This window comes from Bos mutus, chromosome 25 (assembly GCF_027580195.1).
Source record: "Bos mutus isolate GX-2022 chromosome 25, NWIPB_WYAK_1.1, whole genome shotgun sequence".
NCBI classification, from domain to species: Eukaryota; Metazoa; Chordata; class Mammalia; order Artiodactyla; family Bovidae; genus Bos; species Bos mutus.
In genome coordinates, this window is record NC_091641.1 from 15,099,654 (window position 1) to 15,238,413 (window position 138,760).

Genomic DNA, 138,760 nt, shown 5'->3' on the forward strand with positions numbered 1-138,760 from the left:
GAGACAACAGAGGATGAGATGGTCAGATGGCCTCAGGGACTCCATACACATGAGTCTGAGCGAGCTCCGGGAGTTGGTGATGGACAGGGAGGTATGGTATGCTGCAGTCCATGGGGTTGCGGAGTCAGACAGAACTGAGCGACTGAACTGAACTGACAGAGTCCCAGGAGCCAAAAACCTGCATCTCCATTCTAGGAAAAACATCAATGCAAGCACAACAGCTGATCCTCTGGCTGAGACAGGGAGGGCTCAGAGTGGATGGGACTACACAGGGAGCAGAGCCCTACCTAAAAGGGGGTAGGCACCACTCGTTTCAAACCAGATGCTGGAGGCAAGAACCTGGGCCAGCTGTTTCCAGCTCTACTGATGGATCATAAGTTGGACATCTGTGTGTGTGTGCTTTAATGAAGTCTCCCAATGTTAAAGTAAATATCAATTCGAAATTTAAAAAGAAACTCTGCTACTTAGGGTTCTACTTAGGGAACCAAGAGAAATCAAGTTAGACATGGGCTGAAGCCAAGTTTCAACTGGCCTTGAATGCCATGCTTACAGAGATCTGATTTGAGTCCATAGACAGCTTTAGTTTAATAGATTAAAAAATAAAAGATTACAAGTTGGTAAGAAGATGAAGGAAGCAGAGTGGTGTGGCAAGAGAAAAGATAACTGGGCTTCCAACTTGACTTAGAATGACACAGCCATCTCTCAAATAGAAAGGACAACGGGGCTGGTTTCAGACCTGCTTGGTTCAGAGAAGGTAGCCGGATGCTAACCCATTGCCCCAGCTGACCGGGTCCTGAGCCCGCGGGCCTGGGAAGCGCGACGCGCGTTCCTGCCTCCGCTCCTGACCCCGAGAGTCTGGGACAAGCCCGTTTATAAACTGACTTTATAAAACAGTCGCCTACAAGATGGGGCCGATACCACAGGCTTCTCGGGGCAGCTGTAGAGTTAAGGAGGAGGGGGACGGGCCAGCACTAGGGAGCGGGGAGGAAGGAGCGAGCGCTTTCTTACCCGGGGCTCTGGAAGGTTCGAGGTCTCGGGGAGGGGCCGGCGGGGGACCGGGAGGCTGGCGCTTCCAGGAAAAACGGCCCCCCGCCCCGCGCCTCCCCGTGACAGCCTGCGACCGGGGAGATCAGAAGCCTCCAGGGGCGGCCAAGTTCACCGACGTCTCCCCCCACACGCCGGGGGGACCTCTGTTCTGGAAGGGCAGGCCTTCGCCACCCCAATTCAGAGTCCCCCCTTTCTAGATCCCGGGGGTCAGGGATGCCTTTCGGGGAGCCCTACCGCTCTGCCCGCCCAGGGCTCATCCGCCCCACCGTGGGGCTCCGGGCGAGGCGGGGCAGAGAGCCGCAACCGGTAGCCAGCGCGCCGGATTCCCGATTCCCAAACCCTCGCACCGCCGGAAGCAAAGTTTCCTCCCGCCCCCAACGCGGCCTCTCTAGGAGCCTGGGGTGCAGGCGTCTCAGTGGGAATAACCCCTTCGACCCCGGCAGAAAGCTGCAACTGGAGGAATTAGTTCCCTCGGCTCCCTGAGAAGGGCCAAGTTGCCTAGTGTTCACTCTGGAGGACGTTTTGATGATTCTGGTGCCCAGATCAGGGGGAGGAGCAGAGCCCAACTGCCTGGGTTTCTAAACCAGCTCGGCTGTTACTCCTCTTCTCTGAGCCGTGGCTTTCTTTGCAAACATAACCGGGCTAGCTCAAAGGCTTTCTGTATGGATTCAATGAATTAATATATGCAAGCCCTTAAGTGCGCTTGACACATAATAAGTGCTCAATAAATGCTAGTGTGTGTTTGTTTGTACTGCTACGTTTTGTTGTGGCGGTGGTGGTTTTGGTAGCATGGCTTGTGGAATCTTAGTTCTCCGACCCAGTATTGAACTGGCGCGGAGTTCTAACCTCTGGACCGCCAGCCAATTCCTTACTGCTTCCTTTTTTAAAATGGCTGTTGGTAGAAGGTCAGTTCTGCAACAGGAACATCAGGAACACCATAGAGAGGCTAGTTAAGGGGCTGCTGTTGATTGTGGACCTTCTTGCTAGGATCCTTGTAGACCTGATCTCAGTGGCTGTGGGACACTTTTGTGAAGGGAGTATTCTTCCCATTTTATGGGTAACTGAGTGTATGTAGGTCAGAGTCTGATTTGAACTGAAAGCCCTCAAAGCCCCAGGTCATGTGCCTCTTCTCCTCACACTGCATCTCTGAGTTTTCAAACTTTTTCTGGAAATTCCAAGCTAAAAGCATGGAAACCATCAAAACTAAAACCATGTGTGTGATGTCACAAACATGAATGTCTAGAGAGTCCAGGGCTGAGGAGGCTGTGCAAAAGCACCTAATTTCTCCCCAGGATGGACACCATCTTCACCTGAAGAAAAGGCTCTTGTGACCTTAAAAAGAAGCAAGTTAAAAAAAGCAGCAGCAGCAAGCTGCAGACATCCAAAGAGAGAAAGGCATTGAGTATACATTTTAAGGATAAATTAAAACCATGCTTTTACTTTCAAAAACTATTACCATCCAGCCCAACCTTTCACACACCCTGTGGAAACCTCAGGGGCCAGTCTGATTGGCCATTTCTTCCTGCTCAGGGTCCCTCTGGGAAGTTTTCACTGGGCTCTAGCGCTTAGTCCGACTAAAGGTCCTCGGAGAGTGTGGAAGCCTGGAGGAAGTGGGCAGCTGTCCTTTCATTCCCTAGGGAAGTAGCAACTAGACAGACGTGCAGGAGAGCAGCCCAGGAGAGGGTGGGTCAGGAAGCTGTGAGTGAAAGGGGTGAGGGGCGATGGGAGATGAAGATCCAGAGTTGGCAGGCACCATCTTTCTTACCCTCTCTTACCATGTCCTTAGGCACACTGCTCCCTCTGCCTGGCTGAAGGTTTGAGAGGGCTGGACATTAGCATCCATCTTGTCATTTCTGTGAGAACGTGCTGGGCTTTCCCAGGATCACTCTACGAGTCAGTGATTTAGTCAGGACTGTTCAGTCAGAACAGGATATGAATTCTCACTCCATGTACCCGGGCAGGAAGAGGAGTGTGAGGCCACACTGGTTCAAAGGGCACACACACTTTCTCCAGTGAGGAAACCAAACAGGATGCTTGCTAAGTCACTTCACAAGGTCCGATTCTTTGTGACTCTGTGGACTTCAGCCCACCAGGCTCCTCTGTCCATGGAATTCTCCAGGCAAGAATACTGGAGTGGGTTGCCGTTTCCTTGTCCAGGGGATCTTCCCCACCCAGGGATTGAACCCAGGTCTCTTGCATTGTGGGTGGATTCTTTACCACTGAGCCACCAGGGAAGTCCCGTTATATGTTTAGGCCATAATTTATTTAATCAGTTCCCCTATTGGTGGACATGTAGGTTTTTGTTTTTTTGTTTAGTTGTTTTTACTTGGCTTTATTGGGTCTTAGTTGTGGCACGTGGGATCTTTTGTTGTGGCGCTCAGGATCTCTAGTTGTGGCTCATTGGCTTTGTTGCTCTGCAGCATGTGGGATCTTAGTTCCCTGACCGGGGATCGAACCTGAGTGCCCTGCATTGCAAGGTGGATTCTTAACCACTGGATCAGCAGGGAAGTCCTGGACATGTAGATTATACACAGTCTCTTGCTATAGAAACAACATTTCAATGCATAGGATTATGCCTACATTTTTGCATGCCACATGTGTCACCAAGCCTGTACGATCTAGAAATGGAACTGGTGGGTCAAAGGCTGTGGGTGTTTTGAATTTTGATCAGTTTAGCCAATTTTCCCTTCCTTCTAGGAGGCACTGAGATGGATCTTCTTACTTGTTGAGATTTTCTTGTTTGAGATGGCTTCTCCACAAATCATATAATCAAACTATTTATATTTGAAGATTTCTTAGTGTTTCACGGTTGTTTTTATTTGCATTATGAAATTTGTTTTATAACCAACAGTGGCAAGAGAAAATGGAAACGTGACATTGGAGGTGTGAGATTTTAAGAAAGCATTGTGCTTCTTTGAACTAAGTCACATCTTCTGATCCCACTTGAACAAGGAAAATAATTTGCCAGTGAGCTCTAAGCCACCTGATTCCTTGGAGAAGGATGTACAAAAGATAGACAAATGAAATAACAATTTTCAAAATAGGGAAAAGATGTTAATAATACAAACCAAAGGCCAGCAGTCTTGATGTTTAACTCAGCTGGAATTCTCAATCAGACCATCCAGTGGATGACTTGTGAGTATAATGGCATGGTGTAGGGGAGAGGAAAGACATTGAATCCCATCAGGCTGCAATAATCACAGCTCTTACCTAACCAGGTGACCTTGGGCAGCTACTTCATATATTTCTGAACTTCTACCTCTTCAGCATAAAATAGGGGCAACCATAGCCACCTGCCAGAACAATGGCAAAAACTAAAATAACTCATGGAAATGTGTGCCAGCTCTTGGGAGTTCCCTGGCAGTCCAGTGGTTAGGACTTGGAGCTTGCACTGCTGCCGTGGGTTCAGTCCCTGGTCAGGGAGATAGGATCCTGCAAGTCATGCAGTGTGGCCAAAAAAAAAAAAAAAGCATGTTAATATGGAAGGAAAGAGGTTAAACCTGAGCCCTAGACATCTGAGAAAGAGGAAGAAGGCTGGACAGATAAGCTGGAGATTGAGTAGCTGGAAGCCAAAACAACTTGATTGCCCCTGTAAAAGGCAGTCTTTTTCCAAATCTAGTGATCAGATCTCAAGTGTGAAAAATCAGACAAACAAACCTGCAAGGGACTTCCCTGAGGGTGCAGTGATTAAGAATCTGCCTTGCAATGCAGGGGACGAAGTTGCGATCCCTGGCTGGGGAACTAGGTTCCACATGTCACGGGACAACTAAGTCTGTGCACCATAGCTACTACAACAAAATCCAGTTTGCAGCAACTAAGACCCAACGCACCCAAATAAATAACTACTTAAAAAAAAAAAAACCTCCAAAAACTGGTTTTGTTTCAAGCCATCTTCTTATCAGCTAGGTATTTCTTTTTTTTTTTCTTTTGGCCAAGCTGCATGGCATGCAGGATCCCAATTTCCCCTCCAGGGATTGAACCCGAGCCCCCCTGCAGTGGAAGTGCAGAGTCTTAACCACTGGACTGCCAGGGAAGCCCTGTATGCTAGGTATTTCTTAGGGCCACCATTTCATTTTTTGTGTATGGCCCCTGGAACTGACAAGGAAGAGATATTACTGTGCATTTATCTACCAACCCCAAAGAGCCAAAAGGCACATGTTGTAGCTAATCCCCATATTGAGATTGTTTATGACTGGGATGTGTAATCTGTAACAGTGTCTTTAAAACTGGTTGAATTTACAGTAGCCACGCTGCATATCCTGCCCCACTGGGACTTTGCTTGCCATCTGTCTCTGTGTTGGACTGGATCAGAATTAGGGGATGGGTTGAGGATATGACCCTTGGCATCATAAAATGTCATCTTGATGAGAGCTCACAGGAGAACTTTCTCCCAAACCTTATATGCATTTTTTAATTAACTTATTTCTTTTTGATGCACTGGGTCTTCATTGCTGAACGCAGGCTTTCTCTCTAGTTGCTGCAAGCAGGGGCTACTCATTGCTGTGCTGCGGCGGCCTCTCTTGCTGTGAAGCACAAGCTTTAGGTACGCTGGCTTTAGTCGTTGTGGCACGCAGGCTCAGTAGTCGCAGCTCGCAGGCTCTATAGCACAGGCTCCATAGTTGTGGCCCATGGACTTAGTTGCCCCGTGGCGTGTGGAATCTTCCTGGAGGAGAGATCAAACCTTTGTCCCCTGCCCTGACAGGTGGACTCCTATCCACTGTGCCACCAGGGAAGTCCTCATATGAATTTTGTAACCAATATTTGCTGGCGCCTCTAGAAAGCTCAGCAAATCTATAACCCACTTTTAAAACACATTTTTATTGGAGTAGAGTTGATGTACTAAAACCCACTTTGAGCAATTGTACAAACAAAGCTTTATACGTATGTATTGTACACCAAGCCTGGATTCATGTTATCATTTCTCCACTTATTTTCCCTCTGCCATTTTATTTTTTGTCTTGATCATGATACTCTGCTTCCACAGCTACAGTTGGTAATGATGGCCAGCATTTTAATGGCTGGGAGGCTTACTAGATGCCAGGCACCTGTTGTAATGCTTCAAGTCCTTTTTTGAAACCAAGCAAGGTACAAATAAAGAAACAGACACAACTGCCAGATCCCTTATCTCCCTTATGGTTTGCTGGGATCCACACAGTCAAAGGCTTTAGCGTAGTCAATGAAGCAGAAGTAGATGTTTTCCTAGAATTCCCTTGATTTCTCTATGATCCAGCATATGTTGGCAATTTGATGTCTGGTTTTTCTGTCTCTTAGAAACCTAACTTGTACATCTGGAAGTTCTCGGTTCATGTACTGCCAAAGTCTAGCTTGAAGGATTTTGTGTATAACCTTGCTACATGTGAAATGAGTGCAACTGTATGGTAGTCTGAACATTTTTTGGCATTGCCCTTCTTTGGAATTGGAATGAAAACTGACCTTTTCCCAGCCTGTGGCCACTGCAGTTTTCCAAATTTTCTGACATATTGAGTGCAGCACTTTAATGATATCATCTTTTAGGATTTTAAAGAGCTCAGCTGGAATTCTGTCACCTCCTTGGACTGCAAGGAGATCAAATCAGTCAATCCCAAAGGAAATCAGTCCTGAATATTCTTTGGAAGGACTGTTGCTGAAGCTGAAGCTCTAACACTTTGGCGACCTTATGTGAAGAGCTGATTCATTGGAAAAGACCCTGATGCTGGGAAAGACTGAAGGCAAAAGGAGAAGGGACGGAAGAGGATAAGATTGGTAGATAGCATCATTGACTCAATGGACATGTATCTGAGCAAACTCTGGGAGACAGTGGAGGACAGAGCAGCCTGGGATGCCGCTGTCCATGGGGTTGAAAAGAGTTGGACTCGACTTAGTGACTGAACAATAACAACAACTCTTATGGTACCAACTTCAAAAAGATGTTGTTTTAATATCTGAGGCCATAAATCTTAGAGAAAGGCTACATATCTGACTTCACAGTTCTCCACATGAAACAGTATTTGGAAATAAACAAACCTACAGAGCAAAACAAGGATCTCTCTCAGCAGTCCAAAGGCATCAGTTAGGGACTTTCACTTACCTGGTGGTCCAGCGGTTAGGACTCCATATTTCCACTGCAGAGTTCCTGCGTTCAATCTCTGGTCAGGGAAATAAGATGTAGTATGGCCAAAAAAAAAGAGGGCATCAGTCAAGTGATAATAACCTTACAAAGCTCAACCCCTAAGGTTCCCATAGGAAAGTGGTGATCACTGCTGCTGCTGCTGCTAAGTCACTTCAGTCGTGTCCGACTCTGTGCAACCCCATAGACCGCAGCCCACCAGGCTCCCCTGTCTCTGGGATTCTCCAGGCAATAACACTGGAGTGGGTTGCCATTTCCTTCTCCAAAGCATGAAAGTGAAAAGTGAAGTCACTCAGTCGTGTCCGACCCTCAGCGACCCCATGGACTGCAGCTTTCCAGGCTCCTCCATGCATGGGATTTTCCAGGCAAGAGTACTGGAGTGGGGTGCCATTGCCTTCTCCGGTGGTGATCACTAGGAGCCCACAAAGAACCATACAACCAGACAACATTCATGTCACTTACCCAGTGAATACAAGAATAGGGATTGACAGTGACACAGTGCTCATTCATTCTGAACCCTCGTCTAAGAGGTGTCATGCATGGTCTTAGCAATATCTTTCTAGATATGACTCCTCAGACAAGAAAAACAAAAGCAAAAATAAAGCAATAGGACTACATCAAACTAAAGAGTTTCTGCACAACAAAGGAGACCATCGATACAATGAAAAGACAACCTACATGGTTCAGTGATTAAGAATCTGCCTTCCAATGTGGGGGCTGTGGCTTTGATCCCTAGTGGGTGGCGCTAGTGGTAAAGAACCCGCCCGCCAGTGCACAAGACTTAAGAGATGCGGGTTCAATCCCTGGGTCAGGAAGATCCTCTGGAGAAGGAAATGGCAACCCACTCCAGTATTCTTGCCTGGAGAATCCCATGGACAGAGGAGTTTGGAGAGCTACGGTCCATAGCATCACAAAGAGTCAGACACAACTAATGTGACTTCACACGCACACGGGGAACTAAGATCCCACGTGTTGCAGAGAAACTAAGCCTGTATGCAGCACTCCAGAGCCTGTGTGCCACAACTAGAGAGCCCGCAGCAGTCAATTTAAACAGTGGGCAGAGGGGCTGAACAGATATTTTTCCAAAGAAGCTGTACAGATGGTCAACAGGCACGTGAAAAGATGTTCAACATCACCAATTATTAACAGAAAGCAAATCAATGCAACAGTGAGATATCACCTCATGCCTGTTTGTGGCTATTATCACAAAGGCAAGAAATAATATATTGGGGATTTTGCACTAGATAAGTAGTATAGCCATACTAAATATGTGAAAATCAAATCATACACCTGAAAATCACACAGTATTGTAAGTCAACTGTACTTCAGTTAACAAATGAACTCACTCATTTTTTACCTGCCCCTAGTTCAACCATTTTTGCCTATTATTATATTTCCTTCTTCTGTTTTTCTAAGCTTTAAAAACTTAATTGTCAGTTTTTGTTTCTTCATTGCCTTCACAGTCATATAGTTTAAAAATTATTTTATTTATTTCTTTTTCGTTGCTCTGGGTCTTTGTGGCTGTGCGTGGGCCTTCCCTACTTGAAGCAAGTGGGGGCTCTTTTCCCTTGAAATGCACAGGCTTCTCACCACGCTGGCTTCTCTTGCTGTGGAGTGCAGGCTCTAGGCACCCAGGCTTCAGTAGTTGCAGCATGCAGGCTCAGGAGTTGTGGCGCACGGGCTTAGTTGCTCTCTGCATGTGGAGTCTTCCCAGACCAGGAACTGAACCTGTGTCCCCTGCATTGGCAGGCGGATTCCTATCCACTCTACCACCAGGGAAGTCGTTCACAGCCATACTTTTAATAGCTGTATGTACAATTCCTCCCGTATCTACCACCTATACTATATTGTGCTGAGTTATTTTTCCTGTGGTTGAATATTTACATTGCCTCAATTTTGTGCTCTTACACGTAAAACTTTAATGAACATCTCTGAGAATATATGTCACCCAGTTTTTTTGTTGTTGTTTGGCCGCACGACTTTGGGGATTTTTGTTCCCCAACCAGGGCTTGATGGGGAAATAGGCCCTTGCTCTCAAGGCTGTTTATGAGTGCTTCTCCTCAGTCTTCCATCGACTCCCTTTCCTAAGTAACAACTACTTGAATCTGCCCATTGGAACTGAGGGAAGGTCATGGAGGCTGAATGAAGGCTGTTTGCTGTAATCAAAGTGGGAGACACAGAAAGGCTTGGTACCCAGGAGACCCACAGGGGCCTGCACGCCTCCAGCATGCATATCTTGGGGGTAGAAGGGCCATCCTTTTCTGGTGGCAGCGTCTGGCAGCCTTTCTGCCTGTGGCTAGAAAGGTGTCCTCACAGCAAGGTGCCTGGGGTGGTGAGGTGAGTGGCCTCCTCTGGCTTCACCTTCCCAGCCCTTGCCTCCTGCCTTGAGAGCATTCCTATCCACAAAGCAGGGGATGTCTAGTCATGGCCCCACATCCTCCCAGATGACCCAGGACACGGTTTCCAGATTCCTGGCTCTCCTGCCCACCAGGCTGAGGGCTGTGCACTCTGACAAGGAGGACTGAGGCAGACCTGGCTAGAGCTGGTCAGCTCTGAATTCTTGCATCACCTCAGGTAACCCTCCCGTCCCTTGGAAAACAAGGCTTATCCTCTTTCCAAAGAAGAGGTAGCTAAATCTCTAAGAGGCAAAGTGAGTTGCCCAAGACCACACTGGCAGTGAAGATGGAGCAGGGTTTTGACCAGGATCCACCTCCAGGGGATCACAGGGCGGCAACAGTGATAAAGAACCTGCCTGTCAATGCAGGAGACACAAGAGACTCGGGTTCAGCCCCTGAGTCAGGAAGATCCTCTGGAGCAGGAAATGGCAACCCACTCCAATACCTTTGTCTGGAAAATTCCATGGACAGAGGAGCCTGGCAGGGTGCAGTCCATGGGGTTGCAAAGAGGGCGACATGACTGAACACAGACACACACCTAACCACCTTCAGGACCTTACTGCTCTCAGTGTAACCTGGCCTCTGGGCACAAGGTCGTGTATTAAGGGGTCACACAGGAGGCTGGTGAGCTGTGGCCAAGAAGAACATGGCAGTGGGCTGTCCATGAAAGGCAAGGAGTCAATCCTCATCCTTCCAGAAATTTCCCTGGCAGGAGGGTCTCCTTCATGGCTACTGTGCCATCTGACTATAGGCAACAGCACACCCCCACCTTCAGAGCGCCCTCTGCCTCCCTAGAAGTAGGACAGGAATCTGTCTGGAGAATGGCTTGGCCCACCCAGGGTGCCCGCCCTTCCCAATTCCTCTCTCCAGCTTCTGGAGCTAGTGGAGGAGAGAATGGTGGGGTCGAGAGGTTTACCCTGTGGTCCCAGACACACACACACACACAGCCAACCTGAGTCATGGTTAAGAGCCATGATGTTTCTGAAGTCAGCATGCCTGGGTTTGAATTTATCTCATTCCTAGAAACTTGTGTCCCAGTGACTCACTCTATCCTCAAATAATAATAATAATGGTTTCATGAGTTGTTGTGAAGGTTTGTGGAATTACATGTAAACCCTTGGGACAGTGCCTGGCATCATCAATGGAACCACGTCAGCAGATATCATCATTCTATTTATCATTCTGAACCTGGTGAACCTAGAGCAAAGGGTACAGAATTAATAGCTACTGTTACGTGGGTGCTGGAGTATCAACAATGAAAGATGATTAATGTATTGAAACTACCTTTCAGTCTCACAGGTGGGGATGCAATGGAGTGACAAGGACTGTGACAAACTGGAAAGTCAGTGTCCTACTAAAGAAGGACCCGACCACCCAGCCAGCTGTCGCCATGTGAAAATTTGGGTGATGTTGCCACATCTTTGGATTTTCCAAAATTCGAATTTTTATATGAAACGTACCAATTTGGGGGTAATCATGTAAAAGTGTATTTATTTTTGGCTGCACTGGGTCTTTGTTGCTGTGTGGGCTCCTCTCTAGCTGCAGTGTGTGGGTTTCCCATTACAGTGGCTTCTGCTGTTGTGGTGCAGGCTCGGGTGCAGGCGCTTCAGCAGCTGCAGCACGTGGGTTTAGTAGTTGCGGCCCCCCGGGCTCTAGAGCACAGGCTCAATAGTTACAGCACACGAGCTTAGCTGCTCTACAGCGTGTGGGATCTTCCCAGGTCAGGGATTGAATCAGTGTCTCTTGCATTGTAAGGCAGATTCTTAACCACTGAGCCACCAGGGAAGTCCTGAAATGTACCAATTTTTTAAAGGTGGCAATTTATTCAGTTAAAAAAAGAGAGAGACAAAAATCTTGTAGGTCAAATTCACCTCTTTCTGTGAGCCTCTCGGGTACAGCTTTCCTGCCCACCACTGCCCCAGGGCCCGGTCAGACTTCTGTAGCCCGGGGAGGGCTGGAGAGAGCCTTGGAGGTCAGATCTGCCCACCAGCCTTTCTGATCCCATGTGGGCCTCCATCTCACACATCCCTCAGAGAGAGGGGGCGAGAATGGGGATGTCTGTGAATGAACGTGACTGTGCCCTGGAGGTTCTGCCCACCTCTGCCCCATGTGTCCAGCTTGGGGATTGATCCAGAAACAGATGGAAGAGGCAGGAGGATGACTTCATTCCGTGCACTGGGCACCTACTACCTGCCAGTCACTGTTCTGATGGCAGTGATGACAAGAGGCCAGGCCCCTGCCCGGATGGAGCTGCTCTTAACCTCCGTGCGTGCAGGAGGGGCCGATAGTGTTGGGGTGAAACATGCTGCAAGAAACACAGGGGAAGGGGGCTCAGGAGGAGCAAAGACCCTGAGGTGACAGCGAGGTATCAAAGGTGTTGGAAGCCAAGGATAAGATGGAGATATGGCTGCTAGAGCAGGTGGAAGGTGACAGTGCTGATAAGGAACAGAGGCAGGCCCAGCGGGGCCTCTTGTCCTGCTGGCCATACACTCTAACGGCAGACGTAGGCCCAGAGAAGCTGCGTCCACCATAGCAATTTCTGAAGGTTTGTTCCTCCTTTGGCTCCAGCGCACTCATGTCTCTGAACAGACAGAACTCACGTTCTCCTGTAATTCCTTTGTGTTTAACACACACACACACTCAAACCTTCTGAGTTCTTGAGGGTAGAGAGCCCAGCTTTTGTTCAACTCTGAGGTCTCCCCACCTTTCTGTTCCCCACAGTGCCCAGAGGTAATAGGCTTCCATATACAAATGTTTTCAATTGAAATAATGGCATGGCCTCACATCCCACACCTTAGTTTCCTGTCCTGTAAAATAGGGATGATCGTGGATTGGAGTGAGGAGGAAAAGAGATCAAGGCTATAAGCATTGGGAGCCCACATAAACTGGCCTTGGGAGGCCACCTGGGTTTTTCTCTTGCTCTGAGCTGGGTGCCCCAGGAACTACTGGGAAAGGCTCTGGCCCTCCTCTCTCCTGCCACAACCAGGCCTCAGTTTCCTCCTCTAAGGAGAGCTAATTGGGGCCCCGGGGGCGGGCACACACTTGCCAGGGAGGCTGGGGCCAGGGACACAGGTTGCCACAAATCTCTCCTGCCTGTGCTGGTCCCCTTAGCCCAAATGCTTGCTGCTGCGACTTATTTCAACTAAGCCGTTTTTTTCGTCTGTAGATGTTCCATCTCCAAGTGTGGCCGGCCAGCCCCTAATCCCAACCCACAACCCAGACATCCAAGACCCCTTCGTGGGTCTGAGTCCCAACAAAGGCAGACCCCAGGGGACCAGCAGCCACCAAATCAGAGCTCGGGCTTTCTGGGAGCGGCAGGCGGAGCCCCTGCCAGATGCAGGGTGGCCAGAAATCCGGAGCCCCTCACTGCCATCTCGGTTCCCCCCGAGAATCAGCTCCCACTGGAGACGGAGAGAGGGGCGCCGTCTCCGCCACCTCCCGGCTTCCTCGTCCTCCTTTTTTTCCCAGGCTGTGGGAGGCAAAGGGTTAAATCCCATAGAGCTGATGCTCTGACTCCAGGCTAGAGGGGCCCGGGAAGCTGGGGTCACTTCCTGCTCCGTCCCAGTCACCCTGAACTGGTCCCCGGGTCCTCAGCTTGGGATCACCCCTTGAGAAGGACCCTAGAGTCCTCGGCATCTAGCCCGCCCACCGAGGCAGGGCATTCAAGGGGTTAAGTCCCCTGGGGCTGGATCCTGCCTTCCGGCCTTTCCCAGACCCCAGAGCCGTGAGTGGGGGACGCCTGGGTTCCCGGGGGGTGGCCCGGAGGGCCCGGGACGGCCGCCGGGGAACAATGGGGCGCAGGAGGCCGGGGGCCCGGGCCCGGGCGTGAGCCCCCTCCCCCGCCCCCCGGCCGCCCGGGGTAGGGGTGGGGGCCGGGCAGGGGCCGCGAGGGCCGAGGATTCTGGGAAGAGCGCGAGGGTCTGGCTGTGGGGGAGGGGAGGGCGTGAGCATTCTGGGAAGAGGGAATTCGGCCGGGCCGGGGGCTGGGGCGCCGCGGGGGAGCCGGGAATCCTGGGTGCCCCCGGGGGGCGGGGGAGGGGAGGATGCCGGGCTCGGGGTTGGAGAAAGGAAGGAGGGTCGCGGGGACCGGCTGGAGCCGAAGTCCAGGGTCTGGGCCGGTGCGGGCGTGGGGGGACCGGGGCCAGGGTGGCTGCATTCCCGCAGCTGCCTCCATGTCAGGGTCACCCTGGGCCGCTCTCCACACCTCTCTGGGAGGCAGCCTCCTGCTCTTCTGCCCTCCCTCTCCCTTCGCAGTGGGGCTGGCTTGAGGTCGAGACCCGTACAGGCCCGAGCACCTCTCACCTCCCTCGGTCTCCCCACTTTCCTGCTCCATGTGGGCCTTGTCATTAACCCTTTCCCTTCTACCCCGGACCGCTGAGTTTGAATTTTTCCAGAGACATCAAGGTAGATGAGTGCTCACCTGTCCTCAGCAAACACAGCAGGCCTCTTCAAAATAGGCAGGCAGCCCCCAGCTTAGCAGAAATCGCGGCTGCCACCTCCTCACAGACACTTACGGATGGGGGTGGGGGATTCTCAGAGCCTAAGAAGCTGCAGAGATGAAGAAATTCATTTACTTCCTAAAATCTAACTCCTGTCTCTCCTGGGTTCAGCTAGCTCCTGCTTCAGTTTGGTTACCACCCCACAGCCTCCTCTGGAGTCTTTGCACATGGTCACCCAAAGCCCAGGCCCCCACAGGGTCTCTCTTAAGGGTCTAAACGTTGTAGAGAGTTCTCGCACTTAGCTTCTGAGGCCCTGTTCCCTCATCCCGGAATCTTATCACCGTTTTGGGAGTGACAGCTGCTTGTGTTTCACTCTGAGCTCCTGTTCCTCTGCTGCCATCCTCTCCAAAGCACTGGACCAAAGAGGTTCTCTAGGAGCAAGGGGCATCTCATTCATTCATCCAGAATTTACTGGACACCTAGTACGTGTTAGGGATGGAGTACAGCAGCAACAAAAGAGAAAATGGATTAGAAGAAGGGATGCCAGGATGGAACCATAGTGGAAGGCTTCAGCCGGGAGTGTTCTGTTTCTTGTTCAGAGCTCTGGGTTGTCAGGATCCAACCCCTTCTTTCATAGCCAGGGAAACCTGGTCCCAGGAATTTCTCCAGCCCTTTCCCATGGCCAGCAGGCTCTGACTGAGCTGTCTTTCCCCATCTGCCCGCGTTTGTGAGTTTCACATGACTTTCAAGGTCATCTCCCTCTCTTAGAGGCCAGGACATGCCAGACACAGAATCTTGCATTTCTGGTCTTAGCCCTGCCACTTCCCAGCCTGTGACCTTGAAGAAATCTCACTGGGCATTGGTTTCCTAATCAGGAAAATGGACAACCTGATTGGGGGTGAGATGATGAGGACCATACGGCAGGCACTGTGTCTGCTGTCACATGCCAGGTGGTCTGCATGCATTCATCCTGTCTCTCTTTTCCTTTCCATTTCCCTCTCAAAGTAGTTTCTGCAGAAGTCCCTGATGGCTTTAAACTGCCCCCTCTCCCTACCTCTAGCCCTAGCTTCCTCTTTCTTTCTGTGCTTAGATAACGGGAAAGTGCTCCAGTCTTTTGGAATGCCCTGTCTGTTCCCTCAGGGAAATCAGGGTGGTTATTACTTTTTTTTTTTTTTTAACTCTTTAAGTGTTCCAGCTAGTCTTGGTTCTCTGTGGGGCTCATAAGCAAAGTTTATTGGTCCCAATTAGCAGCCCCATTAAGGAGGAAAATTAGAGTCTTAATGAGCTTCCTCTGATTAACAAAATAACAGGTTTCCCAGCCTCTGGGCATCTGAGGTGGGGTGAGAGCCTCCTTTTCCGTGGGCGTCAGATGCTTCTCCAGCCCCCAGTCTGGGTTCAAAGGGTTATGATTGACGAGCTTTTAATTATACTCAAATTCACCTACTTGCTTAGTGGTGATCTTAAGCTCTGGAGCAGAAGGCAGGCCTACAGGGGGAGGGGGTTGCGGTGAGAACCAAGGCACAGAAAAATGGGGAGGTAGGAGACTACAGTTCACATCAGGAGAAATAAGGGCTGGGGATGGGGCAGATGGGGGAGTGGGGCTGGGGGAGTCAAAGCAGACCGGGGCTCAGCTCCCTGCCCCACCCCACCCCCAGGATCCCTGGAGCACTGGACAGCCCTGAGTTCCGGGATGGAACCTGAGACGGCGCTCTGGGGCCCAGATCTGCAGGATCCTGGACAGAGCCCGGACGATGGTCACCCAGGTGAGGGACACAAGAAGGGATGGCGGTCCTGAGGAGAGAGTGGCCCCATTCAGGGAGGGGCGCAGGCTCTGGGAGAAACCCCGGGAGGAGGGAAGTGAGGCCTGCCCCCGATTCTGAAAGGAGATGGGGGCTGGAGACTCCCTTTCTCTCTGTAGGTGCAGAGAGTGGGAACGAAGAGGAGAGCACTCAGCAGGAAAGTTCTGGGGAGGAGGTCATCTTGGGAGATCCAGATCAGAGCCCAGAATTCAAGGACCCATCAGAGATGCCCCTGGAGACACCCTCCCAGGATGCCTCTGGCCCCCAGGATGCCCCGGCCCCGCTGGGTCACGCCAACCCCTCGGACCACCAGACCCCTCTGGACACCCCCTCCCCCGAGGTAGTCCCGACCCCGTCAGACTGGACCAAGGCCTGTGAGGCCAGTTGGCAGTGGGGGACTCTGACCACCTGGAACAGCCCCCCGGTGGTCCCGGCCAATGAGCCCAGCCTGCGGGAGCTAGTGCAAGGCCGCCCGGCCGGCGCCGAGAAGCCCTACATTTGCAATGAGTGCGGCAAGAGCTTCAGCCAGTGGTCCAAGCTGCTGCGGCACCAGCGCATCCACACGGGTGAGCGGCCCAACACCTGCTCCGAGTGCGGGAAGAGCTTCACGCAGAGCTCGCACCTGGTGCAGCACCAGCGCACGCACACGGGCGAGAAGCCCTACAAGTGCCCCGACTGCGGCAAGTGCTTCAGCTGGAGCTCCAACCTGGTGCAACACCAGCGCACGCACACGGGCGAGAAGCCCTACAAGTGCACCGAGTGCGAGAAGGCCTTCACCCAGAGCACCAACCTCATCAAGCACCAGCGCTCGCACACAGGCGAGAAGCCCTACAAGTGCGGCGAGTGCCGGCGGGCCTTCTACCGCAGCTCGGACCTCATCCAGCACCAGGCCACCCACACGGGCGAGAAGCCCTACAAGTGCCCCGAGTGCGGCAAGCGCTTCGGCCAGAACCACAACCTCCTCAAGCACCAGAAGATCCACGCCGGTGAGAAGCCCTACCGCTGCACCGAGTGCGGCAAGAGCTTCATCCAGAGCTCGGAGCTCACCCAGCACCAGCGCACGCACACGGGCGAGAAGCCCTACGAATGCCTGGAGTGCGGCAAGAGCTTCGGCCACAGCTCCACGCTCATCAAGCACCAGCGGACTCACCTGCGCGAGGACCCCTTCAAGTGCCCGGTGTGCGGCAAGACCTTCACGCTGAGCGCCACGCTGCTGCGGCACCAGCGCACGCACACGGGCGAGCGGCCCTACAAGTGCCCTGAGTGCGGCAAGAGCTTCAGTGTCAGCTCCAACCTCATCAACCACCAGCGCATCCACCGCGGCGAGCGGCCCTACATCTGTGCCGACTGCGGCAAGAGCTTCATCATGAGCTCCACCCTCATCCGCCACCAGCGCATCCACACGGGCGAGAAGCCCTACAAGTGCTCCGACTGCGGCAAGAGCTTCATCCGTAGCTCGCACCTGATCCAGCACCGGCGCACGCACACGGGCGAGAAGCCCTACAAGTGCCCTGAGTGCGGCAAGAGCTTCAGCCAGAGCTCCAACCTCATCACGCATGTGCGCACGCACATGGACGAGAACCTCTTCGTGTGCTCCGACTGCGGGAAGGCCTTCTTGGAGGCGCACGAGCTGGAGCAGCATCGGGTGATCCACGAGAGGGGCAAGACCCCGGCCCGAAGAGCTCAGGGCGACGGCCTCCTGGGGCTCGGGGACCCTGCCCTGCTGACCCCACCCCCCGGAGCCAAACCCCACAAGTGTCTGGTCTGCGGGAAGGGGTTCAACGACGAGGGCATATTCATGCAGCATCAGAGGATCCATATTGGCGAAAACCCCTACAAAAATTCGGACGGCCTCCCTGCCCACCCCGCCCCCAAGCCGCCTCAGTTCCGGTCCCCCAGGCTCCCTTTTGGAGGGAATTCCTTTCCCGGTGCTGCGGAGGGCAGAGCCGACCCGCCTGGACAGCCCTTTAAAATGCCCGACGGGCAGGAGAGTTTCAGCCACAGGCTGGGGCTGCCCTCCTCCAAGTCCTACATCTGTTCGCACTGTGGCGAGAGCTTTCTGGATCGCTCGGTGCTCCTCCAGCATCAGGTCACCCACGGCAACGAAAAGCCCTATCTCTTTCCCGATTATCGGATTGGCCTCGGGGAAGGGGCGGGGCCCAGTCCCTTCCTCAGTGGAAAGCCCTTTAAATGCCCCGAATGCAAAAAAAGCTTTGCCCTCAGCTCAGAGCTGCTGCTGCACCAGAAAGTTCATGCCGGCGGGAAAGCCCAGAAGAGTCCAGAGCTGGGGAAGAGCTCCTCCGTCCTCCTGGAGCATCTCAGGAGCCCCCTGGGGGCCAGACCCTACAGCTGCTCAGATTGTGGGGCCTCCTTCCTTGATCGCCTGGCTCTCATCCGGCACCAGGAGACCCATACTCGAGAAAAGTCCCCCATACCCGAGGACCCCCTCCCAGAGCCAGCCACCCTGTCCACAAGCCAGGAAGGTGAGGGAGAGGCCCCCGTACCCACAGAGAGCAGCAGCCATGAGGAAGGGGGAAGCCCCAAAACCAGCTTGGAAGAAAAGCCCTATTTGTGCCCCGAGTGTGGAGATGGCTTCACAGAAGTCTCAGCCCTCCTCCTCCATAGGAGCTGCCACCCCGGGGTCACCCTGTGAACAGGGTCTGGAGACCAGAGGCCTCTCTCTCCTGAGAGGAACACTGGGTCTCCTCAAAAGTTACGTGGGGAAAGGAGGAAAACCCTATCAGATTGTAGAGAAGAAGAGGATAAAGAATTGTGGGTAAAAGTAGTGCTTTTACATCAGTGATGAATAACCCTTTAAAATTGTTGGTGGGAACCACTTATAAGGCAGTAGAGAAAAACTGTTGGGTTAGAAACCCTATAAATATGTAGGAAAAAAAAAAGCCCTTTAAGTCTGTAGCAGAAAAACCCTATAAACCATAGTGGATAAAAGCCCTATTAATTGTAGGAAGAGGTCCCAATATGTCTCTAGACAACCCTATAAAACTGTATTGAAAACCTAGTGAAACTATAGGGTCGGGGAAGCACAGGGAATCCGACAGCATCGACTTGGGAGGAGTGACCCTTAGAAGGTGTAGAAGGACCTCCCATGAACTCACTCCACAGCGTTCTCTCCCCCAAGAGTATGGGAGGGAGCCCGTCTGCCAGAGCCGTGGACGATGACACCAAGGAAAATGCTGGGCTGGGGGAGGAGCGTGGGAATGAGGAGGAAACTTCTGATTCCCCAGAGGAGAAATGACCCAGGAACTGGGAAGAGAAGGTCCAGTTCAAGGCACTGGGGGTTCTGTGGGGGACGAGGGAAGTCTTAGATGATTGTGTGTGAGAGAGGGAGAGGCCCATGGAACTCCTGATCAGAAAGAACCCCCAAAATGGGAAGAAAAAAACATGTCCAGCCTGTTTAAAGGCCAAAGTTTGGGGAGCATAAAAGTTTTAAGTGTAAGGAGACTAGGAAACCACCACAAAAATTAGGAGGGAAGAGTAGGGTGATTTGTTAGAGTGCTTTGAGGAAAGCGAACCAAGGTGGAGAAGCCATTGAGATGGAACCCAACAAACCCCAGGCTGCCCAGTCCTCCCTGTTTCAGAAGCTTGTCAAACTGCAAGTACAAGCAGATCCTAGCTCAGGCCACCAGAGTTCCCCACATCCCCGAGCCAGGCAGGACTCCCCTCTCCCCAGCTCAGCTGGGGAACATCGCTGCGAGGCCTCCAGGGATGGAGGGTCCCTCCTGCCACATTCTCAGGTCTCACTGTCGGGAGGCTTCTCCTGCAATCTAACTGCCACCAGTCCTGAGGCTGTGGCAGCCCATTTCCTTACATTCTGTCCTCAGAGAGGGAGAAGCCTTGTTAGTTGACCTCCAAAGAATAAATCCCTTCAGAGACACGAGGTCTGTGTGTGGTCAAATTCTGGCCAGACTTCTCTTAAGAGCACCACCTTTGATTCTCTGGCAACAAGGGACAGCAGAATGGACAGAATCGAGAGCCTGGATTAGCCAGCAACCTGATTTTTAACCTCATTCTCTCACGTGAGCTGTTAGCAAGGCTGCAAGAGGACGAGCCAGCAAGAGGACACGTAGTGATGGGTGTCCAGATACCCCACAGACTGGACCGTAGGTCCCTGAAGAGTACACGGAGACCTGACCACCTTCCTCACCTGGGTACCTGGAGCCTTCTGAGGTTGCAGCAGCCCAGCCCAACTGTGGTCTTGGAAAGAAGACAGAGTCCACCCACTTGGCTCCTCTCCTCCTTAGCCAGAAACCTTCAGAGGGAGACAGAATGATGAGAAACACACTCCCTGGCCAGGCCCGGCTCCTGTCCTCACACACCACGTACAGTGACATACTTTCATTAACCCTGCCAAACCTGCTCCCGTGGTGGGGAATGAGACTGTTGTCCTCTGAAATGGTCGAAGAGCCAAAACTCTTGAAACATCCATAACAAGAACCCCACCCCTTAACCCCAGAGACCCTTAAAGGAGGACAGGACTCCCTGTCCAGAGCTGGGTCTGGAGGAAGTGCCCACTGACACCACGTCGGCCCCAGTAACGTGCTGTGGTTCAAGTAGAACTGAGATGCCAGGTGGGGAGTCACGTCCCTGGAGAGGGTGACCCGGCTTCCTACAAACCTGTGGAAGAGACCTCTGATTCCATTACCTAAAAGTTCAAAAGGTGAAAGTCCTTCACCCTCCGTCTGTCCTGTTCCCAAAGGGATGACCCTCAAAGGCTGAAATCTAGAACACTGTAGGAGGAAAAGCCTAGGCCTGCTGGGGAGAAGGGAAAGGCAGGTCTTGGGGGACTGAGGAGACCCTGATTATATCTGCATAAAGCCCCACCCACCCAAGTGCCAGGTCAGAAAGCGCCACCAGGAGGGGAGAAGGAGCCTGCCTGCCTCTACTGACAGCATGGACCGAGGAGGCGTCCCTCTGAGACTGAGGAAGAGGAGACCATTCTCCAAGCAGGTTTTTTCTTTCCTCTAAGATGGCAGCAGAAAGAAAAATCATTTGTAGAAACAAACCCCTTGTAAAACTAGAAGCAGATCCTCTTGGAAATAGGCCTGAGGAATCAGTCTCCAGAAGGGTCCGGGAGAGCAGCTTTTGGGGCTCAGGGCCAGTCCGGGGGAAGATGGGTGGTCAAGGCTGACTGAGGGCCTTTCGAGGCCTCGGGTGTAGCATACATAGTAGGGTGCTCGCATGTCATAGGGTGAGGGCCAAGGGTCTTGGCTGTGGTACTGAATGGATGATGTGGACACAATTAGTTGGGGTCTGGGGTTTCATAGCAAGAAAGGGGGCAGAGTCAGAGACCTTTGGGGTGTGACCTGTTCTCTGTTGCCCACCTCCCCAAACTCCTTTAGCCAGCTGCTTTCCTCCCAGAGCGAGCTACATCTTGGGAGGAACTAAGCAGGGAGCAGGCTGGGGGAGGCGGCAGTATCGAGTCCTTCTGACCAGGTCAGGCCAAGGCCCAGGGGATTGTGGCACTTTCCCACCGGAAGCGAGTCGGGAAGGCAGAGTGTAGCCAACCCCTCCTGTCCAACTCCACGCAAGCCTGACTCTTTAGACAGGCCCTTATGGAGGAGCGCAACACAGGGTCACAGCGTCATTGGTGAAAGCAGAAGGGAGAGTAGAAACTGATCTGAGCTTAGGGTGAAACTTGAAACTGCTATGGATATGGAGGTCAGAAGGGAGCCCGGGAGAACTTGCCATGAATCCTGAATGGTGGGGAAGCTCGAAACCATCACAACCGAGAGGTGGGGTTCCATCACACCTGCCCCTCAGGTGAGCAGCCCCGACTCTTTTGCCCCCACTCATCTGACTTGTCCCCGTGGAGTGAAGAAAGGCCCCACTTTTGAGTATTGTGTGTCAATAGCAGTGTTGTGTCAGCGGTGGTCATGTTGATTAGTTGAAGAGAATAAAGGGAATAAGATTTCCCAGGTGTTTTCTATCTTCTCTTTCAAGTTCAGAGCAAGCTGAGAGAGCCCGTTCTTTGCCAAGGCAGGGTCCACATGTAAGTCAAAAGCTCAGCCCAGCCCTGTTCCCAGAGGCCGGAAATCTCCATCCAGTGCTTGCTGGTGGGAGCCTGAGGGTTTACAGCTTTAAAATCTATCCTCTTGGGAGACGGGGAGAAATGTGCTGAGAAGGTGGCAGAGCCAAGCAGCACAGCATGCCGACTTCTGGGTGGCAGCCTGGTGACTCGCACTGGGCTGGCTCAGGGCCAGCTGTGCTGCCCCAGGGAGCCCTCTCTGGCCATGACGCCCACACCCTCTGCAGACTGCCACGAGGCACAGCGCCCAGATTTAGTTCCAGAAGCTGGCAGCCGCCTCCCCTGGTTCTCCTGGGTCCTGGACTGTGTCCAACCCTTCCTCCAGACCAGAGCCCCCTAGACCCTGAAGAGAAGTGGTTGGAGACCTAGCTCGTCATCTAACTCAGGATGTAGCCCATGAGCCCCCAATGTGTGGAGAGGCTGAGGCTAACAGAAGGCTGCCATTTACCTAAGATCTATTGCAAGGTGGTAAAGGAAACCAGAATGACCAGGAGCAAGCTCTGCGTACAACCAAGCCTATCCTCCCCCACCCTGGGCCTGCCCGGGCCTGGCCTGGGCTCCACATCGTCTGGGTCAGGCAGGGATGCACCGCCAAATCCTCCTTGCAGGCTTGCCTCAGCACTATCTCCTGGGCCTAAACCTTGCCCTGGCCCAAGTGACTGCTTGAGGCAGCTCTAACCCAGTGCCTGCCTCTGCCCCAGTCTGCTGGGGGCCTCCTGCCCTAGCCAGGAAGCTGTCTCCACACCTTCCCTTTGTCTTTCTAACCCCAACTCCCAAGGCAGGCTCAATTGTCTCTCCTTTCCCTTCTCCATCTGGAAAGCAAGGGGTGGGGAAGGGTGAAAGAGAAGAGGGAATTGATTTCATGAAGAAGCGAATAAGGAAGGCTATTCTATATTTCCTGGAGACACTGAGGTCCATCAGCATAGGAGTCCTCTGTAAATGAGGGGACTCCAGAGGAAGAACAGACACTGGAGCCCACTGATTCTTTTTTTTAATTTATTGGGCTGCACTGGGTCTTAGGTGCAGCAGGTAAACTCTTAGTTGTGGCATGTGGGATCTAGTTCCCTGACCAGGGATCGAACCTGAGCCCCCTGCCTTGGGAGTGCAGTCTCAGCCACTGGACCACCAGGTAGGTTCCCCATTGGTTCTTACTTAGCAGAAGGGGTTGGATCCAGGCATAGTACCTGCCACAGCAGCGGGGCAGGAAACTGGCTAGAGGCAGTGACCTGAAGGATGAGGGCTGCAGGAACAGGAAATTGTGAGTGTCGGGATCAGGGGTGGGGTGGGAGATAGAGGATGCATAACAGGTGTCAGCTTAAGAGCATAGTGGGGTGGGAACTGAGAAAAGGCGAGAGAGCAGAGGCTGGACTGTGGAGTACCTTGTTGGAGTAACTTCGGGATAAGGACACCATTGGGGGAAAGGGGAATTAAGGCGAGTGACATGATCTTAGCCCCATCCTCCAACCCTGGCCATAAATGGTAGCAATTTGGTAAATAATATAGCAGAGTGTAGCACCAGAGAGCCCAAGGGAAGTGTTACTTATTTTTTAATCAAGTTTCAGAGCTTTGCTTTTTGATGTAAACATTTAGTGTGTGTGTCACTCAGTTGTATCTAACTCTTTGCAACCCCATGGACTGTAGCTCACCAGGCTGCTCTGTTCATGGAATTCTCCAGGCAGTACTGGAGTGGATAGCCATTCCCTTCTCCACCAAGGGAATTTTTAAGAAGAGTGATTGAAGTCAAATGCTCCCCTGGAACCTGTGGCCAATCTCACTGGAACCTGGCTAAAACAGGTACCTTTGCCACTAAGGCCAACATCTGCTCACCCACACAGGCCAGCCAAGATCAGGACTGGGCCAGGAGGAGCTTTGACCTCCCTGTCCCAAGAGCCCAGGGTATCGCAGACACTGAGTTTACTGGTGCTTGGAAGGGATTAAGCACACTGAGGGGAAGGGCCTGCCCAACTCTTATGGCAGATCTCCCCGGTATTGGGCAGGCTCATTCTAAAACCAACATTTGTGAAGAACTTACTCTTCCTCCTGCAGCATCAGTGCCTGCTCTTCCCACAATTCTGGGATTTTTATCCCACTCCCTTGGGGGCAAGCTTGAGAAAGTGGTTTGGTGTCTATTAAGCATGAGGACTGGGAGTTTTTAAGACTCCCCCCTCCCCCCGGATATGGAGACTGCTTAAGAGAGATATTGGGGAAGTGACGTCGTCACTTGGATTTGGTAAGGAGCCCACGTGGAGGTGACTCCTAGGAAAGAGGATAGAGCTCACAAAGGATTGGCTGACCCCGACCTGCAGCGCTCCTTTCTGAGCCAGACGGCATCTCTATGATGCAATATGCTGCGTTTTTTCCCCACCCTGGCCACCACTGCCGGGGGCCGCGGACACTTCCTCGGCGGCCCGATGCCATCCCCCGCCGTGGCTCGTGCCTCGGCGAGCGCGCCCACAGCCGGCAGCCCTGCACCGGAAGTCAATGTAGCCCGCGTCTCCGTCTCGGGTCCGACTTGGACCAGCCGCTGCGGCCCCGCCGAAACCTCGGGCGCCAGGTGGAGCCCGAAGGCTGACAAGGCCGCTGGCCCCAGCGAAGGTGCGACTCCTGATAAGGCTGTGGGGTCGCGCAAGGGGGTGATTGCTGACACACCGGCGGCCGCTCCCGTGGCCATGGCTCCAGTTCCAGCTCCAGCGTCAGCACCCAGCCTGGTCATCACCGTCCCGAACGCGAGGCCCAGCACAGCCTCGGTGAAGGGTCCGAGTGCGGACCCGACAGCACACTGAAGCCACAAGCACCGCTAGACACGGTTCCCGAGAACATGGCCAGAGGACGGTGCAAGTCCGAATGAAGGAAGTCACCCGCTGAGGTGTCCTGTCTGTCCATCCGAAGGGGAGGGGTGGGCGAAGCCGCTGGGGAGACATGGCCCAGACTGGGTGTACAGGCCTGGTCTCCTCCGAGGACCTGCCACCAGGTGAAAACATGGGACTACATTTCCCAGGATGCAGCTCGGAGCTCCCGGCTTCCCTGCGGCCAATGATCGCAGGCGCGGGGAGGCGGGTGGCAAGCCGATCCAGGGAGTAGGCTCTTCCTGGTGGGAACAGGAGAGCAAGCTGGCGGCTGAGTGCTGACCACGACGCTTCTCCTTGCAGACATGCCCCTCCCACGGGCCCAGTCTGGGACCATGGACAACAGTATAATAAGCAGGTGGCGAGAGTGGGGTCTGATCTGTGCAGGCCCTCTAGGTTCACTCGCCAGCCTGGGAGGCTCTGGGAGTTAAGTTTTAACAGCCAAAATCCGGGACCGCGTTTAGGGCAGGAAGCCTGGCTCTGGACTATAGGCTGAGGGTTGGACATTTATTCAAAACAGCCTATACAAGACATCTCTAGAGCAGGGGCTGTGGGTCGGAGTGGACCCTTGCACCTGTCAGCAGCTCCACCTCCCAGACCCCCTTGGACTGCCCTTATAGCCCATAGAGTTTGCTTGGGCAGACAGCACAGGAAGCATCATATAGGTACAGGCTCAGTCACGGGGCATTAGATGAAGCTCTTCTACCTGGAATGATTGGAAGTTGGCACAGTGGGCTAGTCTGTCCCTTTCCCCATGGGAAGTTCTGCCTCCACTAAAGGCCACCTGGATGAAAGCAGGGTCAGGGTGAGGGACCCAGCACAGACCTGGGAAGTCGGGCCTGGGAAGGGAGGAGAGATTGGGAGGAGTCTGATTAGGATAGAAACTGATGATCTTGGTTCACCCCCCAGATGAGTGCAAGGTGACTGCAGCGAACTTGGAGCCTCCCAGAAGAGGACAGTGCTCCCACCAAGGGGATGCTCTTAGCATAGGACCAAAGAGCCCAAGCAACTCCACAGAAGGGAAGGTCTGCTCAGGTCTGGGGAGCAGAGAGTGAAGGAAAGTATCCCTGGGCCCCAGGGCCCAGTCTCAGAGCAAGGAGCTGGGGATCTGACCAACCCTGGTCCTAACTTGTGAGTGTGTTAAGTAGGTAGTGAGCCTCCACTTGTGTGGGAGGTCACAGCCTGGGGAATTTCCACTTTTTGGCTGGGATGGGGCTGTGGAAAAAGCTGGAGAAGGGTTAGGGCCAGCTGCCAGCAAGTTTCGTTGAGTGCTCTGGGCCCCTCAGGGCTCTCACAGCAGACCTTTCCTGCAGGGCAAGTGCCCCCTAGGCTGGAGTTCTCACCTAGGGGGAAAAGGTGGAACTGAGCTTGGCTAATCCCACACCCACTAGCATGCACTAGGGCCCCTGAACCAACCATGTGGGGAGGGGCTGGGCCCACAGGGTCCAGAATGGAAGGTGGGGGACGCTGGATGTGGGGTGGGGTGAGACTGGAGGCACAGCCCCCAGGGTCCATGGTGTTCCAAAGTCCCCTGAGTTACGTGTTCAGCTGATGTAGACGCGGTGGAAGTCATGGGCACCAAAGGCGGCGTTGCACTTGGGGCACTTCCTCTGGCGGGCCTCATAGCGGCCCCGAACACACTCGAAGCAGAAAACGTGGAAGCACTTGGTAAGGACTGCATCTTTCTTGCGGGTGTTACAGCAGGGGCAGGTCAACCGCGCCTGGGCCAGGCAAAGGCGTCAACTCAGGAACAGTCCTGACAGTGCCCAGATCCCAAGCTGACAGCAAGAGATGGTTCATACTCAGACCACCCCACAGCAGGCTGCACCAAACTCTCACGATAGCCCTGGGAGGTAGGGATAAGCACTTTCCACATGAGGAAACAGGCCGGGGAGCCCAGCCTGATACTATCTAGTTACTATCAAAACTAGATAGGAACAGTCTAGACTCTAACTTGGGTGGTGATGCCCAGTGGTCACAAGTCCCTGCTAAAGGTCAATGACCCACAGGCTCCAGCCTGAGCTCCTCTGCCCTGGGGCTTCATCCCTTGCCCCACTAGCCTTCTTTGGCAAAACCCCAATCCTGGCTTAAGCTGACTGTTTACCTTCTACTTGCTAAGTCACAGCTGGGCATGGCAGTGCCACTAGAAATCTGCTGCTCTCAACCCTCAACTGGGCCCATCCCTGGTGCTCCCCTGAGATCCTGCTGTGGGCCACTTGATTCATTTCTCTCTATGGAGGTTTTATAAATCTCTCTTACCTTGAAATTTCCCACCTGCCGAAAGGTCTCACCTCCTACTCCAGATAGGAAATTCCCTCCACACAGCATTCCCAATAATCTTTCTCTATCCTGCCTGAAATCCCAGCCCAGTGCACTACCTCAGCCACTCCACACAAGTATCACCTCTTCTCTAGCTCTCAGAATCCTACCCACCAGCATTTGACAGGCTCCAGTCTGTAACTTCTCCCAAAGTCCTTCCCTTCTCCCCTTTCAGCTGTCTCCACCCCTACAAGGCCAAACTGCTCCAAAAGGTTGTCTTTTTACTGACTCAACCTCAGTCTTTTCCACTCCCGGTGAGTCTAGGTGATCTGACCTTCACCTCTACCCAATAACCATTTCCACCAAGACTGTCAAACGCAAAAGGTATCTTTCATCACTTGCTTCATGTGCCTTCTTGGTGCTCTGACTCATTCACCCCTGCCTGCTTGAAACTTCTCCAGTCATCTCACTCTACGAGGCTCTCCTTCCTTCTTTTTTAAAAAATTATTTATTTGTTTAGCTATGCTGGGTCTTAGTTGTGGCATGTGGGATCTAGTTCCCTGACCAGGGATTGAACCAGGACCCCGAAATTGGGAGTGTGGAGTCCTAGCCACTGGACTACCAGAGAAATCCCTCCTCTGTCCATTATTTAAGCTTTGAGGTTGCTCAGGGAAAATGACCCGTTTCGTCTCAGGCCACAGGCCCTCCCTGAGTGACCAGTTCCAAGTGGCTTCTGCCTTCACCTCTGCTGACAATCCCCCAAAGCCTCTGTCTTCCACACCAGCCCTTCTGCTTTGTCCTCCCAGCCAGCCTCCCAAGAAGTCCCACAAGTAAGTACCTCATCCTCAATATCCTTGAGATGTCACTCTCCAGTCTAAAACCCTTGGATGTCTCCACAATGACTACTGAATAAGCCAAGAATCTCAACCTGGCTCACTAACCTTCAGGATGTGACACTGCCCAACACCCCCTCCCCACCCCCCAGGCTTGTGACTTATTAAAAGCCCAGGTTCTGTCCTTTTAACTACCACTGTCCAGCTGTGCTTCCAGCATGCCTCTCTCAACTAGGGGCCTCCACCTCTGCCTCTCCCTTTGCTGGACCCTTTCATCTCCATTCCTCATGGCCAACGCTGAATCCCTCTGCAGTTCTCCTCTGGAGGCTATTCCTTCAGGAAGTCGGCTGACCGTGCCCCCCTCCCCACCACGCCCAGAGCTATTAAGGGCCTCCCCTGACTGCCCCCAACCCCTCTGGCCTTTGCCATCACACTGCTCATCACTCAGAGGAAAAGAATTACTTGGCTGCCTCCTCCACCAGACTGTCAGTTTCAAGAGACCCAAGGCCAGGTATAGGTCCCAGTCCTCCCACACTCAGCACTCTATCTGGCATGCAGTATATGTGCACCACACTTGAGAGCTCTCTTGATTCTCCACAATGGATTCTGCCCAGGTTTTGCTATCCTACCTTATTTCTGGGTTCCCTGGACTACCCCCTGGAGCTTCACCAACCCCCAGTCTGAGATTTCCCAGGTTCGTGGAGCACAACCTAGCTCGACAGCCCTACCTTGTATTCCTTGATCTCCTCCTGGAGGATTTCATCAGCATCTGCGTAAACTTCCACCTTCCTCTGCTTCTCCAGCTTGCGCCGAAGCCGGGAGATGTCCTCCTGAAGCAGGAGAAGAGGGCAGGCTGAGTGCAAGGGTCCTCAATCCAAACCTGCTGGCCCCGCCCCCGCCTCCACTCCCTGCCAACCACACACCTGAGCCCTCTTGAGGTTGAAGCTCTCCTTCTCCCGCGCAGCCCGGCTCTCAGCCAGGCAAGGCTGGATCTCTCGCAGCCGTGTCTGCACGTGCTCAAGCTGCACCTTCAGGTCCTCGGCCAGCTGGGCTGCTTCCACGGCCTGAGGTGGGTGGAATGGGGAGGAGGGGCACAGCTGGCCCTTGGGGAGCCAAGCGTGTGGAGCCATGACCCAAAGACGCTTATGTCAACTGTCCAGTGGTTCCTGCTCTTGGGATAAGTCCAATATCTTCACTGAAATTGATTCTGTCTCCTGACCCCACCAGCCTCACCTTGTCTTCCTCATTCCTAGCACTTCTGGCTCCTGACCTGCATAACCCTCTCTCCTGTCTCTGAGCCTCCACAGGGTACTCTGCTCCCCTCAACTCCCCCAACACAGAGACTTTCTCTCTGCGGCTCCCTGAAGCCTCAGCTCAAATGTCACCTCCTGAGAGAGGTTCTTCTGTTTTTCTTTCATACAGTTCTATTTCCTTCATAAGACATGCTGTGAGTTTCCGGGGGGCTACGTGGTTAGAATTCCGGGCCTTAACTGCCGTGGTCTAACAAGCCATGCAGTGCGGCCAAAGACAGACATGCTGTGATCTGAAACAGTGTTGCTTAATCTGAGTGATTATCGGCTTGCTCTCTGCCCCTCATAACTGGAAGCTCCCACTTCCAGCAGAGGTGATTTGTTCTTGTGATCTCCCCAGCACTCAGTGCAGTCCTGGTACCCAGCAAAAGCATGACTAACATTGCTTAAACGAATGAACCAAACAGAGAGAAGCCCAGAGGAGAAAAAAGATGAAAGTCAATGTTAAGCCTTTACCATGAACTGGAGGAGTGATGTCACTCCTGATTCTGTTCCCCTCAGAACAACAACTACCATGAGCTAGAGACATTTCTTAGGATTAATACAACTATGTAACAGAGACAGCTAGTGCAGTGCTCAGGACATGGGCTGTGGAGTCAAGGAGACCTGGGCCCAAATTCCACTTCCACTCTCTCTTGAACAAGTCAACTACCTCCCTAAACCTCAGCCTTCTCCCTTACAGAACAGGAGATAATGATGAAAACTGTTGTAGGATTACTTTAAGGCGAAACACGACCCAACAGGGCAAGTCCTCAGCACAGGGTCTGGCACACATTAAGTGTCTGAGACATGAACGGGGCTGCGTAGGGCAGCAGAGCCAGGCTCTGGCCCAGGTCATCTGCCTTACCTTCCTCTTGTTGAGCTCCAGGGCCTGGCTGCGCAGTGTCAGCTCCTTCTCCACACCCCCAAGGCTGCCCTGCAAGGCTCGCTCTTTTTCCTCTAGCTTCTGCACGGTCAGGAGCTGGGCATCCACCTAAGGACAGGAGTGGGGACTCAGTGCTGGGGAGCCCCTGCCTCTCCAGTCCCACCCTAACAAGCCTGGGGCAGCCCTACCTGGGACTTGAGGCCAAGAACCTGCTCGCCCAGCTCATCCTTCTCCTCCCGCAGCAGCTTATGAATCTGGTTGGCTTTGATCCGCTCTGACATCAGCTTGAAGTTGGCGTCATCCTTTTCTCGCAGCTGCTGGAGCAGCCGCCCATTTTGTTCCTGCATGTCCTCAAAGGCCTGGCCGGTCACATCCATCTCTGACAACAGGGCCTCCTCCTCCTGCAGCAAGTGGGCAGGGGCAAGACGGAACGTGGGAGACGGACAAGATCAACTGTGGGGAAACCGCAGGAAAACACGGCTGTACAAAGACCCACAGAGTGGACCCCGGCCGTGTGCTAGACCAGGAGGTTTAAGGAATGCCAACATTCAAAGCTGGGGGTGGGGTGGGGGTCACACCTGCTTGGTGGCACCCAACTTGCGCTGCAGGTGTTCAATCTGCTCCTCCGCCTGACGAATGCGCCGCAGGGCATCCTCGTCCGCGATCTTCTTGCTTTCCCTCCGATCCCTCTCCTCCAGTTCCCGGATGCGGCCTCGGAGTTCATCGACCTATAACCACCAGGAGGGAGCTCTCTCATCACTGCTTCCTGCTGACCCAGGGCTCAACTCTGGTCACTGCCCCCCCACCCTGGGGCAGCCTTTCTGCACAGACCCTACCTGCCCTCACCTCAGCCTTGGCCTTGCGTTCTGCTGCCATGAGCTGCACCTTATCCCGCTGTTCCTTGGGTGCAGACTTATACATGTCCAAGAGCAATTTCATCTCCTTCTGGCTTTCCTGGGCCTTCCTGGGGAAGGCACAGGAGGAAGGCTGGGTGAGTAGGGCTGGAGGTCATTGGGCACGGGTGGGAGGGAGAAAAGAACAGGGCCTCACTTGAGCTCTACTCGGAGACCTTTGAGGAGTTCTGATTCCTTTCTCTTGACCTCTTCCACTTTGGCCTTCTCCCGATCAGCCCTTGAGAGAGCCGAGGCTACAGATGGGGGTCCCAGAACAGGCCCTTCTCGCTCCCGAAGCTCCCGCTTGGGTCTGGCCTCAGGTTCTCGGCCCCGGGAAGAGGGTCCCTGGGCCCCGGGGGTCAGGGCCTGGGTCTCTTCCTCGGAGGCCACCACGTCTTCCTTCTTCACTGACGAGGTAGTAAGGGCAGCGCCAGGCATGGAAGCCATCTCCTTTCTGGTATCGGGGGCACCAACAGGGCCTGGCCCACCCTCTTCTTTCCCTGGGACTGGGGCACTGAGGCTGGAGTCCTCTGGGTGGCCCAGGCTGGGGATGGAGTGAGTAGAGCCACTGGCCTGGGCCCGGAGCTGCAAAGCAGAGAGAGAACAGGGCCGAGGTGAAACATGCTCACTGGGGCCTAGCCATGGGCTTCCCTGGGAAGCCCGCTCCTCACCTTGGCAATTTCGGCCTGCACTTCGCGCAGTTTCCGCTTGTATCGCTGGGCGTCCCCCTTTAGCTGGTGGTTGTGGTTCTGTAGGCTGCTGATAAGGTGGCGCATCTCGCGGTTGATGGGCCCTGGAGGAGTACAGGAAACCAAGGTCAGACTGGTCCCTGGGTTAGGGGCCCAACCCCTCAGTGAGGGGAGAGGCAGGGCCAGAGCTGTCACTCTCACTATGAAGGAGAGAAGAACTGAAGCCTTATACAGAGGGAGTGAGCTCAGTAGATAACGGAAGAAAATTCACCCAAACATAATCTGATGCTGTGTGTTATTTTTGCTAATGAAGATTTCAAAAATACTTCCAGATTTCCTTCAAAGGAACACATAACTGTAAATTCACAAGTTAGTCCACTTCCTTTAGCTTCTTAAACAAATGTCATCTTAGTTTCATGTCCCTGGCATTTCTCCTAATACCTCCTTACCTTCCCTCCTTGCTTTACTTTTCTTGGTATACTTGTTACTACTACTACACACGTTCAATTTTCCCTTTGTCGTCTGTCCTCTCTCTCTGTAACACAGCTCCACAACAGCAGTGATTCTTTGTATTTTGTTCACTGGTATAATCCCAAAGCTTAGAACTGAGCCTGACTCAAAAGAGGTGTTCAATAAACCTTTGTAAAATGAACTAGTGGAGAGGCACCCTAAAGGCCAGAGAATCATGGACGGGGCTGACAGCTCCTGTTCTGGCAGAGTTGGCACCATCAGCCACCTCAGGCAGCTGTAAGCCTCACTGCATCTTTAAGCCTTGTGGTGGGGTCCCCATTTTCCACAGGGAAATGAGGCTCTGTGAAAGGAAAGAATCTAACCTCTGGACAAGCATCTGGCCACACCAGGGCCCAGCAATCCCACAAAAGGCCCCACCTCAACCCTGTCCTCGCACATACCCGCCTGCTCATTGGCCGCCAGGTTCTGTTCAAACTCAATGCGCAGCATCTCGTACTCCTTGCGAACCTGGGCCAGCGTGTCCTCCAGCTGTATAACCTCGGTGCGTAGCTTCTTCTGCAGCCCCAGCTCATCACTCTGTGAGGTGAGGCATTAAGGACCCACACAAGCCCACCCTCAACCTCAGACCTCAGTGGCTTAGGAATTTATTCCCAAGGGATCTCTGGCAGGCACCCCGGACTCTGACACCCTTGACCCAGGAACAACCTGACCCAGAGGGCCTGACCCTTACCCCTGTTCCACCGGCATACCTCCATGTGCTCAATGTGCCTCAGGTGGGAATTCTTGGTGGCCAGCAGCAGCCCGCGGGCCTCGTCCAGCTGGGTCTTCACTTGCAGAGACTCATTGTAGAGCAGTGAGAACTGCGCCTGCAGCATCCGGTACTCCCCCGTCTCCCGGACCACCTCCTCGGGAAGGCTCCGCAATGCTACCTAGGGGCAGGATGTCTGAGCTCACTCAGCAAGAGGAAGGAGAGCTCAGTGCCCACCCTGCAGGCTAATGCCTTCCCAGCCCCAAACACAACTCACCTTGAGGCGCTCATTGGTCCGCACGGCCCCCTGAAGTTCGGCCTGCAGCTTCTCCAGTTCTGCCATGCGGCTATTGGCCAATTCCTGATTTTCCTCCAACTCCGCATTCAGCATTTCAAACTGTGGAGTGGGGAGGCCAGTGGGAGGCAGGGCCAGGGCATGAGGCATGCGTCCCTCACAGCCCCACCATATGCTCTGCCCAAGCTCCCCTATGTGGAGCAGCGATGGACTCTGAAGGCCCAGGGACAAACCAGACCCAGGCACTTTCCTAAATGTTCCTAGTCAAGTAGGAAAAATGCAATACTGCACGGTCAGTGCTGGGAACCAAGGCTTGTACCTGACGGGGTCAAGGAAGCCTTCCTGGAAGACCTGAAGAGGAAGCTGAGGAAAGGAGGACAGGGAACAATGACTTTGCAGCACCAAAAAAAGAAAAAAAAATGTGCAGTGACAAAGAAGTGAGAGAGCAAAAGCAGGACAGGGAATGGGACAGCGGCAGCAGGCCCCTTCTCAGCTACACAACGAGAATGCCAAATGCCTCCAACACAACCAACACCTCTTTCCTCAGTGGTACTTTTAATCCCTTGGACAGTAAGGAGATCTAGCCAGTCCATCCTAAAGGAAATCAGTGCTGAATATTCTTTGGAAGGACTGATGCTGAAGCTCCAATACTTTGGCCATCTGATGTGAAGAACTGACTCATTTGAAAAGACCCTGATGCTGGGAAAAATTGAAGGCGAGAGGAGAAGGGGACAACAGAGGATGAGATAGTTGGATGGCATCACACTCAACAGACATGAGTCTGAGTAAACTCCGGGGGTTACTGATGGACAGGGGGGCCTGGTGTGCTGCGGTCTATGGGGTTGCAAAGAGTTGGGACATGACTGAGTGACTGGACTGAACTGACTGACGGACTTCTAGTCAACTGATTTAAGATTCACCTACTTCTTATTAACTCCCCCAACTAGAACTTAAGCTCCATGACAGGTTTCTGTTTTGTTCTCCAAAATAACTGCTTTCTACACAGTAGCTAACATTCAGTATTCAGCAACTATTCACTGAATACAGATATTAAACAATAAAACAAAGAACACTGTGAGAGACAGGCAAAGACCTCCAAGACCACAGATGATGTTTGTCCCTAATTCTAAGGGGGAAGTTCAAGGGTAGAGTAGAGAAAAAGTTGCGGGAGGGACCAGGAAGAATGCTGCTGCTCACCTTCTGCATGCTGAGTGTGATCTGGCCCCCCTGGAAGCCTGAAGAGCTCCCAGACACATAGTAGCCAGAGTTGAGCTATGGAGAGAAGAGATGGACAGATGGGTGTCGAGAAGAGAAGTTAGGGCCCTATGTACTCTGTTCAGGCTCCATCTGACCCAGCCCCGAGCCTCACCTGCTCTAAGGCTTCTGCCAGATGCTTATTAAGTTTTTGCTCCCGCTTCCGCAACTTCTCAATGTCCCACTGCAGGTCCTCTACTGTCGTCTCCATCTCCAGCACTTTGGTCTCTGCAGATGTCACTTTATCCTGGAGCTCAGAGTACTGGGGACAATGAAGGGGACAGAGGCTTAGATGACAGACTTGGCTCCCCAAGATCCTTGGGTGTCCAACTAATCCAAACCCTGTCCTGGTTCCAATCCCACCCCCAAATCCCAACTCCCACCTCCAATGAGATGCGGTGGTGCTTCTCCTGTAGTTGGGTGGCCAAGTCCTGTAGCCGCCGATTCTCACGGCCCAGTTCCCGGGTGCGTGCCCGAGCCGCCTCACCAGGGGGCTCACTGTCCCCTGGGAAGGCAGGGCTCAGGTAAGAGCCAAGTCCAGGGCAATGGGTCAAAGTACTAACTCATTCTGGACTCTGCTATGTGCCCAGTGTGATCCACCAGCTGTCTTGCCACTTTCTCATGACAAAGCCAGGAGTCTTTATCCCTACTGTACAAAGGAGGAGACCAGCTCAGAGAGGAGAGCCATCTGCCCAGAACGCCCGGGCGGGGCTGACAGAACTAAGGCTGGGCCCTTGATGCTATGCCTTGGATGGATCAGTAACTGCCACTAAGATTTGTGAAAAGTGCTCCCAAGAGGTCTCCAGCCCCAAGGGAGGAGGACCCCTCCCCCAGTATCAACAACTCCTTCTACCCATCTCTCTAGACGTCAACTCCAGAAATCAAAGCCAGATCCCGCACTGACAGTTTAACCCTTCTCCTGAGAACGTGGCTGATTTATCCCTTGGGGAACTGTGGTTGCCTCTGGGCTAGGAGCACTGAGGAGGGGATACCATGAACAGAGAAATCAAAGTTGGGGCACCTCGGGGGTGGGGGCATAAAGAACTAACCTCGGCTATATACTCGCTGACAGAGTTCTTCCACCCGGCGCTGCAGGCGGTCAGAGGCCTCCACAACACGGGACACAGCTGCCTTGGAGAACTCCATGCGGCCCTGCAGCTGCAGCTCCACCTCCTCACTACTGCTTGCACCAAGGGCCACCACAAAAGCCAAGGCTGGCTCACTGAGAGGGGGCCGCAGCTGCATTGGCAGGGGCTCTGGGAGGGACGGACAGATCCTCGTGAGGACAACAGCAACAGTCACCACTACTCTGTACCAAGTGCCAGACTGAGCCCTTCAGCACTCTATAGCTTACTAAATCAACACAACCAACACCTGAAGGACTGTGTTATCCTCATCTTAAAAGTGAAATAACAAAGGTTCAGGGAGGCAATGTCCCTAAGGCCAGAGGCCTACCAAATCACTTCCTCAGGGACGCCTTCTCTGCCTTCCCCGATCTAAACTAAAGTGCACACACACTAACTCCCTTTCAGGCCTCCCTGCCCCCCGCAACGTCTTTCTTGTGGTTTTAATCACTTCCTTTCCTAATGGTTGGGGCAGTAAGTTATCTCTTTTTGGTTATTTGTCTTCTCCAAATCTACAACAATGCCAAGTACACAGTCAACATTTAATACTTTTTTGAACTACAGGTGTCAAGATGTGAATTGCACTCTTAACCATATCACTCAGATTTCAAAGCCTGTGTTCTTACCCACTGCCCTTTGTGGCCTAGAAAGGAAATCAATTGTGTGTGTTTGCAGGCGGGGAATTCGGCAGCCTAATAATATCAAAGTCCCCTCCTCTCCAGGACCTTTCCCATAACTTAATTAAGCTTCCCAGATACTAGGGCTCTGGCCCTACCCCTCAGCTCCGAAGTCCCTGGCTCTGTGAGAGGGGTCTCATCACGTGTCGGCCCCTCCTGGGTTCCAGGTGCCTCTGTCCTTGAAGACAGCTCCCCCTGGCTCTCATGGTGTCGGAGAAGGGCTTCCACAGTTTCATCCAGCTGAAGGGAGAAAGCACCAAAAATGTTATGAATCCCTCAGGTGCTTCCCAGCTTGATACTCCTTTCCTAGTAGAGGGGTCTGAGGATTGGCAGCTGGATCAAGGCCAGGTCTTCGAAAGAAGAGCGACATCCACCTGGGCCCAGTAGCGATTGACAATGAGGAGGGTGGCATCATCTGTGGCTTGCCGCTTCTCCAGCTTCTCAATTCGTTCTCGGAGTTCGTCTTCACATGCCTGTCTCTGTTCCAGACGCTCTGCAAGTTTCTTGTTCTTGAACTGCAGAACCTTGAGGTCCATCTCCTCCTACCAAGGAAATAAAGGGGCCAAGAAGAGGGTCAAGCAGGGCCCAAGAACCCAATCACAGAGAAAGACAAGAAAAGCAAAGGCAACGGATGGAAGTGGGGAGCCTCCCCAAATGAACTGCCATTAGGATTTAACGAAGCTCAGACACCCACAGAGAAAGCGTCTCGGTTGTGAGGCGGATCATGTTCTGCTTCTGCCTCTTCCTACTGAAGTCTTTGACAAGCCACACGCCCTGTGGGAACCCGTTTTCCTATCTGTAAAGGGAAGGCTGACGTCGTGTCCTCGGTTTCCTTCAGCAGAGTGTTCTGTAAAGTGGATCTTGCTAAGCTTGGGGAATTGGGAGTTAAGTTCAGGACGATGTGGAGGAAAAACAGATGGGAGTTCTAGCAAGTTTTGAGGCAGGAACCCACGAACCGTGGAAGAGATGCCTCCCAGGCGAATGGGCTCTATGAGCGTGGTGGTGGTCTTCTCCTCGCGGCTCAACTTCTTCTCTGGGGGCCCCGAACCCCCATCCCCAGCGGCGCGTTTGTTGCCGGGCCCAGACATGGCCGCGGCAGCGAAGAGAGGAGCAGAGTCTCCCGAGGGACGTCAGGCAGGCGGAGGCTGCACTCCTATCACCTGCAGAAGACAGAGCGAAAAGATGTGGAGGCGGCCGGAGCTCCGCAATCACGCAACTCCCCCTCACCTACCAGAGGGTCCCTGCCCCGCTGGCCCTGGGCCCCTCACCGGCAGCAGGATCAGCCCAAGGGCGCCATCTTGGACTCCACCGGACGTCACTGGCCTCCCCAGCACAGAGCGCAGGCGCCAGGGGCAGCCCCGGATGTGGCGAAATTGTCTTCATTTCCTGTTTCTATTGGTCTCGCTTTGTCCCGCCTCTCGGGTCTCTATGGGTTTCTTTCCGAACTCTCTTCTCTCCGTGATTGGCCAGTAAACAGTTCCCATGGTAACCGATAACACAGGTCTACTTTCCAGTCCTAAAGACACCGCCTGCCCCAGATTAGCAACTTTGAAAGGAGGCCATGAGGGCGGGGCTTGCATCTTATTACGCACGCGCACTCTCTCCTCACTGATTGGAGAGAGCCTTACACTTTCTCCCCGGCTCCAGGAATTCCCTTAGCAACGGTCACCGTTGAGACGAGAGAGACGCCGCCAGCGGATTGGCTGCCCCGGGCATCTCTGCAACGCAAATTGGCTGGAGCGTCGATAGAGGGCCAGGCCTTAGCAGTGGCTGCCTGAGAACCGGCTGTCCCGGAACCGAGGCAAGACAGATCCTGTGGTGACCCCCAGCATAAAAGAGCGACAAGATGATCCGCCGGAAGTCCAGCCAATTCCAGGGACTAAAAATGCAGTCGGAGCTTGTACAGCATTACGAACTGCGGCGAGAACCCGAAAAAGACCTCAGCTCATTGGAAGAATCGGCCACGCGTATGGGAACAGGTGTGCGGACCGAATCCGGGACCGTGGCTTCGGTGGAAGTCGATAACGATCCTTCAGCCAACTTGTTCCCGGTGAGGACGGGACAGTGATTCGATCATGGATGTTTAAAAAGGGTTCCCCATCAGGGCGCCACCCGACGTTATGTTTACTAAAATTTAAGAAGTTTCCCCGGGCTGCTTTGGTGAGGAGGCAGAGGTGTGTGACCCCGCTCGTTATATGCTCATGAATAGTACTTAGGGATCGCTGAAGCCCAGCCCGGCAGCATTGCTCCTATCTAGTCCTCAAGATTGGAGAAGGCAATGGCACCCCACTCCAGTACTCTTGCCTGGAAAATCCCATGGACAGAGCAGCCTGGTAGGCTGCAGTCCATGGGGTCGCTAGGAGACGGACACGTCTGAGCGACTTCACTTTGACTTTTCACTTTCATGCATTGGAGGAGGAAATGGCAACCCACTCCAGTGTTCTTGCCTGGAGAATCCCATGGACAGAGGAGCCTGGTGGGCTGCCGTCTATGGGGTCGCACAGAGTCGGACACGACTGAAGCGACTTAGCAGCAGCAGCAGCAGTCCTCAAGATGAGAAGGCAACTTAGCACGTCCTTAGGCCGATAGAGATTCGAAACGTGCCAAGAACTAGGGGCCAGAAACAACACAGCTCTGCCTTTCCCAATTCGCTTTCTCTCCGCAGCCGCCGCTGCCCCAGCCCCGGATCTGTATATGGTGAGTATGAAGTCTGGGGGGAAAGTTACCCTTCACACTTGTATTATTCCTTTAGGGCTTCCCAACAATCCTGTCAAATAGCACTGGTATCTCCATTTTACAGATGAGGAAACTGAGGCCCAGAGATGCAATTACCCAAGATGACTATAAGCCAGGTCTCCTGCTGTCCCAGTCCAAAGACAGAGTGTGAGAAGAAGGTAGCCAAAGACTGAGAATGTAAATGTATCATTGCCTCTATGGAGCATTGTACAAATGGGGACACCGAGGCTCACAGAGGGAAATTTGCCCAGTTAAACAGCACGGGAGAGGCAGAAACTGGAACTCAAGTTTCCTAACTCTAGGTTTTATAAATGAAGAGGATTCTTAGAGTTCATTTAAGCCATTTACAGATGGAGAAAGTGAGGCCCAGAGAGGGAAGTGACCTACTTAAAGTGACATAGCAAGTTAGTGGAAGGGCCAGACCTCTAACTCAGCTCTCTTGGTTCCCAGTCCAATGCACTCACCACCACAGTCATATCATCAAACTAATGCATGATGGACACCAACACGTTTTCCTCTCTTTTCCTATGACAGGAAGTACCTGGACATCCATTCCATGCACATGCTGGAGAAGACAGCCAGCACTGAGGAGATGAGGGAGTATGGGGGGGAGGGGAGTAGGGAGGGGAAGAGCTAGCTTTGGGGGACAGCTGAGGGGGAGGTGGGCTGGGAAGGCATGAGGAATGCCTGGCTCCAAAGCCTGTTGTGCACTAGTGTGGAGCAGGGAAGGGAGACTCTAGTTGTCACTGATTCCTTCCTCTCTCCCTCCCAAGGGTGCTGGCTGAGCTGTTGGGACTAGGTTCTCCTGAGAAGAGCCTGCGGGATGCCATCACTCTGGACCTCTTCTCCCATGCACTCATCTTCTGCCGCCAGCAGGGCTTCTCCCTGGAGCAGACCTCAACAGCTTGTGCCCTGCTCCAAGATCTTCACAAGGCCTGTATTGGTAAGAGGAGGGGGCTCCCCGAGGGCCTGAGTCCAGGGCAGAGGAGGAGGAGGCTGGCACAAGTGATCAGGGGAAGTAACAGCAGGATTACCACCTGGAATCTTTGTTCTGTCATCACTAACAGAAGTTATCACACACAAGTTACTTCACCTTTGAAATCCTCTATCTCCTTATCTGTAATCAGGCTACGACACTAAGTTATTCAACTGTTCCGAGAAATGTTATGTGTAATATGTGTAAATATATACACAGTGCTTAATAAAACAGCTCTTTATTCCTGAAACCCATTTTCTACAGAATGCTTAATGAGAGCTAAATTATGTATTTCTCGCTTTCCTGTCACTTCCACTGGAATATACACTTCTTAAGGGCAGGACCTTGTCTGTCTTGTTTAGTGCCTAGAACAGTGCAGAATGGGTATTCAATATTTGTTGCCTAGATCTGTCTACTTCTAAAGCTCATGATCAGTAAGTAGCTGTTGAGTGAGTAAAATGTGATTATCAGGGAGGGGACTCAATGTCACATCTTGCTTTCCCTCCCAGAAACACCCTTGGGCAATGTGGAGGAATGTTACCGCTACTTCACCAGTGTTCTTTTTTGCCATGGAGTCAGGGTCAGTTTCACTCTCCCCATCCCCCCACCGCCTTAAGGTCCAGCCCAGCCTCCTACCCTCTCTCACACTCATTACCCTTATCTTCCTCTGAAGGCCCCAATGGGCTCTTCCTGCTCCTGGACTGCCAGGCACTTGGAGAAAAGGTGATGGTTTCGGGAGGTGGTCAGTCCTCTAACTCCCAATCATATCCACAGCGCCCCCCTTTCAGTATCGACCTCTTTAAGGAGGAACAGCTGCTGGCCCTGGCGGATTATGTGGTGAATACCTACTTCCGCCACTTCAAGCTCTACAAATATGTCTTCACACCCCAGGTACTGGGCCAGGGGCTACAAGAGGCCGCCCCTCGTCTCTCCTCTTTCCCCAGTGCAGTTGATTTCCTCCCTCTTCCCAGGTGCGGCTGGATCTCTCTTTGACTTACATGGGGCTAAAGCCACCCAGCCTCTGGTCAGAGGATGAGACAGGTAAGGGAGAATGCTGGGGCAAGAGCTGGACTGCACTGGGGCTGGGGCTGATGCCTCCTTCTGCTTCTGGCTTACAGAGAAAGAAAAGGGAGGAGAGGTGGAACAGCAGGCAGTCATCGCACAGGAGGTGGAATCGGAAACAGTGGTCCAGCCAAAGCCAGAGCCAAGTGAGGACCTGGAGGGGTTGGGGCTCCCTGTGACTTTGGGCAGGTGTGAAATCAAGGGTTCAGGACTTCAGATTTTTCATTTTAGTCATGGTGTCCTTTCTCCAAATAATTCCTTATGGAGAATGCATGTTCCAAGATGGAACAAAATAAAAGCACAGCTGCTGGGGGGTGAGGCAGGAGCTCCAGAAAAGGATTATAAAACCAACGACAGTAACAGCCAGCACACATCTGGCAATACTATGTGCTAGGCAGGCCTTGTTTTAAGCATTTTATATACATATATTGCCTGTGCCAAGTGGCCTGTGGAATCTGAATTCCCCAACCAGGAATTGAACCTGTGGCCCAAGTGGAAGCATGGAATCCTAATCACTGGACCACCAAGGAATTCCTGCATTTTACACATATTAACCCATTTACTCCTCTCTCAATCCTAGTTAAGTGTTATCACTGGATTTTACACAGGAGGAAATGTTCAATCACCTGCCTGAGGTCACACAGCTGCTAAAGGAGCAATTGGGAAATGCAGCGTACATAAAACCTCTGCCCATCTTTCTCTTCTAGAAGGGCTGGCTGACATTTCCTGAATTGAAGAAACACTGCCACCTGGGTCACTCCTGGGATAGTCCCCCTTGAAGGTCGTGCATGCCTGGCTAGGGGTCGGTCCCTCAGCCCCATGGCCTCTCCCCTGACCCGCCCCTTCTTCCCCGCCCCTGCAGGCCAGGTCTCCATCCTCCGAGCCTACATCAAGAACCAGATGAACAAGGAGCTGCGGCAGCTCCAACAACTGGTGGAGGAGCGGCTCAAAGCCAGTGAGGAAAGGCTCAGCAGCAAGCTGACCACCCTCGAGCAGCCCCTCCAGCTACCTCCAGGCAAAGGCAAGAACAAGACCAAGTGACTCCCTGCGTTTTCCCCAATAAAGGCCTGGGCCAAAGTGGCCCCACCACGCCCCGCCCCACCCCCTCCTGAGCACCTTCTGAGCTTCCCTGCTGAAGCCAGACACCAGACACAGGGGACTGGCTCTCTGGCGTGTAGCAGGTTTTATTGCATACGTGGTGCAGGCAGCACAGATAAGGCCAGGCGTGGCACCCTGGGTGGCTCTCTTCCACCCCAGCTCTGATCTCAAAGCCCTGGCTGGCGGGGGTAGGCGTACCACACTGGCCTCTATGATAGTATGATTGGTGGCGGGCCTGGCCAATGGTGGCTTGTGGCCAGAGCCCAGAGGGGCTGGAATGATAAAGAACCTTCTCCTGGAGAGTTCTGCATCCTCCGGGATGACGTGCTAGCCCAGCACTAGCATGGCCTCATCCTCAGCGATAGTAGCCGAGTCCCCTTCCTCTTCAGAGCCCATCATGGGAAAAGGCCCCGGGGGCCGGTGCTGAAAGAGGGCTGCCCGGTTCTGCTGCTCACCCTTCTTCACCCAGTGTCCGTAGAGCCGGAAGGCACAGTTGTCGATCAGGCGCCGCACTGGCCGCAGCGCGTAAGGGTCCCTCAATAGCGCACTCTTGGTCAGTGGCCGGATACGGTGGGCGCTTAAGGCTACCCGTCCAGCGGCCAGCACGGTCCACACTGCCACCTAGGAAGGGGGGTGGTGTGAGCTCCACTGGCACAGTCACCATAAGAAAAATCCTGGGAAGAGGAGGAGGCCTAGACCCTGACACGCTCAGGCTTACCCGAAACCGCTGGCGAGGGGTGAGGTTCCAGGCTTGGCTGCCTTCACAGCGCTCAAAGAATGGGTGCTGTAGGGCCTGCTCAGCTGTCAGGCGCTCCACAGGATCCACTTGTAGCAGCCTGGAGATCTAGGGAAAACCCCAGAGCATGAGGAGCAGCTCTTGGGCCTCTCTCCTTGCCCACTCACAACCCCAGCTCACCAGGTCTTTCACAGTGTCTGAACGGTCGTCCCACTCGGGTGAACTAAACTGGTACTGGCCCTCCATGATCATACGTAACATCAGGATCTGGCGTCGGTGCCAGAATGGTGGGGAGCCCGCCAGGAGTGTGAACAAGATCACCCCGCAGGCCCAGCTGGGAAAGAGGAGTGGGGAGGGGGGACCAGGTGATAAGCAAAGGTGTTGAAGAACAGTACACAAAGGAGGAGGGAAGGGCGGGGAACGGGAAACTCACAGATCGACCTCCTTGCCGTAGCCTGGGTGAGTTTCATCCATGGAGCACTTAAGGATCTCTGGTGCTAGATACCCTGGAGTCCCACACAACTCTGGGGAGAGAGGCCTGAAATGGATGGGGTGTCACCAGCCCCCTCAAGGACCCTTCACACTAGACCTCTGCTGGAGCCTCACCACCACCAGGGCCACAAGTGTTTCCATCCTGCACCTGCCAGCCTTCTGCCAAGTGTCAGTGTTAGAGCCTCACTCTAATGAACAAGTACCTACCAAGGCTCCTGGTGGCCTTCCTGGGAAAACCTGGTGTTTGGGTTGACTTCAAAGCACTATCCAACTGTATCATTTGCCTCCTCCACCAGCCCTCACCTCACACAACTTATTACCATGTTTTATATACATACACACGTAGAAAACAGAAATTAAATCTTTTCTGCATTCCTTTCTGCCCAAATCTAATCCTCCTCCTAGAATCTCTACTGCGGTTAGTGGAACCACCACTCAACCCAGGGGAGTGTGTAGGAATATGGGATTTCTTAAGACACATTCTGGGTATGTCCTTTGTTGAAAACCCTTCTCTGGCTTTCCATCATGGCCTCAGGGTCAAGTCTAGACCCCTAAAGCATAAAGCCTTCCATGACTTGATCAAAGCCTGTATTTTTACTTTCTTCTACCATTTCTGGCACCGGTTCTTCCACTCTAGCAGTTGCACTCTGTGATCCGTGGCACACTTCCAAGAAGTCTTAAGAGGCTTGAACTGAGAAACTGCCTTTCTCTTGGCAAATGCCTTCCTAGATAAACTATTTACTGAACACCTACTGTGTGCCAAGCACCATACTAGACACAATGGCAAATCCAACGTGCCCTTAGTAAGCTCACCATCTACCAGGAAGCACACAGTGTAAGACATGTATCATGAAGTGGGGGAGAGCTAGGAGCAAAAAGCAGCGGCTCTACCCTGACCTGGAGCTTTCAAGTAAAAAAACTGAATTATCCAAGCCAAGGGAGATGGTGGAGTGGGAAGGGGCAAAAATGATTCAGAATGGAGAAGTGTGTGTGGGAGCCCAAAGGGAGAAAAATACCTGCATGTGGAAGATGTGTAAGTCCACAGAGTAAGAGCGTGAGCTCTGGAGTCACACTGCCCAAGTTCAAATCACACATGACCTTGGGCGTGTCACTTCACCTCATTAAGCCCATTTATAAAATAGAGACACAGATACTATTTCAGAGTTGTTAAGAGGATCTAGAGAAACAAGCCATATAAAGACTCCATGTGCTGCCTGATTCAGAGCAAGTGCCCAGGGAAGGTGGTGGTGGTTCAGTTGCTCAGTCGAGTCCGACTCTGTGATCCCATGGACTGAAGCACACTAGGCTTCCCTGTCCGTCACAATCTCCCAGAGCTTGCTCAAACTCATGAAGGTTAACCAGTGAAGGTTAGCTGTTAAGCCCAGGGCAGAGGCACTGAAAGACAGGAAGTGGCCTATTAAAGGCTCTGGGGAGTCCCGCAGTTGAATTTTGTCTAGTTTGCCACTTGCGTTAGAAATGGTTGTCACAACAAATGTGTTAACGTGAGGGGACCCTGAGTCCCAAGGCATCAAGTGAGCAGCGCTGTCGGCCCACATCAGGCCCCTCATGGCACTTGAGCAGCACACCGTGGCCCTGCCTCCGCCAGACCTCAAAGGTGCAGCTGAGCCCTTCTGTCACTGCGTGCGTGCTAAGTCACTTCAGTCGTGTTCCACTCTTTGCAACCCTATGGACTGCAGCCCACCAGGCTCCTCTGTCCATGGATTCTCCAGGCAAGAATACTGGAGTAGGTTGCCATGCCTTTCTCCAGGGGATCTTCCCAACCCAGGGATCAAACCCATGCCTCCTGCATTGGCAGGTGGGTTCTTCACCACTGGAGTCACCTGGGAAGCCCCACTGTCCCTCGCTCCCTCTCTTTTTCTTCCTATGACAAGCCCAGCCTCCCCAGGCCCAGATCCGAGCCCCTTCCTCTGTGGGTCCCTACATCTGAATCGGTGCTCCTTCCTCCTGGCTCTCCAGCATGGCCCCCTGCCTGCTGTGTGCCATGATCTGTTCACTCCATCCTCCCCAGGGCAGGGAACCCACTTTCATTTGCACACTAGGCTTTGCACCCAGCAGGTAGCTGGCAAGCACTCACTGACTTTCCGTGGGACCCAGTTCTCAGACCCAGCCAACCAGTCCCAAGCCTGAGCCTCCATCTCTCCCAAGCCCCTCAGAGCACCAGGTCCCCTCACCTCGAAGCTTCTCGCCTGGTTCCAGGTGGCAAGAGAACCCAAAATCTGAAAGTCGGATCTGCATATTGTCATCTAGGAGAATATTCTCGGGCTTCAGGTCTCGGTGTACAATATTGTTGTTGTGGAGAAAACTCACTGCTTCCAGCAGAGACCTCATGATGGACCTGGGGGAGGTGCAGGCTGCTCTGCTTCTCCCCGCCCCGCCCCACCCCCTGCTCATCCCGGGGGCTACAGGCTCAGCCATTACCTGGTTTCTTTTTCTGAGAGGGCCACCTTCTCTGTGAGATAGTCAAACAGCTCTCCCTTCCGCATCCTAAGGGACAGGAGGGGTTGGGAGATGGGTGCACCTCACAGTGGAGGCTGAGAAAATAAGCCAGTGCTCACAACAAATACCATGGAAGAGGTCAGTCAAGGAAGATCCCTCTGTAAGCAAATGAAAGGGCCTCGAGACAAAGCACTCCAAGAGTGAACCAGATGTCAGGGCCAGTTTGCTCCAAGGTGCCAGCAGTCATAATCTCTGCATTGTGGGATGTCCCTGGCAGTTCAGCAGTTCAGAAACTGTGCTTCCAGTGTGATGGCTGCAGGTCTGATCCCTGGTCAGGGAACCAAAACCTCACAAGCCGCATAGCGTGGCCACATTTTTTTAAAAAAGCAAGAATAAATGATCATTTACAGGAAGTCCCTGTTATCTGACAATATATTTAAAAAAAAAAAAAAAAAAGTCTTTTGAAGTGAACCTGTTTAGACCATGGGCCAAAATTTCACAGTTAATAGTAGCAAGAAAGTTGAATAGGACTTTACTTTGAATTTTGCTTACTTTATGTTCTCTTTAAAAACTGAGGTTATAATTGCAACTCTGAATCAATCCTTGAAATAAAGAACACATCAGGTTCTGCAACACTGTTGCATGGTGGTGAAGCAGACACTTCCTACTTGCCCTCCACTTTTGCAGAGGTCATTTCTGTCTGAAGACTTAGTAAATTTCTCCCAAGTGCCTCTCTTAAACATCTGGTATCCAAACCATTCTCTTTTGAACTTCCTTTGTAACTGGTTTGTATTATAGCACCCAAAGTATTTGACATTCAGATTCAGACCAATCAGAAAAAGAATCGATGGGCAGAGAGATTCCAGTGGAGAGTGTTAAACATTGAAAGATGGGTGAGGGGAAAGTCTGTTTATACGTGGTCAGCTCATGAATGAACACCTTCCTCTTAAAACAGGGTCTCATGAAGACCCTTTATATTTAGCTGGTCACTAAGACTCTTGAAGAACTTGTCTCAATCAGGGCACCTAGGAAAAAGGGCCCATGCCCTGGGCTGGCAGGTCTGAGCCGGAGCAGAGGAAGGTGTGGGCAGGGTGGTCTTCAGCCCACTGAGCTGTAAGGCTGGGGAAGTGCAAGGAGGAGAGGAAGAGGATTTCGGTCAGGGAAGGGGGATACTCACAGGTCAAACACCAGGAACATGAAGCTAGAAGACTCGTAGGAATCGATGAGAGTGACTGGGGAAAGAGGCAGAGAGGCAGAGAGCCAGAGATGGAAAGGAGCAGCTGCATACCAGAGGGCCTCTTCCACCCTGAGGCAGCAGGGGGCTGTTCCTGGGAAGGAAGGAGAACCGGAGGAGGCAGGAGGGGCCCAAAGGCTGGCCACACTTTGATGAGGTGCAGCGGAGCCAGGAGCAAGGGAGCAGAGTGTGGAGGCAGTGCTGGGGCAGGTGGGCGGTGGGCTGGGCTAACAGGAGTGGGGAAAGCAGCCTCACTGATGTGGGGGTGGCCGGCGACCTGGCGAAGGATGTGTGTCTCCCGCCGCGTGGCCTCTCGCACCTCCTCCAGCTGCTCAGGACTCAACCGCTCGGCTGTCACCTCCATGATCTTCACTGCAAACTCCTGGCCAGTAGCCCGATGAACACAGCGGCGGACCACAGAGCTCACTCCTCTGCCAGAGTCGGACAACACATGAGTCAGGGCCTCCTGCCTTCTCGTTTCCACACAGAGTGGAGCCTTGGCAGCCTCACATCCTCTGCGCCAGACTCCGGAGACCCAGCTAGACAAGGTGACTTCCTGAGGAGCTCACCTTGGCCTACTGGAGCTTCACAGCAGCCTCAGTCAGAGACCTGGGCACCCAGCAAGGAGCAACATAGAGCTCACAGGGCAGGGGGGCAGGGGTCCTGGGTTCCAGGCTCTGCCACTCCCTCTGGAAGTGAGCCCAGACACTGAGCCCCCAAACCTGCCCCATGCCCCTGAACCCCACAAGGAGAAGGCAGGAAGAAGTGACCTAAGGCCCCCTCCAGATTTTACGCACTTCCATGGTTACCCCATCTAAATTCCAAAGTTCCCCTACAATACCTCAGGTGAAATAAACCTTGGGCCACTGACTGGAAGACCAAAGTTGAGAAGCAGATCTTGGGTTTAGGCCCCAAACTTGCCACTAATTAACCTCTAAGTGACCCCCTGACATAAGGTCTCTGGGCTCCCACTTCATCAGCTCTGAAATGTAGCCAACAACATCCTTAAGGGATGCTGAAAGGCATTAATGAAGTACAGACAGGAAAGCCCATTTGGCTTTGTAAAGACAAAGCCCTAGGAGACTTTTTTGGTGGTCCAGTGGTTAAGAATCCACCTGCTACAGCTGGGGACACAGGTTCAATCCCTGCTCTGAGAGGATCCCTCATGCCATGGGGCAACTAAGCCCAAGAGTCACAACCACTGAGCCCATGCTCCAGAGGCTGTGCTCTGCCACAAGAGAAAGTCTGGGTGCAGCAATGAAGACCCAGTGCAGTCAAAAAAAAATAGACAAAGTCCTAGGGAATTCAATGGTGGTCCAGTGGTTAGGACTCCACACATCCACTGCAGGGGACTCAGGTTCCATCCCTGGTCAGGGTACTAAGATCCTGGAAACCGGATAGCACAACCAAAAGAAAAGAAAAGAGACGAAGTCCTAGACAGGGATTTCCCGGCTTGGGCTCTGTCACCAACTCTGTATGACCCTACAAGTACTTCAGGCTAAGGTGCAAATCTCTCCAGAATCTGTCTTCATACCACATTTCACATTCTGGTTCCCTGGATGCCCTTCACATAACCTCATTTCTGTGTTCCCAGGGCCTCCTTGCATTTATGGAACTCTTTTGCTTGAAATGCCTCTCACCTACCTCTCTGCTTCAATCAATGGACACAAACTATTGGTCCTCCAGCCTAACACAGATACATTACACTGTGACAAGGGCACCGTTCTCTACAAATCTGAATTCACATCTCTTAGGCGGTTGAGAACCCTCCAGCTGCCACAAGGCTCAATCACTTTCTACTCTTTTACTCTTGGCCACTTCACAGTTTTAATTTCCTGCCCAAACAGTAAGGGCATTGGAGTTTCAGGTCCTTGGTCTAGTTATTTTCATCTTTCAATGAACCTCTGAGAATTTGTGAAAAGCTGCAGAGCTCTGCCACACATACCCAACATTTTTATAATTTCAGGGGGTGGGTCAAAGATCCTTTGAAGAATCCCTGCTTTAAGACTCAAAGTAAATGCAATGTCAACCAATTCTTCATTTATTCTCCAGGAAGAAGGGACCACTCCCTTCTCTGGTATCCTACAGTATTTTACCTGTAGGAGCATTCCCTTTTAATTAAGCTTTCCTATTATATGTCATGACCACCAACTTGGAAAACTTGAGTCTTTGGACTCAAACTCCAAACTTTTCCTACTGATACAGCCTAGTACCTTGTTCTCTGAAAGTGAGAGTGTTAGTCACTCAGTTATGTTCAACTCCTTGAAACCCCATGGACTGCAGCCCTCCAGGCTCCTGTCCATGGAATTCTCCAGGCAAGATCCTGGTGTGGGTAGCCACTTCCTTCTCCAGAGGGTCTTCCTGACTCAGGGATTGAAGCTGGGTCTCCTGCATTACAGGCAGATTCCTTACCATCTGAACCACCAGGGAAGCCCTGTCCACCCCTTAAATGTAAAGACTTCCCATCCCATCCTTGGCCCTCCTGTTCTCAGGCTACATACACTCTCAGTAATCTTATCCACTTCCATGACTTCAACATTCATGCCCAGAAGCTACCCTCCCCTCCTTTTCTTTGGCTACATCACACAGCTTGTGGGATCTCAGTTCCTCAACCAGGGATCTAGCCTGGGCCATGGTAGTGAAAGTACAGAATCGTAACCACTAGACCACCAAGGAAGCTCCCCCCACCCCTGCCCCATGTCTCCCTAAATCAGGCCGACATGTCTTACTGAATGAATTGCTTCCCGAGGTCCTAGAGACATCCCTCTGTCCTCATGACCTTGTGAGTATAGTCTTAACCACTGAACCGCCAGGCGGGTAGTCCCTCTTCCAACTTTTCCCACTCTTAACACACTCTGGCCGCTATAATCTTCTATCTATTGCTTTAATTGGCTCTTTGCTGTGCTGAGCCTTTGCACTACCCTTCCCTCTGCCTGGAATATATCCTGCCTCAGTGTATTATCTGTTCATTCTCATCCTTCAAGTCTCAGTTCCATTAATTACTCTTGTTCTATCACCTTATTTATTTTATCCCTAGCACTTACACTGAAATTTAACTTGTTTTCATGTTTATTGTCTCTCTCCACTACTCGAATATAAACTCCAGGAGAACAGAAATCTTATCAGATGTAGGATGTGGGTCTCACATCTCCAGTGCACCCAGCACATTGTACATGCTTTGGAAACCCTGATGAATGAACGTATTAGTCACTGCCTCTACAGGTGAAGCTTTCCTTCTATGTGATGCCTGCTGAACTCCTAGTCATCCTTCAAGACCCAAATATCACTCCTTCTGGGAAGCTGTGGTCTTCTGAGACCCAACAGCACTTTTTACACAGCTTAATGCTACCTGAATGTTCCTGTCTCTTTCCATCACTTTACTTGGAGTACCTCCAGGGCATATATAGTCCATGGGGTCACAAAAAGTCGGACAGGACTAAGCGACTTTCAGTTTCACTTTCCAGGGCAAAAACATCTCTTCTAACCTCCCCATGTTTACCTTTGTGTCTGGCAAACAGTAGGCGCTTGAATTATGTTTGTTGAATACATACATGAATGACTGGTGAAAAAATAGGGGCTGACTCAGAAAAAGAGTCTAGTCACCAAGTGTTTCTCCACTCACACAGGGAAATGTGTTGGAGGAAATGGTAACCCACTCCAGTATTCTTGCCTGGAGAATCCCATGGACAGAGGAGCCTGGCAGGCTACACTCCATGGGGTCGCAAGAGTCGGACACGACTTAGTGACTAAAGCAAGCAAGCAAGCATGGGAAATGTGTATCCTGGCTAGGACCTGACCTTTCTGGATCTCTGTTTCCCTAGACGTGGCCTTACCTGCCAATGACGTCTTTAGGATCGTACTTCTGATAAAATTCTTTGGCTGCAGCCCAGTCGGGCAGCTCATCCTCTGGCCCCACGTCCAATGTCATTCTGAAAGAGGTGGGGGCCTGTGAGGAGGAAACGGAGGGCAGTGAGGGCAAGGAGGCCCACAGGCTCTGAGAGGACGCACATCGCGGCTCGCGGAGGCGCAGCCCTTGTGGCTGGGGAGCCAGGATCCTGGGGGATGGGGACGGGGTGGGGGAAGGATCGGGACAGGGGAGACCCCAAGAAAGGGCCTTAGGGATTGGGATGGGATGGCAAGGCAGGGAGGGGGACAGGGGAGGGGAAGGGAAAAGGTACGGAGGAAGAGGGGAAGGGGCACCCGGACGGGCGGCTGTTGCTGCGCAGGCGCATTTGGGCGGGTGCTGGGAAGGGGCGCAGGGTCTCGCGCGGGCTCACCAGCGGGGGCGGAGAGAGAAGCCAGAGTCGATCAGAGGCCGCCCTGTCGCGGGGTTCGCCCCTAGCCTCTTTCCTTAACCACAGGCTGTGCCGGCGAAGACCTCAGGCCCCACCCCCATTCTGTCCGCCAATGGCCAGAGTCACCCAAAGACTGAGGTTCAAAAATCCTTCGGATTGGAAACTGGTAGTCCAATAGGAAGCCGAGAATCCCGAGGCTGGCCCGGGAGTTCGAGCTCTGAGTTACCTGAGGCTGCGACGCTAGGGCGGGGCTTCAGATACGGCCAATCAGGGCACGGTATCTGCTGGGACCAGCAGAGGGCGGAGCTTGTTCAGCAACAGGGCTAGAGGCCTGAAAACAGACCCGGAAGTTAGGTTTACCGGTAAGTGTCACCTCCTGGTACTTGGTACGTTGCCCTCCTTGGCCTTACGATTCCCACCCGGACTTCGGCATGGTCTCTTCAGTCGCTCAAAATCACTGTCTAAACTTGGGTGTTAAAAATATTAGCAGCCTGGTCCAAAGCGCCTGCTTTGAGGGGCTGACTCAAGCCCTTAATATGTTAGGCGCACGCAACCTGGTGCTGAACTTGGCTAATTTTATGAGCCACGGCCTTTCAGCCAGAAAAGGCTTTCTCATTCTGTGGATGCTCTGACTCGGATACCTCCAAATCTCTTGTTGTTCAGGGTCTCAGTCGTGTCTGACTCTTTGCGATCCCATGGACTGCAGTACACTAGGCTTCCCTGTCCTTCACCATCTCCCCGAGTTTGCTCAAACTCATCTCTTCAGTTGGTGATTCCAAAACCCTAGTGCTATCTGGAAGACCATTTTTTTCCGGTTTCCCACCACCCCGCCCCCAAAGTCTTGAGGAATATCACCCTTAAAAAATGTATTTTTTTATTTGATTGCGCTAGATCCTAGTTGTGGCACGTCGGATCCTTGGTCTTTGCAGCATGCGAGATCTTTGTTCTGGGGCATGTGGGATCTAGTTACCTGACCAGGGATTGAAGTTGAGCCCCCTGCATTGGGAGTATGAAGCCTTAGCCACTGGATCACCAAGGAAGTCCCTCGCTCTCTGTTCTAAGCTTACCAGGTTATCACTCTGCCAGGAGCGACTTGCTCCACAAGTTTTCTTAGTGCAGCTCAACCCTAGCATTCACTTACTTATTCAACAAATATTTGTTGAGCATCTAAGTGATAGACTAACAGCAACAGAAAAAAATTAGGTCCCTACTCTTGTGTAGGTTATATTCCAGATAGAGGCAGAGAACTAACTCATTTAATTTTTTAACAACTATCTTATTAAGAGAAATATAACTTTCAGATTGCAACCAAATGAAGAGAAAAACGAATCCAAGTAACTTTTTAATGGAGTACTTTGACCTTATACCATTTAAAGACAGAATAACTCAAAGAAATCTTGTATTTTACTTGGTAGATTTGCTTGGTAGTATAATGGGACAATTATTTTGAATAAAGTGAATAAACACATTGATGTAATTGGCAGTCTAGGTTCTTACTGTGGAAATATTTGGAATGGGGAGAGAACCTTATGACTGAAATTGGAGGTATGATTTTAAGAATGAATAGATAACATTAGCTATTTTCTTGCTCTAATCTGTGAAAGGGCCAAGGACCAATAGAGCCTGTCCAGTAGTGAGCACAGCTAGTGTCTAAATACTGATTTCAAAGCAACAGTCCTCAATAAAAGGAACCAGGGCTCCTTGGGAGAAATGGCCAATTCCCACGCTAAAGCAGAGAAAGTACAAGATGGGCCTGGAATAATTTGTGCCAAAAAGTAAGTGAAGAAAGATGGGAACTTAAACACAAGAACCAGGTTGAAATCAGGGACAAAAAGGGTAATGACACTGAGAGAGCTATGAAGGAGCCTTCTCACGTGCTAAAAATGTTCTATTCACCTGATTACACAGGCGTGTTCATGTAAAAACATTCACCTAGTGCTCGCTTCGGCAGCACATATACTAAAATTGGAACGACAGAGAAGATTAGCATGGCCCCTGTGTAAGGATGACATGCAAATTCATGAAGCGTTCCATATTTTTAACAACAAAATTCTGTAAAGCAATTATCCTTCAATAAAAAAATCAATTAAAAAGAAAAAAAACATTCACCCATTGGCACAATAAGATCTGTGTACTGTAAGTAAATCATGCCATTATACCTCAACAAAACTATTTAAAAAGGTTAATGGTGGTAATGGGTATAGTAAATTGAATTTAAAAACAAATCTGAGGCCATACTGACACTAAAAATTGTAAATAAATAAATGAAGGAGAAAAAGACCTATATAATAGAATGCCAACTAATAAGTGTAGAAAGAATGATAAAGTTAAACAACATTTTGTAAGCCTTGTAATAACTGACTTGGGCAAAACAGGCATTAAAGTTATTGGGAAAAATTTGGTGAGGTATTTAAACAGATAACTGTTTAATTACAAAGAAAAAAATTATCTTTACCTCACAGAAATCTGACACTACCTTAGAACCAAGTTGTCAGTGTTACATCTGCCATAGAAGGACAAACTGACACACGCCTCTTGATGTGATGTGTTCAGGGCATACAGCTTATGTAAGATTTCGGCCAAAAATGCATAAGCCTGAATTCAATCACAAGAACCCAAATTAAGAGCCATTCTACACACTGGCCTCACCTCAAAAATGTCATGAAAAATGAAAGAAAAGGATGAGAACCTACTAAAAATTGAATGCTGAAGAGCTGACAAACTAAATGCAATCTACGTTCCCACACTGGACTCTAAAGTAGAAATTGCTATAAAGTATGTTACTGGGACATCTGGCAAGTTTGAATATAGACTATTAGAAGATAATGTTGTACTGATGTTAAACTTCTCTGAATTAAATATAATTGTACTATAGTTATGTGAGAAAATATGTTCTTAGGAGATACAGATCACAAGGTATTTCCCTCAAATAGTTCAGCAATAACAATTATGAGTATTTAGAAAAAGGCTTCCCAGGTGGCTCACGGGTAAAGAATCTACCTGCAGTGCAGGAGATGCACATTCAATCTCTGGGTTGGGAAGATCCCCTGGAGGAGGAAATGGCAACCCACTCCAGTATTCTTGCCTGGGGAATCCCCATGGACAGAGGAGCCTGTGTCCATGGGGTCACAAGAGTTGGACACGATTTAGTGACTGAACAAGATAGACAGATACAAAGCAAACGTGGTTGAGGTGTTAAAAATTATAAATCTAGGTTAAGGCTACACAAGAGTTCATTGTACTACTCTTTTATTGTTCTATAGACTTGAAATTTTTTCAAAATAAAGAGTTAAAAAAGTAGCAAGATCTCATGTAATCAGTTTGGAGGAATGGGATATTCTAGTAAACTGAAGCTGCTGATTAATCAAATACTAGATTTAAATTTTTTTTGTGTGAAAAATCTCCTTAAAATGAGTTCTCCTGATACCCAGGCAGTGCCTCACATGAATTAAATCAGAATATCAGGACTGGGGTGGGGAGTGGGGTGGGGGACGGGGTGGGGGACATGGGGGAAGGGAGCAGGTGGTAAAGCTCAGGAGTAAGTTACTTTTTAAGGCTGCCCAGATTACATTTTGAAGGCAAGGTTCAGAACCACTGCTGTCTATATAACTTCTACCCATTGTTACAGTCCTAATCTCTGGACAATGGAGTTCCTTCACTTTTCTTTCCTGAAACACTTTGGAACACTGAAAAGCACAATCACGTGCCCCTTTCCCTTGACTCTTCAGTGTACAACATCGATAATTCCATTAGGTGTTCTGCTGGTCTGTATTGGTGAAATAAATTCCATTCCCAGGGTATATATACTTCAAAAGACATGTATAAGACTGTCTATAGCAGCATGATTCATAATATCCTAAAACGGGAAATGTTCTGAAAGTTCACTAACAGAAAATGTGTTAATTGTAATATAGTCATATAATGGAATGTGTGTGTTAGTTGCTCAGTCATGTCCAACTCTATGCAACCCCACAGACTGTCGCCCACCAGGCTTCCTCTCTGTCCATGGAATTCTCCACAACACTGGAGTGGGTTGCCATTCCCTTTCCCAGGGGATCTTCCTGACCCAGGGATTGAACCTGGGTCTCCTGCATTGCAGATGAACTCTTTACCACTGAGCTACCAGGGAGTCATATAATGGAATACTATAGACTAATAAAAACTACAGTTACACCAAATATGGATGAATCTCACAAGCAGTGTTAAGTAAAAGAAGCAAGACATAAAAAGAATACATTTGATTTCATTTATATCCTATTCAAATGCAGGCAAAAGCAAATGACATTGTTAGAAGTCAGAATACCTGTGGATAACAAATACAAAGTTACCTGTGGAAAGAAAGGAAGGCAGAGTGATGGGGACGGGTAGAAAGGAGATTTTGGAGCGCTGACAAAGTTTAATTTCTTGACTGAATAGTGGTTTTTTCAGATGTTTTGTATTAACTTATGAAGTTATGTATTTGTTTTGGATCTTTTCCTTTATGTACCTCACAATTTAAAAAATGTTTAAAATATTATCATGAGACCCAAGATAAAGGATATGAAAATTCATTATAATCATACAGGTCTCCACATACTGGGTGGTGGTTGCTGTTATCCAATCCTTTCACTCCACTCTCAGCTCTGGAACTAAACTGTCTAGGTTGAATTCCAATTATGCCACTTACTAGCTGTGTGACCTTGGAAAATCCATGCCTGTTTCCTCAACTATAAAATAAGAACAACAGTACCTACCATTGAGTGATTTTGAGTTGTGAAGAAGAAATATAAAATGCTTAGAACACAGCCTGGAATATAGTTAGCACTTGATAAACAGCAGCTGCTGCTACGACTCTTGCTTTCTGGCCTCACAGTCTGTTGATAGGTAAGAGAGAAGTGTGGGGCTTTCCAAGAAGGGAGACTTCTAGAAGAAGGAAAAAGTGGGGGGAGGAAGGAGGATCCTTTCCTCCTCTTGAAATTCCTAGGTAAGGGGAGATGCAGGCTTCCGCCATGATCCCATGTTCAGTCTGGCTCTCACCAAGGGCCCAGGGAAAAGCAGGGGAACAACAATTAGACAGGAACATTTCACCACTAAAAAGGTTTTTATTACAAAACAAATACTAATAAAATCAGGCCTGGTCTTCAACCTCCCCTCCTAGAGGCCCCTAGGATGGAGTAGATTAGGGGGAATAGGGGTTGGTGGGCACTGAAAGAATAGAGCAGGCTGACCTCCCCTCATCAGTCTCAGCTGCTGCCTTTTAGAAAAGGCTAAAGAGCTCTTCCAAAGCCCTTTGAGAGAGGCACCATCCTTCCAGCCAGGAAGTAACCACTGTTGGCACCAGACCCTCACAATACTGCATTGGAGGATCCAGGATGTCTCGGCTGATCTCAGCAAAGGCCACCCAGGGTCACTCAGCCTGTGCGATGGTGTAGGAGACCAGCCATAGAAGCAGGGGGCCCAGAACGAGGACAGTAAGCCAGACGGCAAAGCTGGCCAGGATGAACCTCCGGGCCCGGGCCCCCCAGTGCACTGCCTCCTCCAACCGGCCTGCCTTATGCCGCTCTTCCGCCTGTGGGGGCAGGTTTTTGGTTAGGTTCTCCCCCTGCTTCTCCCCGCAGAATGCCCATTGTCCCACTCCAATCCTACATCCTCATTATGGCTCAGAATCTCACACCCATGCACTCCACCTCCCTTTCCAGTTTCTCTCCTTCATGTCTCAGCTGCAAAGTAAGGCACCCAACTTTGCTCTGCCTCCTTTTCAGGATGGCTGTTGTTAGCTCAGATCACATATGGGAAAGTACTTTTTAATCATTTTATTCCTCTACCTTTTCTACTCATCTCAGTTTCATTCAGAATTTGGAATTCTTGGCAAGAAACAGTGAGCAATCTTACAAATATTTCACTCATGTCCAATCAAACACTCCATTCTCACTAGCCCAAAGGCTAATCTCATCTTTTTCATTAAGGATTCTTTTTATGATTTTGCATAATGAAACCCACAAATTATTTTGATAAGAAAATAATTTCTAATAAAAATACAAGTAGGATAGAGGAAATGCCTGTATGATGTTTAAGTTAGCCTGTGTGGCCTTTCAAAAAGTACATGTGCCGTTTCTGTCAGATGTTTTGGAATGGCGAGGCTCATTCTAAGACTTCACAGTGTCTTCTGAATACCTACAGATTGTTCCAATTACTGCTCAGCGGCCCTGAGTCTTGCCCCTTCCAATTCATCCTCTTTATAGGCCTTGAGAGTGGATTTTACTGCAACACAAATCTGATCATATCATTTTCTTTTGCAAAAATCCTTGAGAGGCTCCCTAGTACTTAACAGATAAAACTAAAACTGCCAAACACAGCACTGGAGGCTCCTGGGAATCCAGGTCCTCTGGTTTCATCTCTTACTATTCCTTGCTGGTTCAGTCATACTGAACTAACAGTCCAGATTGCCTTTGTATAGGATGCCCTTTTATCCTTATTCACTCATCCTTTAACATCACTTTCTTTTCACACCTGTAGGATGCCTGTCACCTATTCTCTCTTATACACGTACACGCAATCACATATATTCCTAGTGCCCAGAATACCATGCGCTTCCTCTATCATAATACAGATGAGCTAGCTGCATGCTATTAATAATTACCCATTTTCACAACCATCTCTTTCCCTAGACTGTGGGCCCTTTGATGGCAGGAACCATGTCTTATTCTTACTTCTGGCACCAGGCCCACAGCCAAGCTCTGGCAGGTACTTATTAACTCATCAGTGTAGACAAATCAGGTATACAGAACCACTGCCTTTCTACATCCACACCCCTGCTCCCACAGGAATTGCATTCCTCACCTTGATGGCAAACACAAGGGCCACTATTCCCAGGCAAGAGCAGCCACATATAATGCTAGTAGCTGCTAAGCAGCGGAGGCGGAGCCAGCAGCAGCGAATGGGGGATGGAGAACAAGCAGCTTCCGTGTTGCACACCAGGCTCTCTGCTGCATTCTCCTCGTCCTCCATCACCTGTGGGCGATAAGTCAAGATACTTGTAAGCCCAACAACTGAACTCTTGGCCTGCCTTGCTCAGACTCTCCCCCTCTCCCTGATCATGTTGTAGCCTAGCCAAACTCTCAGGAATGCTGCCTTACTGGGGAATTCCCCTAGTGACCAAGAGAGGAAATGTGTGTCTGGAATCTTTTCCTCAGCCTAAGGTTCCCAGCCTTCAAAGGCAAAGTGGTGTCAACACAGCATTATCTGTATTACTTACTGTTTTGAGAAGTGGGGAAAAGCAAAATGAGGTACACACTGAGAGGCAGCAGAGAAACACAGTATCTCAAAAGACTGCTAGGTATCTAGGTCTACCCCAGTCAGTGATTTTAAACTGTATTTCAAAGGGCCCTGCAGTTCCTTAGAGACTGCCCTCAAATATTGAGGGATCAGAGAATGGCACCCTAAACCTTGTACTCCATCTCAAGGAAATCAGTCATTTCACATGAAAATACTATCCTGAATTTGGGGGAAAGGAGAGGAAAAGCATCATTTAAGCTCTCTTTATAGCTAAGAAAACTCAACACCAGAAAGACCTCACTCAGAGCCTCCCTTGCTATGCAGACTCCCTTCCACCTCCTCTCCCCATTTTAACCCAGATTACACAACACAATCAGTTAAACAGAGTCCAAATGACCTCATAACCTACACAGAAACCTGCATAACGATGCCCTATTTAATAATTTCTCATCCCCCTATTTCCCAAGCTCTCAAGAGCTCTGGCATCAAACCACCTTTTTACCTTCACCCCCAACCATTCCCCACACCCTAGACAGAATGAAACCATTTGCAGTTCTTTCAACACAAGTAACAAAGGATAGGAAGGATGAATGAGAGAGGGAAGACAAGCGAAGAGCCAAGAATGCCATGTACACAAAGCTGCAGAATGGATGTGAGGGAAGAACTCAGACTCAGTACACACAGTCATCAAAAAACACAGAGGGTCCAGTGAATCGAGATCAGAGAAAATATAACAACGAACTGGGACTCTTACCTGGCGATAGGCCTTGAGGAACTGTTTGAGTTTCGGCCTCTGCCTCAGGTTTGGTTTGGCTTGGGTGGAGATGGAGCTGACTCAGGGCTCCAAGCCAAGCCCAGGGGTGGGGTTGGGTGGCCAGCCACCATCTGAAGATCCCCAGAAGCTGGAAGGGGGTGTGGCTGATTCAAACCAGTCTGGCTAGATGGAGGAAAAGCAAGGGAAGGCAAGGATGGAGTAACTGGAGGTAGGGTGCCTGCCTTCTGAAGAGGGAGTGAAAGCACCTGAGCAAGGGGATTGAAGCGGGCAAAGTCTGAGGCGTCAGAGAGCCCCAAGGGGAGTCCAGGAACAAGGGAACAGAAGGGAGAGACGTACGAGTCTGGATGACTTAAAATGGAAACCGTAGGGAAAGGTACCCTACCACATCAGATTTGCCATTCTTCCCTCTTCTTGGGTGGCGACTTCTGCCTCAAAGACACACAATTCTGGGTTAGAGATCAAGTACTAGGGTCTTAGCAAGAGGAGAAAAATGATACCCAAGTTCCCACCCAACCGTCCACCAGACCAGAAAATCAGAAGCCTCCTTACGCGGATGCTCATACAGAAACTAAGTTTATTATTTTTTTCTTCTTAAAAAAAAAAAAAAAAAAAAAAACTCATTGTAGAGAAGCCCCTCCCCCTTCCCCTAAGGGTGGGGGGGGCCATGAAAGATAGCTGGGGACATCAAGTACAAAGGGGTGGGGACAGAGACTATCTTACCACCCTTAACACTGCCCAGCCATGTGGGGTGGAAGGGAAGGGGATGTGTGAAGAGCCCCGTTTCCATGACAACCAGATGCCTACTCCCTACTTTGGTGGAAAGAAGGGAGAAGGCCCCTATGTCTCCCTGGAGGATTTCCCCCTCAAAAGACTTCAAGTAGTGGTTAACAGAGTCAGGCCTGGTCATGGAGAGAGAGGGGCTATGGCAGAAAGCCTAGGTGAAGAGGGCAGCCCACTCACGTCTTGGCCTTGCGGCCTCTGTGACTAATGGTAGGGCCAGCCAAGTGGGGAGGGGCACTGCTGCGCAAGATACGCTGGTCCCCTTGGGTGGTGGCCCCACCAAGCCGGCGGGGGCCAGGCCGGCGCCGTGGGGTCCCATCCCCTTCCTCCTCCTCACCTGAGGCTTCGGCCTCAGACTCCTCTACTGAGCCCTCAGGCCCCAGGGGACTTGGGGGCTGTAGGCGGGTCCGCTTTGCCAGCCCAGGACCACTGCCGACTGGGGCCCCTGCCCGTTTGCGAGGCACCTTCTCAGTCTCTAGAGGGGGAACTAGAGACCCTGGACGCAGCCGAGTCGAGCGCAGTTTTGGAGCTAATGAGACCACGGGAGATGTCAATTCTAACCCGCCTGGCCCACTATCCGCTAAATCCAGGTCATCCTGAATTACAGCCACCACCATGGACCCTTCACTCTTTCGTCCCCGCACTCCCTCTGCTTCGAGACGTAAGCGGGCCAGGCGGGTGAGGGGGCGGCTTCCATCCTCATCAGATGAACTACCCTCACTCTCCCCCTGGCCCTGGGGTTGCCGCTGCTTCCCCAATCCACAGCTCTCGAGGACAGAAGAGCTGTCACGGTCCAAGACAGGGAGCTGGCTGGGCCGAGGTGATGGTGGATTCTTGGGAGGTCGGCCCCGCTTCCGCTTGGGTGGGGACGTTGAAATGGTGAGAGTGGTGACAGTGCTGGCGGCAGCAGCGGTGGGACAGGACAGGAGGGACGGGAGTGGCGGCAGGGGTGGCGGCAGCGGGAGTGGCTGTGTCCGGCTCTCTAAGTTGCCATCCCCTGGAGAGGAAGTGGTCCCAGGAAGGGGCAGATCTCGGGCCTTAGGGGGCCGCCCACGCCTTCTTTTCTCCACAGGTGATAGGATGATGGGCTCGGGTCTGTGAACTGGCTGGGGTCCGAGAGGCTGGGGCCCAGGAATAAGCTGGGGTGCAAGGACAGGCTCCGAAACAATAAGGGTCTCAGCCCCAGGGACTGGATCAGCCCCATTGGTTTTTCCCTTAGAGGTGGATAAAGGTGCCTCATCAACCCCTCGCCCAGCATCCGCTGGAGACCTGTTCTTCTTGGGGGGCCTCCCCCTCCGACGTTTCACAGCAGGAGGGGTGATGGCAAGCAGTGCCCCTTCTCCATTTTCTGAGCTGCCCCCACCAGTTAACCCCAGCTCAATGCGACGGCGAGCTATGAAGGGCTGCTGGGTTGGAGTGGGCAGTGTGGATGGGGGAGCAACTTCACAGGGACCGCTGGTGGGAGGTGAGGATTCTGGCCCCGACATGCTGCGGGCTGATGGGCTTCCCGGGCTGGTACCAGTCTCAGAGACCCCAGGCACAAGGGTGCTGGCAGTACCCCGCTGCTGTCGCCGTCGCCTCACCAGTTCCTTTTCCTCTACCACAGTCACTAGCCGTCCTGGCAGCTTGCGAAGCACTTTGGGACCTGGAGGCTGCCCTGGCCGACCAGCCCCTTGACCCCTAATTTCTACATCTGCACTGGTACGACGCCGAGGGGGCCGGGCTGGTGAAGAACCCTCAGGTGTGGAGGTGGCCGAGGATGAAGTTGATGGGGCTGTGGCCTCAGCTGAAACAAGTTCCTGTGGTTTCTCTGGAGTAGAGGTTGGGGTCTGGGCCTCCACCAGCTCTTCCGAGTTCTTATCAGTCTCCAGTGGCTCTGGAAGTGGCTCATCAGATGCTGCTGAGGGTGGGAGCTCCAGCCTATTGCTCTCACTCAGACACGTGGGCATTTCCTCACCATCAGGCAGCACTGAGAGGATGGTCGCCTCAGCAGGCTCGGGTACCTCCTGCTCTTGACCGTTGGGGACGCTGCCAGCCGCCAGGGTTGGGCTAGGTGCAGAAGAGGTGAGAGAAAGGTTCTTCTCTGACACAGGCAGGATCTCAACAGCAACTGGCAACAGATCCTTAGGGGGCACAAGAGTAATTGGGGAAGTCTCGGAACTGGCCATATCAGCCAGCTCCAGGGACTCAGTAGATGCCATTGCTTGTGCACACAGCTCTGCCTCAGGCCCCAGGCCCAAGGGGAGGTTCGTGACTGGTGGAGACATGGGCACAGAAGGTAGGCCAAGCAGAAGAGGAGAGGAAGGAGTTAAGAGAGAAGTTTGGGCTGGAGGTGGGGTTTGAGCTGGTGGAGGAGTACAGGCAGGAGGAGGGGTACAGGCAGAAGAACAAGAGGGAGGAATCTGTGCAGAAGGGAGAGGGGGAGAAGGCAAGATATGGACAGGAAGCATGGTTACTGGGTTTGGGGCTGAAATGGGGATTGGGGCAGAGATTGGGACAGGGATTGGGGCAGGAATTGCAGCAGGAGCTGAAGCTGGAGGGGGTCGAGGCCTAGGTGCTGGCCGAGGAACTCGTTCCCTAGCAGGGCTGCAGCGAGGGGGTGTGGAAGTGCTGCGGGTATGATGGGTGGATGTGACAGGAGTGTGGTTTGCCCCTTGAGTTTCAGCCCGGGCTCCACGAAGACGCTCACTGACGCGAGTCCCTGGCCTTTCAGGGGCCTTGGCCTTCTTACTGCGCCGGTGGCTGCCTCCACCAGTCCCACAGGAAACCTCATCCCCAGCCCCTGGGCCCTCCTCCTCCTCTTGGGGTAGGCGGAACACCTCCTCCTTGGCTTGGTCCAGGTCCTTGCGGGCAGCTTCCACTTGCTCCTATCAAAAACAGAGCCCAAAGACTGGTCAGAGGGAGGCAAGCAGCACGTAGAGTACGTGGAAAGCAGTCACTTTCCACTTCTATCCCCACCCTGAAGAAATACTCACTTCTGCCTGCTTGAGCTCCTCTCGGCTCACCTCCTCCAGGGAGGCTTCCAGGAATTTCATGGCATAGCGCTCAATGGGGGTCAGCTGTGGGAAAGAGCAGTGGTGATGAAAATAGCAACCTGGTGCCCAGGGCCCATCACTCATGATTATTTTCACCAAAGACAGATAGTCATAGAGTCCACAGGAAGGGGCTATGGAGGGTAAGGCTGAGAACTAGTGGATCCAACACCAACCTGTTCTACAAGGGCAGCAATTTCCTGCTCAGCCCGTGACATTTCCTCATCTTCAGCCCCAGGCCGACCAGCCTCCTCTCCCTCACCAGCAGTAAACCCATCATTCTCATTGAATTCTGCAAGCTCAGCCACCTGCTCAGCCTTGGCCTGGGTGGCTGCACGAATATCCTCTTCATCCTCTGCTCGACACAATGCCTACAAGGGTGTGGGGAAGAAATACCATGAGAAGTTCTTTCTTTACATCCTGTGATTTGATTCTGGCAAATGAGGCCAGATTTACATCAAAGCAGATTTACACCATAACTCAACTCTCTTCTGGGCCACCCAAATTACCAAACAACACAGTGGTCCACATAGGATAGAACAGATTCAACCAGGAGTCCCACCAGGGACAAAATAACTGTTTTTGAGACCTCTAGTTCTACTTACTTTCAAGTCAGCCTCATATCTTTTTAAAGCAGTAGTTTTTTGAATACAAAATAATCCACAATTCTTTTTTGCACTGAGATCCCTCAGGACAACAGACTACTATCTGATCATTCCCGAGATGAATATCCAGAGAGATCACACCAAAGTCACTGAGGGAAGTAGCCTAGAGCATGAGAGGAATGCACTTGGTAGGGAAAATTTTCTCCATGATAATCCACACCTGTAGTTTCAAAACATCTGTCTACTTCCAAAAAACTACAAATGCCCAAGACCTCATCCTTAAAAATCATGATTTAAGTAGAAAGACTGTGAAACAGGGCCCAGGAATCAATCTTTTTCAAAATCTTCCAAATGATTCTAGTATGCTTTAATGTTTGGAAAAAAAGAGTTTTACACTATATACAAAGCACTTCTAAATCCACTATGCCATTTAGCCCTCAGTTACTTCCTTCTAATTTAGCATTTCAGAGAAGTGGGAATTAAGGCTCAGAGGATTAAATGGATGTAGCTTAACAGACACTATCAAGACGCACTGCTGGAATTCAAACCTAGAACCGTGATTCTATCTATGAAATCAGGTGAACCAATAAGCAATCTACTCACAAGTATCAAAAGTGAACTGTAATCTGGGAAGCAGCAGAAATAGTTCTTTCCCCTTGGACAAACTCAAGAGACTGAAAGATGACACACACTATAACCGTTAGCTCTACTCTAGGGACTGTCAACTCTTTTTTTGCAGGGCAGGATCTCAGTTCCCTGACGAGGAATGGAACTTCTGCAGTGGAAGCACAGAGTCTTAATCACTGGACTGCCAGGGAAGTCCCTGCCCACTCTTTTTTTCACCTGCTCCAGGATATGGGTCTGCTTGCTGGCCACAGTCTCCTCCTCATCGTCAGGGGCAGAGGGTACAGATGAGCCAGATGGCTCCTCCAGAGGCATATCAAACAGCTCTCGGATGGTCTGCTTTGGAAAGAACATAAACAGAGTGTCAGAGCCAAAGGAATGTTGGTCTCAGGTCTACAGCTATGAAGCTGGTAGCTATGAGTGGTATCAGAAGCATCACTGGTTGAAAAGGCAGGTATGTGGGGGTCAAAGCATCCTTTCTAATAAGCAGCAGTAATTCCCATATGCATAGCAGTTCTCTCCTACACAGACTGGAAGATCTTAGTACCTGTTTAAAATAGGCTGTGGTGAAGTTGCCTCCCTCAATAGCCATATCTCCCAACATTCTCTTCTGATTTGCCTTTTTTAGGATGTTCTCTTCCACTGTCCGTTCACTGATAAGCCTAGGCGGGTGATGAAGGACATGTATAAACAGTCAAATACATCAATAAAACCCTATTAGCAAAGGAAAAGTAAGGTAAGGGGAGACAAGGCAACACCTATATATGTGGACATCTCGGGTCTGGCCAATTCGGTGACAGCGATCCTGGGCCTGAGCATCCATGGTAGGATTCCAGTCGCTGTCATAAAAAACAACAGTGTCTGCCCCCGTCAGGTTCACGCCCACACCCCCACTCCGAGTTGAAAGGATGAAGCAGAATATGCGTTTGTCTGCATTGAATCGTTCCATCAAAGCCTAGAGGAAAAAGGGAAAAAAAAAAAAAAGAACAGTATTGGGAGACATATCTCCAAAAACAGACCAAGGCTTAGTGGGACCCCCTCATGAGACTCTTGAGCCCTAGAAAAGGAGACTGAGCTGAGGCAAGCCTCTAAGTGTTGCAGGTGCCTGGGTTACCTGTCTCTGTTCAACTCTAGTCGACCCATCCAGACGCAAGTAGAGGTGCCCATGGTAGGTGAGAAACTGCTCCAATACATCCAGCATTCGGGTCATCTGGGTGAAAATGAGCACCCGGTGGCCCTCTGCCTTGAGCTGTCGCAACAGCACTGCCAACGTTTGCAACTTTCCTGAAGAGATATGAAGGGGTATAGGGAACGAGCTATAAGCTGGAGTAAGAACACTTAGCACTGGAAGCCTATGTACTTGAGAGATAAACGTTTTATGCCAGGGTTTTGGTTAACCCAGAGGATCAAAAATATTTAACATGTATTTTCTTCCCTTAAGGGTTCTTCCTCTTAAGTCAGCTCTTGTCTTGGACCTGACTTCTTTCAGTCTAGGGAAAAGGTAATACAGACCCTCAGGGGTAAAAAAAGAAATCCTTAGTGGTGTATGAGCAAGAGACCTTCCAGCACTACACTGAGTTATACCAGCTAAAACACAAAAAAAGCAATTCACAAGATAACAAATCCATTTATGTCATGAGCTTACAGGGATGGAAGGTCACTAAGATCAGACCACAGAGGCAGGATCTTATGAGGTTATCTAGTTCAACCTACCATCAAATACAAAATAATTTCTGTAACATTTCTGATTCAATCAGTTTAAACACTTTCAACAAAGACTTTCATTTTACCTATTCTGAATGGTTTCAAATGTTATAAAATAATTTTACTAAAATAGCTGTTGAATACATATTATTAAAAATTCTGCCGCCTTTCTTCTAAGACATTTACGAAAGCTCCAAATTTTATGTTACTATAGAAGTATCTGTGCAGAGCTGTAGCAGAAACTAGTCACTATTATCATTCATGATTAACAGAACCCAACTAATCCTGTGAACACCTGGCAGGGTGATTCCCAGGGAAGGCATGCTTCAAACCAACCCCAAAAGATGAATCATTATAAATAAGCCACAGTTCCTCTTTGACTTTCCTGTGTCAGTGATTACTCTAGGGATCGGCATATGGTTCTATCTGAGTCAATGAATTCTGAATCAAAGTCAACTGGGTGGGCTTTTTTCCCAGAAGAAAAAAAAATCAAAGTCTTGCTAGGAATATTTTGTCTCAACCCCTTGCTCTCTGCTTGGAGTACTGGTATACTCCCTGGAACATCATCTTAATACCACGAGGAAATAACCATGAGAATAAAAAGATACAAGCTAAGGATGGTAGGCAAAGTCTTGGGTCCATAAAGCCACCAGTAAACTGCTAAACCAGTTACATACCCTTTCTCAGCATTTCTGACTTGGTAAACAGTAAAAGATTTTGAAGCCACCTTTGGTTGGTTTTATTACCTGCAGCCAAATTCCTTCTAAACAATAAGATTCTAACCAAAAGAAAAGGATCCTCATCCAAATAGTTTCCCAAAATAAAATCTACTATTTACATTTTTTTTTGGCCTGTGGCTTACAAAATCTTAGTTGCCTGACCAATTGAACATGCCCTTGGCAGTAAAAGGCAAAAAAAGAAGTAAAAAGAGTCCTAATCACTGGACCATCAGGGAATTCCCCCAAATCTACTATTTACTGTGCAGTCCTGTACTAGCACACACCTTTCCCCATAAATCGAAAAACTCCATGCTGTACTATTTCATTTGCCATTGTATCCTAAATGATACACAATATAACAGAAGGTCAGAAAATAATCACTGAATAAATGAGTTAGCAAACACTTTCAACTTTCATCAAAGTCAAATTTACAAATGCCAAGAATCCATCATAAGGCCTACGTTTCATCTCACCCATAAGCATAACCTAAAAGACCATCTAATGTTTAATGAAACCCACAGAAACCTTATGTAGAGCATCCCTCTGATATAACCATCTTGAGACTAAGACAAGAAAAGAGATCAAGGGACCCTCACTGGCCAGTGAACTCACCACAATCATACTGGATGAGCCTCAAGTCAGGAAACTGGGTACGCATGTTACACACAATACGGTGCAAAGGACGAGCCCGAGGCCAGAGCTCATGAGCCAATTGCTCCTGGAAGGCTGCCTGACGTGGGGCCAGCCAAGGAGGTGGGTGGCAGGCGTGCAAGGAAGGGGGAGGTGCCTCCACAGGAGGCATGACAAAGATGAACCTGTAAAAAGAAGCCAAGCTGTAGAAATATGGAACTCTGAATGGCCCCAGAAGTCAGCACCTTTAACAGCCCTAACCACTATATCCACTCAGAGGCCCCAAGACCCACTTCCCATTAGCACTTAGCCCTGCCAACCTCTCAATGATTTCTGACAGCTGGTCTAGTCGTTGCTGGGGAAACAGTACAGCCTGGCGGGCAGCCTCGGTATAAGTCCAAAAGGTGGGGTGGCTGGGGCCAGGAGAACGAGGGCCGATGGGGCTGGCAACAGGTTGGGGCAGGGTACAGAAATCCAAGACTTCAGTCCCATACACAGGTGCCAGGGCCCCATGAGCCTCACTAAGTTGGAAAATCCGTTCCAGGCGTTCAGACCGCTGCCGCTTCCTCTTTTCCTCCAGAGAGTCCTAAAAACATAGAAAAAGTCATCAGCATCCTTACAGAAGACCTGGCAGTAACTCCCAGAATTAAACATAATTTATGGAAACCCAAAGATTCAAGAACACACTATTTTAACTTTCCCAAGTTGTCAATATGGGAATTACTCTTTTCACCACATTGAATGAAATGACTTCTCTGAAAGAGAAAACTGATCTTCCCTGTATGCTACCAAAGCAGATGTCTGAATACTCAAAATTAAGATCCGTATATTCGATCAACTTATAGAATGGATGATATGTGTGGATTTTCCCATAAAACACTTAACTCCAGGATACCCTAATTTATCTTCTTGTGGTAGATCCAAAACAATGACTAAAATCCCTCCTCAAAGCACTGAGCAGGATGCAGGCATGCTAACCAAATCCATGCCAGGTCTCTGTCAAAGGTTAGACTGGAACGCGGTGGGATGGGAACAGCTACCCAGACATCTAGGTACCATCACCCTGAGAGAGAAAAGGGGAGGGGAGATTTTTCCCGGTGGCAGAACATCTGTATGATTCTGACCCAATCCTTTCCCATCTTTTGTGCTTCCAGTTTCACAGGCTATCAAGTCACCTAACTCTTGTAGCACTTTTCACTCTTGGAGTTTTACATGGCTATAATTCTTTAACATCTTCTATCCACTAAACTGTAAGCCCTATATAACATGAAAAATATCTGATCTTGCTCATCGTATTCATCTAATATTCAGCTTGTTATCTGGCACAAAGTAGGCTCTCAATAAATATCTGTTACTGGAATGCACAAATAATGAAGACTAGAATCTACATGATGGTCCTGAAAAAAAGCAGTGTCCCAAATTTCCCTTCCTGACTGCTATCTTAAGCTTGACCTCTTGGCTTTTGGTGGTCTAAGTGAGGAAGGAAAGCATCTTAGAGGGAAAAATCATTAAGGCCAGCTCTCAACAGTAGTAGCAAAGGAAACAATATTTGCAAATCATCTATCTGAAAAAGGATTTGTATCCAGAATACATAAAGAAATCTTACATATCAGTAACAGAAAGAAACAAAATAACCCCATTAAAAAAGGGAAAGGATCTGAATAGACATTTCTTCAAAGAAGAATATACAAATGGCTAACAACCTCTGAAAAGATGCTCAACATCATTAATGATCAGGGAAATGCAAATCAAAACCACAAGGCACCACTTCAAACCCACTAGGATGGATATAATCAAAAAGACAGACAACAAGTTTTTGGCAAAGATGTAGAGAATCTCAAACCCCCACAAGCGCTAGGGAATTTAAAATGGTACAGCCACTTTGGAAAACAAATTTGTCAATTCTTCAGTCAAACACAGTTACCATACCCCAGCAATTCCACTTCTAAAGTTACATCCAATATAAATGAAAACACATGAAAAGATACAAAATCTTATACATGAATGTTCATAGCAGCATTATTCATAACAGCCAAAAAGAAGAAACAAACCAAATGTCCCCCAATCAACTGATCAACAGATATATAAAATATGGTATACCCATACAATGGAATATTATTCAACAATTTTTTTTTAAAATGAAGTACTGTTGTATATACACATATAACTCAGTTATAGCATAACATGGATGAACCTCAAAAACATTAAAATAAGTGAAAGAAGCCAGTCACAAAAGACTATATATGACTCAATAAGTACGACATTAAGTAGGCTAGTGGTTATTTAGAGTTAGGAGAAAAGGAAAGTATTAAGGACGATGGCTAAGTGTGGGGTTTTCTTTACAGAACATGCAAATGGTTCTCAAGTTGGCCATGGTCACAGGTGCATAACTCTGTGAATATACTAGAAGTCAATAAATTGTATGGTTTAAATAGGAGAACTGTATGGTATGTGATTTATATCTCAAACTTCTTTAAAAAAGTGTCAAGAAGCTGCTACCTATTAATACTTGCAGAGCTATGAAAGTAAAACACAGATTATGGGGTTGTACCCTTGGGCTAAGATCTAGGCTTTCCTCTCTGATTCCAAAAAGCCAGACCAACCTGGCAGCATTAGAGGAAGACCAAAGGTGGAGTCAGTGGCACTGATGGAGGGTGGGGGACTGGGGCTGAGGCAAAGAATAATAGATAATAGAGCATAATAATAGAGCAGCAGCTCTATTATCAGCGGGAGAAAAATACAAGAGGACCTGGAAAGACTCCCTAGATCTTTCTCCTTATTAGGTCATGGGTTACTTACTCTGTGTTGCAACTTGAACTCAACCAAACATACATAGAACTATATACATGACAGAAAAAAAATGGCTACCAGAAAGCTCATAAAGGGACAGAAAAAAGTTATTTTTATTGCCCACTTAATCACCATGAAGGTAAAACACTACAGCAAGGCTCATGATCTTTAGGGAACTGTATTCCATGGTGTCCTTTATCCCTTATAAGTTCAAATATCGATGGTGATCAACTGAGAAAAATCTTCCTGTCTCTGAGACTGCCTCTTGTGCAGAAGAGAAAGCAGTAGAGTCAGCACATTTGTATTCTCACAAGTTGTATAAATTTTAAAACATCATTTAATGAGCTAGTTTCATCTGTAAAATGGGGCAATTATATGTCAACACTAACTCAAGAGTAAACAAGAACCAGAGACCAAATGTAACAAAAAAGCCTTGAACACATCAGTGATTAATAGTTTTAAAAGCACATTATGTCCTCAACTATTCCTCTGTGAAAAGTAGGACCTGAATTATTATTCCCATTTTACAGATAAGAGTAAAGGCCCAGGGGAGGGCTCTGTCCAGTGGCATTCAAGTATTAGGTCCAAAAAAAACAGGCTTTGTAATTTACCAAGATAAAAGTGACATTATTTTGTTCCATCCACTCTATAGCAATACTCCAAAAGAATTCAGTTTCCTGTCCCCTCTCCTTTGAGACAGTAAAACTTACCAGATAGAAAGGGGAACGAGGTGGTGGTGGGGGCTGGCGTCGAGGTCGGGGACCACTGAACGAGGTAGCAGTGGAGGGAGGGCTGGGGGGACCAGAGCGTAATGTCAGTGTTTCGGGCTCATCCTTGGAAACAGGTAGCCGGGATACCATGGTGACAGGCAAGGGAGCGGCGCCAGATGACGAAACCACAAGGGAAGATGCCTGGGAAGCTGGGCTCTGTGTTGAGGCTGGGGCCAATGCCAGAGTCTGAGCTGCTGCTGGGCCCAAGGTGGGCACCGGAACTTGGGCAGGGCTCAAAGTCAGTGTCTGCACTGAAGCTGGGGCCAGGAGTGAAGCAGATGATGATACTGGAGCCAAAGTCAGCGTGTGAGCTGGGGCTGGGCCCATCGGAGAAACTGGAGCCAGAGTGGGTGCTGGAGCCAAAGACAGCGTCTGAGATGGACCCAATGGTGGTCCTGGTGCCAAAGACAGTGTTTGGGCTGGAGCTGGTACTAGGGATGATGCTGGAGTCAATGACAACGTCTGAGCTGAAAAGGGACTTTGAGGGTTCCCAGTTCCCAAAGAGAGTGTCTGAGATGGAGACGAGCCGCCAAGAGTGGATGCTAAAGCGGGGGGTAAAGCCAGTGTCTGCGTAGAAGCTGGACTCGGAAGAGGTGATGGAACTGGGGCTGGTACCATAGTTTGAGCTGATGATGGAGCCAGCGCAGCAGCTGGGGCTGGCCCCAATGAGGAGGCTGAGGCTAAAGGTGTTCCTGGAGTAGACGATGAAGCCAGAACTGGAACCGAAGTCTGCGATGAAGCCAGGACAGAAGTAGGACCTGGTGATGGAGCCAGGACTGGAAGAGGAGCCAGAGGAGGAGCTGGAGAAGGAGCCAGGATTGCTGTCTGTGGAGCCACCATGGGAGCCAGAGAGGTGGCCAGAGCCTGAGATGCAGTAGGTGCTGGAGCCAAAAGGGAAGCCTGAGCTGGAGCTGGATTTGGTGTTGCCGGAAAAGGATTGGCCAGAGCAGAAGCCGGCACCAGGACGGGTGAACATGCTGGGGCCACGGCTGAGTTCAACCCTGGAACATGTGAAGAGGCCGGAGCCAACAATAGAGGGTGACCAGGTGCCTGAGATGGGGACAGGGATGGAGTTGAGGCCAAACCTAGAGTCAAGGCTGACGCTGATGGAGAAGCCCCAACTGGTGCCAAAGAAGGAGGTCCAGGGGCTGCTGAGACAACCGGTGCCAGTGTTGGAGTCACATTAGTCAAAAGAGTTGGGCCCGAAGCCGAAACAGGCAAGGGGGCTGAGATGGGAATGGTGAGTGGAGCTGAGGCTGGGGAAGGAAGAGTTGTGGAGACAGAGATGGGAAGTGAAGACGACACCGGAACTGAGACTGTAGAAGACACAGGACTAGCAAGGGGAGAGGAGTTGGGAACTGGCACTGGAGAAGAGGCTGGTCCAGGGAGTGAGGATGGCACAGGGAGAGGAGAAGAGATGGTCAAGGGAGCAGCTCCGGGTGCTGAAGCTGTGGAGACAGAGGATAAGTTAGCCCCCCCATTCTTTTCTTGGTCCTTCTATTACCCTGTCCCACCCATTCCCCTACCCTCAAGGTTCACCTTTTCCCAGAAGACCTTCACTCCCACACCATGATCTCAAAGATTCAAGGAATCGAACAATTTAACATTTCTTTTCCTTCCAGATTCTAACCAATGTATCTTAGAATCAGACAAGGGCTCAGCGGGGGCCACTGCAAACCAGTATACTGATAATGAAAGCATCTACTGTGACTTGGATACCCTCTGGGCCACCCTATCTCCATTCCCAGCAAAAATTTCTGGCATCAGCCACCTTGACTCACCACTGACTTCAGGCGAAGGACTGTGGACCAGCTTGAGAAGTGGCCTCACGAGAGTGGATGTGGGTATGGGAGCCCGGGCAGTACCCAGACTAGGTGTGGGTAGACGGCCAGGGGGCAATGTGGGGCGTGGAGTCAACACAGCTGGAAGCCCAGAGCTTGGAGGTCGGGGTGCTGGGGCCAACGGAGGAACAGGAGTCAGTCCATCCCGAGGGGCCTGTCTCACTACAATCTTCACCACGCCTGTATTATTCACCATGGTTGGTGGCACTGCAAGAGGAAGCTACATTGAGGGGAAGGTAGAAAAGAAACAAGAAACCCAAAGGATGGAAGAAGTCCAAGGGCAGGAGAGGGTAGCAGACAGATATCAGAGTTACTGGCAAGGGACAACAACACTGGGGAAGGCTAGACAGACAGTAGCCCAGGGCATGCCTGGAAGGACCAAGGCCAGCAAGGGCTAAGTAAGTAGGAAGGCCAGAAGCCTCACCCTGGTTAGCAGCAAGCGGAAGGCTGAGGCCAGTGGGGGCAGGGGTGGTGCTGGGGGTCGAAGAAGGCAGCACAGAGACAGGGGTGGGGCCAGGGGTCGGGGCCACGGCCTGGATGAGGGCCACATGGGCAGGCTGGCTGATGAGGTGGTGCTGCCCCCCTGCTGACACCAGGTGCACCACATTCCCTGGGTTAAGGGAAGAGAGAGAGAGAGAAAGAAGCAGCTATCAGCCGGAGGAGGGCAGAGGCAGGGGCAAGAGAAGAGAGAAAGAACAGAAAGGGAGTAACTTCTCCAGAATAACCTCATACCTATCTTGATCTAAAGAACCCTTCAACCATTCCCCTTGGCCACACCCACCAAAAGCTAGGGGGAAAAAACATAAAGGCTGACATCTGGAAAGAGCCACAAAAACAAAGGGACAAAGAAGAGGAAGAAAAAGGCAGGACAGGGGGTGGGTTTTACCTACTTTGCAGCGGGCGGGGCTGCCCCACAGCAAGCTGGCGCACCTGGGCACCAGTCAAAGTCAGCTTGTTGCCCTGGATTTGGAAGGTGAGAGGTTTGCTTCCCCCTGTACTAGCCACTGGACGTTGTGTTAGTGAGGCCAACTGCCCGATGCTGACCACTTCACCTGCTACAAATAAAGAAGAGGCTTAATGTACGTGGGGCTCACTCTGCTCAATGTCATTTCACATACCTCCATGAGGTGCAAGTCTCCAGTTTCTCCAACCCATCCCCCACTCAATTCACCATGTTCTAAGAACCTCAGCCTCCACCTACAGCCTCTGAGCTTTTGACATGCTACTCCTTCCAATCCTGCTTGTTTAATCTGCAATCTCCTTTACATCCTCTAACAGCCTTCCACCATCCTGAGCTCATCACTCACACACACACACCTGCCCACTGTGCTGCCCTTTTACCCCAAATAATTATCTACTATTAGACTGACCACTATTTACTCATCTTTGGGTCACCTCCCCAACTAGAGACTGTGAACTACTTCAGGGCTCTTACTTGATTATGAATTATCAGTGCCTGGCAAGATACCTAATATATGTTAGCTACCTAGAATCTGACACACGCCTGGCCCCCAGCTTTTCTTCTCTTGCTCCATGGCACACAGACAGGCCTTCCTGCCAGCTCAAGTCCTTTACCCTCACAGAGCCCTGGGGACTTACAGGGCAGGCGAGCTTGCATGTCGGGAGACAGGATGAGGCGCTGTGGCGCAGAAGCAGGAGCTGGCGCTGCCGTAGTGGGAGCAGTGACCGTGCTGGTGGAGGTGGTGGTGGCAGCAGCATTCGGGAAGGCATAGCCTGGGGGCACTGTAAGCGGCTTCAACAGGTTGGAGGAGCCTGGTGGTGGGGCAGGGCTCAGGCGAACAGGGGCAGGTGGGGCTGGCTTCAAGGACAGGGTTGGTGTGGGAGGCCGTGAGGTCCCACTTAAGACCCCCAGAGGGGATGGTAACACTGTAAACACAAAGCAAATGCCTGTCAGATATAACTTGACCAATTAAGCTTTAGCCTGCTCCTAGAAGCCTCCATACATAATCCTTCGTAGCCCATCAAACACCACACCCCTCTCTCCAACCCAGCTCCTCAAACACTAAATTTCATTACTTCTCCCCCAATCCGAACAATCTGCCTGAAGTACCCCCAGCATCCTGGCTCCCTTGCAACTCACCCTGGGGGAGAGGCCCACTGTTTGGCTGCAGTGGGGGCAAAAGAACAGGGCCAGGAGGCCGGGATGCTGGAATAAGTGGGGGCCCGGAAGGCGAGGCTGACACCATCAGTGGTGCTGGCAGCACTGGGGGGGTTGGGCCAGGGGTGGGCTGGGCTGAGAGTTCAGGGCCTGGAGGGGGTCGGACTGGGACAGGGCCCAGCGGGGTCCGTGGACTGTTCACAACCACCACTGTCCGGCCTTCTTGCTTGGGCACTGGCTGCAGCATCCTATGAGGAAAAAACAAGGGGATGGGTAGGGGAGGAGGGAGAGTAAGGAATAGGAAAAAAAATAAATAAGGAAGATGAGGCAGAGAAATCAGCAGATTATAAAAGCAAAAAAGGGAAAGGTAAGACCCAAAGGAGAAAAAGAGAAAGAAATCCGATAAACAAAAGGCACCAAGCAGAGGGAGGGGGGGAAACGATCAGTGACAAACACAAGGGCCTCTCCCAGGACCATCTTCTAGTTATTCTCTCCCCCATTTTTCATCCACCCATACAAACAGTCGAGCCTAGCCTCCAACTTTCCACCCCAACCCACCCAGCCAGCTGTAGCTACTTTTTTTTAGGAACCCATCCCTTATTCCTCAGCCTTAGTACCTGTTGACTTTCATCTTGACTGGCTTGGGCCGGGGTGGGGGGTCAGGAGCAGTAGCCACTTCTAGAAGAACCCGACGGGAAAGGCGGTATTGGGGTAGAAATGTGTCAGCCTCATATCTAGAGACACGACCCTCCAGGCCAATGAGGTCAAACCGACCCATGTCTATCCGCTGACATAAGAAGGAATACAAAAACACAGTGTCAAAGGATCAAAGATTTGGAAACTTGGCAACTACTTCTTGGATAACATACCAGACAGCAAAAGCAAAGACCTGATAAACTGGACTGCACCAAAGGACACTATTAACAGAGTGAAATGGCAAGCTATAGAATGGGACCAAAATTACAGTATTTGCAAATCATGTGTCTGATAAGAGCCTAACATCCAGAACACACAAAGTCCTACAACACAACAAAATAACAACGTGCATAAATGTGAATATACACATATACACAAAAACATGTACAAAAGAATATTAGCCAACTTTAAAAAGGAAGGAAATTCTAACACATGCTTGAAAACATTCTACTAAGTGAAATATGCCAGCAACAAAAGGACAAATACTTTATGATTCCACGAAACATGAAATACTAGAATAGTAAATTTATAGAGACAGAAAGTAGAATGGTGACTGCCAGGTGCTGGGACTAGAGGAAGAATGAGGAGTTATAATTTAATGAATATGGAGTTTCAGTTTAGGAAGATGAAGACAGTTCTGAAGATGGATGATAGTGATGGCTATATAACTATATGAATGTATTAATGAAATTGTACCATATGCTTAGAAAAGGTTAAAATGGCAAAACTTTTTATGTGTGTTCTACTGTAATGAAAACAAAATTTTCGGGGGGAAGTGGCCAAAAAGAGGGAAGGAGCAGGAAAACAAAGTAATATTTAAGTATTAATTATTATGCAAAGTACTTCTAAAAAATACTAACACAATTCTCTCACACATACTGCAGAATAGGCCTTACAACCCCTATTTTGAAGGGCAAGCAAACTCAGGGTTACAAGTTAATAGTTACCTTGCCCAAAGTGACACCGTTATTAGAAAACAATTAAGCTGGAACAGTGCTGAGGTGACAGGGGAAGTAAGGATGCTAAAGGTCAGACTCCAGCCTAAAGAAAAGAGGTGCAGGGTTGGGTTAGGGCGATAATCTTGGGGACAACTGCTCACCTGGAGAGGGTGCACATCAGTGGCCCTTAGCACCAGAGAGGCGGTGCTGAAACAGATGCCTGGAGTGATGAAGGGGGAGGTAACAGGTCGAGGATCAAATAGGTTTGGATGATTGCAGACTTTTCGCAGCTGCATCAGAATGTTGATGACGCTCATGAAGTGGCCTGTGGCTAGCGTCTCCTTAGTTCTGAGAGAAAGGAGAAATAAACAGGGCACCTTAGCAGTCACTCCTGCTCCAGTCTGGGGTCCCAGGCCCACCCTCAGTCCTGCCTTACGTGGTCTGGGCCATGAAGTCATCATAAAGACAGCGCTGGCGCTTGGAGAGCCGGCAGCGGATAACATGCTCATACTTTTTAGGCATCTGCTTCTCAACATCTACCTTAACTCGGCGCAGCAAAAAAGGCCGCAAAACCTAAAAGTAAATAAGCAGGAGGCTGACAGGAGAAGAGCGGGCACTGTGTCCCAGCTGAACCCTCTCCCTGGGTCTTGGCCTGATGACCAGCAAGAGCCCTGGCTTAGCCCGTTAGTAAACACCCATGCAGCCATGCAGCAAGCAGGAACCAACCACACAAAGATGAGTCAGATGTAAGCCCTCCTCTCAAGGAATTTACTATAATGAAAGAAACAAACATAAAGATGATAATCACAACACACGTGACAAACGAAGCACCGAGGACAGAGCAACTAACTACACAGAAGGGATGAGTCAAACTACGTTCCTAAAGGAGTAACTGTAAATTCATAAGATTATGAAAGTAAATTCAGCCGAGAAGCTGAGAATAAATGTGACTCTGACAGAAGCACAGAAAACAAAAGGCAAATCTGAGATCTCAGGAGGTAAAATCTGACTAGGATTTAGTCATCAAGTTGACATGGAAGAAGTTCAGAGAGAGATGAAAAGAAGTGAAGAGTGATAGTGTCACTAAACCTAGTGTGGTAACCATTTCATGATGTATATATGTCAAATCATTACGTTGTACAGCTTAAGCTTATACAGTGCTGTATATCAATTATAACTCAATAAAACAGGAATAATTTTTGAAATATTGCAAGATTTTAAAAAGGAGGAGGTATAGTTTAGGAAAAACTTAATGGTTTTTTGTTTGATTTACCAAAATAATGATATGACTGACCAAAATGGAATAGAAATAACAGGCTATAAAGCTTAAGATATTTGGCTTATAACAGAGTGAGTTCAAGAGGAACTTTCAGGCAGGGTGGCAAGAGCTACCCAGGCGAGGGGCAGGGTGGTGAGCCCTGGGGGCCAAAGAGAAAGGGAAATCCCTCTTGCACTCCAAAAATATCAGACTAATGGCACCAAGCTGAGATGGAAACATTTATTGTTTTCTGTACAAAAATGTCCATGAGACGGGGATCATCAAAGGGGTTGGGGGCAGATAACAAAAATACAAATTTTAAAAAAGAGGAACTTTCAATTAAAAATGTCATTAGAAATTTAAATATAGGTTGAGTGGTCTAGACAGTCAAGGAATTATGAGTATGCAAAGGAGATAGGTAAACTGAGAGACAAAAAAAAAGTATGAAGATCAGAATGCTGAGAAATGTTATTTAAAAGCTGGACATTGGACAAAGGGAGAAGAGCCAGAAAAGACCAAAAAGGAAAAAGGGAACACAACAAAAATATGAAGTTGTGATAAGTCATGTAAAGAGAAATCCAAGCCAGAAACTGTTCAGCATTACTCTACTCAAGGAATAAAAAGAGAAATGCTACCATTAAAAAAAAAAAAAGCAGAATGATGGCTAAGATGAAGTCACTCAATCTGGCCATGGGTTAGACACTGGAACACTGCAGCCTGACAACTGAGTATATTCAGCCCAGTACTGCCTTCCCTCTCCCTAAGGGTTTTCTGGCTGTGAACTTTAGTTCGTTATTCCCCATGCCCTCAACAAACTGGTACAGACCCTACCTTGTGAAGACGCTTGACTAGACCTTCATTGTATTCTTGGCTGCCCTCAATCATGCCAGTTAGGGGGTTAGAGAACCATTCTTTGAACTCGCGATGAGACTGGAAGACATGGGGCATCAAAAAGTGCATCAAGGACCACAGTTCCATGAGGCTGTTTTGCAAGGGTGTTCCTGTCAGGAGCAGGCGTCTCTGGCTGCAAAGAGGAAAATGGAATGAGAAGGAGGGTGGTCAGCAAAACATCCTCCAAGTGTCCACCTTCCAAGCATCCCACCCTTCAGGACTGCTGCTGAAGTCTGCTGCTGCTGCTAAGTCGCTTCAGTCATGTCTGACTCTGTGCGACCCCATAAATGGCAGCCCACCAGGCTCCCCCGTCCCTGGGATTCTCTAGGCAAGAACACTGGAGTGGGTTCAGGACAAGTTTACTCTCCCACAAATCCTGGACATCTCCATCTTCACCTGTTGAAGTTGAGCAGTGACTGCCAGCGCTGTGACTTGAAGTTCTTGATGTTCTGAGCCTCATCCAATATAAGATAGCGCCAGTTCTTGCGGCGGAAGGCCTGGTGGTCCTGCAGCACCAGCTTGTAGGATGTGATACACACATGGAAGGCATTGGGCTTGGTCCAGCCCTGCAGTACCAAGAGAAAGTAGCAGAAAGTAGGGTGAAAAGAACGAACAAAAAGAAGACATCCTAAGGTCTTCAAGGGACAGCAATCAGGTTAGGAGAAAAGTCCCAGGAGCAGAATAGGGCAACAGAAAAGGAAGGAAAAGAAATTCATTGGAGGAAAGGACCTAAAAGTATAGGAGGCATCAACAGTGGATGGGAGTGATCACATGGGGGAGCAAACCTGCCGCTTGAGCTTCCTCTCTTTCTGGGCTCCATAGTAAGTAAGGATTTTAAAGCTGGGGCACCAACGTTTCAGCTCCATCTCCCAGTTCAACATCACGCTGGTGGGGACAATGATCAAATGGGGACCCCAGTTACCTGTTTAGCAAAAGAATTAAAAGATGTACAGCACAGTGACTGCAGTTAATAATACTGTACTGCCAAGAGACTAGATCTTAAAAGTGCTCATCACAAGAAAAACCAAAATGTTTTATAACTATGTATGATGATGGGTGTTAACTAGTCTTACTATAATTGTCATTTTACACTGTATACACATATTGAATCATTATGTTGCACACCTGAAACTAATATAATGTTATGTTAATTACACCTCATTAAAAAATAAAGATGTGAAGAAATTTGGGGCAAAGGAATTTTTTAAATGATGAAAGATGGTTAAGAAATACAAACTTTGGAGCTCTGGTTCTCACATATAAACTGTGAACATTCTGTCCCAGTGTCCCTTCCTAAGAATCACAGCACCATAATATAAATAAACCCAACTCACAAAACAGAAACAAACTCAGACACAAAAAACAAAATTATGGTTACCAAAAGGGAAAGAGGAGGAGGGATAAATTAAGAATATGGGATTAACAGATATGCACTACTACAAGTAAAACATATTAAAAGGATTTACTATATAGCATAGGAAATTACATTCAATGTCTTACAATAACCCAAAAGGAAAAGCATCTGAAAAACAATTATGTATATATGTATAACCAAATCACTGTGCTATACATCTGAAACTAATGCAAAATTGTAAATCAACTAAATCAAAATTGAAGGAGAAAATAAAAAAGAATCCCAGTGCCCACACTGACCTCTCTATACAATTACTGATTAGATTCAATAAAGCTACTTAGCAGCAAGAGGGTTTCATGGTGCTGCAGCTGAAGTCATTAAACAAGCTTCTCAGGAAATTGGCCAGGAAGACCCAAGGAGAAGGGCCCTGCCTAATTACCTTTCTCACAGGCCAAGTGGGCAAGCAGGGAAATGGTCTGGATGGTCTTGCCTAACCCCATCTCATCAGCAAGAATGCCATTAAGCTTCTTCTCATACATAGTAACCAGCCAGTCCAGCCCAATGTGTTGGTACTCTCGGAGCTGGCCCCGCAGGAGCAAGGGGATGGGTGTCTTCACCTGGTAGAGAGGAAGAGAGGTATCTCAACGGAACTGAAGCATCTGTCACTGAGAAACAAGAAAGTGAAGATTTGAGAAAGCAGAAGCTTGGGCCTGGATATACCTGGGTAGTGGCCAAGGTATAACCCTTGGGCTGGAGACTTTCAGCTGCTGCGGCAATGTCAGTAATTTCTTTCTTAGGGCCTAGAGTGGTGGTGGGCCCTGGGGTGGGAGGTCCACTGCCCCCATCTGCCTCACTCTGCTCTTCATCCCGGGCAAGCAAGTACTCCACCCCAAAGTCATCATCTTCCTCCTCTTCCTCATCTGCTTGGCTCTGTGATTGGGACTCCTCAGATTCCTCAGACTCGGATTCCTCTGATTCTGAGCTCTCACTTGTTTCTTCCTCTTCCGAATGTTCCTCATCCTCATCCTCACTCTGTTCCTCAGCAGAGTCTAAAGCACAAGACCAAGGCTTAGTGTTCATCATAGCTGCTCCTCCAGTACCTGCCCTTCCCAGCTCGTCCCTCATGACCACACATTCACCTGATTGACTGCTACTATCCTCCTGAGGAGCCTCTTCAGCTTCTGTGGCCCCCTCTGGTTCACAGTCAGAGCTGTTAGCCTCAACCTCATCCTCATCTTCCTCTTCACTACTCCCAGAACCTGGGGCAGAGGCATCAGACGCATAGGCTCCTGCATACCGCTGCAGTAACTCCTCCATAGACAGCTCACCTGAAAGAGAAGTGAATGGTAAGCCTTTAGGTGCTTCATGGGGAAAAACAGGAGGTCTGAGTGGCGCTAGTTCATTTTACCTCAGGCTCTGCAGACACTGCTAGGCCCAGGTCAGAGGGGAGGCAAAGAGTTTACTTTCAGCACCAGCTACTTTCAGCTAAGCCCCTTAACACGGGCCAGAACCATGGATGGCACTGCCTTCATTGGCAAGGATGGTATCAATCTAATGAATCTCCCCTTTAAGGTTCAGGTTAAACAAGGCCACTATCATATTCCCACAGTTCTTCCCTTCACTTGCTCTCACATCACTATGTTCGAATTTCCACCATAACCAGTCATAATTTTCTATTTATAGCTATTCACTTATAAATCTGTCATTAGATCTAGAGTTCTTCCAGGAGGGATAAAGTGTCTTATTCATCTCTTTATCTCTGGCATTCTGCACAGAAAGACCAAGTGGATACTCAGTAAAAACATCTGGTGTCACCTTCTCGAGCCAACTCGCTCAGCTCCATGGCATGATCCACCTCCCCTTCCAACTGCTCTTCAGCTGCTATGGTATCCTCTTCATCCTCCGCTAGGCAAGAGAATGAAACAAGACCAAGTGGGACAGAAGTTCAGGTCATACAGTCCAAGTAGAAGAGGTGAAAAAGCCTGAAACGTCAGGTTCAGATGATTCAAGGGGTAAGAAGCAACAGGACTGAGAACAGGTCTGACCTTCATCCTCATTGGCAGTAAACTCTTCATCATCCTCATCTGGATGCCAAGGCTGTTTGTTGCGCTGTGTGACTGAGGGTGGGGGTTTTACCTGAATGGCAGAGGATAAGAAAGGAGAAAGCCTATGGTTAGAGCAGCAAGGGAAAGACCCAACACTGAGTAAGATGTCAGAATACTCTCTGTCCCATCGATTGACAGTTGCCACTGACACAGTCCCAGGGCAAAGATATCATCAAGGGTTTTCAATTTTAGCACCAGCTACCAAATCCTGGCCCCACGATCTGGGGGAGGACCTGTGAAAGTGCTAGAAAAGAAATACAGCCCCCAACAACAACCCCGTGCACTCAGACACATGGAAAAACAGAGCTTAGGTCCAGAAGAGACTTCAAGGTTACCATCCCAGGTCCAAACCAGCAAATGAGTATTAGCGACATTTCATAGAAGTGACAAGGGCCAAGGTATGTTATTTTTTCAAGGTCACACAGCAATCCAAAGAGTGCAGTATATTCTTCCACACATCAGAAATATGCCCATCTCAGGCTGTAACTTGCCCAAACCCAGATTCTTTCCCATCCATCCTCAAATGAGAGCGCAATTGCTCAGACCAGGGAGAACTCCTGAAAACCACAATGAACCTTACAGACCAGAAGAACTCAGTCCTTTTGAGGCTCTCCCTCTGCGCCTACTCTGAATCCACCTTCTATCCCCATCTGCCATACCTTCAACACCTGAGAGGGTTCTTCTTCACCCCCTTCTTCAGGACCATCTCGGGTGTCACTCTCATGAGATGAGGGAGTTCCTGAGGGGCTGGAAGGCCCTCCTAGCAGCTGAGGGGGGAGGGAACGGAGCAGCTCTTCCAGTGGCAGTTCACCCTCACGACGAAGTAGCTCAATCTCACGCCTCTGGGTCTCTGCATCATTGCCTTCCTGCTGTTCCTCAACCTCAATCGTCTCCTCATCATCCTCTTCCTCCTCCTCTTGGGGTTGGAAGTCCCCATCTATAGCAGGAGAACAAGGTCACAAAGTCCACGGGGCCCTGCAAGCCACAGGGTGGGTTTTCAGCTCTGGAAAGGGTACATGAGGAAGAGTAACAGAGCTAAAGAGGACACACACCTTCATCATCCATCCGGGAACCTGGGGGTGGAGGACTAGAGGCAGCTGAGGAAGAGCCAAGGCAAGGGGAAGAACCAGCCTTGCTGGAGGCTAGCGGCTGGTTGAGGCTCTGCGACAGAAGGTCTGAGTACTTCTCAGTTTGCCCCACGATGAAGTCCAGGTGCAGGTCCAGGGCTTTTTTCCTCTTTTCCTCAAGCCGGGACTGTTGCTTGAATTGTACCACCTGCCACAAACAGGAAATGGAGGGATCACCAAAATAATCTTTTACTCTGTACTATTACTCAACATTTAGAGAAGCCTCCTGTATGCTAGGCCCGGGCTTTTCAGGAGGGAAGAGCTAAACGACCTTAAGGATGCTTCCAAGGAAAGCAGAAAGGAAGTACAGGAGAGAGAAGAGCTACTTTACTCTCAGGCAATGGGGAAAGATTTACAAATGTATCCGGAGCTGAATCATAAACATTAAGTAGGTGTTCCCTGAGTGAAAATAAGGAGAAAAGCATTCCTAGCAGCAGAAAAAGCATGTGTAAATGGCCATAGATATACAAAACAATGTTTGAAGTGGAAAGGAAAGGAACTGGAAAGATACAAGAATGAAAATATAGACAGAGCCAGATAATACTTAAGAAACAATTACAACTTAATGTTGATATATGGGAGCAATTCAATTAATGAGAACTTAAATGTTACTTAAGCAGTTAAACGGCACAGGCAGGTTTTAGAAAAAGCATGCTGAATGCCCTGCAAAGGACAGATGGCCTAGAGAAGTCAAAAAGTCCTACTAACAATCACCAAAGGCAGGGCCCGTATTTTTCCACTGTAATTCTCTCATAGCACTCAATGCTTGAAAGGTCCAACACACAACAGAAATGTCATTAGCATTGCAGGAAATCATATTTATTTACTCTCTCAAGGAGAATTTCTGATCATTCCTGTTACCATGCTACCCACCCATTAAACCCAAAGCATTTCCCTTTCCCAGTCTCTGCTGCCTACCTTCTCCACATTGCTCCAAAACTGCCTAACATCCTTGGCCATGGCAGAGGCGATTCGGCGCAGTTTGGCCTGCTCCTCCCTCCGGGCCCGTTCCTCTTTCTGCCGCTGCTCTTCGTGGTGCCGGATCACCATTCGCACCACCTGTGGAAATGAAGTGAAAACACTCCAAGGCCAGACCCTTGGCCTCTCCCCATGTCAAGAGCAAAGAGAAAAATCAAAGCCAAGAATCCAGTGGAGTCATAGCTTGCCTCTTGAGACTAGAGGCATTTGTAAGCACCCTACACTATTATGTTTGGTTCCCTTCCAACCATCAAGGAAAAGCAACCCTGAAACAAAAATGGAAGGGAGTAGGCCCAGTTGAAGACATACCTTACGGGCAACACCCCGTTTCCAACGGCGCTCCTGAGCAAAGTCAGCAGAGAGCCACTGCATCTCCTCACACAAATAGTCCCAGTGGCCCTTGGGGCGGGGAGGTTCAGGCACTTTAGGGAGCCTCTTCAGTGACCAGAAACCCTCCTTCCGCAGCTCAGCAATTCGAGTCTCAATCTCAGCCTCCTAACAAGGGAGAGTTAGATCAATTAAGTTACTGGACATATACTTCATCTCATGACCGTGGCTGAATCCTTGGGCTATGACTACATATAGGCACTGACTGGACTGAGTATTATATGCTTGCCTTAAGTCAACATTATCAATACCAGCTCCAAGAGTTGATGTTATATGCTCTTCAGGTAACTAAAAAAACTTTCAGAAAGATGAAGTGATTTACTTGAGACTACACAGGAAGTGATAAGGACTAAGAATTAAAAATAGGTCCAACGACTCCAAACACCAGATTTCATGCTCTTTCCGTTAATTCACACTTTATGAATATAGGCAAGACTTGAGAAAACAAAACCCAAGGGGAGCTTCACAGAGAACTGGGGACAGCAAACTCTAGCTACAAGGGATTTCCATGGCTGGCAAATTCTTACACAAGAGTAACCATACTTATAAATAGATACTAAAAGTCCAATTGATGTAATTGTTTTTTTAAAACATTTTATTTTGTAGAGATTACTGCAAAATTATACACAAAAAAGATTAACAGTGATTAGTGTAACAAAATTATGATACTTTCCACACTGATTATATCTCCTAAGAAAAATGAAAGCACTTGAAATTTTTATTTAATAGAAGTGAGTTAGGACAACTTAGGACAACTGCCCTCATTATTTTTGTCCTCTCCTGACAAAAGTTAAAGCAAAGGGACTAACAGCCATTGATGAAACAGGGAATTAAATGGCCTGATGGTCACCAAGGAAATACCAAGAAAGACGTGGATATTAGACTAACAGCTCTCAAAGCTGAGCATGCATCAGAATCATCTGTACTGCTTTTAAGAGTACTGGACCCCATGCCTAGAGTTTTAAATGGGTAGGAAGAAAAGAGGTGTGAAGAATTTGCATTTCTAGTAAGTTCCCAGGTAATAAGGCTGATATTGCTGGCCCAGAGATCACATTTACCTCTGCTAAGTATAACAGAGACTACAGGAGACAAACATAAAGTGGAAACTAGTAAATTTTAGAAACCAGCTGAATTTTTTTTTAGCTTACAAAGCACTTTCATGTCTATTTTTTCCTTTAACTTAACTCCTTTTTTAAAATTAAAAAAAAAAAATTTTATTACTTTTATTTACTTGGCTGTACTGGGTCTCAGTTAACACATGCAGGATCTTTAGTTATGGTATGTGAGACCTAGTTCCCTGAGCAGGGATCAAACTTGGCCCCCCACACTGGGAGTGTGGAGTCTTTTTTTTTTTTTTTCATTTGGCTATGCAGCATATGGGAACTAAGTTCCCTGACCAAGGATCACCCCCTGCACTGGAAGCTTGGAGTCTTAACCACTGGACCACCAGGGAAGTGCCAACTTAAACTTTTAAGTAGCCCATTAACTACTACACCATCCTTATTTTACAGAAAAGAAAAAGAGGCTCAGTTCAAGCAACTTGCTCAAAATCATGTAAGTCAAAGCAGAGCATATATTCTAAATCAAAGACAAGGAAAGAAGTGTTAGGTACTCATGGGACACAGGAATTCCGGGAAGAAGACGCCCAAGAAGCTTCACGGGCCTTTCCAATACGTACATGCTTGGCCTGCTCTGCAATTTCAGCATGGCTCTTCTCCCACTTTGGGCCCCTGTTAGCCAGGTCAGTAGGCTGGGGTAAGCTAAGCCCCTCCAAGGGCACTGTGGCACCATCTGGGGGCCCTGGAGGTCCATCCAAAGAGGAATCTTGAGCTATATGCTGGGGGGAGATGCCGCCTGCCCCACTAGAGGCTGGGGAACTGGATGAGGCAGGGGACACAGGATTGCTGCCTGTCATGCCGTCCGACACCATCTAGAAAAGACAGAAGTGAGAGATAAAATGAATGCCCTAAGGGGTTTTTAGTACATTACTTCATTCTATCTTCCCATGAAAAAACTCTGGAGTAGGGTATCAACCTCATTTTTATAAACACAGCATTTGGGATAGTTTTAATAAGGTATTCAAGATGGTAAGGCCAAGTTTCCAGTAAACACTTATCATGCAAGAGGAATTATAGCCTGACATTTACATAATTCCCCAATTCAAAAATACTAAGATAGCACATGACTTCAAATCTTAATGATTTTTTCAGAACCTCCATGCTACTGCTGCTGCTACGTCGCTTCAGTCGTGTCCAACTCTGTGCGACCCCATAGACGGCAGCCCACCAGGCTCCCCCATCCCTGGGATTCTCCAGGCAAGAACACTGGAGTGGGTTGCCGCTCAAACAACTCCCTATTTTTCCCTCCATTTCACAGCAAGTATGGCAGATTCATCAATGCAAATAAATCTGAGCTACCACCAAATTTAAAAGGCGACAACAAAGCCCCAAATCACCCAAACCTCTGTATGTTCATCACTAGTCTTGTTAAGGTTTCCTTTACTGGAGAGGTGGGAGAGGAAAAGGAGGGTTGGTCACTGTTCTCAAACATCTACCTATTACAAGGTACTGCACAAACTATAGTAAGTAGAGAACAAAGTCCGACTTAATTGCGGATAGTGAGGGAACTCATGAAATTCTAGCACACAAGCTTCACAGTATGCCATTCAAATTCCTACCTCGACTGAATTATGAAAGACATTATGTCACAGAATTTCCCAGGCAAATTACAAATATCAAACCCATAACCATCAAAAGTCTACTGTATAGAAATCTAGGTCTGTCCAGTTTTAAAAGTCATGATTTTTTCCCCAATCTCCAACATTCCCTCAATATAAGAAGAAAATCAATATACCCCATCTATAAAGCTTACCTCCTTTCAGTTCCAAAAGAAATTGAGCTATTCTCAAAGCACACAGTCTTGAAAGCATTTTGTCACAAAACTCATTTCCAACCTGGCCTAATTCAAACTTTTGAAGATAATAAGGAGTTTCCATGCTCTTAGAGATCAACGTAACACTAATGTAAAGTAGAATATGTGTATCCAACAGGCTTGACAGCCCACCTGAGTATCAAAAACTCTCCAAACTCAGCTACCTAGCTAGCTAGGATCACGGAAACATGGCTAAAACCTGCCACATTCCTTCTGCCTCAAAGCCAGCAGCCCAAAGCAGCAGCAGAGAAGGAATCTACCCCACTTTCGAACCTGTGTTTGCAAGATTGGGAGCTGAGGGTGAGCAGGGGAGGGGCAGCTCTGCATGGTCCCACTCCCAGGCTCCTCTTTGGATGCCTGAAGAACGACTGGGTCGTTGTCACCACTGCTGCTGGCCGAGGGGCTGGCGTCCGGCTGCAGGGCATGCTGGGAACTGGCCTCATTCTGGGCCACCGGCCACCGGGACCCGCCTTCCAGGGCCCGGGGCCCACTAGGGCGTCCCAGCCTCCGCTCAGGTCCACCGGCCTCTGCAGCACCTAAAGTAGGGTAAAAACAGTAGAAAGTGATTTAGAAAAATTAAAGAACCTTTTTAAAACCCAAGAATAACACTAACAAATAAAGATAACTGAACAGTGATTACAGCTTAAGTTTCTTGAGCACCTATTATGTGTCAAATTCTTAGTACTTACTTGATGTGTTCTATAATTCTCACATCTTCCTTATAAACCAGATACTTTTCAAGCCATGATAAATGTTTATTTAGTTCCTTCTACATGCTGAAAAAAAGAACTATGCAGAAAAGATGGCTGACCTACATGGAGCTTACATTCTAGTATTTCTTTTATAAGTTAGGAAATCAGAAGGCAAACAGACCAAATAACTTGCACAAGGTGACACAGTAAAGAAGTAGGAGAAGGAGAACAGACTAAGACAGTCTGATGTCAAAACCAAAGAATGTGCTACTCTCCCTGGTGGAGGCAGGCTGTGATTCAGATCTCTATCCATAGACCCAGTACTGTGTTGCACCACAATCACTATCTTAAACATCTCTCCATTAGCATCAGTATATGAAGCAGTATTTGAGTCCTCACCTGTGTGAGCTGAGACCACACCCCCTGTGAAAGTCTGCACTTCCACGGTGCCGCCGTACTGAGGGGAATCACGCCTGAAACAGGGAGGAAAACAGCAGTGAGGAACTAATTCACATCTACCAACACCCATCAAAGCCTTCTTTACACCAACTTTTGAAGTTTTTTTTTAATAAACCCAAGTCAGTTCAAAGGCTGAAGAGAATTACAATAGAAAAAGATCACATTTCCAAAAATTAAAAACAAACCATGTGCTGTGAAAACAGAATTTCCTAGGGATATGAGATTCTGGCTGGGGAGGAGAAGCTGGCAAGTGAAGCCTCGACAACAAGTTTAAAAAGCTGAAGGGTAAAAGGCTCCAACCGCTGAAATTAACAAAGCCAAAAAAGCTGTCACATCCAGAAGCTCAAAAGGTGCTGGCTGCCTGGCAGCCTGCTCTCCTTTCCAGTGAGGGCTGAACACAGGAGAATCCACCCTTCCTCAGGGGAGCACTTCGACTCCTACACCTGCCCCATAAGACACTTCCTCAAACACCAGAACTAGAGCTACCTTAGAGTAGCACTCAGAGGTGAGGAAGGCCTAAAAGCAAAGAACCATACTCCGGAAATAGGTAGGGTAAACCCACAAAAGGCCCGGAAGTGTTTCCCCAGTGTTTAAGGAAATTCCTTAACCACGGCGCAGCCTTTGATTCACTCCCTGTTCCACAAGTCACTGGAATCGCGCTAACAACCAGAATCAAGAAGTGTGAACTCTCGACCCCCGGCTTCATTACCGTCTCCCAAAGCGTCCCAACAGCCTGACCCAGCGTGACCCCTGACCTCTGCCCCAACTTGCCACTAGCCCTAAGATGGCCCCGCCCCCTCCTAGACTCCCACCCCACCCAACGTGAGCGACTGGGGGAGGGGCCCGCGCGTGCGCGCCTGGAGGCGGAGAGAGCCGGCTGCGCGCACCGCCTGGGGGCTCCCGCCAGAACCCAAACCCACGCACACAAGGGTCGCAAGGCTAGGCAGTCTTTCATCCCTGCCGGTCAGGGAGCACCCCCCCACCACCACCAGACCGCGAAAGGCTAAGATAAGGGAGAGCTAGTGCCGCCAGGTCCTAGCTCCTGACTGGATATGGTGGGCGCGCGCCCCGACTACTCGCCCCACGCCCCCCTTCCTCTTCCCGCGCGCCCCTGAGAGGGGGCTGGGGTTGGTGGGCGGGCAGGAGCGCACCTGGGTCCGTCCTCTCAGGGCTCGCTCGCTCGCTCAGGTACGCGTGCGCAGACCGGCGGGAGGGGAGAGGAGACGCGCCCGGGCCCAGCGCCGGCCAGCCTGGCCCCCCTGAGCCTGTCTCTATGGGCGCGCGCCGACAGCCTCGCGCACCGGCCCCGGGGCCCCGGCCGAAGGTGCGCGCGCAGCATCCCGGGAAGGTGGGAGGGGAGGCGGTGGCGGAAAGATGCGCGCGCAATCACCCGTCAGGGGAGGGGGGAAACTGTGAGGCGTCCGCCATCTTGTCTCCCTCTCCTTACCTGCGTCCTCGGGGGCGTGCGCACCACCCCCCCTCCCGCCGAGGAGGGGGGAGGGCCCCCTCTTGGCCGCCGCCTTCGCGGCCTTTAAATTCCCCTGGGGCCCGCGGCTACTACCACCGCCTTGCTTCCACTGCTTCCTCTCGCGGCACAGTGATGCAGGCGGGCGGTGGGAAAAGTGGAAGACGCTACTCGCAGCGAACCGCCGCCGCCGCTTCCGAGGCCTCACCAAAATGGCCGCCGCCGTCTCGGCCGCCACCACCAACACCACCGCCACCACCACAGCTCACTATCGCTACCGCCGGCGCGGCCCGTCTTCTCGCGAGAAACAGTAACTGGAGGTTGGGGGAGCGAGGAAGCTCGCGTGCTAGCGTAGGGCGCTGCCCGAAGCGCAAGGCCGGCTGGGAGATGTAGTCCGCGCAGAGACAGCGCTTGCCCGCTACGAAGCGTTTTTATCCACTACGGAACCTGCCGCTGGAGCTGCATTGCGGCTGCCAACTCGGTTGAGTCCGCCCCACTTTAATAGATCACCCAGAGTGCTAAAGCAATTTCTCAGGTACTTTTAGCTAGTTAGCCGTGGAGCATGGGTCTCTGGATTCATATGGCAGTCCACTTATGTAGACCTGCTTCATCTTACACAAGGGTTGTTGTTTAGTCTCTTAAGTTGTGACCGACTCAGTACCACCCCATGGACTGCAGGTCGCCCAGTTTCCTCGCCCTTCGCTATTTCCCAGAGTTTGCTCAGACTCATGTTCATTGAGTCAGTGATGTTATTCAGCCATCTCATCCTCTGTCTTCCCCCTTATCCCCCTTCCCTCAATCTTTCCCAGCATCAGGGTCTTTTCTAATGAGTTGGCTCTTGGCATCAGGTGGCCAAAGTATTGGAGCTTCAGCATCAGTCCTTCTAATGAACATTCAGTATTGATTTCCTTTAGAATTGACTGGTTTTATATCCTTGCAGTCCTAGGGACTCTCAAGAGTCTTCTCCGGCACCACAATTCAAAAGTATCAATTCTTCGGCGCTCAGCCTTCTTTATGACAGTATTCCCAATAACTCCTAAGCATTTATACTGTTTGCCAACTTTCTAGGTTAAATACCCTCTTTGAGAATCTGATATCCTCACCAGATTCATAGCCAACCAGCCTAAGTCACAAGGATACACTCACAAAATTTACCACCTAAAGCCTACCCTAGGAGCCAGGTTAGAAATCCAGGGTAAAGCTCTCATTCAACTTCTCTTCATTCACTCAGTTTAGCTCTTCCCCATTCTACTCGAAGAGTTGATGATTCTCTCTGTGTAAATGATTTAAAGTACTGTTTTTCTTACAGTAAAGACCATGAGTTGAAAACAAAAACCTAGAAGGGCCAAGAAGGTAATGTAAAAGCAAAGAGCAAATGAGGAATGCCAGGAACAGGAGACCATATGCTCTGTCCAAAAGTAATAACCACTGTTCAAACCACTGTTGCTGTGGTCGCCCTACAGGAATGTAGGCCAAAATACATCAGATTCAGGCTGTCAGTGTGCTACCTCTGTTCTTTGCTGGAGCCTTAGGGCTTCTGCGTACAGGATGGATCGATTGAAAATGTAGATAAATGCCCATCTATTTAGACCCAGTTCAAAGTGTTTTTTTCTCAGCCAAGATTACATATTCTCTGAGACACCATCATAGAACTGCACTGAGCTTCCAAGAGTCTCAGATTTCTTACCCTTGCCATATAATTTTTTTAATCCGTTTTCAAGACTTTTCCTTCAGAATTTAGCTCAAAGGCCACAACCCCCAGGTGATCTCTCTTGACCACCCTCAGGCTGGTTTTATACCCCTCCTGGTTCCCACAGCCTCCTGGGCTTCTTAAAACACTGATTAAATTGTATCTGGATTCACAGTCTGTGCTCCCCACCCCCAAAACTGTTGTTAACCCCTTGAAGGTAGGGCCCCAGTGTATACATGACAATTCTCAATGCCCGTCTCAGAAAGATCATTCAGGAAATGTGTTAGTAATCACACCTTATTTTAAAATTAAAAAAACCTAATAGTGGTTATGTGAGCTCTAGTCTAAAATTTGTCTTCCATTTCCATGACTGTAACTGTGGTCCAGCCACCATCATCTCTTGGCTTGGATTATTCCTGACTGGGCCTCCCAGTTCCACTCCTGTTTTCCTTTACTCTGTTCTCCGCACAGCAACCAGAGTGACCTTTTCATATGTATCAGATCATGATGCTCTCACACTTAAAATCCCCAAACGGCATCTTAATCCTCTTACATGAAAATTATGTATCATGGCTTAACATTCCCATAGGACAGACATTATGTGGAGTTGAAGAATAAATACATGTGATTCAGATTATATAAAGTTTAAGAGCAGCAAAAATTAACAAAAATCAGAACAATAACCAGTGGGGGAGAAGGGTTTTAACTGGAAAGATGCACAAAGGGGACATTAGAAATGTGTCAGAGTTTGGTAAACTATGGCCCAAAGAACAGGTCCTGCACACCACCTGTTTTTTGTACAGCTGACAAGCTAAGTGTTTTCTTAAATATTTTTATTTTTGTCTGCACTGGGTCTCCATTGCTGTGAAGGCTTTCTCTAGTTGTGGCAAGCAGGGGCTACTTTTCATTGCACTTTGTGGGCTTCTTATTGTGGAGGCTTCTCTGGTTGCAGAGCACGGGCTCTAGGTTCTTGGGCTTCAGTAGTTGCTCAGTAGTTGTGGCTCCCAGGCCCTAGAGCACAGGCCCGGTAGTTGTGGTGCATAGGCTTAGTTGCTCCACAGCGTATGGGATCTCTCTGGACCAGGGATTGAACCCATGTTCCCTGCATTGGCAGATGGATTTTTAACTACCAGACCACGAGGGAAGTCCTAGGAAAGGCTTTTATATTTTCAAATGGTTGAAGAAAAAAGAAGGAAAATATTTTGTGATATGTTAAAATTACATGTAATTCAAATTTCAGTGTCTGTAACTAAGATTTGTGGGAATCAGACCATGCCTGTTCATTACATAACAACTAGGGCTGCCTTCCTGTAATAGTGGAGCTAAGCAGTTGCACCAGAGACCATAGGCCTCCAAAGCCTAAACTATTTTCTGTCTGGCACCTTACCAAAAATGTTTGCTGACTCCTGTTTTATATCTCGATCTAGATAAGTTCACATCCGTGAGTGAATACAGATGTAAACCTTCACTGAAATGTCCATGTAAAAATTGTATACTTGCAACTAAACCCGTGCACCACAACTATTGAGCCAGTGCTCTAGACCCCATGAACCACAGCTACTGAGACAGTTCTCTAGAGCCCATGAACCACAGCTACTGAAACCCAAAGTAACAAGAGAAACCACACAATGAGAAGCCTGAGCACCACCGCTAGAGAGTAGCCCCCTTCCTGGAGAGAGCTCTCACGCAGCAGCGACGACCCAGCACAGCCAAAAATAAATAAATCTTAAAAGATATATCTAAAAAAAAAAAAAAAATTGTAGGACTTCCCTGGTGGTTCAGTGGTAAAGAATCCACCTGCCAGCGCAGGAGACATGGGTTAAATCGCTGATCCAGGAAGATCCCACATACCGTGGAGCAACAAAGCCCAAGGGCCACAAGTATTGAGCCTGTGCTCTAGATCCTGGGCGCCACAATTCTGAATGCACATGCCTGAGAGCCACTGCACTGAGAAGCCTGTACACCACAACTACAGAGTATCCCCCACTCACCACAACTAGAGAAAAGCCTGCATAGCAAGGAAGACCCAGCACAGCCAAAAATAAAATTATTTTAAAAATTGTACATTGTATATATCTCACAACATGTATTTTTTACTTTCTTTTTCAATAAAGTAACCCTACAGGATATGATCCCTTCTATTTTTTTTTAACCTCATATACCTCTCCTTCACTGTACTATAGCCACCATGCTCTTCTCCAAAACATCCATCACTTCTGTTTTCAGAGCCTTCACCTCCGTTGTTCCCTCTGTCTAAAACCTTTTCTCGGAATTCCGTGACGATCCACCGGTTAAAACGCAGTGCTTTCACTGCCATGGGTGCAAGTTCAATCCCTAGTCGGGGAACCAATATCCCACAAACCATGTGGCTCAACCAAAAAGTAATGATGATAATAATAATAAAGGTAAATAAAAATTTAGACATCTTTCTCATGGCCAGCTCTCCCTTTTCATGAAGGCCTTAGTCCAAATGTTGCCTCCTTAGAGAAATTCCCTGAAATTAAGTAGGTTTTTCACTGCCAGTCACTCTTTATCACATGCCTTTTTCACAAGCCTTACCTGAAATTATTAATGTGTTTGTATGCTTGTGTATTGTCTGCCCTGTTCCCACTTAAAGATGAACTCCTTGAGAGCAGGGACGTTGTCACAGGGTTCATAGTCTCTAGATAATTAATCTGAAAAATATTTCAAACAACCCTGTGATGAAGAGATTTTTGTTCTGTTAGACAAATGAGATTTTGGTTGAATAAAAAGTAAATGTTTCAAGACTTAATATTGTCAAGATGTCAGTTCTGCCCAACTTGAACTATAGATTCAATGCAGTCCCAATCAAAATCTCAGCAAGTTGTGTGCATATCAGCAAGCTGAATCTAAAGTTTGTATGGAGAGTCAAAAGGCAAAACAGTATTAAGAACAATGTTAGAAGACTGACACTACCAGACTTCAAACCTCATTATAAAGCCACAGCAATCAAGACAATGTAGTACTGGCAAGAGAATGGACAGGCCAGTGGAACAGAATAGAGAGCCGAGAAATAGACCCACATAAATACAGTCTACTGATCTTTGACAACAGAGCAAAAGCAATTCTATAGAACAAAGATAGTCTTTTCAACAAATGGTGCTGAAACAACTGGACATCCACATGCAAAAAAGAATTTAGACACAGTTCCTATGCAGTTCACAAAAATTAACTCAAAATGGATCACACACTTAAATATAAAGCACAAAATCATAAAACTCCTAGAAGATAACATAGGAGAAAAGCCAGATGACTTTGTATGTGGCACTGTTGACTTTTTAGATGCAACAGCAAAAGTAGGATCCATGAAGGAAATAAATGATAAACTTGGTATCATTGAAATGAAAAAACTGCTCTGGGAAGACAATGTCAAGCGAATGAGAACATAAACCACAGAGAGAGGGGAGATATTTGCAAAGGACCCATCTAATAAAGGACTGTTATTCAAAATATACAAAAAACTCTTAAAACTCGAAAATAAGAAAACAACTCAATTAAAAAAAATGAGTCAACGATCTTTCTGGGTCAAAGAAAAACACCTCTCCAAAAAAGATATACAGATTACAAATAAGTGTATGAAGTGATGCTCCACATTATATGTCATCAGGGAAATGCAAATTAAAACAACAGTGAGATTCCACTAGATATCTATTAGAATGCACCAGATCTAGAACATTGACAACACAAAATACTGATGAGAATATGGAGCAATGGGAACTCTTATGCATTGCTGGGATGTGAAATGGTACAGCCACTGTAGAAGACAATTTGATGGTTTCTTTGGGCTTCCCTGGTGGGGCTCAGAGGGTAAAGCGTCTGCCTGCAATACAGGAGACCTGGGTTCAATCCCTGGGTCAGGAAGATCCCCTGGAGAAGGAAATGGCAACCCACTCCAGTACTCTTGCCTGGAAAATCCCATGGACAGAGAAGCCTGGTAGACTATAGTCCATGGGAGCGACTTCACTTTCTTTCTTTTCTATAAATGTAAACATACTCTTACCATATGAACCAGTAACCGCCCAAAGGATCACTTTAAACACCCAAAGGAGTTGAAAACCTATGTCAACACAAAAACTGCACATGGATGTTTATAGCAGTTTTATTTATAATTGCCAGAACTTGGAAGCAACCAAAATGTCCTTCAATAGATGAGTGGATAAATAAGCTGTGGTACATTCAGACAATGGGTACTAAAAGGAAGTGAGCTATCAAGCTATGAAAAGACTACATGCCGTGTGGTTCCAACTATATAACGTTCTGGAAAAGGCAACACTATGGAGACAGTCAAAAGATCAGTGGTTGTTAGAGACTGAGGGTGAGGAGATGGGACGAATTGGAGCACAGAGGATTTTTGTATGATACTGTAATGGTGGTGGCGGTTGTTAACTCGCAAAGTCATGTCCAACTCTTTCACCACCCTATGGACTATAGCCCACCAGGCTCCTCTATCCATGAGATTTTCCAGGCAAGAATACTGGAGTGGGTTGCCATTTCTTTCTTCAGGGATCTTCCCGACTCAGGGATTGAGCCCATGTCTCCTGCATCAGCAAGTGGGTTCTTTACCACTGAGCCGCAAGGGAAGTCCATAATGGTGGATACATGTCATTATACATTAGTCCAAAACTATAAAATGGACAACACCAAGAGTGAGCCATAATGTAATCTATGGACTTTGGGTGATAGTAATGCATCAGTGTAGGTCCATCAATGATAACAAATGTACCACTCCCATGAGAGATGTTAAAGATGAGGGGTGGGCTATATAGGAAATCTCTGTAACTTCCCCTCAATGCTGTCAACTTAAAATTGTTCTAAAAAATAAAGTCTTGGGGAATTTCCTGGCAGTCCAGTGGTTAGAACTTGGTGAGTTCACAGCCATGGGCTTGGACTCCATCCCTGGTCGGGGAACTAAGAGCCCACAAGCAGCGTGGCAAGAAAGGAAGGAAGAGGGAGGGAAGGAAGGGAAAAAAATCTTAATTTTTAAAAAGGAGAATGATTGGGCTTCCCTGATGGCTCAGTCCTTTGTTGGAGAAGATCTCACATGCCTTGGGGCAACTAAGTCGGGAGGCCACACTACTGAGCCCACGCATCACCACAAGAGAAGCCTGTGCACTGCACCGAAGAGCAGCCCTCATTCTCCACAACTAGAGAAAAGCCTGTGCAGCAGTGAAGACCCAGCACAGCCAGAAATATAAATACATAAAGCACAAAGCTGTCAAAGTATTGTTCTTCATGTTATTAAAAAAAAAAAAACGGTGAGTGATACCCATCTTTTTAGACCCTCCCCCATCATTCTCAGGCCAGGCCAGAGTCTGAATGGGTTGAATCTATATGATTCAACTCAGCTCAACTTTCTGAGCCTCACTCTCTTCATCCATACAGTCGCGATAGACTTGCTGATGCGAAACTGGTTTGAAACCTCCAAAGAACCAGCTAAATGCAAGGGTGTGTTTAAAACCTCTGTTTCAGAGTCTCTGAAACAGGTTTAGTCTCCAAATGTGCCTTACATAATATTTTAATATTCTGAGTATTATCATTAATACTTTAGGCAGGAGAATGAAGGCTCTTGCTTGCCATAAGCCCCGCCATCTCTTTTTATATATAATTATTTATTTAGTTTTGGCTGTGCTGTGAACCTAAAATTGTTCTAAAAAATAAAGTTTGGGGGAAATTCCTGGCTGTCCAATGGCTAGAACTTGGTGAGTTCACTGCCACGGGCTTGGATTTTTGTGGGCTTTCTCCAGTTGTGGCAGCTGCGGACTACTCTCTCGTTGCGGTGCGAGGGCTTCTCAACGCAGTGGCTTCTCTTGTTGTGGAGGACAGGCTGCAGGGCACGTGGGCTGCAGTAGTTGCTGCACGTGGGCTCAGTAGTTGCAGCTCCCAGGCTCTATAGAGCACAGGCTCAGTAGTTGTGGCGCACAGGATTAGTTGTCCCACAGCGTGTGGGATCTTCCTGGACCAGGGATCGAATCCGTGTCTCCTACATCGGCAAGTGGATTCTTTACTACTGAGCCGCCAGGGAAGCCCTGCCTCCCATTTTTAATTGTCTTTTCCTGGGCAACTTCACACATTTGTCATATCTGCCTGGGTGCTGAAGGCAGCTGAATCTGTGACTGCTTGTTCTTACACGTGAATGGGAGAAACAGGAATGAAGATGACACAGTCCTTGCTCTCAAGAACTTAGTCTCATTGGGGAATGAGTTGTGAGCTTGCTAAAGTCAGGGCAAAGTGTTTTGATGCCACAGTGGTCAAGAGTCTTGATCCCATGGGGAAAACTTCCTAGAGAAGTTGCCATTTGAGTCTGACATTGAAAAATTTAGTCACGAAGAGTAGGTACTTCAGGAAAATGACATGGCCTCAGTGAGGTTGAGGGTTACAGGAGAATTGATCAGCTTATCTTCTTTACGAGAGAGCAGATTGCGATAGATAGGTCAACTGGGGCCAGGCTGTCAAAGGCCCAGCATACCAGGCTAGGTAGTAGGGGATTCGTTCAGAGGTTACAGGGAGCTACTGAAAGTCGTTGAGCAGGAATTGACGTGGTTCATCCTCCACTTTTGAAAGGACAATCTAACAGAATGAATTTTCTTCCTCCTCTGTCCATGGGATTTCCCAGGCAAGAATAGTGGAGGGGGTTGTCATTTCATTCTCCAGGGGATCTTCCTGACTGAGGGATCGAACCCGAGTCTCCTGCACTTCAAGTGGATTCTTTGCCGCTGAGCCACCAGAGAAGCCTACAGAATGAATGGGGTGGCTGTAAAGATATTAATAGCTGTAAGACCCAAGATAGAGGCAGGGGAAGCGACCCGGTTGTAATGGGGGCTACTAGCCAGCAGGTGGCAGTAGAGATGGAGGGAGAGACTGCAGAGAAAATTCGCAGAACTTGCCAAGACAGTTGATCGCTAGTGATAAGGATACTCTAAACAGCCGTTCCTCTAGCCTTCTGTGAAGCTAGCCTTTCCCAGTCTCCTCCTACCTCCCTGGATGCTCCTTCTCAGTCTTTCTTACTGGCCACTTCTCCTGGACACCTCCATCAACTGTAGGGGGTCCTCAATATTCTTTCCTCAGTAGCCTTCTCTCATCCAACACGTTCTCAAGGGCAGAAGTGGATATCCCAAAGGTAATGACCCTTGAAGCTTCAGGACTCCTGCCTTATAGGGAACCCTTCATTGCTCGAAGTAACTAGGGGTTATATAGAGCAATCTAGGTGGGAAAGCCAGGTGGCAACCAGAAAGCATTGACATGTAAGCACCCCTGCTAATTTGCCTAGAGAGAGCTCAGAAGAAAAAGACAGTAATCCCTAAGGCTCCCGTCATTTGTTGTGATTTCATTGTGCAGTCCAATGACCACCTCGCTTTTTACACCGAGGACTTGGGAGGATTATCCTTGGGTCTGAACTCCTGGATTCTTTGTGCAGGCATCCCAGGCATCTTGGATGCATACATTTAAAACTGAACTTGTGATCTGATGGGAAGACCTGGTGGCTCAATGGTAAAGAATATCCTCTGCCAATGCATGAGATGCAGATTTGATCCCCCTGGGCTGGGAAGATGCCCAGGAGGAAGGCATGGCAACCCACTCCAGTGGGGAAATTCCATGGACAGAGAGCCTGGTGGGCTACAGCCCATGAGGTCACAAAGAGTTGGACACAACTCAGTGACTGCACGCATGATCTGAACCACAAAATCTGCTCTGAGGTACACCATTATCCACCCAGTTGCTCAAACCAGAGCAATCACTTTCTCTTTCCCTCACACCTCACATCCAGCCACCAATTCTTTTTGCGTTACATCTGAGATATTTCTCTCTAATGGATAGTTGTATCCATTTCCCTCCAGACCCACACCTGACTCTTAGCCCTTGATGACCTAATCAGTGATGGTACCAAGAACTGGCTTGTTGAGACCTCTAGGACTTTTTTTTTTAAGATATTTTTTGGGTGTGGACCATTTTTTAAATCTTTATTGAATTTGTTACAACAATATTGTTTCCATTTTATGTTTTGGATTTTTGGCCACGAGGCATGTGGGGTCTTAACTCCTGGACCAGGGATGAAACACACACACACCCTGCATTGGAGGGTGAATTTTATTTTTTACTTTACTTATATATCCATTTGGCTGTGCTGGGTCTTAGCTGCAGCATGCGGGATCTAGTTCCCTCACAGGGATCGAACCTGAGTCCCCTGCACTGGGAGCACAGAGTCTTAACCACTGGACTACCAGAGAAGTCCGGAAGGTAGATTCTTAACCACTGGACCTCCAGGAAGTCCCACCACTGGGGCTTTAGTCCTCCCCACCACTACCGCTATCTCTAACTGCCTCCCCACCCTATTCTTTGATACGGACCTGACTTTTCTCAGTCTCATGTAAAGTGATATGCAAATGAAGCTTCTAGATGAGATGAGTCCCCTGGTCTCCTGCCCTCTACCAGCCAGACAGCTGCTGCTAACTCTCCTGGCGAGGAAACATTCCAGGGCTTGGGCTGTGTGCACCAGCCTCCTAAGCTGTCTATCCGTGGCTGGTCTCTCCTCTTGCTGGAGTCCCAGCTGCTGCAGGGTTTCTGTTCCAATCCCATGGATGGAGGAGCCTGGGGTCGCAAAGAGTCGGACACGACTGAGCGAATTCACTCATTCATGGGAGAGTGTAGGACGATGTCAGGGCCTCCTAATGTGGTGTACCAGGTGGGGGGGGGTCAGAGATGGGGGCCCGGAGGGGTGCCATTTTAGTCTCCAGTGAGGTGGCAACTGAAACAGAGACCTATAGAGGTTTCTTCCCAACACAGCAACTAGGGAAAACTTCTCTTAACTGCAAAGCTGACAGAGTCACTATTGCAAGTCCTTTCATGGTTCCCATGATATCCCTTTCTGAGTTCCACAATGCCCTGCTTGGTGGCTTTTGGCAAATTCTCCAGCCTCATCTGTCCCAGCCCTCCACACTCCAGCCACACCGGTCTTCCCACTCATATCCCTTTATAGGCTCTTGCTCCACTCTGGGCTTTCTCACATACGGTTCTTTCCTTTCCACCTAGTCAAAACCCACAGGGTAGGGGGCTTCCCTGGTGGCTCAGTGGTAAAGTATCCGCCAGCCATTGCGGAAGTCACAGGTTCGAGCCCTGATCCGGAATGATCCCACATGTCGCAGAGCAACGAAGCCCGTGTACCACAACTATTGAGCCTGTGCTCTAGAGCCCAGGAGCCACAACTGTTGAGCCCATCTGCCACAACTACTGAAGCCTACACTCTTCTAGAGTCTGTACTCCACAACAAGAGCAGCCCCTGCTCGCTGCAACTAGAGAAAAGCCTATACAGCAAGGACCAGTACAACTCCCAAAATAGATACAAACAAAACAAAACCCACAGAGTACATCACTGCCTCCGGAATCCTTCCCTGGCTCTCTGACTACATTATACCTCTTGAACATTCTGTGCCTTTTTTTTTTTTTTTTTTTTTTTTCTGGGCACTTTAAGATTGGAAACAATTACTTGATTTCCTGAAGGCTCATGGCGAGAGTGGAGCCACATCTGCCTTGTTCACTTACCTGCACGTGTCTATGCCCATTGTCTGGAGAGTGACAGATATATACTAAATATCAAAAGATAGGGACTGGTTGATGTCTACATGGGTACATGATGGCCATGACCCATATGTGTAAAATTCACTCAAATTGTAACAGTGATGGGACACTTCCTGGTGATCACTTCCCTGGTGATCCATTGGCTAGGACTCCATGCTCCCAAATCAGGGACCTGAGTTCAGTTCCTGGTCAGGGAACTAGATCTCACATGCCACAACAAAGATCGAAGATCCCATGTGCCAAAATTAAGACCTGGTGCAGCCAAATAATTTAAAAAGTATAAGAGTAACAAACATTATAAGCACCAACCTTTGTTTTTACACGTTAATTCACCTATTTTTCACATTAACCTTATTGAGCAGATCATCATTCCCGCTTTTACAGATGGTGAAAGAAAAAGATGGTTACCAACAAGGACCTATGATAGAGCACAGGAAACTCTGCTCTGTGCTAAGGGCATTGTTGGATGGGAAGGGGAGTTTATATGTATATGTCCTGTTGCCATCCACCTGAAACTATCAGAACACCATTAATCAGCTATACTCCATTATAAAATAAAAAATGTTTTTTAAAGATGGTTAAATAACTTGTCCCACATGACACAGCTGGAATGCAGCAGAGCAGGCACTCGAACCCAGAAAGACTGATTCACATGTGCGCCCTTAACTGCTGTGCATCTCAGCCTATCGAAACCAGGTCTATGAGGCTGCAGGCATCATTCTAGGCACCAGGGAGATGGTATTGGGAAAACAAACCAGTGGAAAACTCAACATTCAGGTTCTTGTTGAGCTGATATTCCTGATGGAGAAAGACAAGGAACAAATATATAAGTAAATAAAAGTATAAAGTAAAGATGGGTAAAATGTGTGATGAAAAAATTAAGCAGGGTTGGATAGACAGAGTGAGGGGCAGGGAGGTGCTCTTTTGAATAAGGCAGTTTGGTAAGGCCTCTCTGCAGCGCAGACATTTGAACAGAGGATGCTTTGGGGGAAGAACATTCTAAGCAGAGGTAAATTAGTGCCAAGAGGCTGCCCAGCTTATCCTGAAAGGAAGCAACCAAGAGGCTCCGGAGGCTGCACAGGACAGCAGTAGGAGATGAGACCAAAGAGGAGGGTCAAGCTTGGATCTTTTTGAAGGAGTTTAGATGGAGTTCTAAGTGTGGCAGGAGGGCTCTGAGCAGAAGCCAGTGTTGAGAAAGAACTGTGGGTGTGAGATGAGAAGGTAATTGCTGTAACCTCAGTGAGAGGTTAATGGAGATCAACATTTTTAGATAGAACAGGAACCTGGGGATAGGATTGCCAGATTTAACAAATAACTCTTCTGGGAGGGCCTCCCAGAGGAGCCTCCAGAAGTCAATTGTATAGTGGTTGAGGTCCCAGGAGGCTAGGAGAAGGTGGTGGGCTGACTCTCTCCTCTCTGGGGGGACTGGAAACTTATGAGAACACAGCCAAGCACAGAGGCTTTACAGATTGATTCCAGCACATCTTAACACAGCAATCGAAAACATCCCCAACCTGGGTGGGATGAATTGGGAGATTGGGATTGACATATACACACTGTGCTAAGTTGCTTCAGTCATGTCCAACTCTTTGTGACTCTATGGACTGTAACCCATCAGGCTCCTCTGTCGGTGGAATTCTCCAGGCAGGAATACTGGAGTGGGTTGCCGTTTCCTCCTCCAGGGATCTTCCCAACCCAGGGATCACACCTGTGTCTGTTAGGTCTTCTGCACTGGCCAGAGGGTTCTTTACCACTAGAACCACCGGATAAACCCCATATATACACTGCTATGTGTAAAATAGATAACTAAGGACAACCTGCTGCATAGTGGCGGGAACTCTACTTAATGCTCTGTGGAGACCTGAATGGGAAGGAAATCCAAAAAAGAGGCAGTATGTGTATGCATATAGCTGATTCACTTAGCAACACAGCAGAAAGTAACACAATATTGTAACGCCACTATACTCCAATAAAATAAAATAAAACCCTAAAAGAGGGACTCTAAAATGATGCCCAGTTCTAGGAAGGGCATGGGGAGACAGGCACACACGTGCTGCCCCAGGGTGGAGGGGAGTGTACGTGGGCACAGTCTTTTTGACTTGGATCTTTTAAAAGACTTTTTTTTTAAGTATTAATTAAAAAATATTCTTTCTTCCAGAAGTTATGCTTTTAGAAGTTTATTTAAGGAATCAGTCAGAAAAATGAGCAAATATGCACGGACAAAGATGTCCATCACAGCACTGTTTATAAAGGCAAAAAAAAAAAAAAAATTGGACTTGACCTAAAGTCTCAGTAAGAGGAAAATAGAGAACTCCCTGGCAGTCCAGTGGTTAGGATTTAGCACTTTCACTGCCCGGGGTTCAATCCCTGATCAGGGAACTAAGATTCCCACTCCACCCCACCCCACCTGCCCCACACACACGCACACAAAAGACAAGTATATGAAGAAGTAGTTGGGAGATAAGAAACTCAAATCATCAATAAATATACTGAAAAAATGGTCACCCTCATGAATAAAAAGGGAAACATAAAAGTGATAACATTACCATTTCATTATCTGTAAAGTTACACTTTATTTAACAATTCTGCACACCAACAGTGCAGCTTAGCACCCAGATTATGGTCCCTAACAAGGGCTGATTGCAGAAAAGGCCAAGTCTATGTCCAGGACTGAAAGGTACAAGACAAGCTTGGAACATCCTGTAGAGCCAGGAAGCAAGAAAGTTTTCAAAGATTAACGTAGTCTTGTTGGAAAGACATGAGAATTTTGGAAATGGGGCTCCCACTGGCCAACGCTAAGACCGTTAAAACCTCCAAACGAAAATGCTGGTCTTGTTGCACTTAAGTATTCACAGAATAGTGAACACAGTACTATAATCTTTTTTAAAAGGTAAATAAAATAAAATATATCCTATTTTGTCTTGTTAGTGAAAAAAAGAAATTTAAATGGAAGCAAAAAATGAACAGAGTGTGTGTTTGTTAATTCTAAGAGATGGAACACAGGTATTTATTATACTTTTCGTTTTTAATTTAAAAACAATTTTAAGTGTGTCTAGGATAGAGGTAACACAAATGTTTGCTTTATAATTACTTCTTAAGAAGTGCATATGCTTTTTATATTCTTCTGGTATATGTTGCATTTTACAATTTAAAAAAATTTAACAGCAAGGGATTGGTTGATTAAGTTACAGTGTAGCAGTTATGTGGCATAATGTGCAATCATTAAAATGAAGTACTGACATGGAACATATTGAAAACAGCAGGGTACAGAGTAGACAATTTTGTATAATCGCAATTTAAAAATTTAGAAGATGAATATATTCTTATGGGCAGACAAGGAAATGTGAGCTTGCTCACCAGTATGTTAACTGAGATTATCTCCGGGTGGTAGAATCTGGAATAATTTCAACTTTTTGTGAGCTTGTCTGAACTTTTAAAAAGATTTGGTCCCAGGCATGTATCATTATTATAAAAGCAACATGCTGTAAAACTCCATACCACCTCAATCCAATCTCTTCCCACACAAAACCACTCTAAACAGAGCTTAATGGCTATTCTTATCCATTTTTCAGAGCTTACATGCACTCTTTCCTTTTTTAAACAGAAATGAGAGGATCTTGTACATGTTGTTCTACAACCTACATTTCTTATTTAGCAACACAGTTACAGAGATATTTCCTTTGTGAATCAGCTTTTACAATCAGAAGAAAAAGTGCCATTATCTATGGTTTTGGAAACAAATGATGCTGTTGGTGTATATTACTAACTTGGTAAAATGTAGAAAAAAAAATCAGCCTATAGAATATGATTCCATTTCATAAGAATCAGTTCAGTTCAGTTCAGTCACTCAGTCATGTCTGACTCTTTGCGACCCCATGAATTGTAGCAGGCCAGGCCTCCCTGTCCATCACCAACTCCTGGAGTTCACTCAGACTCATGTCCATCGAGTCAGTGATGCCATCCAGCCATCTCATCCTCTGTTGTCCCCTTCTCCTCCTGCCCCCAATCCCTCCCAGAATCAGGGTGTTTTCCAATGAGTCAACTCTTCACATGAGGTGGCCAAAGTATTGGAGTTTCAGCCTTAGCATCAGTCCTTCCAATGAACACCCAGGACTGATCTCCTTTAGAATGGACTGTTTGGATCTCCTTGCAGCCTAAGGGACGCTCAAGAGTCTTCTCCAACACCACAGTTCAAAAGCATCAATTCTTCGGCGCTCAGTTTTCTTCACAGTCCAACTCTCACATCCACACATGACCACTGAAAAAACCATAGCCTTGACTAGACGGACCTTTGTTGGCAAAGTAATATCTCTGCTTTTCAGTATGCTATCTAGGTTGGTCATAACTTTCCTTCCAAGGAGTAAGCGTCTTTTAATTTCATGGCTGAAATCACCATCTGCAGTGATTTTGGAGCCCCCCAAAATAAAGTCTGACACTGTTTCCACTGTTTCCCCATCTATTTCCCATGAGAATAAATAAATCTAAATAGGCAAACAAAAAAGCAGACAAAATTTTAGAAGACTATAACAAACTGTTAAATGTGATTATCTTGTTGAAGATGAGAAGGCAAAGACTGTTGATCTTTTCTTCTTTATTTTCTTTAAAAACTTTTTTTTTGCAGTGAGCATACATTGCTTCCTTTTAATATATAAACTTCCCCCCTAGCTGTGTTGAGATATAATTGACATTGTGTTTTGAACTCTCAAAATCTTTTTTTAAATAGCAGTAATACATGTTTGCTTTTCATCAAGCATAAAATCCAGTATTCCAAAGTATAAACCAAGAGGTATGTCTTTCCTTTACCTTCTTAATTCCACTGCCCAGAGGCAACCAGTGTTAAATTACTCATATTTCCTCAGGAATTCTCCATGAGTATGTATCTTTTATACCTACAAATGATATCATACTGTATACATTTTTCTACATCTTGCCTTTTTACACTTCATTTATGTGTATCATCTTTCCAGGTCAATACATACAGATTTAGCTCATACTTTTATTAGCTACCTAATAGTCAGTGGTGTGCATATAACATGGTGTCTGTCTAACTTTGTATCATGTTCTGATGAATAACTCATTTATATCTTGAGTTGTATAAGTAAACTCTCAAAGTGTAAAAGAATTGCTGGGTCAAAGAATGTGTGAGAATATGTGAATGTGAATGTAAGATTTCTGTAGATAGCTAAATATTGCCCTCCTAAGGTGCTACACCAATTTCTAGTGCCACCAACAGTGTACGAAGGGTGCCTGTTTGCCGCCGCCCCCATCAATATCACTAGTTAGCAACTTTTTAAAACATCTGCTGTGAAATATCAATTCTAATGAATAAAAAACTTTGATTTTATTCTAATTTTTTAATCTTGACACAAACCCTTATTTGAAAGAAATTCTATGCACAAGATAAAACAAACATTCCAAACAGTATACAAAGGTATATAATAAAAAGAGAGTCTCCCTATATGACCTCCTAGCCCATTACCCAATCCAACCTAGTTACCCTGTGAAAGCCTGTTGTATGAGAGTGAAATTCTGGGGAACTCCCTGGTGGTCCAGTGGTTAAGACTCCAAGCTTCAGCTGCAGGGCATGAGTTCGACCCCTGGTTAGGACACAAGTGGCCAAAACAATAAATACATTTTTAAAACATCAAAAATAAAGTAAAAATTTCTAGGCATAGATAATATTTCCTTCACTAATGTTTCTTACACAAACTGTGGTATATGGTACATGGGTTTGTTTGTTTGTTTAGAAAAGAGTTCATGCCTGCATGCCAGGTCACTTCAGTCGTGTCTGGCTCTTTGAGACCCGCTGGACTGTAGCCCACCAAGTTCCTCTATCCATGGGATTCTCCAGGCAAAAATACTAGAGTGGGTTGCCATGGCCTCCTCCAGGGGATCTTCCCAACCCAGGGGTCAAACCTACTTCTCTGGCAGCTCCTGCATTGGAGGTGGTTTCTTTACCATTGAGCCATGGGGGAAGCCCAGAAAAAGACTTCAGATACTAAGAATTGGATTAATTAAAATCCATAATCTGTGACATATGGTTATTATCTGTAGCCTTCTTCTATTTATTTACTTGTTTTATGTTTTTGTTTATTCATCATATAAGTATATATTTACTTATTCATATTACAATAATTCACATCTTCTAATGGGCTCCCCTCTTTGTCCTGTTCATACAGCAACACCCTCCCCAAAGCAGGAAACCATTATCTAGAACTTTGTGTTTATTGTTTTCTTGCTTTTAGTTTTATAGTGTTGTCCTCTCTATGATGATTGAACAATACACTGTTTAATTTTAGCTATCTACTTCTTTTATTAACTTATTTGGCTATGGTGGGTCTTAGTTGTGGCATATGGGATCTAGTTCCCTGACCAGGGACTGAACCTGGGCTTGAAGTCAAGTGGGCTACAGGAAGAATCACTACGAACACAGCTAGAGGAGGTGATGGAACTCCAGTTGAACTATTTCAAATCCTAAAAGATGATGCTGTGAAAGTGCTGCAGTCAATATGCCAGCAAATTTGGAAAACTCAGCAGGTGCCACAGGACTGGGAAAGGGCAGTTTTCACTCCAATCACAAAGAAAGGCAATGCCAGAGAATGCTCAAACTACCGCACAATTGCACGCATCTCACATGCTAGTAAAGTAATGCTCAAAATTCTCCAAGCCAGGCTTCAACAGTACGTGAACCGTGTACTTCCAGATGTTCAAGCTGGTTTTAGAAAATGCAGAGGAGCCAGAGATCTAATTGCCAACATCCGTTGGATCATCGAAAAAGCAAGAGAGTTCCAGAAAAACATTTGCTTCTGCTTTATTGACTATTCTAAAGCCTTTGACTGTGTGGATTGCAACAAACTGTGGAAAATTCTTAAAGAGATGGGAATACCAGACCACCTGATCTGCCTTCTGAGAAATCTGTATGCAAGTCAAGAAGCAACAGTTAGAACTGGACATGGAACAACAAACTGGTTCAAAATTGCAAAAGGAGTACATCAAGGCTACATATTGTCACCCTGCTTATTTAACTTATATGCAGTGTACATCATGAGAAATGCCGGGCTGGATGAAGCACAAACTGGAGTCAAGACTGCTGGGTGAAATATCGATATGCAGATAACACCACCCTTATGGCAGAAAGTGAAGAAGAACTAAAGAGCCTCTTGATGAAAGTGAAAGAGGAGAGTGAAAAAGTTGGCTTAAAACTCAACATTCAGAAAACTAAGATCATGGCATCTGGTCCCATCACTTCATGGCAAATAGATGGGGAAACAATGGAAATTGTGACGGACTTTATTTTATTGGGCTCCAAAATCACTGCAGATGGTGACTGTCGCCATGAAATTAAAAGATACTTGCTCCCAGGAAAAAAAGCTATGATCAACCTAGATAGCATATTAAAAAGCAGAGACATTACTTTGCCAACAAAGGTCTGTCTCGTCAAAGCTATGGTTTTTCCAGTAGTCATGTATGGATGTGAGAATTGGACTATAAAGAAAGCTAAGTGCCAGAGAATTGATGTCTTTGAACTGTGGTATTGGAGAAGACTCTTGAGAGTCCCTGGGACTGCAAGGAGATACAACAAGTCCATCCTAAAGGAAATCAGTCCTGAGTGTTCATTGGAAGGACTGATGTAGGAGGTGAAACTCCAATACTTTGGTACCTGATGTGAAGAACCGACTCTTTGGAAAAGACCCTGACGCTGGGAAAGATTGAAGGCAGGAGAAGGGGACGACAGAGGATGAGATGGTTGGATGGCATCACCGACTCGATGGACATGAGTTTGAGCAAGCTCTGGGAGTTGGTGATGAACGGGGAAGCCTGGGGTGCTGCAGTCCATGGGGTCAAAGGGTGGGACACGACTGAGTGACTGAACTGAACTGATCCTCCTGTAGGTAGTCCTCAGAGTCTCACTTTCTGTTTTTACACTCGATGGTCCATTCATGAAGTCCATACTGTGTAGCTGTGGTTAATTCCAATTTCACTCTTGTATAATATTTCATTTTTATCAAACTGCTCCAGTGTTTTTTTATCCATTCTCTTATTGAAGGGCTTTTTGTGTTCTTTCTGGTTAATGACTATGGATTCACTTCTGTTATGAATATTCATCTCCATGTCTCCTGGAACACTTGTGCAAGACTTGTTCCTGGATATTTCCCCAAGAGTGGAATTGCTGTTTTTAAGGTGTGTAAATTGGAGAAGAAAATGGCAACCCACTCCAGTGTTCTTTCCTGGAGAATCCCAGGGACGGCGGAGCCTGATGGGCTGCCGTCTATGGGGTCACACAGAATCGGACACGACTGAAGCGACTTAGCAGCAGCAGTAGCAAGGTGTGTAAATGTTCAATTTTATAAGAAAGAAATGATAAATTGTTTTCTAAAATGATTGTATGGGTATATATACCCATCAGCAACGTATTGAAGACCTACTGTTCTTTTCCAATACTTGGCGTTTTAATTCATGCCGTAGACTGGGTATCTCATTATGATCTTGATTTGTATTTACTTGAATGATGTTGAAAATCTCTTCGAGAGCTTTTTGGCCATGCTTCCTCTTCTTTAAAATGCATGGTCAAGTCTTTCACCCATTCTTCCGTTGGCTTATTATCCTTTCTTGGCTTATAGATGGTCTTCAAATCATCTCAACGTATATCTTTGAATGGTTATTTGGGTTTACACATATCTTCTTCAAATTTGTAGCTTATAACTTTGTTTTAATTTTAATATAGTTCTATTTATTAATGTTTTCTTTTATAACTAACCTTTTTGTATGTTGTTTGAGATTCTTTATTACTCAAACAAGGTCAGAAAGAAATTTTCATATATTTTCTCCTAAAACTTTTTAAGTTTTGCCTTTGATAATTAAATCCTTATATCTGAAATTGATTTTTGTGTATAGTGTAAGGCAATGATTTAACTTCATTTTTCCCATAAGGATGACATTTTTTCCAGCTCCATTTATTGAATAGTGCTTCGTTAGATCTGCCATGCCAACCCTGTCATTTATCAAATTTTTTTATATTCATGAGTTCATTTTGCTGAATTTCTATCACTGCCAATACCATCTTGTCTTCATCGCCACAGCTTTTTAACAATTCTGGTAGAACAAGTCTCCTCTCTATTCTTCTTTAGAAATTTCCATCTGTTCTTAGCCCTTTGCTCCTCTGAGCAAAAAGATATATAGATCTTTTAACTGGCTTGTTGAGTTTCATGGAAAAACCCTGTTGTAAGCTTTATTAACATTGCCTTGATGGTTACAGATCATTTGGAGAGAATTGTATGCTTATCATCTTCCTATCCGTGAACACAAGATAACCCCACTTGCCTATTAATAATAAAATCTTGAAGATTATCCCAGATTTGGGATCTACTGTATATTTTTAAAGCCCATGTGTGAATGTTGAATGATATATTTCATCAATCTCCTAATTTGGACACTCCAATTATTTTCATTCTCTAGCTCTAGAAATAATATTTTGGTGAATAAACTTGTAGTGAATATCTTCATGTACATAAAGAACAAGTGTTCAGTTTTTAGTCGCTATTACTAACTATATTTAGCCTGTTCTGCACCCAGCATGATGGCTCTAGATGTTCTTGGTCCCTGTTTATCTCCATCTTCCTCCCCCTGTGTCTTCCCAGGAGACAAACAGAGGCTCTGTGATCCCCAAGTATTGGAGTCAGGGTCCCCTAGACAGTCTACAATTGCTTCCCCTGAAATTAGGGGTGAGTTGGGGAGATCTGGAGTTAAAGTGATTTTGTTAGATAAGAAAAATTGCTTCATTTCTAAGGGTGTCAAATGCTTCCTACTCATTTCATCACTGCCCCGCTCTGGCCCAGCCCTGAGAGGTGAGCATCATTACCTCGCTCTTGTTCCTACTTTATGCTGAGACACCGAGGCCCTAGTTCACCCAGCATTTTAGAGACCTCGACTGGATTTCAAACGGGGATTGTCCCAGCCGGCCTCAGGAAATGTTTATTGACAGTAAAGCTGGGTCTGAGTATATCAACAAACACTTATTAACCAGTATTTCTCCTTTTTCAAAGTACTAATCTTTTCCATCAAGGGCTCTTTGTTTTGCTAATGAAAAAAGTCAACAGTCATTTGCATCACTGACGACTTCTCTTCTTTCACAGTGGGGTACGGGAGGACAGGAGCTGGTATTAGAGAGTTAGAGATCACAGGACCCCCGTCTCTAGTTCATCTGATCTAGGCACCTAACATAGAGTCTGACACCTGGTTCCATAAATGTTATTATCATTCAGGATATTTACAGAATAATTACCCTAATGGCTGCTATTTCCTGGGCATTGACTGCTTTCCCAGAGCTGCCGGAGGCCTTTTTCTTTTGCAGCAATTTTTAGTCCTCCAGTCTTTTGAGGTCCAAGGCCTTGTCCCTTTTTTGGTAGGAGTGATTAAAGCTCAGTTTCAGAGGGGTAACTAACCTAAAATCACAAAGCAAACAGCTAGCAAAGCAGAAATTCAAGCTCATATTTTGTCTGATCCTAAAGTCTGTGCATCTTGACTTTTTCACTGAGTTTGGATAGGCCCTTTTCATCTTTGGGTTGCAGTATAAAATGGGGACACTCATACCAGTCTTCTCTGCCTTGCAAGCAAGCTTTGTGGGCATTATATTCTTAGTATTAAATAACCAACTGCAGCAAGTTGGTGCTAGAGGCAGCCTAACATTAGTAACGATCCTAACCATTTTTAGAACACCAGTAATTCTCACAACCGCTCCATTGAGATATGCTTTATTATGGCTTTCATTTTGTAGATGCGGGAACTAAGGTTCAGAAAGGTAAAGTCAAGGTCAGTCAACTCAAGGTTCCTGCCTCCTCTGGATTTGATGGGTCCTAAAGAAAAGATGGGAGAAGCAGGAGGAGCGGGTGGAAGGCAAGCGAGGATGCTCTCCTAGAGCCAGGGCAGGGCCTCCCACCAACTGTGGGAGGAGTAGGGAGGAGCCAGGAGCTTGGGGAAGGCATTTGTCAGTCTTACCCACCACTGCCCACACACAACCCCACAACGAAATGCCTGGCATGTGGAAAGTGCTCCACAAACAACCCTCCCAGGCTCTTCTTCACTCCAGAGCCGGCAGCCGCCACACAGGGTCCCTGGCTGAGGGCTCCAGCTTCCCCAGCCTGTTCCCACCTCAAGGACTGGGCACCCTTGCTCCTTCTGCCTAAAGCATTCCTCTCCCAGTTTTTTGTATTTTTAATTTTTGTTGTGGTAATTACATTTTATGTTTTTATAAAAGTTATACATATAAATATTTGTGGTTTTTTTTAAGTAGAGAAAGTAGAACATGATCCTTAAAGGTGAAACTGTCTCCACTCTCTAGACGTTCCTATTGAGAAATTCTCAAATATCTTTGTAGAAATACTATATGCATGGCCTCCCTGGTGGCTCAGTGGTTAAAAAAAAAAAAAAAAAAATCTGCCTGCCAATGCAAGACCCGGGTCGATCCCTGGTCTGGGAAGATCCCACATGCTGCGGAGTAACTAAGCCTGAGCGCCACAACTGATGAGCCTGTGCTCTAGAGCCTGGGAGCCACAATTATTGAGCCCACATGCTGCAACTACTGAAGCCCGAGTGCCCTAGAGCCTGAGCTCTGAAAAAGAGAAGCCACTGCAGTAAAGACGCCCTTGCACTGCAACTAGAGAGTAGCCCTCGCTAGCCACAATTGGAGAAAAGCCCGCACAGCAATAAAGACCCAGGGCAGCCAAAAAAATAAGTAAATAAAGTTATTTTTTAGAAAAGAAGAGCCCCTCAGAACTTTATAGGCCATCCTACTCTTTATCCATAACAGTTAACACCAACTGACATAAATTTCATAAATTTATTTCTTTCCTCTGTCTGCCCCCTCTAGAATGTTAATCATCCAGAGAAAAATACCTTTGTCCTTTCTGTTCACTGCCATTTTGCTGTAACACGGTAGGTAATCAATAAATATTTACTGATGGATAAAACAGACGAGTAGCTTTCACTGAGGCACAAAACACAGATGAGAACAAGTCTAAAGGGCAGGGGAAGGTGGAATGGGCAGAGCATCTGAAGAGACAATCCTCAGAAAAGGAGAACACAAGTGATGCATAAATGACTGGCAAGATGTTCAGCTTCACTCATAACAAAAGAAATGCAAATTAAAATTTCAATGAGTCACCATCTTCCACCTATCAGATTATCAAAGGTCAAAAAACTTGTTACTTCTTCGTGTTAGCAAGGGTGTGGAATAACAGGTCCTCTCATACACTGTTGTTGAGATGAAAGTTCGTCAAAAGTATGTTGGGGGAGATTTAGCAGCATCTAAATACGCTTTTCATACTGTTCATGGGGTTCTCAATGCGAGAATACTGAAGTGGTTTGCCCTTCCCTTTTCCAGTGGACCACATTCTGTCAGACCTCTCCACCATGACTTGCCCGTCTTGGGTGGCCCCAAGGGCATGGCTTAGTTTCATTGAGTTAGACAAGGCTGTGGTCCTAGTGTGATTAGATTGACTAGTTTTCTGTGAGTATGGTTTCAGTGTGTCTGCCCTCTGATGCCCTCTTGCAATACTTACCGTCTTACTTGGGTTTCTCTTACCTTGGACGTGGGGTATCTCTTCACGGCTGCTCCAGCAAAGCACAGCCGCTGCTCCTTACCTTGAACGAGGGGTATCTCCTCACCGCTGCCCCTTCTGACCTTGAACGTGGAATAGCTCCTCTAGGCCCTCTTGTGCCCGCGCAGCCACCGCTCGTTGGAGGTGGGGTTGCTCCTCCCGGCCACCGCATATTGTCACCCTGCTTATTTAACTTATATGCAGAGTACAGCATGAGAAATGCTGGGCTGGAAGAAACACAAGCTGGAATCAAGATTGCCGGGAGAAATATCAATAACCTCAGATATGCAGATGACACCACCTTTATGGCAGAAAGTGAAGAGGAACTAAAAGCCTCTTGATGAAGGTGAAAGAGGAGAGTGAAAAAGTTGGCTTAAAACTTAACATTCAGAAAACGAAGATCATGACATCTGGTCCCATCACTTCATGGGAAATAGATGGGGAAACAGTGGAAACAGTGTCAGACTTCATTTTTTGGGCTCCAAAATCACTGCAGATGGTGACTGCAGCCATGAAATTAAAAGACACTTACTCCTTGGAAGAAAAGTTATGACCAACCTAGATAGCATATTGAAAAGCAGAGATATTACTTTGCCAACAAAGGTCCCATCTAGTCAAGGCTATGGTTTTTCCAGTGGTTATGCATGGATGTGAGAGTTGGACTGTGAAGAAAGCTGAGCGCCGAAGAATTGATGCTTTTGAACTGTGGTGTTGAAGAAGACTTTTGAGAGTCCCTTGGACTGCAAGGAGATCCAACCAGTCCATTCTGAAGGAGATCAGCCCTGGGATTTCTTTGAAAGGAATGATGCTAAAGCTTAAACTCCAGTACTTTGGCCACCTCATGTGAAGAGTTGACTCATTGGAAAAGACTCTGATGCTGGGAGGGATTTGGGGCAGAAGAAGGGAATGCCAGAGGATGAGATGGCTGGATGGCATCACTGACTCGATGGATGTGAGTCTGAGTGAACTCCAGGAGTTGGTGATGGACAGGGAGGCCTGGCGTGCTGCGATTCATGGGGTCGCAAAGAGTCAGACACGACTGAGTGACTGAACTGAACTGAACTGAAATACTGTTTGATGTAGCAATTCCTTGTCTAGAAATTGATCCTGCAGATTTATTTGGTCAAGGATACAAAGATGTGAACATTCACTGCAGCACTCCTTGTCCTAGTAAAAGATGAGAAAGAGCATAAATATCCATTGGTGGAGACTGCTTAAGTATATGAATATATGAGACTGGTTAAGTAAACCTATATATGGTGTAGCTTTACAGTGGAATACTATATAGAGGCTAAAATGGAGATGGATCTCTATGTGCTGAAATGGAATAACCCATATGAGATTACTACATGAAAACAGTAGTATGCTCAATAGTGTGTACTGTATGTAAATATTTGTTTTAAAGAAGGGGGAAAAAAGGAATTGTTATGCAGAAACAAACAAGAAATCAACATGATGTCTCCGGGAAGGGAAAATGGAGCCTTTTCCAAGGGAAGGGGAGGAGTGATCAGGGGAAGGAAAAAGACTTTGTATTCTACCTTTTTAATTAAGCTACTAACTTTTAATGTTAATTACCTTAGGCATTGTTTTCAACTTTTAGAAGTGGATAGTATTTACACATACTTGAGACAAAAATCCAAAGATACTGAAAGATAAGAAGTAAGTCTCTGCTAAACTGCCACCCCCTCTCCCTACTCCCCGCCACAAAACAAAAAACAGTGATGAAAGCTCAAGAGCCAAAAGAGAACTGGAGAGTAATAATTACAGTAGTACTGGAGTTTAACCTAAAATATTAAATAAATATCCATGAATCCATCATAATGTAATATACATAAATGAATGAATAAACAAATTCTTCCCCTACAGAAGGATTCCAAATAATTTCTGTAGATATTTTGCCCTCAAAGAAGCTGAACATAATTGTTCAACTCCTGTAGTATGGGCTGTGCAAGTAACTTCCTTCTTAAGAGTAGAATATGGAAAGAAGGAGGAAAAGTGTAATTTCAAAGTGAAATCTGACAAGCACTACCTCATTCGGGTGATTAAAAAACCCATCAACAATGATAAATAATCTTGGGACTTCCCTGTGGGTCCAGTAGTTAGGACTCTGCAGGAGGCACAAGTTGGATCCCTGCTTGGGAAACTTACATCCCACATGTGTGGCCAATAAATAAATAAATGCAACCTGAAAAAAACTGTAAATCTAAAAAAAAAAAAAAAGTGATATCATTCTGAAGGCAGGTACCCTTGATATGATAAGATGAAAATGGCACTTTGCCTCCTCCCCAAACCCATAACTTTTACTCTAATGTATAAATCTCAGTTAAGGGATATTTTATAAAATCCCTGACCAGTACTTCTCAAAGTTGTCAAGATCATCAAAAACAAGGACACCTAGAAAACTCACATTCAAAAGGAGCCTAAGGAGACCTGATGACTCTGGGATAGACGAAGGACATTAGGTAAAAACTAAAGAAATTTGAATCAAGTATGGACTTAATAATGTATCGATACTGATTCATGAACCATAACAAATGTAAGATGTTAATAGAGGAGAGTGAATAGGGAGGGGCATATAGGACCCCTCTACACAATCTTTGCAATTTTTCTGTTAAAATAAAACTGTTCTAAATAATAAAGTTTCTTTTTTAACCTCCCCAAATAAGTATGTCTCCTTCCTTTTCCCGACTCTGTAAGTCATATAACTTCTCTCAACTTCAATTTACTCATCTTGAAATAGGGAAATTATTTTGAATCTTTCCAACTATTATACAATCAAGAACAACAATCTCGGAGACTTCCCTGGTGGTCCAATGGCTAAGACTCCTCACTCTCAAATGCATGGGGCCCAGGTTCAATTCCTGGTCAGGGAACTAGATCTCACGTATTGCAACTAAGGCCCAGAACAGCAAGATAAATAAATACTTAACAAAAAAGAACAACAACACTCTAATTTAGTGGTGTTCACTGTGTACTAAATTCTATGCCGGGCACCCTTTACATGAATTCTCCCCGTGTAACCATCACAATGAAACTGTGGCCTGAGACTGTCATTTTTCTTATTTGTTTTTCATGGAAAGAGGCTGCAACTAGACCAAAGTCACAGAGCTTTGGTTGGTGGGAGCCAGGTTCAAACGCTAATGTGCCTGATGTAAAAGGCTCTGAACTTGTGTTCGTCACTGGCTCAGACCCCTCCTTCACTCTTTTATGCCTGTTAACAGATGCTGCCCAGCCCAAAGCCTATTTTGAAAGACGTACCTCTCCAGAAAAACTGCTTATAAGTAAGCATTCTCCTTCATCGATCTCTAAAAGTCTCTTTCTTACAGTTTCTTCATTTTTATTGGAGTAGAGTTTGTTAACACTGTTGTGTTAGTTTTTGCTGTACAGCAAAGTGAATCAGTTATATACATATAACCACTTTTTTTTTAGATTCTTTTCCCAGTTCCCTGTGCTATACGGTAGGTCTTTATTAGTTACCTGTTTTATATATAGTAGTATGTATGTGTATCCATCCCAGTGTCCCAATTTATCCCTACCCCCCTTACCCTCAGTAACCGTAATTTTGTTTTCTTCATCTGTAACTCTATTTCTGTTTTGCGGATAAGTTCATCTGTACCCTTATTTAGTCTCCTCATGTAAACGATATATGATATTTGTCTTTCTCTGCCTGACTTACTTCACTCAGTATAATAGTCTCTAGGTCCATCTGTGTTGCTGCAAATGGCATTATTTCCCTCTTTTTATGGCAGAGTAATATTCTATTGTCTTAGGTACCACGTCTTCTTTATCCATTCTTCTGCTGATGGACATTTAGGTTGCTTCTGGGTCCTGGCTATTGTAAATAGCTCTCCAGTGAACACGGAGATGCATGGATCTTTCTGAATTGTAGTTTTCTCCAGATATATGCCCAGAAGTGGGATTGCTGGATCATATGGTGGCTCTATTTTTAGTATTTTAAGGAACTTCCATATTGCTCTCCATAGTGGCTGTACCAATTTACATTTCCACCAACAATGTGTAGCAGGGTTCCCTTTTCTCCACATTGTCTCCAGAATTTATTGTGTGTGTGTGTGTGTATATATATATATATACAGAAAGGAAAAGTTTCTTTATTCAGGAGGCCAGCAACCCAGGAAGAATGTGAACTCATGTCCAGAAGCCAACTCCAAAGATTTTGTTCAACCAAAATCTTTGGAAAATTTTAAAAGGGAACATCATTTGGGGAGGAGGTCAGAGTTTTTATTCTTTTCCTCTGTGTGAAGATTTTCTTCTGATTGGTTGGTGGTGAAGTAACAGGGTGGTGTTTCAGGGATCTTGTGCTCAGCCTGAAATTACCGTCCTCCACCTGGTTGGGGGCCTCAGTTCCTACTGTTGTCTGGACTTACGGAGGATCAGGTTCTTTGTGCTTTGGAGCAGAAAGAATTCAGTGAAAGACAAAGTGATAGACAAGAAATGCATTTATTTAGAGAGAAACATTCTACAGACAGAATGTGGGCTGTTTCAAAAGAGAGAGCGGCTGTTTGTAGATTTTTTAATGATGGCCATTCTGATTGGTGTGAGGTGATAGCTCATTGTAGTTTTGGTCTGCATTCCTCTAATAATTAGTGATGTTGAACATCTTTTCATGTGCTTTCTAGCCATCTGTTTGTCTTCTTTGGAGAAATGTCTCTTTAGGTCATTTGCCCTGTTTTTTTTTTTTTTGATTGGGTTGTTTGTTCTTTTTTCTTTTTTTTTTAATTGTATTTTATTTTTAAACTTTACAATATTGTATTAGTTTTGCCAAATATCGAAATGAATCCGCCAAGGTATACCTGTGTTCCCCATCCTCAACCCTCCTCCCTCCTCCCTCCCCATACCCTCCCTCTAGGTCGTCCCAGTGCACCAGCCCCAAGCATCCAGTATCGTGCATCGAACCTGGACTGGCGACTCGTTTCATACATGATATTATACATGTTTCAATGCCATTCTCCCAAATCTCCCCACCCTCTCCCTCTCCCACAGAGTCCATAAGACTGATCTATACATCAGTGTCTCTTTTGCTGTCTCGTACACAGGGTTATTGTTACCATCTTCCTAACCTATTATACAGAGTGAAGTAAGCCAGAAAGAAAAACACCAATACAGTATACTAATGCATATATATGTTTGTTTTTTCAATTGAGCTGCATGATTGGTTTGTATATTTTGGAAATTAGTCCCTTGTTGGTTGCTTTGTTTGGAAATATTTTCTCCCATTCTGAGGGTTTTCTTTTCGTTGTTTTGTTTATGGTCTCCTTTGTTATGCAAACGTTTTAAGTTCTTTCTTATGATTTCTGACCAGAAAGGCATCACCAGCAATTGTTCTGCAAGTACCCTGTTCCAGGCACAGAACTTGGTGCTTATTAACATGGAGAATTCATAGAGTAATGTTAAAAAAAAACCCAAAAAACATTAAAACTCCAGTTTCATGTATTGTTGGTGGAAATGTAAAATAGTTAAGCCACTTTAACTAGTTGGCAGTCCCCCAAAATATTAAACATAAAACTACAGTATGATCCAGCAATTCCACTGCAAATTATATACATAGGACTTCCCTGGTGGTCCAAGGGCTAGGAATCCGCCTGCCAGTGCAGGGGACACAGGTTTGGCTTCTGGTCTGGGAAGATCCCTCACGCCTTGAAGCAACCAAGCCCAGCAACCAAGCCCATGCACCATAACTACTGAGCTTGAGCACCTACAGCCCATGCTCTCCAACAAGAGAGGTTATTGCAATGAGAAGCCCACACAATACAACTAGAGGGTAGCCTCTGCTCACCACAGCTAGAGAAAGTCCATGCAAAGCAACGAAAACTTCAGCATATATAGCCCAAAAAATCCCCCCAAAACAAAGTATACCCCTGAGAAAATTGAAAGGGCTTCCCTGGTAGCTCAGTGGTAAAGACTTCACCTGCAATGCAGGAGACCCAGGTTCAATCCCTGGGTGGGGAAGATCCCCTGGAGGAGGACATGGCAACCCACTCCAGTATTCTTTCCTGGAGAATCCCATGGACAGAGGAGCCTGGTGGGCTGCAGTCCATAGGGTTGCAGAGTTGGAACAACTGAAGCAACTGAGCTCAGCTCAAGAAAATTGAAAACAGGCATTCATACAAAAACTTGTACACAGATATTCACAGCAGCATTATTCATAATAGTATAAATAAACAACTCAAATATCCATCAGCTGAAAAATGCATAACACAATGTGGCATTTTCATACAACAGAGAATATTACTTGGCAATAAAAAGGAATGAAGTCCCAACACACGCTAGAACATGAATGAACCTTGAGACCACAATACTAAGTGAAAGAAGCCAGTCATAAAAGACAAGGTGACTTGTATGGTATGTGAATTATATATTAGTAAATTTGTTTTTCCCCTTCATGGATCACAGCCTTGTCATGGCAAAGGGGCTTGCATAACTCAGTGAAGCTATGAGCCATGCCGCATAGGACTACCCAAGAAGGACAGGTCATAGTGAAGAATTCGGACAAAAGATGGTCCAGTGGAGGAGGAAATGACAACCCACTCTAGCATTCTTGCCTGGAGAACCACACAGACAGTATGAAAAGGCAAAAAGATATGACACTGGAAGAGGAGCCCCCAGGTCAGAAGGTGTACAATATGCTACTGGGAAGAGTGGAGGGCAATTACAAATGGCTCCACAAAGAACGAAGTGGCTGGGCCTAAGTGGAAATGATGCTCAACTATGGATGTGTCTGGTGATGAAAGTAAAATCTGATGCTGTAAAGAACAATATTGCATAGGAACATGGAATGTTAGGTCCATGAATCACGGTAAATTGGACATGTCAAGCAGGAGATGGCAAGATCAAACATCAACATCTTAGGAACTGGTGAACTATGCAAAAAAGGTCTTAATGACCCAGATAACCACGATGGTGTGCTCACTCACCTAGAGCCAGACATCCTAGAGTATGAAGTTAAGTGTGCCTTAGGAAGCATTACAATGAACAAAGCTAGTGGAGGTGATGGAATTCCATCTGAGCTATTTCAAATCCTAGAAGATGATACTGTTAAAGTGCTGCACTCAACATGTCAGCAAATTTGGAAAACTTGTCAGCAGTGGCCACAGGACTGGAAAAGGTCAGTTTTCATTCCAATCTCAAAAAAGAACAATGCCAAAGAATGTTCAAACTACCATATAACAATGCTCATTCCATATGTTACCAAGGTTATGCTCAAATCCTTCAAGCTAGGCTTCAATGGTGCATGAACTGAGAACTTCCAGATGTACAAGGTGGGTTTAGAAAAGGCAGAGGAACCAGAGATCAAATTGCCAACATTCTTTGGATCATAGAGAAAACAAGGGAATTCCAGAAAAACATTTATTTCTGCTTCCTTGACTACATGAAAGCCTTTGACTGTGGATCACAACAAACTGTAGTAAATTCTTAAAAGAGCCTGGAATACCAGACTACCTTCACTGTCTCCTGAGAAATCTGTATACAGGTCAAGAAGCAACAGTTAGAACCAGACATGGAACAACAGACAGTTCAAAATTGGGAAAGGAATACATCAAGGCTGTATATTGTCACCCTGCTTATTTAACTTATATGCAGAGTACATCATTGGAAATGCCAGGCTGGATGAAGCACAAGCTGGAATCAATATTGCTGGAAGAAATATCAACAACATCAGATTTGCAGATGATACCACGCCAATGACTGTGGCGTGGTACAGCAGAAAGTGAAGAGGAATGAAAGAGCCTCTTGATGAAGGTTAAAGACGAGTGAAAAAACTGACTTGAAACTCAACATCAAAAAAGCTAAGATCATGGCATCTGGTCCCATCAGTTCAGACTCTTTGCGACCCTATGGACTGCAGCACCCCAGGCCTCCCTATCCATCACCACTCCCGGAGTTTACTCAAACTCATATCCATTGAATTGGTGATGCCATCCAACCATCTCATCCTGTGTCGTCCCCTTCTCCTCTCACCTTCAATCTTTCCCAGCATGAGGATCTTTTCACATGAGTCAGTTCTTCACATCAGGTGCCAAAGTATTGGAGTTTCAGCTTCAGCATCAGTCCTTCCAATGAATATTCAGGACTGGTTTCCTTTAGGATTGCCTGGTTGGATCTCCTTGCAGTCCAAGGAACTCTTAAGAGTCTTCTATAACACCACAGTTCAAAGGTATTAATTCTTTGGCACTCAGCTTTCTTTATAGTCCAACTCTCACATCCATATACGACTACTGGAGAAACCACAGCTTTGACTAAAGGGACCTTTGTTGGCAAAGTAATGTCTCTGCTTTTTAATATGCTGTCTAGGTTGGTCATAACTTTTCTTCCAAGGACAGTGATTTTGGAGCCCCCAAAAATAGTCTGTCACTGTTTCCACTGTTTCCCCATCTATTTGCCATGAAGTGACAGGACCAGATGCCATGATCTTAGTTTTCTGAATATTGAGCTTTAAGCCAATTTTTTCACTCTCCTCTTTCACTTTCATCAAGAGGCTTTTTAGTTCTTTCTTCTTCACTTTCTGCCATAAGGGTGGTATCATCTGCATATCAGGTTATTAATATTTCTCCTAGCAATCTTGATTTCAGCTTGTGCTTCCTCCAGCCCAGTGTTTCTCATGATGTACTCTGCATATAAGTTAAATAAACAGGGTGACAATATACAGCCTTGATGTACTCCTTTCCCTATTTGGAACCAGTCTGTTGTTACATGTCCGGTTCTAACTGTTGCTTCCTGACCTGCATACAGATTTCTCAAGAGGCAGGTCAGGTGGTCTGGTATTCCCATCTCTTTCAGAATTTTCCAGTTTATGGTGATCCACACAGTCAAATGCTTTGGCATAGTCAATAAAGCAGAAGCAGATATTTTTCTGGAACTCTCTTGCTTTTTCGATGATCCAACGGATGTTGGCAATTAGATCTCTGGTTCCTCTGCCTTTTCTAAAACCAGCTTGAACATCTGGAAGTTCACAGTTCATGTACTGTTGAAGCCTGGCTTGGAGAATTTTGAGCATTACTTTACTAGCGTGTGAGATGTGTACAATTGTGTGGTAGTTTGAGCATTCTTTGGCATTACCTTTCTTTGTGATTGGAATGAAAACTGACCTTTCCCAGTCTGGTCGCATCACTTCATGGCAAATAGAAAGGAAAAAAGTGGAAGCAGTGACAGACTTTATTTTCTTGGGTTCCAAAATCACTTGTAGATGGTGATTGCAGCCATGAAATTAAAAGATGATTGCTCCTTGGAAGGAAAGCTGTGACAAACCTAGACAGCATATTAAAAAGCAGAGACATCATTTGGCCAATAAAGGTTCATATACTCTAAGCTATGTTTTTTTCTGGTAGTTATGTATAGATTTGAGACTTGGACCATAAAGAAGAGTGTCAAAGAATTGATGCTTTGAAATTGTGGTGCTGGAGGACTCTTGAGCATCCCTTGGACTGCAAGGAGATCAAACCAGTCAATCCTAAAGGAAATCAACCCTATATATTCATTGGAAGGATTGATGCTGAATCTGAAGCTCCAATACTTTGGCCACCTGATTTTAAGAGCCAACTCATTGGAAAAGGCCCTGATGCTGGGAAAGATTGAAGGCAGCAGAAGAGGGTGACAGAGGATGAGATGGTTCGATGGCATCACCGACTCAATGGATGTGAATTTGAGCAAACTCCAGGAGATAGTGGAGGGCAGAGGAGACTAGTGTGCTGCAGTCCATGGGGTTGCAAAGAGTTCGACATGACTCAGCGAGTAAACAATGATAACAACAAAATTTGTTGTTTTTAAAACCCTCCATCCAATAAGGAAACCATGGCACAAAAATGAGCACATTCCTTAAGATTACACAGCTACTCTCCTGAGTTCATTCAGGGCAAGATACACACTTCCAAATAGCAGCATCTCGATGGTACATGATCATGGTTTTGTTTTGTTCTTCCCCAATGTTGACAGTCTTTTCTGGACTCCCCCTTTACCTCTGCTTGAAGAACTGCCCGAGTTGGGTCAGAGTAGGAGATGGGTCAGTGGAAGATAATAGTTACCAGGACTCTTTAATTTCACTCCTTCATCTCATATGAGTTTACTGCTCCTCTCTCACTGTAGCATGTAAGCGCTAGGAATGCTGGGCTTCTGTTGTTTACGCCTGTATCTCCAGGTACTACTAGTTCCACACCCAGCATGATGGATGCAGCAAATAGCCATTGAAGGAATAAAAGGCAGACAGTGGAGGTTTCTGACTTTGGCTCTATAACTCTCAGAGGTAGAAATGGAGTAGGGGTGAGGTGGTGCACAGCATCAGGGATCTGAGGCACTTGTGGGAGAGATCTAGGAGACATTGGATATACGTGTCTAGAAAGTATTTCCCTGAGAATTCCACACCCAAATGCTTATGGGGACCAGGGAGGTGCCAGGAATCATGACAATGGCCTGTTCCTAAACAATGGATTGGAAAGGACAGTGGCAATCTGGAAAGAATACGCCCCATCTCAAAGGACAGTCATAGGGGAAGTAGGTATAGTGTCAACAGATGAGTTTTCAAGAGAAGCTGAGAACAAGAACTGCCGGTGAAACCTTGTGTGCAAGCCAAGCTTCCCCTGGCCAATCCATTTCTGACTTGTCAGCATGAACTAGGCTTGAGTCCTCCTGAGAAGTCAGGTATGTGTGGCGGTGGCAGAGGACGCTGGATCTGTCTTTCCTAAGGTGATCGATGGGTACACTTGGAACAAGTCAATTCTGGGTAGTTTGGGTGAGAGCCAGCTTTTGTAGCTTAGTTTAGTAGTCACTTGCTTTTTGAATGATTATACCAAAGAACGTTAACTGTATAGTACATTTCACAGGATCCCATTTTTTTGTAATATTTTAAGAATACCAAGTAAAGTAACTGGAGGAATATGCCCAAGTTAACAGTGGCCATCTCTGAGGAATGGGATTATAAAGCATTTTTTCTTTGTACTAAGTATTTGTGTACTTATAGTTTTATAATGACCATGTATTTAAAAAATCAATTAAAAAAATTACACATCTAACACTAGTTACTATGCGTGTTCATATACATGTGCAGGTGAACACAAATACCAAATGATTGACGGTGGTTACCTCTGGAAGGGTATGTGCCTTGGGTGTGTTGATAGATGCTCAAGTGCTATAGCTGGCCCTCCCTGTCTGTGGTGCCACATCCATGGAGTCACCCGACCATCGATCGCGCGGTACTATAAGACGTATTTGTTGACCGAAGTCCACATGTAAGTGGACCTGTGCAGCTCAAACCTGTGCTCAAGGGTCAACTGGAGTACGTAGTCCTCGCGGTCAAAAAGTATGAAAAACTTCACTGCCCAGCACTCCAATCCAACCCCTCCAGAGGGAGAACAAACTGCCCAGGTGGGAAGGAGGGTAAAACCTTCATCAGGACATGGGCAGTACTGTCCTCATCCCTCCCTGACCCCAGGACCCAGCCCAATACCCACCCAGGTGATCCAAACACACTCAAAGAGGAGCCAAGGGGCCTCATTGTAACACTCGTTTTTATATAAATATCCGCAAGTCATGTTACAGAATAAGCCCCACCGGGGAAAAAAAGTCAACGTTATGTTTTTGTTAAATCAACCCCTGCCTTCTAGGTTGGGCCCCAGCCTGGGGGCACTGCTGCTTTGGGAAGGCTGGGGCTGCTGCCAAGAGGCTGCTGAAGAAGCTGCCTATGTGGCCCACCCCCAGGCCGACCCCCTTCTTTGGTGTGTGGTACATGGTGACCTTCTCTGGCCCCTACTCAGCCTGAGGCAGGGTTCTGGGGGACAGGGTTCTGGAGAGCAGGGCCCAGGAATCCTGGGGGCACTTGGAATAGAGTGGGTGGGGGGGAACCAAGCCACTAAGAGGTGGAGTATGAAGCTTAGAGGTTGCGCCTTTGGGGAGTGGGGGCACAGAGGTAACAGGAGCAGGTGGGGGAACCCGGGCTGTCAGTCAAGCATGAAGCATCTGCCCTTCTTTCTGGCCTAGGTACCCAGGTCCCTTCCCCTGTTGGTCCCCCTCCTGCTGGTCCCCGTATTCCCAGGAATAACCCCTGGGTTCCTGCCTGTCCCCTCCCAGCTCTTCCCCCTTCAATTCCCCCTCCCCCCACAGAGAGGCCAGAGGCTAGGAACACAGCACCAGTCTTAGGATTTAATTAACCAGGAAGGGGGATTATTGGGAGGGGCACCCCTGTAAAAATGTACAAAAGGTCTGGGGGGCTATGTGGAAGGGGAGATAAATATGTACACGGAACCCCCCTTCCTTTAGCCCCTCCTCCCCCAGCCCTGAGAGGGCATGAGGACTTGGGTGGTAGGTGACGAGGAGGGGGGCACTTTGGCCTCTGGCTTAGTGAGCCCTTGGCGAGGCGGGCCAAGGGCCTAGGGGCCCTCAGAAGGGGCGATGGTGCACCTCAGGAGATCATGAGATGTGACCTCTGAAATGACCCCCACTCTCAAGTACACACACACACACACACACACACTCTCTCTCACAGACACACACACACACACACATACCTCTCTAGAGGCTTGTGACCTCTGCCCTCCCAGTGACCCCAAGGTCCAACTGATGCGTGATCTCATGGGGGTTGGGACTTCTGCTCCCAGATTCCATGACCTCAGAGGTGGCTGGTGAGGTCAAGATCTCTGCCCTCCAGCCCTGGCTCGAAAACCTCAACTCTAGAACCATGTCAGAAGAAAGGGGGGATGGAGCTATGCCCCTGCCCCTCCCCTTCCCTCACCTGTCAGCCCGGGCTGGGCCAGGGGCCCGAGGAGGGGAACTGGGCCGGGGGGCGGGCACAAGTGGAGGTGGTGCCCCCAAAAGGGCTCCTGGTGGGGTCTTGCTGAGAAGGTGAGGGGTTCCTGGGGCCGCAGTCGGTGGTGGCGGCGGAGCCAAGCGGCTGTAGAGGAGGGGATGGGCAGGCTCCAGACCATAGAGGCGGGCGGCGGCCACGGCCCCAGGTCCAGTCAGCTCCTCGCCCGCCTCGTAGAAGCGGGGCGGCCTAGCGAGGCGAGGGGGCCCAGCCAACCAGGTTGGCTCCAGGAAGCCAGCACAGCGCTCTGGAGGACTAGGGCCCAGAAATGGGGGTGGCCGGGGCCTCTCAAACAGCAGGTGAAGGCCTTGGGGCCCGGTGGTGGCAGCGGCGGCGGCGGCAGCGGCGGCAGCAGCAGCGGCAGCGGCAGCGGCGGCAGCCTCTTCCTTTCGCTCCTCCTTTACCCGCACTGACTCCTTGGTGGGCCGGGCTCCTTCCTCACCAGCCCGGGCCTTGGGAGTAGCAGGAGAAACTCGGAGCTGGGGCCGGGAAAAGGGGAGGTCCCTGGGGGAGGTGAGGAAGGAGAGGATGAAGGAGCTTAGATGGATGGTGGGCAGCAGGCAGAGGGCTGGGCAGGTGGGGAGCACGTGAAGCCACACCTGTCCTTCTCCTCCTTGGTGAGAGGGCTCCCTCCGCTCCACCGGCCGCTCCTTGTCTGAGCCCGGGGTCCGGGCGGCCTCAGGGGGCCGGACCCAGGCAGGAAAGGCCAGAGGACTGCGGTGCAGGCGGCCCCATGGGTCTGGGGGGGAGGCGAAGGCTGGTGGGGCCCCTGGACTTTCTTTCTGGGCAAAGACGGCGCCGGAGTCTAGACAGAGGACAGAGCAAAAGACAATGGGAGCCAGGGGTGGTAGGGCCCACTCAGGCACCCTCCTGGCCCCCTGCCTGAGCACAGCAACCCACCGCCCTAGTCCCCACCCCACCCCTCCCCATCCCCTCCAGCACTCACTGAATGTGGGGCTGCCCAGGCCTCCAAAGGCCCCGTTGGAGAGGGCAGCCAAGGAGGCGAAGCTTGTGGGACGCCCAAAGGGATCTGTGGGAGAAAGGGGGGACGGTCAGAGCATTGGGCGGCGGCTCCGAGCAGGCATCATGGACTGGCAAAGAGGCTGGTCAGCAAGCAGGCCCTGGAAAGGTACTGAGGTTTAATGTGCAATGTGTTGTTTAACAGCATAAGTTCCATGAGGGAGGTGGGATCATTCCCATTTAAGGAAGATCAAACAGGCTCAGAGAGGTGAAGTGACTTGCCCATCAATGGTCATCTAACCTGCGAGCGGTACCCCTAATCCAGGCCTCTGACTCCAAGGTCAGGCTCTTACCCCACATTCCCCTATACCCGCCACCCAGGCCAACTCAACAGCCAGCCACTCCCCTGAAGAACCTCTGCTAGCTGCCTCCCACCCACATGCAACTGAACCCTGACTGTGTGTGTATGTTACATGGCCGTGAGAACACCTAACCTGCCAGCTGGGGAAATCTCACAATTGCCTCTTCTAGAACACCTTTCCCTGGGCCAGCCGGCTCAATTCTTCCTTGTTCATCCAAACTAGGATAAACCTCTCCAAGAAGCTGGCGGAACCACTGGGAGCCAGGGACCATGCTGCACAACCTTCCTCCACACGCCTCTCCCCACTACTCCTGGCTATTTCAGACAGTGACTGAGCTGGGCAATGACTCTGCCCTTCGTTATCCCATTTTACAGACTGTAAGATCAAGGCTCAGAGCAGGGAGAGTAACTTGCTTGAGGTCACAAAGCAAGTGGACCCAGGTCTACCCTCCATTCCAGCTGCCTCTCAGGTTTAATTTCAATCCCCCGCTTAACACCTCCAAGAAGTCAGGGTCAAGGCCTGGGTTGCCCAACATGCCCTTGGCTCTTACCAATGTGGGTGCTGGGACTCAGAAAGGGTCCATGGGCCCCGGGAGCTGCCGTGAAAGGGTTGGCTGCAGCATGGACGGCACCTGGGGCAGAGAGGCGGATGAGGCTGAGTGTGTGCAAGGTGGGCCTTGGGCTACAGGTGGGCACCCTCAGGCCCAGAGAGGGCTGGCCAGACTCACCAGTCGCAGTGAAGAGGGAGGCGGCCGGGTGGGAGAGCTCCTGCCCAGGGGGCAGGGCCCCATAGGGCCCCGGAAGGCAGGGCAGGAGGTCGTTCCGAAAGTCAAGCTTGTGGGAGTCGCCCTGCATGGGACAGGGAGAGGGGCAGTGAGTGAGGAGGCAGGTGTGGTCCCGCTCTTGCTCTTCCACCCTGAGGCCCCCTCCGAGAGCTGGCTGGTGCCAAGGGAGGGCGAGGGTGGGCCTCTGCCTCTCTCCAAACCTTCTCTGACCACCCCCCAGTTAGCTAGAGAACCTAGTACTGACTGTGGAATTGCTCAGGCAGTGACCAAGGATAGGAGAAGACGTTTCTGGCCAAGATTCTGCCAAGCTCCACTGAAGGTAGACACCCAGAGCTCAGGCAGGCCCGCTCTCCCCAGCCCTCTGGCCCCAGTACCTTCATCTTTTCCTGGTGTCTCAGGATCATGTAAGCCACGCGCACGTGCATGGCACACCACTTCCCTGGTTTCTGCCGCCCCAGAAGGATGACCAAAGGGAAAGGGAAGGAAAGAACGTTCACTCATCACCCACTCCAGACCTGGCCCTGGGCCCAGCATCGCCATACAACATCCCCACTTGTCAACCCCTACAAGTGAAGGGTTAGGACTAGGTTCATTTCACAGCCTAGGAAACTGAGGCTCAGAGAGAGAAACAGTCTTGCCCAAGGTCCCACGGCCTGCTATGTGTGAACCCGGGCCTGCGGTTTGCAAGCCTTTCGTTTCCTGCTGTTCCATCTGGCTGCCTCCATGTCTTGGGCTTCTGGCTTATTCCCAAGCAAGACCCACCCCTCAGACAAACACGCTGACACCAGCCCCCAGCCTCATGCAGCCTGAGGTCCTCACCAAACTCACCCTCAAAGGTGGCCGGAAATGGTCAGGGATCTGGGAAGGGCAAAGCAGAGATTGGCGGCAGTTCAAACCTGTTTACTGACCTGGGCACCTCATCTCCATAGTCCCCAGTACCCCACCCACCCAAGCACCTCTCGTGTGGTACCCTCAAACCTTTCCTTTTCCCCGCTTCTCCAACTCCAGGCATCTCCCTTCCAGTACCAAGTTACTGAACCTGGCCCCAAGGAGGTGCCCTGCCTGGAAGGCTGTAGAATGGGTTAGTGGGCAGCAGGTTTCTCAAAGAGTAGCTCTCTGACTGACAACTTCATGTATAATGAGGAACTGCTTAAGATTTCTTTAGAAAAATACCTTTACAATTGTTAAAACAAGCTGGAAAACCTCTGGACTAGTCTCTTTAGGAACTATATCCTATGCTTTTCACCATGTTCCCAGAGCCCTGGGCTTTAAGGCTGTTGCCCATGTCTCGTCACAAAGGGGCAGCTTATCTTTTCGTTAAGAACAGAACTTCCTAGTGTGATGTCATTTGGAAAAATAGAATGCTGTGACTTAAAAAAACCTGAAAACTCTTATAAAAATTACTGTCCTATAATCTTATTTCTGGGGCAACTTCACAAAATTCCTATCCCTCATGCCTGAGAAACTCTTCACCGACAGAAATTCCCTCTCCTCAGATTCTCAGGGATACCCCTGATCACATATTAAAGAGAGGGATCAGGGGGTCACTCTCAAGTCAACACTGCTCTCCCTCAACAGATCTTCGAGCTCCCTGAGGACCTGCCTTGACCCCCCTCACCTGTGTCCCCTTTTGGGGAAGCCCGCTCGGCACTGGCCCCAGTCGTGGTGGCAGCTCGGGGTTCGTGCTCTGAGAAAGGGGAGTGGAGGGATCAGTCAGAGAAGCTGATGCCAGGCATAAAAGGGGGCTAGAATCAAGCTGGGGGCTGGGACTGGGAGGGAGTATGGCTTTGAAAAAACCTGGATCCACAGGGTGAGGGCAGGAGGAGGGGCGTGGTTTGGGGCAATTAGAAGGTACATGGTTCTGGGGGTGTCTGGGTTTGTAAGGGGTGGGAGGTGGTGGTGGTGTCTGGGTTGGGAGCTCACCTTGGGCTGGAAGGCCCCCTGCAGGGAGCCAAAGGAGACAGCCGGCGGGAGGCCCGGAGGGAGGCCGGGCACTGCGGGAGGGAAGGCCGTGTACGGCTGTGGAGAGAAGGGGACTAGTCCAACTGGGGGTGGAGGTGGAGCCCAGGGCGGGTCTGCTCATTGGTCCTCTGGCCTCCACCCTAGACCCCCCACCCTCCCCCAGGGAGCTCTCCCAGGCTCAAGGCTCTTGCTTTGGAAGCTGAAGACTGGACCCCCACAGTCAGGGCCACACACACTGATATATCAATGCCCACGCACCACACACACACACTCACATTATGCCGGAAAAGGCCTTCCATCTTTCCTGGATATTTCTCAAACTAGGGAAGAGAAGGGAAGAGTAAGCTGCCAGCCAAGAACCCAGGGCTTTCCCCTGGAAGCCACACCCTCCCCCCAGGTCTCTGAGTCTCATCACTGGCCCAATGAGGAGCTCACCATGTGGGGGCCGTGGGGTGGCAGCAGGCCCGGGGGGTAAGGGGTGAAGTGCTGGTGGGTGTGCTGGTGGGTGTGCTGGTGCTGGTGGTTGTGCTGGTGGAACTGGAAGGCCAGGGGCCGGGCCGAGCCCCCTGCCCCCACCACCTCGGGGCCACCCTGGGCATTCAGGTAGCGAGAGTTCAGGTCCTGGCCGATCAGGTCCTGCTCTGTGGGAGGGGAGGGGGAGAAGGCTTTAACATCTGTAGCCACCATGGCAGCCTCCTAGGGCCCGGGTGACTGGCCTTCCCTTCTGGCCTTGGGCCACTCCCTCCTCAAGCCCTGCTGCCTGCTAAGGTCCAGATGCCCCGAAGTCAAATGGGCCCAAGCCCAGAGCCATGGCCCCCCGCCCCCCGGCCAGGATCCCAAACTCACCAGAAAGGGCGTTAGCGGCTGAGGCCCCAGGGTGCCCTGGCACCTGCAGCAGGGGTGGGGGTGGGGGCAGGGTGGGGCCAGGGGAGAACAAGGAGGGGTGGTGGGGTGGTGGGGGGGGCCGAAGCCCAGGAGGGGGGAAGCTGTGGGTGGATAAAGGCAGGGGCAGTGAGGGCGTCGGGGGCCGGTGGGTGAGCTGCGCGGACGAGGAGGAGGCAGATGAGGAGGAAGAGGACGAAGAGGATGATGAGGGGGGAGGTTGAGCCACGGGAGGGGCCGGGGCCTTGGGGGGCGGCCGTGAAGAGCTGGGGAGAGAAGTGGGGAGATGAGTGAGGGGCTGGGAGGTGCCAGCTCTGACGGGAGGGGGTCAGAAGCCTGGGAAATACCTTGACCCTGGTTCTCCAACATGGAAGGTGGTAGAACCTGGCCCCCAGGACCCCTACCCCTCACCCAGGGAACCCATCCTCAGACGGAGGTACCTCCCACACCCAACAAACCCCCCTCCTCCTGTCTCTTCTTCCACACAGCTGCTTCTGACGCCTCTGGTCTTTCCCTTTTCTGACTCAATCACAGCACAAAACATCATTCACTTTGACGCTTAATTACAACAGGCCACCTGGGTTCCCACCCGAAGCCAGTGGAAGCAGCGCTGCGCTGGACTGGTGTAGGAGTCAGGAGGCCTGAATTCTAGGCCCATCTTGCCATCAACACCCTGGGTGACCTTGAGCAAGTCACTGCCTCTCTCTGAGCCTTAGTTTTCTCAATAAGGGAAAAAATGATGATAACAACAAAAATTGCATCAATCCTTGAAGTGTCATTAACTCTTACCCTTTACTGAGCACTTGCTGTATGCCAAGTACTGTCATCTGCTTTACATGCTAATCCAAGTCTCCAACATTCCACATCACCTTCCCAACTGCTGCCGCATCCCTGGGACCCCTTGTATCTTTTACTTCTTTAAACTTAACTCAGTTTCTTTTCCACTTGGCCTCACCAAACAGCAATGTGTAAAATTAAGGGGCTGAGGTACTACTTGTATTTTTTTTTTTAAACACATCAAAACTGAAAAAATTTTACTCACGTACCATCTAAAATTCCCTCGCACACCACTAACAAAAGTGTGTACACACTTTGGGAAACACTGCATTAACTCATAATTAATCCTCACAACAGCTTTACAATGAAGGTACTATTATTATTTCACTTTACAAAAAGAAAAAATTGAGGCTCAGAGAGGTTAAGTGACTTGTCAAAAATCACACAGCCATTAAGCGGCAGAGTAAGAATTTGAATCCAGGTTTGAATAACACCAAAGTCAGCACTCTTAGTCATTATGTCAGCATTTCCCAAAGTATGTTCCAAACAACACTATTCCTAAGAGATGTGCCTTACAAAAAAAAAAAAAACTTGGGGAATAAAATTGGGAAACGGCACAAACTGGATTCCTCTGCAAGTCAACGTATAAAGGGTTCTGAGAAGTCCTGTAGTAATCTCTTTAAATTTGTCCCACAGTATCTCTCAAACTTTTTAGCCCCCAAATCCCTTTTCAAGTGATATCCCATAAGAACCAACCCATGTCCCCAGACACAGAATGCAGGGGTTGGCAGCAAAATGACTAGGCCTTTCCAGACCTGGCCAGACCTCCCGATCACTCACCTGCCAGTGCTGAGGTCCAGGCTGCTGCCATAGGGGGAAGTGCGGAGGCCAAAAGGCGAAACCCGAAGCTGCAGCTGGGGCTGGGGTGGGGGTGGCAGATTGGGGGCGGCCGGCAGGGGTGCAGGGGGTGAGACAGGAGGCCGAGGGGCTGGTGGAGGCGGTGGTTCCTTCGGGGGGAAAGGCACTAGCAGCGGGTCGGGCCCTGGGGGCTGTTCCTGGCTCCGCTCCAGGCCCGACACTTTAGGGACCACGGAGAGTTTTGCTTCACAGTTCCCATTGAAGGCGCCATGGGGGCCCGAGGCTGTGAGGGCAGGACGGCAAACATATTCAGTTAAGGACCATGCTTACCCAATTTCCCGCCCGTATCTCCAACCCCAGCCCTTGGGACCAACCTTTGCTGGTTGAGACAGTAAAGGACGGGTCGAGGTCATCATCGGAGACCTGGGGAAGGATAGGGACACAGTCAGGTTCTGGTCAGGTCAGGCCTTCACCCAGGAAGGCCAACAGCCTCTGGAGTTGGCTAGGCACTGGTAGTGGTGACAAGTCTATTCCATCAGCTTAGCTGAAATCCACTCAAGACTGTGGGCTCTAGGAGGCCCAATGCTTGGGGAAACGGGTAGAGCAACTAAGCCTGCGCATTTGATAGGCCAGGAAGATTGAATTGAGGCAGTACTGAAGTAACAGAGAAACAAGTAAATCAAGGCAAAAATGTCAGATATCACTAACTGCTGGCCCAGACTGTCTACCAGGCTTATAGATCTATTTGGTCCGTAAATGTCACCAAAAGTTTTAAACTAACTGCGAATACTTAGAAATCTGGAGATTCTTCATAAAAACTCAGACTCAGGTTCTCTTGACAATAGGCTCCCAGTCTCCCACTTGTGCCCCGATCAGATGGACAAAGACTATTTGCTTCACTACAGAAGTCCCTGTCCAGTCAACTTTTTAAACTACAGCAAGACATACATCAGGGAATACACGTTTAGTTAGTGACAGGAGAAGAACATCAACTGCTAGAACACACTTTGAAAGCTAGCACATCAGCCCTAAAAGCAAAATGAAACACACCTTTATAGCTTACGTTCTTACACTGTGTACAATAGTTTAGCGTCCTCACTGCCACGACTATTGTCTACAGACTGTAATCTATAGGAGCAGACTAATAACCAGCAGGAAGAACCAACTGGGTTCCATAGCCACCCTGGGTTTCCATGGAGAACCACTGGTATCTCCAAGTGCTTTGGAAAGGATAGCATAGCAAGGCATAGGCCTTTGATTCTTTGGTCAATTGGCTCCAATTACCAAATAAAACTTGTCATTTACTTTCTCAATCCCCCCCACCCCCCAACCTGCCTACCTGTCCCATGCATCCTCCCCAAACATCCATTTCTGGCTCGACATAACTCCCTTTCCCCACTTAAGGGAAGACTCTGTCTGCTGTACAAGGAGACCTTTAAGGCACAGTTCATTTTATGAGCTGTAATACTGCCCACCCAACAAGCTCTAGCCCCACTCACCCTCTCGTCCAGATCACTTTCTGCATCACACTGGGGAGAAGGAAAGACAGAGGTGTCAAAACAGGGAAGAGAAGGGGGACCCAAGGTCAAGGGGTGTTTCAGACAGGGAGTGAACGGGAGGGGCCCATACAGGTGGAGAGCACTTACTATGTATCCAGCTTCCAGAGAATGACGGGAGGAGGCCTGAGAAAGACCAGAGTCCAGAGGTAAGGGAGGCTGGCTGGCGAGGCCTTTGGATAAAGTCTAAGCTCCCTGGCAAGGCACTGAAGGCCCCTCATGACCTATTCTCAGTCTCCTTCTATTCCCCACCCAGTTCCCAATGCCCTGGCAACTTTTCAAATCTACCAGATTCTCACATCTCTGCGCTTTTGCCCAAAACAACTTAGCCCTATTTCTCTTCTCAGCAACTTATGACTATCCTTCAAGGCCTGACTAAGACATCCCAGGGGGCTTTCCCTAACCACAACCCTCCTCCCATCCCCCAGGCAGAATGAGTGGCTTCCTCATGTGGGTTTCTGCAGCATCTCTCCCAGATCTCTACCTTCTGGTGCCTCTCAAGTTTTGGTCTAGGTGTTTGCTCAAAGATTCTTTCCTACTAGACTGACACTGACTTGAAAAGGGGTGCAGAGACCATATCTAATTTACGATTCAACTACGTCCTTTTGATACATCTCTGAATTATCAATATGTTCAAGGCAGACCCAGTATCAGCCCAAAGCAGGAAAGTCTGACTGTGGACATGTCTTTATCAGTCCGGGATGGGGCAGTGGGCGCTCAAATATGCTCTGCCTTTCTCTTTGACCTGAGAGACTGGGGTCACTTCACCATGGGTAGCAGCACTGCTGATGGAAAATGGGTCTATGTGAAGAACATTCGGCTCAGAATTTTAAAGGACAGGGATCTGGGGCAAGCTCACCTCTTTCCTCCTCCTCTTATTGGGCCATTTTCGGGCCCGATCCCCAGAGGGCCGGCCAGGCTCTCGATCAGAGCTGTCCCCTGGTTCCCCAGTTGCCCCACTGGAGCCCCCCCTCTTCCGCTTCCCAGAATGCTTCAGCCGATGCTCCAGTCGCTCTGGGGGCTGAAGAGACGCATCCTTCTGTGGAGGAGGAGGTGGGACTAAAGTACATACATGGTGGAGAAAGGAAAGCTCCCCACCTCTCTAGGGGTGACCAAGTTACCAAAGTGGCTCTCGGGCCCGGTAACCTGGTTGGTCCCTGGAGACTAGCTCTACCTCCTCCCACCCCAGGGTGGGGCAGAGGCCTGGCCAGAGGAGCCGGTTGCTCTGGTTTGGGGTGCCAGCATTCCCCCCTCAACTCCACCCACTCCAGGCACCGTACCCTTCTCTCGGGCCCTCTGAAGCCCCCCAAAGGTCCCCGGCCCCAACAGGCCCCACCTGCAAGGCCTCGAGGCTGGCGAAGCTGGCGATAGCGAAGCCATCGATCAAGTCCTCCTCTTCTTCTTCCTCCTCCTCAGGCTCTTCCTCGGCCTCCCCATCGTCTGCGCCCCCCTCCTCCTCCTCCTCCTCTTCCTCCCCGCGGCTGCCCGAGCCAGCAGGCCGCTTCCGAGCTCGGGGTCGCGGGGGCCGAGGCCTGGGACGCGGCCGCCGCCGTCTCGGGCCTCCGGGCCGCTCTCCAGACGAAGCTGACGACCACGGCCTGGCCGGCGGCGGCGGCGACGACGAGGACGAGGAGCCGCGCGGGGCGGCCAACAGGGCCCGGGGCGCGTCGCCGCCGGGACCTCGGCGGCGCCGCTGCTCCCGGTCTCGGTCTCGGCGCGAGCAGCGCCGCCGCCGCCGCTCCCCCTCAGCGGCCCAGCCCGGGCCCGGGGCCGCGGCCGCTGCCGTCTCCATGGCGACCGCCCTCAGCGCCGCATCCGGAGGCGGCGGGCCCCGGAGCGGCCTGTCCGCAGGCCCGGGGTCGCAGGCGCGGCGCTGGCGGCTGCACAGGGACGAGAGGGCCACGGCTTTCCCTTTAAAGCAGGATCTGCTCGCCCCGAGCGTGCCCCAAGGCCAAGGCCCAGGGAGCCGGCGCCGCCCCCGGGGCGACAAGCCCGAGAGCCCCCCCTGTGGGGCCGGCGGGGCCGAGACAGCGAAAACGGGGCGGCCGTCCCTTTAAGGCAAGGCCTCAAGTTGTCCAGTCTCTGACTCCTTTAAGACGACCCGACGGTGTCCGACCGGCCTAGTTCGGTGGCTGCCCCCTACCAGGGGTCGAGACAAGTCTCCCCGAAGAAGAGGAAGGGCCACCCCTTTAAAAGGGGCCGAAAGCTCGCCCCGAAACGTCGACCTCCCCTTTAAAAGTGCCTCAAGTCCTCCGGCTAAAAGAGGCCACCCCTTTAAGGAGTCCCAGGTTCTCCAAACAGCAGGCCGCCCCTTTAAGGGCTCGGGAGTTAGTTTCTAGTCCTCCACAAACGGCCACTTCCCCTTTAAGTTGAATTTAAAGGACTTCTTGCTTTGAGAAGTGGCGATGAGAATCCTCTGCTCGCTCCAGTTCTCCCAACAGCACAGTTCTCAATTTGTCAGCGTCTGTTCGGCGGCTTCCCCTTTAAAGGCTGGCGTTGTAGTCCGCCGAGATAGGTGGCCACCCCTTTAAGGAGATTTAAAGGGGCCTCTTCCAGGCCCAGCTCTTCCAGCCTCCGCCTCCGGTCGCCATGAAAGGCGCGAGGTGGGGGGCGGGGCCGAGGGGCCAGCCCTCCAAAGCCCCGGATGTGAGGCAACGGTGACGGGTAGAGCTTGTCTGTCTGCCGACATAAAATTCTCTTCCTTCTTTCCTCCGTCTCTGTCTGACGTTCGCCTTAAAGAATCCGGAACGGCAGCTGGGCAGCTGGGGAGCTCCAGCTCACCCTCCTGTCGTCTCCTTTGGAGTCTTGGGCCTCTTCTCCGCCAGGACTTCCCTGCCCCTCCTCCCTCTTCCTCCTCAGCCTACGCCTCCTTCCTCTCTCTGTCTCCTCCCACTTTTCGCCCCCTTCCCCTCACCCCCCTACAGGCTTAGCCGTTGATAGGCTGAGAAGTGTACGTCAAGTCGAAGGGGCGGAGTCAAACGCGGGAGGGAGGGAGTGAGTAATATGTAACCGCCCTCAAATCTTGGATTTGGTATACGTCAGATTAGCTCCGCCCCTCATCAAGTCTTGTGACTCAACTGGTTAGAAGTAGGCGCTTGGGGCGGTCCTCCAGATGACCCCGCCTCTTCCTGCTCTTCGTTTATTGGCTACTCTCCTGACGGCGTCTAGCCGAGGATCTGGATCTAGAGTGCGAGTCGTTGGGGACAGTTGGCCGCTGGGTGGCGCGCGGCCGCGGAAGGACACTGTACACTGCCAGTTATGTGTTCTCTCCCTTTCTGCCGCTTGGCTTAGTCCACAGGCTGTCTGGCTTCTCGCGCACGCGCGTGATGCTACAACCATCAGGCTGGCCGCTCAGCGGGATCCCCCGCCGTGCCGGGTGGTTAGAGCACGCGGCTTGAGCGCCAGTCGAGCGTAAAGGAAGCTTTCGCGTCCAGTTATTGCTCGGTGCAGGAGTGCGGGCCTGGGGTCTGCGTGCTAACAAGATAAAAACAGTTTGCATTGTGTGCCAGACACTTTCTCACATAGGAACTCATTTGACAGAAATCTCTTAGGAAGGTACTACCATCAGCCCCATTTTACAGGAGAGGGGAATTGATAAACTTTCAGTTTCCTAAGCAGGATTTACTCAGGAAGCTTAGCTCCAGTCTGTGCTCCTGGCCACTATTCTACCTTTAAGTTATGAAAGATGTAGTGTGCCGCTTGTGTTCTCTGGTTCCCTGGGTTTCCCTTTTAATGTGAACATTATGACAGCTTGCTTTTTCATGTATAAAATGGGTATAATTCTTATAGGGCTATTTGTAGGTCAAGTACCTGTGACAGGTTGT

At 48.7% G+C, this 138,760-nt stretch overlaps 7 protein-coding genes and 2 non-coding genes across 13 annotated transcripts; 3 read left to right on the forward strand and 6 right to left on the reverse strand.

The window, feature by feature from the left end:
- The first annotated feature begins 12,260 nt into the window (after positions 1-12,260).
- On the forward strand, positions 12,261-22,902 carry ZNF629 (zinc finger protein 629). 3 transcript variants are annotated; one of them, XM_070362654.1, is made up of 3 exons: positions 12,261-13,202; positions 15,644-15,751; positions 15,907-22,902. In XM_070362654.1, the coding sequence occupies exons 2-3, from the start codon at positions 15,679-15,681 to the stop codon at positions 18,438-18,440; spliced, it is 2,607 nt and encodes an 868-aa protein (XP_070218755.1). In that variant the 5' UTR covers positions 12,261-13,202; positions 15,644-15,678; the 3' UTR covers positions 18,441-22,902. The 3 variants fall into 3 exon arrangements, with proteins under 3 accessions (XP_070218755.1, XP_014338090.2, XP_070218756.1); XM_014482604.2 differs by having other exon boundaries at positions 12,265-13,273; XM_070362655.1 differs by lacking the exon at positions 12,261-13,202 and adding an exon at positions 13,602-14,470.
- Positions 22,903-25,172: 2,270 nt separating this feature from the next.
- RNF40 (ring finger protein 40) lies at positions 25,173-37,506 on the reverse strand. The gene is made up of 20 exons (XM_005888796.3): positions 37,366-37,506; positions 37,054-37,257; positions 36,472-36,639; positions 36,196-36,337; positions 35,346-35,552; positions 34,680-34,801; positions 34,412-34,558; positions 34,240-34,314; positions 33,025-33,144; positions 32,749-32,928; positions 32,440-32,575; positions 31,511-31,632; positions 30,997-31,424; positions 30,793-30,910; positions 30,525-30,674; positions 30,135-30,347; positions 29,929-30,054; positions 28,695-28,835; positions 28,500-28,601; positions 25,173-26,400 (listed from the first exon to the last, which is right to left on the reverse strand). The coding sequence occupies exons 2-20, from the start codon at positions 37,183-37,185 to the stop codon at positions 26,224-26,226; spliced, it is 3,006 nt and encodes a 1,001-aa protein (XP_005888858.2). The 5' UTR covers positions 37,186-37,257; positions 37,366-37,506; the 3' UTR covers positions 25,173-26,223.
- A 138-nt stretch (positions 37,507-37,644) lies between these two features.
- On the forward strand, positions 37,645-41,931 carry CFAP119 (cilia and flagella associated protein 119). Its single transcript, XM_005888799.3, has 9 exons — positions 37,645-38,147; positions 38,763-38,794; positions 39,368-39,433; positions 39,607-39,776; positions 40,319-40,389; positions 40,584-40,700; positions 40,781-40,850; positions 40,928-41,017; positions 41,734-41,931. The coding sequence occupies exons 1-9, from the start codon at positions 37,944-37,946 to the stop codon at positions 41,910-41,912; spliced, it is 999 nt and encodes a 332-aa protein (XP_005888861.2). The 5' UTR covers positions 37,645-37,943; the 3' UTR covers positions 41,913-41,931.
- A 339-nt stretch (positions 41,932-42,270) lies between these two features.
- On the reverse strand, positions 42,271-51,323 carry PHKG2 (phosphorylase kinase catalytic subunit gamma 2). Its single transcript, XM_005888798.3, has 10 exons — positions 51,166-51,323; positions 50,722-50,834; positions 47,144-47,319; positions 46,832-46,886; positions 45,637-45,702; positions 45,390-45,553; positions 43,139-43,229; positions 42,886-43,039; positions 42,688-42,813; positions 42,271-42,590 (listed from the first exon to the last, which is right to left on the reverse strand). The coding sequence occupies exons 2-10, from the start codon at positions 50,814-50,816 to the stop codon at positions 42,297-42,299; spliced, it is 1,221 nt and encodes a 406-aa protein (XP_005888860.2). The 5' UTR covers positions 50,817-50,834; positions 51,166-51,323; the 3' UTR covers positions 42,271-42,296.
- A 1,795-nt stretch (positions 51,324-53,118) lies between these two features.
- On the forward strand, positions 53,119-53,223 carry LOC138985660 (U6 spliceosomal RNA). Its single transcript, XR_011462705.1, has one exon. It is a non-coding gene; the product is annotated as a U6 spliceosomal RNA (small nuclear RNA).
- A 2,231-nt stretch (positions 53,224-55,454) lies between these two features.
- Positions 55,455-59,628, reverse strand: TMEM265 (transmembrane protein 265). The gene is made up of 3 exons (XM_070362656.1): positions 59,192-59,628; positions 58,003-58,173; positions 55,455-56,731 (listed from the first exon to the last, which is right to left on the reverse strand). Exons 2-3 carry the CDS (start codon positions 58,168-58,170, stop codon positions 56,570-56,572), a joined length of 330 nt encoding a protein of 109 aa, XP_070218757.1. The 5' UTR covers positions 58,171-58,173; positions 59,192-59,628; the 3' UTR covers positions 55,455-56,569.
- Positions 59,629-59,768: 140 nt separating this feature from the next.
- On the reverse strand, positions 59,769-90,229 carry SRCAP (Snf2 related CREBBP activator protein). Of its 3 annotated transcripts, none has more exons than XM_070362651.1 (34): positions 90,090-90,229; positions 88,583-88,656; positions 87,765-88,027; positions 86,239-86,490; positions 84,483-84,668; positions 84,114-84,254; positions 83,121-83,343; positions 82,728-83,005; positions 82,009-82,099; positions 81,779-81,868; positions 81,103-81,291; positions 80,684-81,012; positions 80,403-80,580; positions 79,395-79,531; positions 79,006-79,175; positions 78,550-78,742; positions 76,897-77,033; positions 76,622-76,808; positions 75,444-75,613; positions 74,809-75,074; positions 74,307-74,594; positions 73,598-73,762; positions 73,132-73,317; positions 72,648-72,914; positions 70,807-72,314; positions 67,627-67,892; positions 67,289-67,491; positions 65,368-65,537; positions 65,012-65,208; positions 64,801-64,915; positions 64,473-64,592; positions 63,201-63,395; positions 62,968-63,051; positions 59,769-62,859 (listed from the first exon to the last, which is right to left on the reverse strand). In XM_070362651.1, the coding sequence occupies exons 3-34, from the start codon at positions 87,816-87,818 to the stop codon at positions 60,169-60,171; spliced, it is 9,726 nt and encodes a 3,241-aa protein (XP_070218752.1). In that variant the 5' UTR covers positions 87,819-88,027; positions 88,583-88,656; positions 90,090-90,229; the 3' UTR covers positions 59,769-60,168. The 3 variants fall into 3 exon arrangements, with proteins under 3 accessions (XP_070218752.1, XP_070218753.1, XP_070218754.1); XM_070362652.1 differs by lacking the exon at positions 90,090-90,229 and adding an exon at positions 89,794-89,936; XM_070362653.1 differs by lacking the exon at positions 73,132-73,317.
- LOC138985678 (small nucleolar RNA SNORA30/SNORA37 family) lies at positions 82,186-82,316 on the reverse strand. Its single transcript, XR_011462719.1, has one exon. It is a non-coding gene; the product is annotated as a small nucleolar RNA SNORA30/SNORA37 family (small nucleolar RNA).
- Positions 90,230-126,114: 35,885 nt separating the features above from the next.
- Positions 126,115-137,831, reverse strand: FBRS (fibrosin). Its single transcript, XM_070363230.1, is given in 19 exon segments — positions 126,115-127,299; positions 127,395-127,415; positions 127,417-127,600; positions 127,742-127,825; positions 128,668-128,748; positions 128,845-128,965; positions 129,276-129,347; positions 129,730-129,759; positions 130,520-130,588; positions 130,825-130,920; positions 131,139-131,183; positions 131,299-131,504; positions 131,710-132,011; positions 133,363-133,663; positions 133,755-133,803; positions 134,880-134,909; positions 135,027-135,062; positions 135,796-135,975; positions 136,273-137,831. Coding segments are annotated over 19 exon segments (2,943 nt in total). The 5' UTR covers positions 136,729-137,831; the 3' UTR covers positions 126,115-126,719.
- Positions 137,832-138,760: the final 929 nt, after the last annotated feature.

Coding starts and splice junctions, on each gene's coding strand:
- ZNF629 (XM_070362654.1), top strand. CDS start 15,679: ATGGAACCTGAGACGGCGCTCTGGGGCCCAGATCTGCAGGATCCTGGA. Junction 15,752..15,906: donor CCCGGACGATGGTCACCCAG/GTGAGGGACACA, acceptor TTCTCTCTGTAG/GTGCAGAGAGTGGGAACGAA.
- RNF40 (XM_005888796.3), bottom strand. CDS start 37,185: ATGTCTGGGCCCGGCAACAAACGCGCCGCTGGGGATGGGGGTTCGGGG. Junction 33,145..34,239: donor TCACACTCAGCATGCAGAAG/GTGAGCAGCAGC, acceptor CCCACTCCACAG/TTTGAAATGCTGAATGCGGA. Junction 26,401..28,499: donor AGGAGATCAAGGAATACAAG/GTAGGGCTGTCG, acceptor TGCCTGGCCCAG/GCGCGGTTGACCTGCCCCTG.
- CFAP119 (XM_005888799.3), top strand. CDS start 37,944: ATGATCCGCCGGAAGTCCAGCCAATTCCAGGGACTAAAAATGCAGTCG. Junction 39,434..39,606: donor AGCACTGAGGAGATGAGGGA/GTATGGGGGGGA, acceptor CTCCCTCCCAAG/GGTGCTGGCTGAGCTGTTGG. Junction 41,018..41,733: donor CCAGCCAAAGCCAGAGCCAA/GTGAGGACCTGG, acceptor CCGCCCCTGCAG/GCCAGGTCTCCATCCTCCGA.
- PHKG2 (XM_005888798.3), bottom strand. CDS start 50,816: ATGACATTGGACGTGGGGCCAGAGGATGAGCTGCCCGACTGGGCTGCA. Junction 46,887..47,143: donor CGCCGGCCACCCCCACATCA/GTGAGGCTGCTT, acceptor CTCTTTCCCCAG/TCACTCTCATCGATTCCTAC. Junction 43,040..43,138: donor TACGGCAAGGAGGTCGATCT/GTGAGTTTCCCG, acceptor CCTCTTTCCCAG/CTGGGCCTGCGGGGTGATCT.
- TMEM265 (XM_070362656.1), bottom strand. CDS start 58,170: ATGGAGGACGAGGAGAATGCAGCAGAGAGCCTGGTGTGCAACACGGAA. Junction 56,732..58,002: donor CCCTTGTGTTTGCCATCAAG/GTGAGGAATGCA, acceptor CTGCCCCCACAG/GCGGAAGAGCGGCATAAGGC.
- SRCAP (XM_070362651.1), bottom strand. CDS start 87,818: ATGCAGAGCTGCCCCTCCCCTGCTCACCCTCAGCTCCCAATCTTGCAA. Junction 75,614..76,621: donor CTGATGTGCACCCTCTCCAG/GTGAGCAGTTGT, acceptor TTCTTATGTCAG/CGGATAGACATGGGTCGGTT. Junction 74,595..74,808: donor CAGTGGGCCTCTCCCCCAGG/GTGAGTTGCAAG, acceptor TTGTGTTTACAG/TGTTACCATCCCCTCTGGGG.